Here is a 137,871-nt window from a genome sequence, read left to right on the forward strand (position 1 = left end):
GTTCTTCTTATTTTGTTATAGAGACGTAAATATTTTAAGTTTTTGTTTTTCTTCGAGTGTTTTTTATTGTTTATTAATTATTATTGCTTGGTTAGTACAAAGTTAGCATAAATTAATGATGATTTAAGATTAATAAAAGTAATTAGTGGTTGAAAGTAAATTAAACATTCTATTCCCACTGTGAAGCACTAACAATGAATGCATCTTTTATAAGTTAAAAGCAGCTTCCCATCACCTTTTCCTTTCTTTAACATTAACTACATCGATGCATATATATATATATATACACACACATATGAATGTATCCAAAAAGTCAAAGATATTTTCTTATTTATACTAAAACAAAAAAGCAAAAAAAAAAGTTTGATTTTCTTTCTTTTTAAGATCAGTTGATGAGTTTTCTATTAATAATAAAACCATATGGTGTTTTAATATTCAAGTTTACAGAAAGATGTTTTTATAATTGTGGTGGCGACTGATTTTGATAGAATATAATAGAAAATCATTATATATTAGGAGAGAGTATGAAAGCAAATCTTTATAATATAGAAAATTGTATGTATTAAGAGATTGTATAGATTTGTTGTGTGTCATGTCAATATGCTTTTACAAATAATAAGGTGGATTTATTAATATTTATATAGAGTTCATTAGTACTTTACGATATTTTAATATTAATATAGAGTTCATTAGTATTTTAAGGTTAAAGGTGGGATTAGTTGATGTACTTGGACGTCGATCTCTCGATTAGGTTGACATCTCATACTAGTATTTATGAATAGAACAAGTATGGTGCTCCCTTGGAGAGTGTTTAGGTCTACCAAACTTTAAATGGTGGAGTTGATCGGTTGGTATATTTGACCAACTTTGCCTTCTTCCAATGCTTTCAATGGTTCATTCATTGGCCACATCGATAAGTATCGTTGCTAGACTCTAAGAACTAATTTCAATGACCACTTTCACACACTTAACTTTGAGCTCCAACGACCAACTTCGATGGGCTCTGGTAATCACTTTGATGACAATTTTGACAATCAACTATGACAACTAGTAATTAATTGTGGGCTCTGACAATCACTTTGATACAACTCTAACGATCAATTTGGGCTTCAATAACGAATTCCGACAACCACCTACAACTTGGTCAATTACTGACACCAACATCCATCTTCGACGTCTAATTCCTACCAATTCTAGGCTTCAAAACCACCTTCTTACGACAAACTTCAATGACTAATTTTGGTTTCTATTTTTTGTGCATGTTCAACTCACACATTCTATAACGGTTAACATCCAACGAATTTAGTATAGATCTAGAGAGCTCAATCTCCCTCAACTTTACGCTTTTCATACATTCATACATACTTTAACCCTAAACCCTAAAGGTCATACAAATAAACACAAAAGCAAACGAGAAATTAAAGGAGACAAGGACAAATGCTCAACAAACATATACAACTTAGAAAAAGAGGTTTAAAGAAGAAGAGTTTATACCGTTTATTAAAGTCTTAAGACACTTAAAACTTAAGAGTTTATACCGTTTTTTTTTTTTTCAAATATTATTTTCGGCCTACAACCTTTCAAATATTATTTACTAAATGTAATTAATTAGAAAAGTACATATTTAAGGTTGAATATATGTACTTCATACCATATCTTAATTTGGTATATATACATTTGTTGTATATATACACATGTATAAACTTTTCTTTTCTTAAAGTACACATTTACTGCATAAACCAAAACTCCATACATACATTATGGAAACCGTTTGGATTAAAGGAAATGAGATAGAGAATAAAACGGCTAAGAACGAAGGATGTATGTGTTTAGTTGTGCATGAAAATGTGTATGGAAACAATTTTTTTTTTTGTATTTCATTTGTAAAATTAATCACGAAAGCTCTATAATTTTTTAATATATTAATTGATAAACAATAAACGTAATTCAATTTTTCTAAAAATATTAATTATTTAACAATCAAATATAATATTAATTACTATTATTTGTAAAAGGAATCATTTGTAGGAAATTTTGGATGAAGGTATAATTACGAAAATAGATTTAGGCAATTCGTGTAGGAGGTCCTTAATCAAATCTTGGTCGTTGATTAACTACTTCAATTTGCACGAGCCACATGGATAGTGTATCTAATATCGTTTCACTTTTTGTTAGTACAAATCGGGGGTGGGGACGAAATTTAAACCAAACATGAGATCTCTTATTTTCGGGTATAAGTTGAGCTAAGCTCTTGTTGACAATATAGTTTGACTTATATTTTACTCAAATTGCCAACATTTTGAACTATAAGCAATAGTTAAATATAAACATATACGTAAAAATGTATATTTCATGTCATTGAACTCAATCCATAGGCCATATTCTTTCTTCAATATAATGTTATTTTAAAGCATATTAATGATTTGAAATGTTACAATATCGATCTTATTTTGTTGATCTATACTTAAGTTAGTGAAGCACTTTGTCAAACTACATCGAGAATATGTAATAGTAACCATGTCCTTTTACAATTCATCATTATGTATCTTGTCACTACAAACGTACAATAATGATAATAGTTTCAACATTCGTATATTGGATCACCATTGTTGACAAGTCATATAAATAATGTACAACGACAATAATTTATGTCGGCTTTAAATTATGACAACGCATATATACTATTCATGTCTTTTTCATATGCCAACTTTGAAATCATAGTCATAAAAACAAAGTTTAGTACAGTGAAGTAACAACGACGTTATGATAGTTTATAGAAAGCCAAAAAGAAAACATATAAATATACATTTGTGAGTAAACAAACTGAAAAACTTGTCATTATAACAAGGTGGGAATAATACAATAACATGAAAGAAAAACACATTAAGAGATCACTATCTTCACTCTTCTTTTGAAACTTTAACTTTTCCTCAATATATTTTCAAGAACCAAAAGAAACGACACAAAAAACAGAACAAAACATCATATATATATATATATATATATATATATATATATATATATATATATATATATATATATATATATAAGAATTATTCTAAGGCAAACGAGGTGGTTGGGAATGATGTTGAGAATCAGGCCCTCCAGGAATATATCTTTCAGTAGAGGAAGAAGAAAGTCTTCTTAAATGTTCCATTTGCCTTTTGCTATAACCAAACTTTCGCATTACCATATTGCTGCTGCTGCTGATTCTTTCAGTAGCCTCCTCCACTGTCCACAGCAGCGCCGTTGCATGGGGGTCGGTTGCTGCCGTGACAAGCATGGCCATGAAAAGAACAGCCATCAATGGAGGAGCAAGTATTTTGTTGAAACGAAGTGCCATTGAAGGAGAAAAAAAGTGGTGCTATGAGAAGATTTGCATGCAAAGTTATTGAGTATCTGATGATTTGGGAAAAGGTGGGATTTTTTGGTGGTATTTATAGGATAATTGAAAGAGATTTGTGAAAGTTATGATTTTCTTTTTTCCCTTTTTTGGGATTGGAAGTTAGAGAGATTGGGTAGTGGAGGAGTAATGTAATAGGGTGAGTCAGAAATTGTCATTAGGGTTTTTGTTTTTTTCTTCTTTGCATCTTAATATATTTGGAGGAACGTGGCATATGACAAGAGATTTGGATTTTAAAGCCTACCTAGTTACGAGTTAATTAGTATATCCTAAGAGGCATAGAAAGAGATTATATCCAAAGAGAGATCATAGTTTTCATTCACTTGTTCATGTGAATTATTTGGTATGATTTGAACAACTTTCTAGTGGAAAAGTTTACCTTATTTGAGTTTATATTAGATAAGTATGAGTTACGTATTTTCTAAACGTCTAATTAAGAATATGATATTTTAAAAGATTGTGAGGTCTATCTATCTATTTTCTTTTACCGTAAAATCTTCTTTGCATGTCGTTCTTTCCTAAAGTGGGTCCTTTTGGATTCACCCTTCTTTGAAGCAAGAAGCTTTTTTTTCCAATCAAAGATCTATTAGTTTCATTTTAAAATCCTCTATATACCTCTTTCAAGATGATTTCTTTTTGTATCCATCGTTCAATCAAAGGCATGTTTAAGATTTATAGGTTTTGATGTCCATAATAGACAAACGTGAGATTTCATCTCAAAACCACTTCACAATTTAAGGGAGTAACTCACATGTGTATTTTAAAGAGATTGTCTGACATTACACTTCTTTACGTTATAGTCTTGAAAAAGTGAATATAGTAAAAAGAGAGATAAATAATTAAAAGGAAGAGAGAGAGAGGACAAAATTGGGTATGTGGTATATAGTATATAGTATATAGTATATAGTATATGAAGGGGACAAAAATGAATGGGATATGCACATGGGAGCAGCTTAATTAAATAATCTTTTTGTATCTTTTAATGTTTCCTAATTCAATATTATTATTATTAATCAATGTCACCTCCAAAATTAATTAAATTCAGATTCCTTCATACCAATGGCCACATTATCATCAAATATTTGCCCCTCTTTTCTAAATTATTATTCCAAGAGTCATTAAACCCACCCCACATCCCAATATAAACACTAAACAAAACATTATTTAATTAATCTTATATAAAGGACCAAATCTTGCTTTATCTCTGAATTTGTTTTAAACTGTGATATCTATGTAACACTACTTTCACGATGCTCAGATTCGTCTCGAAATTATATGATAAATAAATTGGTTGGAAGAACAACTATGGAATTCAAAAGTATTGTCGGGAGTTTAGTCGAGAAATACCTATCGGAGAACATCTCCCGACAGCTAAAGCACGCTAGCTCTACTATCGGGAGTATTATGGAAAAACCCAATGTCTAATATATGACATCGAAAGATAGAATTAAACTCATGACAACTGTTGATAGTCGTTACAGTTCACTTACCTCCGAACGATGTCTAAGGTCGTCAAGGGTTTTGTTCATAAACACAATTTTGAAATGAAACTCCCAACGACATGCCTAGTCGTTAGGTGATAGTTGAACCAACCAGTGGATTATTATCAACAGCTATCGAAAGATAGTTGCACTATTCTTTTATTTTTAAATTTTGATCTCAATAACCTAAAATTTCAAACATTATTAGGAAAAAAAAAAAAACCCGACAAACACACCACAAGTTTAACTATTCTCAACTCACCCACACAACATGAAAATTATCCAGTTATTTGGGTACCATAACAACACATTGGATTCATACCATTCTTGCATGGACATTTTGTTTGTTTGGAATCATTAACATCAAACTTTTACATCTAAAAACTGCAATACTCCGTCTCGATACTCGACCTAACAACTTATTTATAAGTTCTATATCCATTCTTTATTCATCCTTGAAAGTAAACCTTTTCTAACCCAACTTGTAATCCAAAACAAACTATAACATGTGTCATGTGGACAATGAATGATGATTGGTTATAGAAGTAAAAATAGAATTATTAGAGGCTTATGAATTCATTTCTCAACTACATATTGTAAAAGACAAAGCACCAAAGAACAAGAAATTCAATAAAAACAGATTTGATCCGGAAATACGTTGGAAGCTGAAAATCAACAGTTTCAGTGAAAATAATAATACAAAGAAATTTATGAATCAAAAGGGGCAAAAAAAAGTTTTCAGAAATTCCATTAATGATCTCTTCAAACATGCAAACAGTGAAAGTTAAATAATATTGAATTAGAGTGTTCTAACAGTTGGTAATCGATCAAAACAATGAACCAATCCTCAAATGCAGAGATGGCCATATAACTCAAACTCGATGATCGATCGAACAGACGAAGAGAGATGATAACAAACATCATTACAAAAAAGGAAAAAATTCATCAAATCGGTTTCCATTTACTCTATATATATGAACTTCAACTTCAACAATTCTCAGAGTCAGAATAGAGACTCAATAAAGGTCTATCTTTGTTTCCAAAGAGCATGGCACCAAACTTAACATTACTTACTTAACTAAGGTTCAAAGAAAAAAATAATCTCATAATTTCATAGAAAAATTTAAAAAGGGTTATTGAAAACATAATTAAAATTAAGTTTAACGTTAATTAGTTTCTATTTATACAGTTAATTATATGGACCTATTGGCATTCTCAAACATAAATATCATACATCATTAGGTATCATTTCTATCAAGGTAGGCCTTTGAACTTTCTAATATATTTTCTTAAAAGTTAACCGTTCACTTATTTATAAATCTTGATGCTTTTGTCCGAGACATAGTGAGAATCCACAAAATCTACATTTGAGAACAAAATTTAGAGAAAGAACAAAAAGATGAAAAGCGTACTACATGAAAGAGAAGACAAAGGGTTCAACATTTCAACCAAGATTTTCTCAAATCGAATTGATGTCAAATATGATTTGAATTTTTAGGATTACAAACTCCCGACGATATAATAATGCATCGAGGGTTAGAACCATCTTTTGACGTCTATTGTAATTAAGTCGTTGACGGCTATTATAATACTACATAGAGAGATGGTCATAACTTTTGACAATGCAACTCTCTACTTATCTTTCTAACGTTGGAAGGGACGTACATTTTAATTTTTAATAATACTTTAATATGATTGCTTAATTTATTTGTCACTATCGAAAAGGAAATGCCATTGTGCAGAAGTAGTGAACCAAAATGGTGAGAAAAGTAAGCTTAAAATTAATCACTAACATAAAATGTTATTTTTTACATTGAAGTGGTTTTAAAATAATTATATTCATTCAATTTCAATAGTATAAAAATTGTGCTCAAAGTGTAAATCAAACGTTGAATTATTAAAAGGAAATGATTACCTTGAAAATGCTTTTAAAAAAAATGTTACATACACCCTATTTGGTTGTGAAACTATACCATACTTTAAAAAGGGATATTGAGAAAATTAGCATTAACAACTAATATAGCAACCATAATCAACATCAACATTTTAATCATATCATTTGAACTATTGAAATCAAGAAATTATAGCTCTCAACCAAAACGTTGAGAATAAATTGATTCTAATTACTTCTCAAATGATAATTAAACAATCTTGTTTGAAGCTTAAACCACAACTATATGTAGTTTATAATGACGTATGAGAGAGATTGCTCTACTTCTCATTAAAGTTAAAATGTAAGCCCAATCAAAAACAATCGAATTAACTAAAACCAACCATAATAATGATTAGTTTTGGACATCTCTCTATATATGAAAATGAAAAGAGAGTATCGAACAAAAAAAACCACTGGACATTTAGAAATTAGTCAGAGGAAACACAAAGATTTATTTTTACTCATATGAATCTTTCTCAATGGTGTCTTGGGTCGGGTCCTCCGGGAATATATCGTTTCGACGACATATAAGTATGCTTTTCTCCAATGATCACTTTGGTCGAAGTAATGCCACCATTTACCTGAATCAGTTGTTGACGAAATATCGTAAGATTCTGTCTTCTATCTACTAAAATTCGAGATTCCGTTACACTAACTGCAAAAAACATTAAAACTAACGTAATACAAAAGCATCCCCACAACAACTTTCTACTTCCAATTTCCATAATTTTCCTTATCTTCCACGAAAATTAGAGGCAAAAAAACCTTAGAATCTCCAAAAGAATAAAAGGAAAACCCTTTCTTTTTAATACATTGGAAACCCCTTATCTCTTCCTTTATATACACACAAACTTCTTGACCCTTCTGCTTTTTTATTTTATTTCTTTTGTATCATCATGTTAAGGTGACGCCATTCTTAAAAAATTGTCAACGGCCGACTCTATTCTCCAAAATAATCTAATATCAACATCATCATGTTACCAACTTGAATCTCTCCATTCTAGATGTTTCTTTTCCCCCACCCAAATCCTTTGTGTATTAGAAGACGTGAGAATCGTCGTTAGACTCGTTACTAAGTTTTTTTTGGTATGTACAGCTAGGCTAGAGGTTTAGACGGCTAAAATCGGTGACAAACACAACTAAAAGATAATTAAGTACTATATAACTTGATTTATTGTTTACCATGTAAGAAGAATTTATGACGTGTCAAATGATAAATAGATCAAACGCGATAATATAACATATCAACAATGCATGTGTAATATGTTAAATAGAAGAAATATGTATATTATCAAACTCACGTAACTAATGACGTTATTAGGAACGAATGATCCAAGAAAACGGCCAATGGAGAAAAAATGGCCTCTGAGGGTGTTACCTATGAGCAACTGAAAGGTCACAATCCAAAGAAAAATACATATAATAATATGTTTGGGGTTCTTTTTCTTTTATCAGACTCCACTTATCGCACACATGCACCAAACCCTTATAATATATTACCATAAGACGTACCACATTTTTTAATTATAAACAACTTTTCTTTTGCTTCAGTTTTTGCCGGCGCTATGTCTCTACTAACAGTACACCTCGTGAACCCAAACTGAGTTCTCTATATCAGTAGTAGAACCCATTACTTTTATATAGCAGGTACATGCATGGTCATGCATGACTTCTTTGTAGAGTTTGTCTAATGTCTACTCTGTTTTTAGTTTTGGATGTGTGATTTTAAATGGTATACTGTGTTAAAACAAACGTAAAGAGATGAAGACAGAATTCAAATTCCTACCAAGATATAGATGAAGCCGTCATCCCAATCTGCCACTCTTCTAGTTATTCTTTGATATATATTAATATAGTTAATTTATACTATATAGTTTTTCTTATATATCCAACCAATTGTCAGTAAGTCACATCAGTATTCCATACATACCCCTCTTATATTATAAAATAATAAGCCTATACATATAAAGATAAGCGGTGACTGGAAAATGCAAAAAAGTTGGTCATCACCTATATGCTTTTTACTTTATTCCATTATTACAATAATCTTTCCAAAGAGAAAAAAAAAAACTTTATTCCATTACATTAATCGCAAACGTGAGTAATGGCTAACTAAGCTTTCTTATAAAACTATTTCAAATAATAATAATTAAAAGTCTTATAAAATACTCATCAAACCACACTACTTTGTTTTTTATTTCATTTGTATTTTTATTGGAAGTGTGAAGTGATGAATTGACATAAAACTTGTTATTGTCTATGGGAGTATAACTCAAATAAATAAATATTCTTTTAATTCAAATAGAATCATTTGGAGTGATTTTTGAACGAAAGTGTTTAAAAGTATGATTTTTTATGTCAACCTATGGGTAAAATTAAATCAGAAACTGATGTCAGGAGGATTTTTTTAAATGGTGAGTGGATAAAACATTGTTTTATCATTTTAATGTTGACCTGATCTCTTAATAGGTAGAGAAAAAGAGATAAAGTAGCAATAGTAGAAATCGTACTGTGCTGATCTTGATAAAGATGATGAACAGTGACAGAATATAAGGATTAAGGCCTTTGTTTGTGTAAGTCACGTACTGGAGAAGAAACAGTCAACTATAATAGTGGAAATACATGATAAATAACCCACAGATGCACTACGAAAAGTTTGGTTCTTAAATTTGCAGAAAGGTCGAGAAGACATTAACTTCGTTAAAATGTCAGCTAGTTGATCTTCAGAAGGTACAAAACGTACAAGAAGCTGTAGACGAGCTATCCATTCTGTCGTAAAATGTTGGATCATTTTCAATATGCTTTGTTTGGGAGTGAAGAACAGGATTCACCGCTGAAAAGGTTGCACTAACACTATCTCAAAGCAGTAGAGGAATAAAGGAGGGATAAACCTGAAGTTCCAAAAGTAAAGACTTAATGCAAATCAAGTTTTTGCTTTGAAGAGGACCATGACACCAAATTACCACCAAAGAACACATAATAACTACTTGTACTACGACAATCGTTAAAATAATTTGTCCAATCAACATCTGTGTAACAAGTCAAAGATAAAGTATAAGAACGAACGAACAAAATACCAAGAGAGCTAGTAATTAACTTTAACGTTGCGCAAAATGCGTAGGACAGCTTGTCAATGAGAAAAAGTTGGAGCATGTAAAAACTGGCATACTTTGTTGAGAGCAAAACTTAAATTCAGGTCGTGGAAGGGTGCAATATTGCAACAGTACACTAATAATGTTTCGATACATGGTAGGGATCAGCTAAGGGAGCATCATCATTAGCTGATAAAAAAGCACCAGTGACATGGGGGTAGCAACCTGTTTGCAATCTACCAAAGTTGCATGGTGGAAAAGGTCAGTAGCATACTTAGCTTGTGAAAGATGCAAAGTTTCACCATTGCGAGTAACCTCAATCCCAAAGAAAAAGGAAAGATCTCTTAGATCTTTGAAGGAAAAATTAGCATGGTAGAGCAGTGGTGTCATCGACATAAACCAAAACGATGATAAAAGCAAAGGAATGACAATAAATAAACAATGATGTATCAGACTATGCAACAGTAAAACCTCAATCAATCAACAACATACTAAACTTTAGAAACCATGTGTTAAAAAGGTTGGTTATAATCTTTTCTTATCTCAAACAATTTTTCTTTAAAACACCTAATCCTAGCAGTAGTTTTGGAGCTATACATACGACTAAGGGGCTACCAGATTTTATGAGCAATTTGTAGAGACACAATTTCACCCATTTTTTCTTCAAATAAAGAGTAAATTCAGCACATTAATATCCTATTTAATCGTTGCCCGTAAGTGTAGTCAGCACTGACTTGAGTCTGATTCACATCAAGAAACTGAGGAGGACAAAGAACTTAACCATCCAAAGAACCTTCAAGTCCATTGACGATTGCAACAATAAACAGTTGAGTCCTCTAGAGAAGATAATCAGTACTGTTAGTCAGCTTGATGTTGAGTGACTGGGGAAGGACTGAGGAAGCCAGCATGCGCAGGTCTAGGAAGAAAATAAGGATAGATTGGGAGTTGATGCCGAGGATATGGTTGATCATTAGAAGAAAGGTTGAGCAGGAGGAGCCATTTTGAGGGTGAAAAGTAGAGTTGGGAAAACGATTTTGAGAGCTAGGAAATGTTAGGATATGGAGCCCAAAACTCCAAAGCTTGAGACTTTATTTCTTAAACCCATAAGCTTTTCTTTGATTGGTAAATTATGGAGGTGGAAAATTTTGTCTCTTGATAGGTAAATTAAGAGGTGATGCTTAATAAATAAGGAATGAAGGCTGGAAATTCTTCTTCTTCAATGGGCTTATTGGTTGATAGGGTGGCAGAACTATATATGCGTGTGTGTTGCAAAGTGAAGAAAAAGAATCAAGTGAGCCCAATTATTTGTCAAGAAAGGAAGAAGAAAAACTGAGAAATCTGTAATAATTTTCTTTCATATTCTTCAATAATTAGATTAGAACACAATCTTTTGAGCAATGAACTTTCATGAATCTAGTTCATGTTCCTTCAAATTTATAACAAGTTCAATCTCTCTAAAGTAACAAATTAATCTCTATAAATCATTCCACAATAAAGTAAACCATCCAAATGATATATGGATTGAAAAAGTTCGATGGGTTCTATTCCCAAAATCATCTTGTTGATGTAAGATTTTACTTGAAGAACATGATCAAGAAAGCTAAAATAGGACATAACAAGTTTGAAGTTGTGTAGAGCTAAGAAGAATTATAGAGGTGTTCCTGAGGTAGTTTGGGTAAAATTGTATAGAATTTAACTTTGTACCTAACTAACTAACTCAATAATTAAAATTGTAAGCTTTATAGCAAAAAAAATACTCTTCTAAATAATGAACTCAATTCAAACTAAAATACAACATATTTTAAAATCATGTTACATTTACACATAATTTCAGTTTATGTCACATGCTTATCATATATCCGTTAGTCTCTCCTGCACTCGAAGAGATAAGTTGCTGACTCTTGAATTTCTTCAATAATTCCATTCAATTTGTTTCCTAGTTCTTCGAACTTTCTATTCATCTTGCTCTACAGATTTCAAAAATTCCAAAATATCCTCCATACTTTTCTCCATTCTCTCTTGGCTTTTTTCAATCTTGTCTACATTTTTTGTCGGTCAATCCATTTGACTTGTAGAGGGCATGCCTCAATCTAGAGGCATCTAAGCAATCATGTCCCTTTCTTGGCTCTTTCTAAGTTCGTCTTCCGCCCCTTGGAGTATTGTATTTTTTTTTTCCCTCAAGGAAGGGTGCGAAATTTGGACTAATTACCTCATTAGGTGTAGCAAGCATAGGGAAGACTTCAAGATGTTTCAAAACAATTTTTTTTTAAAGAGAAAAGAAAAACTTTTATAAGTTTGAATACTGGAAATAAGCAGAGATAATAACTATGCATTGAAGATTTACATACCATGGCAAAGACCTTTTGTTTCAGATTCCACTTTGATTGCGTGTCTACATCCCAATTAATTATTCTATGAACTTCATTCGTAACTTCACTGTATCCATTAGAAAAGTATCTTCCTTTGGAGTGTTTGAACTTTCATGCTTGCTTCCCGACCCCTCGACCATTGTATCTTCTAGTCTCTGTTGTAATTATTTGTATAATAAGTTATCAGCATTTACAACATTTGTGTAATTGAAAAAAAATATATACATTAATACTCATCGGAAGAACTTGATAGATTTTCAACCGCTTTGTTAAAGGAGATAGTATCTATCTCTGGCTCTTCCATTTCTCTTTTTCATATTTAACTTTGTTACAAATTATAAAAACAATATTTATAAATTTAAAATAAAAAATAGCAAAGGATATATTTGTTTATATAATTTAAAAAATATATTTATATTCACAAATGTATCTATATATATATTATACACTTTACCTTTCTCTTACTTTTTCTTTTGAAACTTGGCGATCATAAGAAAGGGAACTTTTAAAGATTTCTCGATAACATTGTTATGAATTTAGAAGAAATGTGACAAGAAAATCACCTGTGGAAGCTCACCTTTGTGCGGATTAAGAACTCACCTGAATCTGGAATTGTTTTGAGGAGGGAGATAATCGACAAGAAGAAAATCCCTCAATTTACATCGAATGTATGAAGAACATGAAGGTTTTGAGGGGACAAAGCTTTAAACTCCAATCTAAGGGTTTCAAGAATTTTTTTCGGTGGAACCAACAAAAGCGAAGATAGGGAACGGATGCTATCTTCGCTTTCAACAATTTCTAACGTTTCAAAATGTGAAATTAGTGGAAGCACTATTTTTCAGGTTTTGGGGGAAATTAAAGAGGTTCATTTAATTATAGGTGTTATTTTTTTTTTGTGAGATTGCCGTTTTTGCTTTTGGTAATTTGTCCATAATTCACAACCTTGCTTGAGGCACAAAAAACAATAGTCCAAGAAGCAGTAGACGAAGTTAAAAGAACCAACAAACTGACAGGGATTACTAAATAGAGGCATGCCCTCTACAAGTCAAATGGAGTATGAAAGATAGGAAAACAAATTGAACGAAATTATTGAAGAAATCAAGAGTCAATTCTTTGGGCACACGAAATACCAACGAATATATGCTAAGCATGTGAAATAAACTGAAACTCTCTTTTTTTTTTTGTTATGTGTACATTTAACAGGATGTTAAAAGAACGTAACTCTATGATCTAATTTCTATAGAAAAACAAAAAAACAAAAAAAAAAAAAAAAAAAAAAAAAAGGAAAAATAAGAACGGTTATCTGAATCCCATTCTGAGCGATTTGGCAGTTCCAGAATAAACTTCATCACCAGCTTTCCTCTTCCTGGAATTTGGCTGCAAACAAACTGACTCAACCGAGGCGATGAATCCATCTTGAATCGAACCGAGTCGAATAGTATTTTCAAATGAATTGGTTATATCGAGAAGCGGCTTCCGATTTAACCTCCTTCGGATGGTGGGTTTCTTTGGAATTGAAGGGTATAACTTATGGGTAAACGGGGGAAGGTTTTCCTTATCGGAGTGGAAACGGACGGCGGAGAACTCCATGGAAGACGGCGAAGAAGGAATGGGAGTGAGAATGAGAAGTGAAGCCGAGTCGGGAGAGGAAAGGGGAAAATGGGTGTTTATAGTGAGGATGAAAAATGGGAGAGATTCTGGTGGGAATCGAAAAGGGAAACATTTTGGTTTTGAAGATTGGAGGTTTTTGATTCGAAGGAATTTGGAAATCGAAGGTGAAAATGAAAATGAAAATTTTGGTCGGAGAAGAAGAGGGAGATTTTTTGTTTTTGAAAGGCGCGATTTTTGGGTTTTGGGAGCGAAGTGAAATTACGTTGAGATTTAAACTTTCGTGGGGACTTTTCTTTTCGCCTCTTTGGACCAATTGCAATGTGCCAACTCAGCATTCAAATCAATAAGAACCTTTTCTCTATCATATTCTTTTTGATGATTGTTCACTCAAAGTTGTCATTAACAGTGATCCTTGGAGCTTTAAATTGGTCGTTGGAGTTGTCATTAGAGTGATTGTCAATCCTTAAATTGGTCGTTGGAGTTGTCGATGGGATTTCAAATATTTGGTGGTGTGATATATGATGAGTAATGTTATGTGCACGAATGATTGATGATATGACGAGGTGTGTGAATATGAGTAATGCATCTTTATATGTGTTGGTAATGCTCTATCACAACTACTTTTCTTGTACCTAACTCAAGTGTAAGTTAATCAAAGGTTTTCTCGAAAATGTTAAGATCAGGTTGAACTCGGGGAATAAACAACAAATAACAAAGAAGATTGAAGATTGTTTTGGGAGCAAGTGAGTATTTGTCAAATATGCCACTATTTGTTAAACTATGAAAAAGTATGTGTCTTGATTTAGTGAGCATGAAAACTAAGTGTTTAACACCGAAAAAAATGATGAATAAGCTCATAAGATGTAGTGAAGGATGAGATGAGTGTGAATTAATTTCCGAAGACAGTGTAGCTTTATATTTATATCTATGACTCTACGTTGTCTCCAGTGTTATAAATAATTAAGTTAGCCACATATGTCATATTTCTATGATGCATGCTCGCTAAAGTTAGTTCATAAATGAATAGTTCGTTTATGTCTAAACAACCTCCTCATCTGACTTTACGAGTTCCACAATCACTTATTTATTTGTGTAGCCAATTGATTCAAATTGATATTAGAATCAAGAGTTAGGAATAAGACCACGTTAAGCGATCATATGACCATGAACGCCAATCGTGTTTCACAGAGTTATTGCATGCTCATCTCCTCCTTGTGCAAAATCATGATAGAATACACGTTTGTAAAACGAAATTTGAATCCTTTAATTTTTTCTAATGAAAATTAAGGAAGGAGAGAAGATAGAAAATATACCATGATTAAAAAAAATATTTTTGTCATGTCATCTTGCCACATGCATCAACACTTATAATTTTGTATTAACTTTAATTTTTTCTTGGAGCGAACATTTTAAACATATTCTTAAAATTTTAAAGATCAAAATGACTAATTTGAAAACTCGGGAACTAAATCCACATATTAGTCCATACTCAAAGATCAAAAGGATATTTTTTCCAATGATTTATAAACCTACTAACCCCATCATCCCATCATGTTGTAATATTGCATCCTAAAAGAAAACTACAAAATGGTCAAATTATTAGCATTAGTAACATATTCAATGAGTGAACTACACATACTAACATATTCATTCAAAATATATGAACTCATTCAGCCAAATTTGTTTGTATTCTCCCGCTAACAAAACTCTAATTTTATTCTCCTTTTTTTCTTTCTCCATTCATTAGAACCTCGAAAAACGACCACACATCATCGTTGATAACTCTACATATTTGAACGCTTGAATTTAATTCATCCAAGGGTCCCTCCCTTTTAATTCTCATGTTTCCATCTTTTCATGACTGTTGTGTCAGATTGTCGGCTCACACTGCCATCTAATTCTATGACGTGCAAGATCGATTAGGTTACGATCTTGCTTTAGTTAAAGTCGTAGATTGGCTAATTAAGAATGCTAAATCTGCCATTGATAAGTTTCAGGAACTTCCTCCTTACTTTTCCATAGCCAATGGATATTCATGTACACAAATCTCAAAATAGTGGAACACAGATTCCTCTGATTTTGATTATGAGTTGTCGTTGCAATCCGATGTCGAAAACTTCGTTCCACCGCTTGAATCTTTGTTTCTTATGAGTTCTCCCACCATGTTCACCAAATTTCAAAACTACCCGGTGAATTTGAAAATTCCTAGACCCACTAACTCGACTCAAGATCTTGCCTTCTCTCCATAACTTCCATAACTATCGCCTAACTCTATCGAAGGAAGATGAAATTCATTAGCTGGCGAACAACCTACAACTCATCCCCATTCGATTACGTCGAGGTATGGAGGAAACAACGTCGATTCGTGATTGGAGCATTTAGAACGAATGGTCATCGATACTCGAAGACCGATCTAATGAGTCACTAGATTGGCTACATTAATTTTGTTACACGACCTACCAACATTTATCATACCTTTTGTTATATAGGGAGAACAAACATATGGAATTTAGTAAAAGTTTTGTTTTTTTTGGTTAAAATAATTATTTTAAGATTTCCACAGCATTAGTATGAAAACTTTGGTGAAATTTGGACTAATTTTGGTTGTGATATTTAGAAGTAGTAAATGTGAATTAACATAATAAAGAAGTTTAGTTCATTAAAGTCATAGGCTGACTATAAAACGAATTTGAAAAATATATTTCGTCCCACATCGGGAAGATTTGGAAAGTGGACGGACGAGGATGGGTATAAAAAGAGAAGTGAAAAGGATTCGAAAACTCATCTTTGCGCTTGGGGCAATGACGCAGCTAGTGAGGTACTAACCGAGGCGCGTCTATTGCTGGTTGAAAACTATTTCCAAACCCCCTCTTAGGCCTGGGTTCAAGCCCAGGCCTTCGAGAATTTCTGGAAGGGTTCCCTCCGGGGTAAAGCCCTACAATCTTAGTACAAAAAGTAATCCTACACATTACGCTTTTGATTTGCATGTGATTCAACTGAAAATAAAGGGAAAGTATATCAAGCGTTTCTTGATGATGTCCACACACCCTTTATATTAACCCAACACAATTGGATCTCAAAATCGGTGGAATGTTAGTTAGTAATAGAGAACAAGAAAATTGGAGAAACGGAATGCTCCACTCCGTTTGCTTTGTTTCTTTTAATATTACTAACAATATATTTTCAATAGTAATAATAATAATAATAACTATACAACAATATGGAAATTATGACAAAATTAATAAAAATATTTACGAATTTCAAAATGATTTGAGAATAATAGAGGAATTTGAATAAAATGAAAGAGAAAAACACACAAAGTTGGGTTCGTGGTTTCTTCATTAGGTTCAACATACCAAATCGCATCATTTTTCGTTTTAATCCAATCTAAGTCGTTATCTGTCTTTTTCACTTCATCTTCTCTTTTTTCTCTCTCTCTCTCTTTTTTAATTTGACTTAAACATAATAATAATAATAACAACTAAATTGGTAGGTAATTAATTTAATATTAGCTTAGCTCATCAAATTTAATATTACCTCAGCTCATCAATTTATTTACACAATTTTAGGAATAATTGTTACATATTTATAATATTTTTAATTTTATAAACAATAATTACATATATATAATAACAATATTTTAAAAATATTATAAATATGTAACAATTATTACTACCACTTGATTTACAACATAGATTTTTAACGTATTTTGTTATTATATTTGTAATTTAAAAAATAATGGTTATACATACTAGTAATTTAAAATTTATTATTGTATATATATATATATAACAATTCTTTTTTTTTTTAAATATGTGTATAGAATAATATTTTTTTAAAAAGAAAAGCTTAACTCATTTGACATCTATATGTCTCTTGTCCATCTTAGGACAAGAGGCTTCAAATTCGTATCCTCCCACCATAATTTGCACTCAAAATAATAATAAATAACTTTTTTATTTATTGTTTGAACGATTTTTAAATTACTTACTCATTTTGTTGGTGACGGTTAGTTTACAAATTACAATTTTAATTGGTGCTTAATAGGTTGTATGGAAAGTGAAAGACGGAGAAAACAAGACATCTTCACAAGTAAAAGTTTTGGCATATGGTATATATGATCATATAAATTCGTCCACCAATTTTAATATCTTTTAAATTAAAATATAAGAAATCAAAGCAAATTGATTATTGAGCATAGTATGGATCATATAGTAAAAGTAATAGTATATGAAACTCATTTTGAGGACTTTAAACATATGGTAATGCCTAAGTTTCAAAATCTCTTAGTCTTTAAAAAACAAACACAAATGGACAAATTAAATTAATTATCAACTTTGACTTTCTATATACTAATTTTTTATTTATTGATTTACTTATTTAATATCAACATTTTAAGTAAAATGAGTTTAGACTTTCAAATTTTATATTTACAAAAGCCAAAAGGAATTTGTCCAAAAGAGGAAGAAAAATTATAACAAAAAAGAAAAAAAAAATGGCCAAAAAGGTTAAAATGGTCAAACAAATAAATCTTTTACTTCTTTTAGTTTTTAGAATGTACACATAGACAAAGACAAATATACCCTTCTTGTTCAATCCTTACTCTTCTTATCTTTTAAATATAGCAAAATAAATTAAAATAAATAAATCTTTTATCATTATAGCATATCAATTACTATATGTAATATAATTTATTATAAGTTATAAATATTTTGTAAAGAAAAAAGATATCTAGTATTAATATTATAAAAAAATTTCCGAAAATATGAAGGATAATCTAAATGAGTATCTTAGTGAAAAAATAAAATTATATAAGGTAAATTTCTAACTAATTTTGATGTTAATAAAAACAATAGATTTGTATTTAAAATTACATATAAACATGAAATTGAAATTGATATTTAAAATTTAAAATTTAGAAAATATTTAAATAAACATATTCATAATTTAAATTTAGAAGATAAAAATAATATAGAAATTTAAGTATTTCAACCAATTAAATTAAACAAATAAATATAGATAAATAGAAAAAAAATTGATCTAAATTTTGGAAATCAAATAATAAATTCATCTAAAATATTGAAAATTTTAAATTAAATTAAATTATAATTATAAAAAATCAAAAGAAGACAAAACAAAAATAAATAAAAAATATTAAATATATATATGAAAGATAAATAAATTAAGGAATATTAAGTCTATAAATACGAAAAATATATATATAAAAAAAGAAAGTAAAAAAAAAAATCGTCAAAGTTGGAAATAGAATCTCAGTGCTTTATACCAAAAGTAAATGAAAGCAATCTCTCCACTGCTAAAGTGTACAATTTTCACGCTTTCCAAACTTTATAATAACTAAACGTTTATCCCATAAATCATTCCCATATGATGTATAACATCATTTGGTGTTGGATGATCTTAGTTATAATTAAAAATTTAAACCATATAATGATGGGTAAATTATGAAGATATCTAATAGCAAACGAGTAATGATTTGAACTAAATTGTTCTTTGAAGTTCTAAATAAACAAAATTGAAGTTTTTTCGATATTAAGTTAACAAAAGATCACTAAAAAGCAATGACTTCCTCCATGAAAACACTAACAATTTTGTAACCTACATGTAGCATTATCAATCATCTCATTCACCACCAACTATGGAAAACAAATTAGATAGAAATTAGATGTGAATGAAGTGAGAAGAATAGAATATGCTTGAGTTTTCTTCCATATTCATATTCATATTCATAACAATCTCTTACTTCCTATTGAAATCCATACAAAAGGAGAATTTCAAATGAAATGCAAACTGCAATATCAGAGAAGATGAGTTTCAACACTGTTTGTTGCATAAAGCAAATTAAGAGGAAGAAAGAAGAAAGTGCTACTTTAAAGGGTATTTTTGGAATACCCTTAAACTCAAAATCATAATTAACAAAATATGACATTAAAAAGAGGTAGAAAATCAAATGCTTAATTTGACCCATTAATTACATCTTATATATATACACACACACATATATATAATAATTAAAAGAGAAAACGTAAGAGAAAAATTGGGGAAGAGAAGAAGTCAACATTCAACAGTCAACTTAATTGAAAATTAAGTATGAAATAAAACACAAATCTTAATTGAAAATTTGGCTCTTTTCTTATTTCTTCACCAAGAAATTTCATATCCTTTTTTAATAATCTTCTCTTTCACACACCAATCATCAAAATTCAAAACCCAAACTTCATACATACTTTCCTTTTCCAATTCTTTGTTAAAAAAAATCTCACTATATTACCATTAAAATCCTCAAAATCCCACAAAGAAATTCATCTTTTCCTCTATCTCACTTCTTTCTCCATCTCACTTAAAACAAGAGGCCATGTCCTCCCCCACTAATCCCTCTTTCGACGGCGACGATATATACTTCGGCCCCGCCCATCCCCATCGCAACCCATATGATTTAAACAACAAAATCATGCTCACCGCCATCGTTTCCCTTTCTCTCGTCGTCATTCTCGTCATTGCCCTTCACATTTACGCCCGTTATGCCCTCCGCCGCCACGCACGGCGTCAGGCCGTCCTACGTCGTCTCGGAATCCTCGCCTTCATCGACTCCGGCGACCATCACCCGCCACCGTCTCGCTCCGGGCTCGACCCCTTAGTCATGGCGTCGATGCCGGTCGTCGTTTTCAAGCACCAATCGGAAAGTCCAGACCCCTCCGGTGGCGGCGTGGAGTGTGCCGTGTGCTTGAGCGCTATCGTGGACGGCGAGACGGCGAGAATTTTGCCCAATTGTAAACATGTGTTTCATGTGGAGTGTATTGATAAATGGTTTGGGTCTCATTCCACATGTCCGATTTGTCGGACGGAGGCGGCGCCGATGATGCTGCCAGAACCTCGGGAAGGTCCGGCGGCAGAGGTGGGGGAGGGTGGTGGTGGTGGTGGTGGGTCAACCTCCCGATTGAGTTCGTTCAGACGGATTCTAAGTAGAGAAAGGTCTTCGCTAAGGATTCAACCCTGTGTACTCCAACATAGAAACGACGCCGTTCCAGACTTGGAATCCCAGTAAATATCAATTAATGTAAAAAACTATTTTTAACTTTTATTTATTTTTATTCACTTAATATTTTTTTCCTTCATCATTTCTATCAATAAAAAGTATATAATACAAAATTGCTAAATGTTTTTTTATTAAAAATTTATCACTATCTATTAATAACATTAAAATTTAGAGCTAACCATTTCGTTTTTAAAAAAAAACTTATGAAATCTCTATTTCATTAATCATTTTTCTTGACTATATTTTAGTAGTGTTTTTAGAACATGAAAATACCACCCGACTTTTTTCTTCTCTAATTTTTATTTTTACCTTTTGTGTTCTATGCATAAAGATTGAGCACATCCAAAACATGACTATATTTTAGTTATATTTACTTTGCCTATACAACATGTATTAGTGATGATCTATAATTTAAAATTAAAAGATAAATCATGATTAATTAAGAAGGTAGTTTATTGATGATCCAATATATATATATGTGTGTGTGTGTATATGAAGTTTAGAAATAGGTTAGGTAGATGGGTTAGGAAAACTTGTGGGTTTGTAAGACTATAATTTTAATATTCTCTTTTTCCTTCCCATGTGAACTTTGATTCTCTAACACTTCGGCCAAAGTCAGTTTCATTTCGTTTTCAAACAAACTCCCTTTTTATTTTCATTTTCTCTTTTCTTGTCTTTTTTTCATATCATACTCAAATAATAAATAAATTATTCTAAATACCAATCTTATTAATTTCCCTTTCAATTTTTAGTTCTCTTAAGTTTAAACATCATTATTATGACTCAACATCCAATATCATTGTTTGTTTTAGTACGGTAGAGTATTGAACTTTGAGGTTTTGCTTTCAATTTTGTTTTAAATAAAGAAAAACACAAATTTTAAAAACAACTTACTAATATGTATACCTAAACTATCTAGGGTGTTTAAAGCATTCTCAAAACTGTAAAATATTATGTATGTAAATAAGTGAAGATCAAACTTTCTTTTTTCATTTTTGAAAGAGCTTGCAAGGAATAATATTTAAATAAAAAAATTACACAAACTTGTAATTTACGAACTTAAGATCGGTGTAAATATATCAATTGCTACCCTCTTCCAAATTTTATATGGTTTATGACTTTCAATCTTTTTAATGAATCAATTTAGACTTTTGATTACAATTAAATTTAGAATCGAAATGACTTTTAAATTAATAAAAAATAAACACACAAAATTCTAAATTCTAAAATTGTAATACAAATCACACCCACATGTGGGAGATGATAATCAATCAATACACAAAAACTAGAAGGGCAAAAGTTTTGATCTTACATACTTCTCAAGAATAAATACCCGATTACCACGGGCCAAACCCACGCCCGACCCGAAGTCCGAGGCGATCCGCTTAAGTCTTCACTCGGCTCAATCCCTACCGATGTCGTTTGGCTTGAGAAATTCCCATTTCTCAACACACTGCGCCATAGAATGAGAACAAAATCAATCTATCCTTTTAAATTAAAACCACTATAAATCTTTTAAAATAGGTTCCAATTTCCACCATTAATTTTTTGATGTACAGATCTTTACCTAGATGGGAATCTGCAATTTCCGAAGCCTGAAAAACAAGAAAGATCGAAATCAGATCTGAAAAGAATTTCGGATTTGGAGTAGGGACTTGAGAGATCGGAGTGAAGGAGAAACGTACTAGGGTTTAAGGAGGTGATAGCGGCGGAGTTTTGAAAGAAGCAACTGTCGTCGGTCATGCCGTGTTTCCTGAAGTAATCGTTGAAGGCGAAGGAGGCCATGTTCTGGACGTCAGTGGAGTCGTAGCAGGAGCCGCCGGGCTGGATTGGGGAACAGTCAGCGCCGCCGGCGCCGCAGGCCCAGTCGAGGGCTGATTGGAGAGAGGCGTCGTCAGCGTTGTTCTTGGCGACGCACCAGAGCTCTGAGGCGGCGGCGCTCTGATCCCTTATGGAGGGGCGTGAGGGATGTGGGGCGGTGCAGGGAATGAGAAGAATGAGGAGAAAGAGGGAGAAACCGATCGGCATTTTAGAGAGAGAGTGTTGGAGAATGGGGGGTTTTAGAGAGAGAGAGAGAGAAGAGGGGTTTAAGAAGGAAGGAGAGGAAGTGACCGTTGGGGCAATGGGAGAAATGGAAGAGAAGTTGTAAGTGAATTTTGGCACTAAAACACTCACAATTTCAACTCTAAAATATTGATTTTGTAAAGATTTAGAAAATAATAACAATCTTTTGTTTTTTCCTTCTAATGTTTCCGAAATTTTTTATTTAAATATTGTGATTCGAACTTATTATCAAAATATGATTATTTTGAAACTATTTTGTTATCTATCTAACGCGATGATCTTGATCAATTTTTTAGTTCCCACGCTATACATGCTAGATACATATACATGTCACAATCACATTTGAGGATGTAAAAGTCTAGTTGGGACTACATGTTGATTACTGATCAAGTGCATAATGATTCACTAATTTCTTTTGTTAATATCTTGGCTTCATAACGTAAGTTACTATCTCTTTTTCCAAAGCAATCCAATGTCCTTGAAAAAAATACAATATGAATAGATTGAACATTCTCCCTCGAATTATGAAATATAACTTTCCCTTTCTATGGTGTATTGTTGGCCCAAGTTCTTGCATGGACTCTTACTAAATAGCCCATGAAGAAATTTGTAACTAACTTCCTTTCCCTCCACAGCATACATATACAAAGCAATTTTGATGAATAATAATTAATTATATAAAAATATTTTAAATTTAATTATTATATTTGTAACCATCCATTTTACCATCATCTTCTTTTCACCAATACTTTTAATCATAACTACAAAAATACTCTACACTATGAATATATTAACCATATTCTATTAGGACATTTTTTAAAATAATAAAATAAATTAAAATATTTATAAGTTATAACAAAAAAAATAACAACAATTTTTTTGTTTTTATGGTAAATATTTTGTAAAATTTTCTATTTTTGAAAATTCTCCTATTTTATAGCTATCTTTAAATTTGAACGATATAACACAAAGCTCCTTTATTAAATAAGTAAAGAGAATGCTATATACTTTTACACCCAACAACAAATTTGGTATTTAGCAACAACATTTGGAAAAGAATAAGTAAATTCGTGGAATTTTTTTATTAGAAGAAGGAATAAAATGTTAGTAGATTAGGAAATAATCTACTTTAAATATAGATATATACACAAGTATTGAGCTAGCAAATCTAATCAAGTCTGAGTATAATATGAAAAACGATCATGTGGTTTATTAAAGCATTTAGACTAAGGAAAGAATCTATAATATATTTTTAAATAAGAAAGAAGAAAAAGTAACCATACAAATAAAAATGCCAAAAGCAATTATCTATCCAAACGTACTGATCCTTTGATTATTATTCCCAAATATAACTAACCCTCCCTTTTGCTCTATTTAAAAAGGATTCAATTTGAATCCTTTTACTCCATATGTTGAATTAAGGGAAAAAAAGAAGAAGAAAAAAAACATGGAAGTAAGTGAGGAATGTCGAGATGAAGAGCATAATGTCAATAGTAAGACGAACAAACTACAATATGGCTTCATATGTAAGTATGTTACAATTTTATTCGTGCTGGCCGTGATCATGGCTTCATGCGCTCTCTGGCTTGCCTACCGCCCCAAGAACCCCGAGTTTTCAGTGGTCGAGGCTGTGATATACAACTTGACCGTGTCGCCTCCATCGCAGCTTTTGACAACAATGGCATGCACCATTGTTACAAGGAACCCCAACAAGCTCTCTTCCATTTACTATGACCAATTAACTGGGGTGGTGTTGTATAAGGATCAACAGATAACACCACAGGTAATGTTGTCTCCGGTGATTAACGAAAAGAAGACCACCGTGGAGATACCACTGAAGATTAGTGGTGCAGCGGTGTCCGCGGTGTCGGTGACGGAGGAGTTGGCAAATGAGATAGTGAGAAGTACTGAGAGTGGGTTGTTTTGGCTTAGAGTTGTGTTGATGGGAAGAGTTAAATGGAAACTTGGAGGTGTGAGAATTGGTTATTATGCTCTTTCTGTTAAATGTGATGTGTTGGTCACTAACACAAAGGATGACTCCGTTGGTTCACTTCCCTCCCCTCGTTCGACTACATGTAACGTCGATTTTGCTTAACTAAGTCAACTAGATTATAGTTTAATTTACATATGAGTACGTTAGTAACGTTAATTGTATTAGAAAAGAAAGTAAAGTACTCTATAGAGGAATTTTTTATGTCATAGGGCTTATGGATATTGTATTTATTTATTTTTATTGAATTTCAATGGAAAATTTTATGGTGACTAGCTAACATATATGTAATAAAGATATCTTTCTTTTTTAGCTATTTTGATTCGAAAGGATATGAATAGATGTAGATATTTAGGCTCTAAAATATGTAAATAACACAAGAAATTTAATAAGAAAATTAAACCGAACACATAATTAGGTATATCGTTTAGAATATCTATTAGAGTAGAGTAGAGTATTTATTTAATGTTATTTTAGTTTAGGTTTATTTCTAGATGTAAAAGTGTATTGGGTGAGACTATGTTAGACTTTGTATAGTTTGTAAATAGGGAGAATGAAATAGTTGGTGATGAAAAGTAAATGTAATAACAAAATTCAAATACTTGAAACAAAACAAATTTAAATCAAACCCTAAACTACATTTAATTTGAATAACATAATGTAAGAAGAAATAGGTAAAAAGAGAGAGTTTTGGGAGTTGTTGTAGGTGGGATCTATTTTTGCAAAATGGAATAGTAATGAATGCTAATTTTCTAAATTCCATATAGTGTGCGGGTAGGGTGGAAAGAAGGTATGATTGAATTATCAATATAAGAAAGAAAGGAATAAATTATTAAAATACAAATAAGGTAAAAGAGAAGAAGGAAAAAGATGGGAAAAGAAAGCCACGAGATGTGGAACTTTAATTACCTTTTTAGTAATGGGTATATATATGTATATATAATTATACATACAAAGATTAAATGAAGCTACACAAAAAGAAAAAGCTGGGGCTACAACTCCTTAAATTCAGCCTCCCAAATCAACATTTTTCTTTTTCTTTTCAAATTTCATAAGAAAATTTTCAAAATCCCAATTTCTTCCCCCCCTCCCCCCAAACACATTTATAAATATATATATATATATATTTATATTATATATTTTCTTCTTCTTCTTAGATCTTAAATTTTACTTGTTTTGTCATTTGTGTCTCAATATGAAGCATGTAGGAGCTGGTCGCTTCGGGTTCGACCCGGGTCCGAACCTTCAAATTGAGACAATTTGGCAAAAATTCCAACCAACGGCGCCGTATTGTACGTGCAAGCCTCAGTTTGCATGTAATTCCCTCTCTCATCGGCAAAATTGTCTTGGCAATCAGGGCCGCCAACCAACGCCCCAACCACGACGTTTGGATTCCGATCTCCCTTGCCGTACCAATTGTCGTAGCCTTGTGTGCACCCAATGAACGCCTTGTTTTCTCTGTACGACACAATCGAGGCTCCTCTGTGGTGAACTCTAGTCGGAAACTTGGAGCCAAATCCCACGAAATAGCTCATGTTCATTGGGTTGGAGCCCAGAATGTAATCTATTTGTTGTTTTGCCAAAATGAAAAGGTCATCGGGATCCACGGGGCCTGTGGGGCAGTTGAGATGGAGGTTGGAACGGCGGAGGTAGTCGGAGTAGACAGTGAGAAGAAACGAAGCTGTAGAGACGTATTGCATGTTGTTCCATTGGCGGATGAATAGAAGGCCGGCCGGAGTTCGGTCGACATTGCTGGCGTTGTTCTTGTTGAGGATGGTGCAAAGGTAATACTCTGCTTTGGATTGGTATTGCTTCAGGATTTTTGTTTGCTCCTTATTTTGATGCCTCCCCTGCATTAGAAACTACAAATACACAATACACGAAAAGAGTTAAATTTTCTGATTTACTCTTCTTCGTAACAAAACAAACTCAACTTCCATTCACATAAAATCTATAATACTAACTTTGGAGTTCATAATTTCAATTCCCTCTACAACATAGAAACATCAAATTCAAGTTTTTAATATTCCCTCAACATTCAAAGAGATCAATATAAATTTCAACGAATTCTTAAAGCTAAATTTATGTTTGTTTCACTAACATATTGTATATCAAAATGAAATAGTTATTTCAAATACAATTCAAGGGGTAACAACACAATTATTTTAAAAGAGACAATAGGTTGATGGTCCAGTTGAATTAAGAACACATGAATGATTAAATTGGAAAAAGTTGAAAAGGTGGGAACACAAAAGAGATTAAAAAACATGGACAAAATAAGAGGAGGGGACTGAAGGTATTGGGGTTTGGTTGTGTGATCCTATGGTGCTGGAGGGGGAATTGGAAATTAAAAAAGGACACGTGGCGTGGGTTGAGTAGTTAGAAGGAGAATTAATTGGTGTGGTATCGGATGCACGTGGCTTTGTGCTCCATCCAACATGACTCCAAGTCTAAAACTTTACCCTTGCTGTCCCAAATGGGTCCTTTAATTAAGGGCCACTCCATCTCTCTGACGTGAATAAAAGCTAAAAAGCTTATTAAACAGTGACATTGAGACAGATTTCCCCCCTCCCTTTCCCCATTCCCCTTATGCCATTTATCACTCCATCTTTAACACTCCTTAATCAAACGCATAATCTCCATCAATCCCTAAAAATAGTGTTTAGCTGCATTTCCACTATTATCTATCTTTATACACATCCTACGAAATCAATACAAGTACTACTTTTAGATTAAATTATAGGTGGGATTTCTAAACTTTAGTGCTGGACTAATCTTAATCGAGTTAAAGAGGTATATAAGAGAGTTAACAACAAAATCTTGAATCCTAAACAACTTTTATGTTCACATACTCTTCAAAATTCATCAACTCTCTGTTACAAAAGAAATGAGAAATATGTTGCAACACACGTCACTGTTGATTGGGTCCACTAGCAAGATGGCAATAAAAACTACCAATGAAAACACACCACATAATAAAAGGTGTAGATATTAATGGGTGTTCTTACTAGGGAGGCTCAAACTTCTGACCACTTTCTTTGTCTAAAATTATAAAAGTTTAACCAGTTAATTATGTTCAAATAATTTTATTTCAAAACTAATTAACAATACTAAATATCATTAGTCCCAATAATAATAATGATAAAGAGTGAAATTTAGTTACCTTAGAAGCCATGAGTTGGACGCCAGCGTACTTAACATCCCAGCTGAACTCAGAAATGGCCCAGCCAATGCCACCGAAGCAATGAGCCTTGTTAACGACGTACTCCAAATATTGTTGATTGTCGGTGGCCTCAAACAGCCACAGCGCAGCCCACAGCAGTTCATCTTTATACCCACTCACCGACGCGTAGTAGCTCTTCACTGTCCCCACACTTGCATCATATTTCCCTCTGAATTTATCCCCAAATTCAAACAACTTCACACCAATATTCAAACAAAATCACAATCAATCAGTTTGTTTTTTCAATTAATTAATTAATTAAAGACTTCATCACTCTCAACTAATTTCTGTTTTACCTGTTGCGCATGATGGAGCAGCAAGTGCGAGTAATGTGAGTTCGTTTTTCTGAAAACAATCGACGCCGCTGCCATCGCTGCCGCCGTCTCTCCAGCCAGATCTGACCCCGGCTTCTTCTCATCGATTTTGTACGCTTGCCGTGATGTCGTCATATCCTCCGGTCTCTGCCAGCAGTAATGATCCGTATCTCCATCTCCGACCTGTTTACGAAGCAATGTGATTCGATTGATGGTGATGAAAGCGAAATTATGATAAATTGATAAGGAGAATATGAGATTCACCTCCGCCCATAGCACATTGGGGCTAGTGTGTGCTTTAATGAAGTAATCCGTTCCCCATTTTATGGCCTCGAGAGCGTGCTCTAATTCTCCAGCAGCTTCAATTTCTCGTCGGTACTCAATCACACTCCACGATAGCATCGTTATCGTGAAGGCCATTGGGAGACCAAACTTCACATGATCACCAGCGTCGTAGTATCCTCCAACTAAATCAACCTGTAACACCCAGAAGAAAGCAAAAAATCCGATCGATTACCAAAAAGCCAAACTAACAGAAAGCGAAAACAGAGCATCCATTGCAAATTTCGAGGAACTGACTCCTTGTTCAAGACCGTCGGTAAGACCGGAATGGTCTCGCCAGTTGACGCGCTGGTTGTACGGCAACCTCCCGGATCGCTGAGACTCGAAGTAGAGGAGACTCTTGGAGAGAGCATCGGCATAATCGAAAGCTCCGTCGGCGAAGGACCATAGAAGAGAAAAGGCGAGGAAGATCAAGAAGCGGCGTTCACCGGAAGGTGTTGGAGGTTTATGAAGACCGTGGAGGCTGCGGCATTGCATGGTTGATGTAGTCGGAGCCGAATTTTCGTCCTCCATTAGCGGAGTAGAGTTGGTTTGTGTCTTCTCCGTTGAAATTTGGTTTAGGGAGCGAAATGGGAGAGAGAAAAAGGTGAGTCTCTCTCTCTCTCTCGCTCTTCGCTCTTCGCTCTTCGCTCGCTTTCTCACACTTTAAAGTTAAACCTGATGGGTTGATGAAGTAATTGGGTTTGGTCATGACATTCGCATGTGAATCTCGCGTGAGGTTTTCAAAATTCTCCTTTTTTTTTTCTTTTTCTTTTTCTTTTTTTCAATTGAATTTTAGCAATGCCACGTCATTGGTTAAATTTCTTAAAAAGTAACCCTTAGTCTATAGTTTGAAATTAGGGTTAATTGTAATAGTGAATTGTTTCAATTACGAGTGTGATATAATATTTTTAAAACTAAGAAGGATGATGTAATTTGCTACCAATTATTGTTTAAAAAATGGTATAACTTCCTAATTTCATGACTTTTGACTTGTTGTTCCCTTAGCCATGTTTTGAAGGAAAAGGTCACTTTCACCTCTTTCAAAACTTCATATCTAATGTACAAAAATCACAACCTTCTTTTTTTTTTGTTTTTGTCCACTTACTTATATAAGTGTAAAAAAAATGGTATAATGGTATGTATAGTATAGTCATTCTTCAAAATCTACTTTACGATCGATCCACAATTCATATTTTATTTTTTTAGAAAATAAAAACGTATTTAAGTTTGTGAACTAAACCAGAAAAAAGTTACTTTTTCATGTCTTTATCAAGAATTTTGAATTTTATATTAAAAAATGTAGAATTATATTGAGCATGTACAAAAATATTTAGAAATATAATATGTTATATTATAAATTCATTTTAAAAAAAAAGAATACTCAGGTTCATTTTTCTAATACAATATGTATTATGTATTGTATTATAAATTATATAATAATACAAAATAATAGTTATATAAGTTTTTAGGTTAAATGATAAATTTAGTAAGACAATGTAGTTTCCATAAATTTTTTATTTATTTGAACTCAACGCAACTTATATATTATGCTAATAAATAATAACTCAATCGGCCAAACTGTATCGATTGGTTTAGGTTAATTGAACAAAAGTCTAACATATGATTAACTGCAGGAGCATGTCAACCAAAGCGAACTTAACTCAACGATAATTAGTATGACTTTTTCTTTTAATTTATAGCATAATTCATTGAACTATACTCAATAATTGTAGCAGATAAGATTTGAACTCATAATGAAAAGTTTGATTATTGTGTAGGGGTACAACCACTACAGTAGAAGTTGAATGTAGACAATATATATTATAATCTAACGGTTGAAAATGATATTAATTTTGTGATTAATTTACCCATTGGATGTAATATATATGTGTGTATGTGTTGATGAATTGATTGGAAGGGAGGAGAGAACAAAAACAAAAAAAAAAAAAAACCAATGATATAAAGAATAAAATGATGATTTATTAAAGTTGAATTATTAATATTTCACATGATATAAAATGATATTAATTTTTGTCGTATATTAAAAAATAGAGAATGAAATAATATTGGAAGAAAAGAGAAATGAAATAAAAAAGAGTGGGAAAAGAGGAAGAAACAAAAAGAAGGTTGAGGGCCCAGAGGAGTTGAAAGGGGAAGAAAGGCATGTTTAAGCAATGACCGTTGTTGATTACGCCAATCATCTAATTAATGACCACCATCATATTCATAACCTCCCCAATTAGTGGAAACTCTCACGCAAACCACTCCCTAATTTCTTTCTTAATTACACATATGGTATTTCTCATTATACTATTCACAACGCATAATCCATCAATATAAGGAGAAGAAATAAATAATTGATGACTCCTAATCCTCCAAACCTTTATAAACTTATCATTTTCTTATGCTCCAATCAATTTGAAAAATTCATCTTAGCTACTTATACTCAAGAGATGAATAATGTAGAAATCATCAATTCGGTGTCAAGGGAGAGATGTGAACAAAGGTTTGTTGTCGTTACGTGGCTTATTTGTATTTTTGTTTAATTGTTTAATTTTAGTCTCTATTGTTGTAAATATTTTGTCAAATTTGCAACTTTTTGCAATTTATTATATATAAATAAGAATAAGGGACATTTTCAAAAATAAGAAATATTGAAACTATTTAATATAGTAAAATTTTATTTTTTTAATCTATTTAAATTTTTTTTGTTATATTTTGTAAATAGTTTTAATTAGAAGAAGGGAAAATAAATCCAACTAATATTATTGTTTCGAATGACTTTAGCATATTTTATTCGCAATGTTTTTCACTCTTATGTAGAGAAAAATATGTCTTTTGTTCTTAAATTTTGTGTTTAATTTATATTTTAGTGTGTAGATTCCAAATTTTTACACATTTGGTCATTTCAAATGAATTTTTTTCCTTTCAATTCAATTCTATCAAAGTCTTTAGGTTTGAGTTTATTTTAATTTGGTACCTAAATTCTAAGATTTTACATTTTTTTACTTTAACATTTCATTAAATACTCTGTTATAGTTACAGTTGCAAATATTGATGTCAATGTTTATTGATTAGTTTAAACTAATTATAAAAGTAAAATTTTAAATTTAATTTTTAAAGTGAAGAATTTAATTAATTATAATTGATTTGATTATTTTAAATGTATTGACATTGAATTTGAAAATAAGCATTTAAAGAAAAATTGAAGTTTAAAAATATAAATATTAAAATGTGAGGATCAAATTTAAAAAAAATACTCAAATGTCAACTATATAACTGTGACATTTTGATACGAACTATGTCTAACATTCTAATCCAGAGACTGAATAGAAATTTAAACCATAACTTATGGACAAAAACGTAACTATATATATATTTTTGGGTTTTTCAAATATATATATATATAGAATTTTTTTTTGTCTATTTAGTTATTTTTAACCATTTTTCTATATTATTTCATCCTCCAATTTTATATTTGCTTTACTTTACAATGAAATATTAGAGATAATCTTATTTGTTATGGAAAAAATTTATGATATTTTCCCGTAGATAATAATAATTCTGTTTGCATTCAACTATGTTTGTTTTTAATTTAGAAAAAAAAAATTATGTATTATACTAACAAATTTCTTTTATTTTAACATAATTTATCGTGTTATTTTTAAATATATCAAAATTACAAAAAAAAATTAAATATAATAAAATGGCATAATTTAGATGTGATATAATAATTTGGTGTAGATTATATATAAACAATAATATTTTATTATATTTATAAACATTTTCAATAGTTTTATCCTTTAAAATAAATTTTCTAATTTTTTTATAGTTTAATATAATTACATTTTTGGATCTTTTGAATATAAAAAAAAATATCAAATTATTTATAAATTATAACAAAATTTTGTTTTCTTATGTTGTAGGTAGATGTTGATGGAAGTTTATGAATGTTTATTATTGATAGAAAATGATAGAAGTCTATCATTGATTTCTTGAATTGTAGAAATCGATACATATCTTTCATTAATAAAGGTTCATACAAATTGTCATTGTTCGTTAATATCCTCTCTTTCTTTTTTCTTTTTTTGCTATTTATATAAATAGTTTGACGGATGAAAATTTCTCTTAATTTTATATATGTGAAGTTTTACATTAAAATATTAAATTGGAACTAAAAGGAAGTGCAAGATATGAAAAGAATGAAGAAATTAAATAAATATTAAGAATAAAAAAATATTTATAAAATGAGAATAATATGAAGAGAAATAACAACTAGTTCAATTGTGGTATGTCATATAAGGGCACCATACACCACTCTTTAAAAGACATATGGTATATGATACAATACTAAATTTAATAGATGTGTATGTTACAATGTATAGTTCAATAAGATGTTATTAAAAACTTTGGGTAACATATGTAGGTTGATGATATTATATATTATTACATTTATAACAAATAAGACATTTAGAACATCAATTGAATATGAAACATAATTTCATACGGCTGTTTATATTTTCTACTATTCAATAAAAGATAAATTAAGGATTTGAATAGTGATGGACTCATATCTGACACACGATTAATAAACCTAAAGATTTTTAATGATAAGAGTTGATCATGTGGGTAGAGTGAGCTATATATAATAGTTCACTCCTTATTTGGATCGAGTACTACCTTTAATATAGAAAACAAAAATATTTTTGGGCATTGTTTATAACAATTTTGGTCACTTCTGTTTTTTGATTTTTTTTTATATTATTATTTGTTATCTTAATTCGTTATGCAGAACAAAGGGAAAGTTTGAAAAGTTAAAACTAATTTATTATTTGTAAAATTTAATTGAGAATTCAAATATTTATACACCGTACAAACCGTAATATCGAATTTAAATGAAAACAGTCACAAATTTCAAAAACTAAAAACTAAGGTAAGAAGTTTTGGTTTTAAAAGTTATCTTGTTGTCTTGCAATTTATGGATCAATGTTTTCAAATTTAGTTCATATGAGTTCATACTCAAATTACTTTTCTACTAGGAAGTTATCATTTTGGTTTGTTGTGAATGAACTCCAACTAATGAAATGGGACAGAAAAGTGGAAGAAGATTGAAGGAATGAGCCCACGAACAAACTATACTTGGTTAGCCTAACATGAGCATAGTTTATAGGATGAAACTCTAGCCAGCACACATAGCAAGAATGTTGAGTCAGTCAATTCCAACTCAAAGAATATCAGAATGCAAATTGACCAATATATGATATGAAAAGTGAAACAATGGATGAAAATAACTCAAAAAGAAGAAAAAAAAGTAATGAAACTTTAAGCTAAAATAGCCAAATCACTCTTGATCTAGGCCAATAATAAAGTAGAGACTGATTTTCTCTATTCGATGATCGAAACATACTATGACCTATTTGTGATGGTATAAGTCAAAAGCCCAAATCAACCTCGTTAACTTCAACATTGACCAAGGATGACAACGTCAAGGTCAATCTTCTCCATTTAACACGCTCTAACTCACTTAACACGCTCTAACTCACAAAAGTAAACCCTAACTAAAAATTTTCAAATACAACTTTTATGAGTCCATATGAGAAAACTATTCTATAATTATCTTAGCCATCTAGACCAATTCAATCACAGGAGAGAGTATGTGCATTTTTCTTTGGCCCAATCATTTTCTTTTGTAAGATCCTAAAATGATCACGTTTTAGAACTTATGAACCAAAATAAACAAATACAAAAAAAACTTTATATGAACTAAAATAAATAATTACAAAATACATAAAAGTAATAATAATAAGTAAATGGAAAAAGGATTGAATTGTCGGTGGCCGTGGGAAGAGCGGTGAGCGGCGGTCCCTGGTTGAGCTGCTGTATTCACGGTGGCGGACCCCTCAACGTTAAAACGCCCAATCTTTCCGGGTCCTACATGTCGTCCCCACCCCTTCTCCAGCCGACACCCCGTAGGTTTAAACGTCTAAATTATTTATTGTTATTAACTCAATTTAAATCTTTCATTTTCTTTTTTAATAAATTCCGAAGTTTAACATCTTTTCAAAACTACACCTATCTTTTGCAATTTGTATTTATGTTCCTTTTGGGATATCCCACTTTCCTTAATTATTTATTTGCTTTACTCATCACTCCTCTTTTTTACTTTCTTATGCTCTCTTACATCTCTTTTTTATTTTCCATTATTCACTCCTCCATTTTCTCCCACACAAATTCAATTATCTAATACCTAAACTTTAAACCTCTACTTAAGTTTATCGAAGTTTTAGTCATTTTTGGATTACAAATCATAAAAGCTCGTGTAAAGATGTTGAAATTCAAATGTAAGTAGAAATCGTAATATTTTATATCTTACTACTCCAACCATAAATAGGAGAAGGTTATAAAGTAATAGATTAATCATAAAAAAAAATGAAAATTAATTTCTTTAAAACCATAACCCAATAATTTGAATCCAAAATAAAGATAAATTTTATTAGATGATAAAAATATTTAGAAAAAACAGCTCGTAACATATATTTCTTGCATGTGGTAAATTTGACAAATACGATTAGTAATTTACTTTTAAATTTGATATTTTTTCAATTTATAAAATATAGGCGACACGAGCTCTATTATCTTAAATTATTTTGCTATTTTTGCAAACTCTCGTAGTTATAAAAGGGGTTTATTCAACATAGTTTTTAAGTCAAATTAATACATATATAATAAATTAATCCCATTTTATAATGTCCTTTTTCTCAAAGTCTTTTCTAAAAAGTAACACACACATATATATAATAGTGATTGGAGGAATTAGTCAAAAAAGTTAGTGTAAGTGAGACATGGTTAGACTAAATTAATTGCGTCTTGATTTTATTGTTGGAGATCCTCAAATTATATGATGACAAAGACCTTTTTCTTTTTTTGTTTTGTAATTAATGAGACACACATGAAGTGTCGAAAGCAATTAAATCTTCATGAAGTTGATTAAAAGATATAGTCTTAAATCACATAATATAATCTAATTAATTGCCTTTCATCATTCAATTTCTTTTATTTATTCTTTTCATTCAAGTTATTTAATCCTCCCCTAATAAGACAATTTTGTTTTAGGAACATACTTTATTTTAAAATAAATGTCTTACATCATCCTCCTCCTATTATATCATATATGGTGTAATATTTCATATAGTAAGATTTTTTCAAAAAAAAAAAAAGTAAAACCATTTAGACTCTATCAAACAAAACCAATAAAAGACAAATTTTGTTATATTTGATTTTTTTGTGAATAAATATTTTATTTTTGATAAATTTTCTTTGAAAATTTTAAAATATCTTAATCCAATTTAAGTCATTTAAATTTTGTATTTAATACATCATTATAAATTTTCTTTAAATATTCAAAATTGTCCACTCATAAATCAAAAGAATTCTTTTTAAAAATAATATTGAACAATATATTTATGATTTATAAAAAAATATAATTATAATAAAATTTATCACAAATAATTTATTAACTTTTTTTTGTTTTTGAAAAAATCCATATACGAAAGCGCGAATAGACAACAAGTTATAAATTTCTAAAAAATAGACTTGGATATATTTGATAAATGCATAAACAACAAAATACTTTGGACAATATAACGTATAAAATACCAAATATTAAAGTATATTTGTAAACAAACTAAAAAATAAACCATAGTATTCTATCAAATCAATAAATGACTAGAAAAATGTAGGAATTCAAAATATGTGTTAATAAAGAAACAACAAAATATGAGAGATAATGCAAGTATTGGTATTTAAAAAAAAAATACTAAAATCATTGTATAAAAAACAATAATAATTTGTGTAAAAATACTATGAAAAAAATTAAAGTATGAGAGAAATATAATTTTTGAAAAAAAGTTTCAATTGTTAAAATATAATTAAATCTTAAGAACATTAATGAAATATTAATTTTATAATATACTAATTATATGAAACTTAAATTTATTGATTCCAAAAAGACGAGGAATCCAGTTAAGTAGGCTGTAGGCCCAATCTAAATTAACAACAATTATTCTCAAATTCAAGCCCAAACTTGAAAATAAACAAAACTCATGGATTACTTTTTATGTACTAACTACTAACTAGGCTATATATACTACAATCACAAGCGTCCTCATAAAGAGCAGAGGAGAGAGTCCAACATTAACACAATCAAACCTAACCACTTATCAACAAACAAACCAACCCAATAAACAATATGACACCATGACACGAGACCAAAAGCGATACATCAAAAAAGAGACGACATTAATATGAATGAACCGATATCACATCTGATTAAGAAGAATGTTACTATCTAAACCAACAAAGTACACATTTCTTTTTAGTGGCTTGATCACAAGAGTTCCAAAGTAAAGTGTGCTTAAGTTGCAACAATAATCTATATACTACATGCTAGAAGAACTAGTTGGTTAATGATGAAGTTGTTAGGATGCAGGATTCGAATTTCGAATCATGTGTTTGAGGTGTTACACATAATAAAACTCGACAAGTGAGATAAAACAAGAGTTATCATGCCAGATTTTAACGAAAACAAATGAACTAAGGGTTTTTTTTTTTTTTTTTGGAATAAATTTCATTATATATATTCTTTAAAAAATGAGAAGAAATATATTTGAGAATTTAGATGTATGATTAAAACACACACAAAGTTTGTTTAGTAAAATCCAACCTTATTTAAGGGTGTAAACTCTAATTATACTAAACCACAAGGAGTGTTTTGCAATTACCAAGAAGAAAAAGGAGAGAAGTCGAAAAGTGTTGAGTTTAGGAACGCCTCTGCTGTTTATCCGTCCTTCTCCAACTCGGCATCGCCAAATTTCTTCATTTCTTCACCTCCGGAGATCCCAATAATGGATTCCGATATGAACAGTGGAGTGGATCATTTGGTGGAGCTTATCGTCCGGGAGGAACCTCCTTCCATTGCCGACGACGTTCCGATTTCGGAAGAGATTGCTCCTCTGTTGACCCAAATTGAAAAGCCAAAGATCAACATCTTCACCATCTCTTATCCTCGGAGAACACCTATGGTAACAGTTCACACTACTTGCTTCTCCTTCAACAATTTTAAGTAACAGTTCCCTCCCTTGTTTCCGATTTTGGTTGCCGAGATGTGGAAATTCAGCTTTTCCTTTTATTTGCGTTATGTCTTTTTTTTTCTTTATCTTAATTTCTGCTTGTTGTATATTGTTTTTTAGTGTTAAACTAATTTCTTGAACACAATTCTTGACTAGCTCTTTTATTATTCCTAGAACTAGTGCCTCTTACTACCTGGATCCATATCTAAAAGCTACAAACCAGCCTTTGAGAGATTTAAAAGCAGAGTAACTAACTAAAACAGTAAAGGAAAAATAGAAGCTAAAAAACAAAGCACCCGAGGGACTTGAACCTCAAAGATATTACATTAATTTTAGTTTATCTTCTTTGTTCCTTGGATTATCTATGATATCACGTTCGAGATTTTGGATTAGTGTTGGGTTACTCTGCTAGGCAAGGAGATTTAATATAGGTATCAAAGCTTAGCTGCTATTTTTTTTTATTATTATTGTTTCACTTTGGGATAGAGTTCTCAACATTCTAGTTGGATACATGATCCATTAGAAGTTTGTGAGAGCTTATGTAACACTTTGTTCCAGTGGGTACTTGATCTGAATTGGAACAAGTCATCGTTTATCAAAGTATTTGAAACGAGATGGCCCTCAGGTCGACTTGGCTCTTTTTCCATGGTTTTATGTCATTTAGTGGTTGCATTTCTTGGCAGCATTGAAATAATGCAAGCTGTTTATAATTTTGAAATCTTTTGCCAATTTTTGTTGTGTATATATTTTCAGGAGCAGGTGAATAAAGTCCACGATAGTGATGTATCTTCTCTATCTCAATCAATTATTTGGATTTGGAGTGGATCAAGATACTCTGGACTACTGTGTGCTTCTCTATCCTCCATCTTTTACTTTGCCATGGAAGTTCTGATGGGTGTTTTTTCTGGTTGGTAAAAACTTCTCTTATATTTCTATATTACAAGAAGATGTGTGTCTTACATAGTGAGCGAATTGCCATTTCCTCTTCCTGTAGGTTTTCGTTGGGCCATTATTTTATCTTTCTCGATATGTGTACTGTACACCTCTATCCATATATTTCTTAGAAGTTAACAGAGTTTTTTTTATCTCAACCAAAGTTTTGTATTGTTATTCTTATTCAAATCTCTACTTGTACATGCAGCTCAGTCTATACCAATTATTGAAATGGCATTTACAAGATGTGTAATTATTACAATACTTTCATATTTGTGGTTGAGGAGGAGCGAGCAACCAATCTTTGGACAGCCACATGTGAGGAAACTTTTGGTTTCTCGTGCCCTAACAGGACTTCTCTCAATGATGAGTTTTATTTACAGGTATATGGCGTTAGTCTTGCAAATAAGGTTCAATGGCTGTTTGATAATTTGTTTTGAATAGTAGAATTTGGTGTCTCTGTGTTTAGAAAATGAGCAATGAATTTTTGTTTTATTAAATTTTAATATTCAATTCTGGGAGGATTTTATCGACTGGTTCAGATTGTAGCCTCAAGTTGGACTTCTTTTGACATGATCTTTTTAAGTTAGTCCACTCTTATTATAGATGTCAGTTAGGAAGCCTCATTATTCTGTGTCTATGGCTGACGTCTTAACGCCTATTTTTTGTATCTCTTTGATGGTTCGTACAGTGTATCGTTTCCTATCAAAAGTAAAATACCATCTCATACTAGTTTCGCTCTACACTCTATGGCATATTTTCCACATACCAATACTCTTTGTTTTATCACTATCTGAAATCTCATACTGTATGGCCTTGTTTGGGACATGGTTTAAGTGAATCTTCTTATATAATTACCATTACTAAATACCTTGCCAATTGAGAGTTATTCGCTAATCTTGCATTTTGTTTTTGAGCTTTATTGAATATCAAGTTCTTTGGTTTGTTCTTTTATTCAGCATTCGAAGGCTGCATATTTCTCAGGCAATTGTATTGAGCTTTACCACTCCGATACTGGCTTCAGTTGCAGCAAGATTTATTCTGAATGAAAAGTTTAAATTTTCTGACTTTGGCGGTATGGATTTGATGGACATTCACCTTTTATCCTCCAAACAGTGCATCATTATGTGCAAAGATTTAACATATTAATTAGGATTCTAACCTATCTTTAAGTTTGAACTACAACATCGAAACCCAATTTCGGTTCTTTCTCTCTTCATGAGTTTGAATATCTTTATTGATTGTGGGTTTAATCCTTCAAACTAAAAACTTCATAACTTAATTAAATTCATGTTGTCTGTTGGCGCTAAACTTTGAGTAGATGTTTAAACTTCCACATTCGAAAAATCAAGGGACCTCCCCTCGCACTTCTTATAAGATAGATAGGTTATTCCTTCAATTGCCAATTGGTTTTGAGATGGAACCCTTGCCATCAAGCGGTAAAAATAAATAAAACAATTGGAGTTTTCAATAGCTCAATTATAAAGAACAATATTAACATGACAATATCTCTCCATACACTTACGGTGGTCTGAATGTTCATGATTGGATCTATCAATTATATATATTTTCTTGATTTTGTTGACACTAGCAAATTTATTTGGTTTCTTCCTTTTAGTTTAAAATTTGAAAATCCTGATATGCATTTTGTGAATGCAGGAAGTGATTACTTTCTGATTACCTTCTCATTTCAGGTCTTGCTTGCAGTTTTTTGGGGGTTCTACTAATTTTCCAAGATCTATTCACTAGTCAAGGTACCGAAGTGAGTTAACTTACCCTCAATTTTTCCCATATTGCTAACCACCGCCCCCCCCCCCCCCCAAAGAATATATTTCCATCATAATGAATCACCTCCGTTTCATATTAACGTGCAATCTATGATGCATTTTTCCCCATCTTTTCCATAAGGCAGGTAAATATTCATCAAAATTTGCAGTAGCCTTAAGCTTGAGCCTTGATGTAATGGAACGAGTTGCAGTTTCTCTTACTCTACAATTGTTGCATTAAATTATTTGAAGGGTTAACTAAAGCCGGGAAAGGAAGCACAACCCCCTCCTTGGGAAGTCACCATGCCTACGCAGTATTAGTTGGTTTTGTAGCGTCAATAGCTGGTGCAGTTAGCTATTGCCTTATAAGAGCTAGTGCAAAAGCATCCGATCAGCCAGTGTAAGCTTATTTATCTACTTTTCTTTTGCTCACATGTGGTATGAAAAAGAGGAATTCAAAATACGTGCAGTTTTACTTTCTTAATAACCTTGTGATTCTTTTTTTATATGTATTTTCTATTATAATTTCAGGCCTAAGAAACCATGTACCTGGATGATTAGGATCTTAGCTATTCATGTTATTTACGTGGTTTCTTTTTCAATATATGGCAATTTGTATCAACTTGGGGATCCTTTTAATTGGAATCAGCACCGCCTAGCTTAAAGAAATCTTTCCCCAAACATGTTTGGGATGAGGGATTTACCAATACTGGGTTTGGCTTTGTGAAACTCCATACTTGACACTTACAGTAATCCACTGTTTAAGCTGTCACCATTTTCCTAAACCCCAGTTTACTAAACCTGCACCTAAAACAAGTTTAAGATACCGAACATTCACCCAAGAGGCCGCTAAATGTTTTTAGTATCCCACAAGATTGGATTAGCGACTAGTTCATCCTACTAGGAAAAATGAAAATGGACAAACTTAAAAGATGTTTGAAATCATAGTGAAATACAGCCTGCTAAACTAAAGCAATGGGGCAAGGGAGAAACTCAATATTGATATATTGAACCAAGGACACAGTTGTACAACCTATAGAACAAATCCTATTCAAAAGGCTAGGGGGTTACTTATTGTTGTGATATTATAATTTATATTGCAATATATTTCCATATTTTATTGTTCTTGAGTATCTCTTGTTAGGTTTAGATCCTAACCGCGTGTTGTGTTACTGTCGTATGTACTCACTTCTGGTGGCCTTGAAGAAACTCTCTTTGTTACCTTGCAGGGTTACGGTTTTCTCTTTTGGTTTGTTGGCTGGTCCTGTCACTGGAATATGCACTGTGGTCTTTGAGGTGAGTCAGTTGAACATTTATCAAGGAGTTCCAGAGCACTGCACCCTAAACAAACTTCTTAACTCTACGCTTTGTAATCCCCCAAACAACTCCTTTAACAGTTCCATATTAAAATAATGGACAATATATCTAAGATGCTTATAAAATCCCATCGATGTTGATGACGCAGGATTTGGTGCTGCCAAGTGTATATTCATTTTTAGTGATGCTAGTGCTTGGTCTCCTTGCCTTCTTGGCTGAGGTAATTACCCTCTATAGTGTCACGAGCTAACGGATTGATAACAAACAATACAGTCGGCTATCAATCATTTAATGCACAAATTAATTGAATTCTTTCTATGGATTGTATTTTCAACTGAAGGTTTGTTGGGCTCGAGGACTTCAACTTGAGAAAACGAGTAAAGTTAATAACCTTCGGTTCATGGAGGTATGTATTTTTGTAGTTCCCTTCGGTTTATGGGTTATTGTAAAGTCTATAACCTTTGACATTATTACAGGCCTCATTGGTGCAATTATGGCATATTGGAATATTAGGAGTGGTTCCTTTTGGACGAATAGTTGGAACTCTCCTTATCTTCCTCTCTCTTTGCTGGACCTTTTATGTCGGTCCTGATAAAGAAATGGAATAAAATGTCAATTTCATTTGTCTATTCCACAAGGAACTACAAATGTCTTCCCATTTGTTTTTTCTTTTCTTGTAATGTTCATGACAATCGTTTGGTTCAATTTTTTAAAAAATACCCCTAATTTGGGTTGGTTTTGATTATCTCTGACTAATCAACATTAAAATGTTTCATTTTAACCCTTGGACTTTGATGTTTTTTTCCAAACAATTCTTGTAAGTTTTTGCAGATGAATTTTCAAAGATTGAAATTTTGCAATCTTACACTATAAAATAATAATATTATTAATAAAGATGTGTGAACTCATCATTCTTCCTAACTCTACATTTTTTAGTTTCTTAGAATAAATAGGTTGGTTGGGTTGGCAACTCATAACATTCTCAATCCAACCTTTCAAATATCAGTTCGGTTATATTATCTCATAAACCTTTGAAAGATTGAGAGAGAACGTTGGCAAAAACATAACATAAGCTAAGGAGCGACAATTGGAACGGTGAAATCTACAAAAGATGGTGAGGTGCAATTTGCCAAATTAAGGTCTAACCTCTAAATTAATAATAAAATATAAATTTAGAAACTTAAGCTATTGAAATAGCCTTGTACTGAAATTATTAATAACTTATATTGCAAACTTTATTTAGAAAAATAAAAAATAAATAAAAATATCAGATATTTATAGTGCCATAATAGTTTACTGGGATTAGCTAGAATTTATCATATTTAACCACTAATCTCTAAAGACAACAATTCAACAATGAACCACCAATCTTTAAAGATGGTACATTACAATTCTCTATACAACCATGTGAGAAAACAAAAAATACATTACAAGTCGAAATCAAGTAAAAGCAAACCATGTACCTTCTAGTTATCTCTAATCTGAATCACTAGATTGGATCACAACAATTAAAATGTGTCTTTGGACAACCAAAAAGCAATGATTAACTGTCACACATTATTATTATTCGACTAAGTTTGTGTCAACCTTTTTTTTACTTCACCATTAATAACACTAATACTCATCCATAGTTCTTTTGTCCAACAAATAACTTTGTCAAAATTGATATTAGGGTATAAGACTAAAATTCATTTTTCTATTAAAAAAGATAATTTTGTTGCAACCGTTACATATAAATTAGTTACTTTACCTTTTACCACCCTAATAAATTAATTACATCTACAATTCAGTATTCATACATTGAAATGAAATCCAATTCTATAAAGTTAATATTCCACATCTTAACTTGAACTAAGTATTATATATAAGAGCACCCTCATTTACTGGATTAAAAAAATTCTTAAAAGTACATTTCTTAAATAAAAAAACCTTCAATTAAAGATTAACAGTGACCAAGATCATTGTAACTTACAACTCCAATTTTGTTACAATTTCACTCAAATAAATAGATGTTCCTATATCTAATACTTCAAGTTGTAAATCCCCATTGAAACTTGTGTGTGTGTTCACCCACCATAACGCCAGCCTCGTATGTAATTGATCCAAATGATACTCATGCATAAATGTGTATACTCTTAACTAAAGTTCAACCGGACGGACATGAAGATCGTTGGCATGGGAAAGTGGCAATTGGTCAAGAATTACCCACCTCTCTCTTATGAATTCAAAAACAAAATACATTTAAACTGCATCTTTATTTAGTTTACTATCTACCCACATAGCGCAACATTCAAATACACCAAAATATAATTGTCAAATCATTAATTAAAACAGTTTAGGTTATAGAGATACTAATTACATTGTTCATAAGGCATCTAAATTAATGAGTGATTTTGTTTAAATTATTTAAAATGTTGTAAATACTACATTTTGAAATTTAAAAAGAAAAAAAAAAGGAAGAGTATATGAAAGCCTCAGATAGCCAGTCTGTTTGACATCAAAATGAAAATTCAGTCGGTAATTCCAACTAAAATAGAACAAATCCTCATCGGCTTAACCCTTCAAACAAGAAATCTTGAAAACCAAAACTAAGAATAAAGATCATATCAGATTATAAAAAATGTAATCACACAAAACGGCTCTGTAAATCTACTGAAAAAAGATAAACAGATTCCTATCAAGATGTGAAAAAGGGTTGTTCTTGGTTCAATCAGAGCATCGACGGTCACCGCCCTTAGCTATCGCCGACGTGGCATCGAACCGAAAGTAGAAAACAAAAAGAAAGAAAAAGATAATAAAATCCTCAGAGACCCGTTTCAAATCAACCACACGGGGAGAAATCATGGAACTAGATGATGATTCCCGACCAGAAAAATCCCCCATAAACCAACTAGTTCCAGGGTAGAAACGAATCGGCAGACGAATTAACTGGCGGATGGAAACCATCAGTCTAACTCCTTGGCTTCTCGCCGCTTTTTGGAGTGTCATACGGCACTTCCTATCAATTGTGGGAGTGTTTCATCATAGGAAGAGATTAAAACAATAACAACCAAAGTAAAACCCTAAGACTAGAAACTGCATTCAAAGTTAGGAAGCATTTGAAAGAGTGGATACAACAAAGAGATGAGATTTCTACAAAAAGATGAGAAAAGCGATGGAGATTGGTGGATATTTATGGAGTGGAGTTAGGCCGAGGGTTTAGGAGCGGCGACTTTGTAACCCTAATTTCAGATGTATATCTCTCATGGGCTGCGTTTCACATTTGGGCCTAAGGTTGAAAATGATTTTTTTATTACGGCCCAATCAAAGAGCCCACCAATATTTTATCTAATCTTTACAACTAGCAGCCATTTTTAGTATAATGATGGAGTAAGTAGCAATATTTTTTAAATAAATTGCAAATTTACAGTAGTGAAATCTGGTTCGAGCAGAAGACATTCTCAGTCCAATCCATATTTTCATATTAGTTTGGTTGACAACCCGAATAACTCAAATTTAGTTTCGAACCTAACAATATGGGTTGGGTTGAGTTATCAGGTTATATATTTTTTTAATTTATAGTTTATAATGGTTATAACAGTTCAAAATTGTTACATTTAAATTTTAAACATGTCATTCAAAATTTCATTCAATAAATTGAAAGTTTATATAGCTAATTTGTTTATATATATATATATATATATTATACTAATTCGAGTTGGGTTGAACCGAATTTTTCAACCCAAGACTCAATCCAACCCAAAAAAGAAAAAGAAAAAAATTAATCCAACTCATATTTTAACCTAACCAACTCTTATAATATGGGTTGAGTAGTCCGAATCCTTCTTACATCCATAGTAATTGATTGTTTTTTTCATTTGAAAAATTTTTCAAGATATGACAAAAATGCATTTTTGGTACGTGTATTTAGTCTTTAAGGTTTAAAAAAAATACCCTTAATGAGCTTGTGTTTGTGCTTGATTGACTTTTGACCCATCTTTTGCACTTTGTACTTAAACTAGTCCTTTTAATAGATTTTTTTATTTAAGTTAGACCTTGTTTATTTTAATAAATCCAATGACTAAACTTCAACCTCAATTGTCCTATAGTATAATTTGATTACACAACTAGACATTTATGCTAGATCAATGTTCGAAGTTGCATCATTTGATTGGACAACTTTCATGGCTTCAATTTTAATTTCATAACACATGTAAATTTGTAATTTGTGTCAAATTAATAATGCGACGATTTATGATTCGTTGAAATTTTATAGTCAATAATGTCGCTAACAAAAATTATCAAATTTTTTATTATAATAATAACGATTATTATTTAAAAATGTTAAATTCAGCCAGCAATAATTTAGCTTTATACCTACGTGATTCATGTTCATATATTTTGTTTCTAATATTTGTACTAAAGAAACCCTATAATTGAAGAGAAATAAATTTTAGAATTCAAAAGAAAGAAAATTGGATTGAATGGCCACTCAGATTTCATTTTCACAACTAAAAAATTGTCAATTGTTAATAAATAAACATTATCATAAAACTAAAAGAAAAATCCATTTAATGAAATTAAAAGGGAAATGACATTTTTATAAAGAACAGAAAAGGAAAAGTAGAAAGGAAAACGTATATGATTGTGGACATTTACCTCTATCCCCCAACCCTCATTGACTAACTCACATCAAATTATTCACTTGAAAGAAAGAAGTATAGCACTTAATGTTGGTGCTTTCTCTTTAGAAGGCCACCATGATTAGTATACTATTCATTCAAAAACAACCAAACAGGTTATAAAGCATTTACAAATAACAAAATATTACATGTTAACTCGTATGATATCAAAAGTTTTAGAGGTTATTTGATATTATGATTCTAATTATGTTAGATGTCAATACACTTTGTAATCTACTTAAGGCTATAGTTATATCTTCGTGTTGGTTGAAGGAATTGTATTTTGGAAGTGTGTTACAATCACTTGTGGCTTCTTCTACCATAAATGCAGAGTTTATAACATGTTATAAAGCATCAGATCATGGAACATGGTTGTAACATGTTGTCACTATATTGCATATAGTAGTTGCCAAAGACCACTAAAACTATTTTGTGTCAATAAATCGACAGTGATGTATTCAAATACCAACAAAAGCAATACAAAATAAAGACATGTAGAGGTAAAGCTTTTAGTTGTGAAAGAAAAGTTTACAACAATTAAATTTCAAGATAACACGTAGGAACAAACTCTATTGTGATAGGCCCATCGATTGAAAACGTACAAATCAAGTTTTTCACGAGTATGTTGCTCACGTTGGTTTTAGTCTAACTTTATGATTTCATGAGTTAGTGAAAATTTGTTAGTAACCTTAATTTGTTTATTGTCTACTTAGAATAAAGTTTATGGTTTATATTTTATTAGTTGAACTAGTTAGAAACATGTATGATCTAGATCGATATCCATCTATAAGAAGAGAAGGGGCACCAAATTTCTATATTCCTTTTTAGAATTTCTATGGATAGAGAAAAGAATAGCAAAATTTTAATTGAAATATAAAAAAGTTGGATAGAATTTGGTATATATTATATTATATAAACAAAGTGCAAGCATGAGATTCAAGACTAAGACCAAACGTCATCGTTTTAACCAAAGGACGGGAGATTGCTTGATCACCATTTTTCCACAGAAATGAAAATCTCAGATTGCTCCGTCGCCGCCGCCGCCGCAGTGGTGTTTCATGGCATCAATTTCATCTCCATCTTCCAACCCCAGCTGAGAATTACACCCAAATTAACAAACATGACCACACAAAAACTGGAATCAAAATTTGAAGAAAAAAACACTGGAAAAACCTCTTCGGCGGTTTGGGTTCCAGCAATGGGATGGCCATCCATGAGAAAAGCAATGGTACTGAACTCTAGCTCTTGTCTTTGACAGTAAGAATCCATGAGTTTGTTGACTTCGGTTTTCTTAAAAATCCTGAAATACACTTTACTTCCATCCTAACAATCCAGTCAAGCACAACACAAACCCAATCAAACTATTAATGTAAATAAAGTAGGCTTAGTTATTTTGGGTAATGATATTAATGTAAATAAAGTAGGCTTAGTTTATTTGGGTAATTACCCTTGTATAAATACACTCCCTTTGGTCAATAAACACATCAAGAGAATATTCTTCAGAATATACTTTCACACAAACATTACATTTCCAGTTTGGTTTCAAGGACTGAAAGAAAAGAAAAGAAAAAAACTGCAAAATAGAAGATGAAAACAGAACTTGGCCATTCACTTTGAGGTTGACGTACTCCGACTCGGGTTTTGGTTTGGTTTTTCGGGTTGTTTCTTCATCGATGCCATTGTTCATCAATGTCGACATTTTTTAAAGCTCAAATTTCTGAATCAGAACTCAAGAGAGGGTAGGAACAAAGCGAAGCTCTGTGTTGTTCTGTTCTATTGTGTTCTGTTCTTTCCTTTCATTTGAAGCGTTGGGCTGAGTCGAAACGTCTGTTGGCGGTACGTCACCTGTCGTGTCTTCATTTGTTCGTTTCTGGGGTTTTTCGGGTTTCCAACTTGCTTTTTGGGTCTACTGAGGGAAAATATATTTCTTTGAACGTTCCTTCCTTCCTCTACTCTTTCCTCTCTCTCTTGTTTTGTCTCCTTCATCTCCATCTACTCTATATGGGGTTTATACTAAACAAAAGACCCAAATACCAGTGCGAGCCTCTGAACAAAAAACTGGCTTCTTTCTTAGACCTTTCTCTCGTTCTAAATCAAGGAGTGGAATGTGGCGTCCTCGTGGAAAACGACGACCGAACTTACAAATTTAGCCTGAAGCATGTTGAAGTGGAATTGGGAGGTGAAAAGGGAGGGATGTTGCAATGGGTTTGAAGAGAATTGGATGATCGAGAATTTAGGAAGGCAAAAAAATGGAATAGGGTGGAGGAAGACATGTGTGGAGTTTTTGTGGAAAGTGGAAAAGCAGAGTAAGGTTGTTTAGCATCACAATGTTAATCTAATACATATTTGAAGTAAAAAAAGGGAGTAGGGGTTTGCTTAAACAGCGGTTTAATTAGTGAAAGACATCAGTTTAGTTTAGTATAAACAGGTTGTGTTGTGAGTAGATGAAGATAGAGATAACAAAACAAGAGAGAGAAGACCGAAGATAAAAGAGATGAAAATATTAAAAGGGTTTTTAACTCATATACCATCATTTACCATAGGATCTCATAAATTGCTCAAATTTTACATAAACATATCAATTCAGCCACAAAAATATGCTCAAATTACAAATATGCTCATATAGTAGTTTTTTATTTTAATATAGAAAATAGGAAAAAATCTTGGGTCATTCAAATAGGAAAATTATATGAAAATTTTTCCACTTTCCATATTCAAATAAATTATTTCCCTTTCGACAGTGAAGGAAGTGATTCGAGGATTTCATTTTCAGTCGTGAAGAAGCGTTTCATCGATTTCGACAGTGAATAATTTATTTGATGGCCGACAAGTTTCTTTGTTTTCCGACGACCGAAAAATGCGAGGTTAGGTGGTATATATTCTATACACAGTAGCCATTTGGTGTATTACATAGATTAAAGATATTAGTTTGAATAGGCAACAAAATCAAAAATGTGATTTTGCATGTGTTATATCTTAGGGTTTATTGAGGTTTCGGATTGAAGAAGACATTTTTATAAAGTATAATTGTAAATAATAAGTGGTATATATCATATAAAACATCAACTAAAAATATTATATCTCACAAGTAATATAATGTAAATAAGATGTGGTGTATATATAAAAAAAACACATATACAAAGTATTATATAGTATATTTGTAAATAATATATGATATATATATTATAAAACATTAACTAAAAAATATTATATCTTACTGCTAATTTAAATATAAATGTAAACTATACATGGTATATATATAATAAATCACACATACAAACTATTATATATTGTGATAATATTATAAAACTAGTATAATTATAAATAACATGTGGTATATATTTACAAAGTCACATCAGAAAACTATTAAAACGAGGGGTATATTGTTAATATATACGATATATACGCAAGTGTTATACTCGGAATGAACTAATCAGGTACTTTTGTTGTTTAATTATTTAATTTTAAATGGGTAAAAGAACAAATAACTTACCGTGAACTTTATCGTAGCTTTAGGTGATGAAGAATTGTATATGATAGCGACTTGTAAATAATATACAACTTACGATTATTACAAAAATGAATACAAATTGAGAAAACAATGTAATAAGAATTTCGAAATTTATGATTAAATTTCTAAAAGCTTCAAGTGATGGAGAAGAATAGGTATATGGTGGCTGCCGGCGATGGAAAATAATAGATAAAAATATAATCTTGGAAAGAATATATAAATAGGTTATTACAGATTAAAATAAAAGTATTAATATTATAATATATTTTGATTTATAATTAATTGAAAAAATATTTAAAATTTATTACTATATTAATTAATCACATTAAATAAATTAGGAAACTAATTGAATTCATATTAAATTCAAATCATTTTAAATAAGGAAATATTTCAAATAATCTTATGAATATAATATCTAATTAATATTCATATTATATAATTAATAATAATTGAAAGGTTATATTGGTATGTAAAATATTATCTTTCCTATTTAAGAAAATAATTTTTAAATTAAGTCATTTGTGAAATTTCTTATTCATTTAATGTCTTCTGTCTAAATATTTCATATTAAAAAAATATTTTTTTCCCATGATCTCACCTTGAGTAGGAGGGAAAAAATCCAAACCGAATCATCGGACCCAACCCAAACTAGAGATGTAAGAATAATCCGACAATTCACACTACCCAATTCATATTATTTGGGTTGGATCTCACGATCTCAGGTTGGGATTAAAATTTTTGCTCAACCCGAGTTAATAATATATGAAATTTATATCCTCTTTGTAGTTTATTAATCTTGTACCATATTATTGCAGTTAAGGCTCGAGATTGAATAACTAAGGCAAAAGTCTTTCATCTGGGTACATCTCAGGGCAATATATGTTCGAGATCAAATAAAATAAAGACAAGATTCTTTCATCTCGGTGCCATTAAGGCTCGATATCTATTAACTAAAAAAGTAACTATTTAATTTGTATACCTGGAATTGAATGAATTAAAGACAAAGCTCTTTCATTGGTGACCATCCTAGTGCTACTAAGGCCTAAGATCCAATAATTAAATGAACAATTATTTTATCCTGAAAAATCTCATAGCATTATATAAGCGAGATCAAATGAATTAAATGCATAATTATTTCATTTGGGGCATCTTGGTGCAACTCGATTAAATACCATGATCTACATGATTGTTTAAATTTGAAAGTCATAGTTAAAAAAACACAAGCACAAACAACCCAACAACCCAACCCAACTCTTAAAATATGGGTTGGGTTGGTAATACAATTTGAGTTTAATTGGGTTGCCAACCCAACTTACCTAAATAGATGGGGTGAGTTGAGAATATCCCCTAACCCAACCCAGCACGTTTACATCCATGGAACGCATTCAGTTCACAATTAGGTTAGAAAAGAAAAGAACCATTTCGTGTCTATTCGTTCGTCCTCTGTCCTTCCTTCTCTATCTCTATTTGCTTCAACGTCCACTATTGTTTTGGGTTAAGGTTATTCTTTGTTCTTCTGTTTGTTGTTCTCTGTCGTTCATCGTTTTTTTGGATTTGTCGTTTTTTACCATTGCACTTTAAAACTAGTGTAACATATAATAAAGTAAAGTATTGTATTTGTTGTTTGAGCAATGAGGAAAGTAAAGTAAAGTAAAATTCACTATTACAAAGTAAATCAATGTATCATCTCGAGCTTCACCTCAAGCTAAAGTCGAAGGTGATTCTTCGTAGGGTTGAGTTAGCTTGACCTAAGACTTAATTGAGTTATCGGTAACACACTTTTATGTTTGATGTAATTCAAGTTTGACATTGGTGAAATTTAGCCCATAACTTCCAAATCTAAATGTGACCATTTCACTAGTAATTACATTTTCTTTTTGGTAATAACTTAAAGATGGTAAAATTAGTATGCATTATTGCCAATAATGTGGTGTATGAAGTTCCTAAACTGTAAAAAGCTAATAACAAAATTGTGCAGTGGCTAAGATAATTACGAAACTAAAGTAAATGAATCCCAATAATAGCCAACTAGGCTTTAAAAAAAAGCAAAGAAAATTAATCACAATAAAGTATATAGAATAAAAAAAAAAAAAAGGAAAACAACTTTATCATTTCAGAATTTAATCACATTGTCACACATAGTATGCTATGCTATGCCATACTAAGCATAAAACACGAGGGGAGTTACCGTAATGACTCAGCGGTTGGCAGAATTCAGTTTCGAAATTCCAATAGAGTGAATCGGCCAGTGGGGCTGAGCAAAATGCGACGTGTAAGGCATGGATTTGGACATAACATATGGAGAAGGATGCTGATGCAGTCATGGTTGCTTTGCTGCACTGTATTACTATTATATATATGTATATATAAATGTCAAATATATTGAGGAAAACGGTCGACTTTTGTGGGCCTATTTGGTTGTCAAAAGGGTAAGGGTTAAGGGTACTGCTATCTGCTATCTGCTATCTGCTATATGCTATCTGCTGCTACCATCATCAGGTCGTGGGTTTAGGCTCTTGACCGTCCGTTTTTATGATTTGTGTCAACATTCCACGGCTTAGTTGTAGGGTCAACATTTTAGAACGTTATTTTTACTTTCTTCTTCTAACCTCTTTACATAATTGGCCACAACGTTATGATTTTACTTCATACTTCAAACTAATGCCAATAGAATCTTTTCAAATTCTATTTTACTTTCTAAATTTAGTTTTTTATAATTCATTCTTGAACGTTTACAAAAATTATTAGTTTAAATTTAGTTAACTTTTTACTTTGAAAGATAACGTGACTTCTACGTTTGGATGATTTGACACATGATCAATGCATTAATCAAATTAATTTAAAAATTAAATTTTGTTCTTTTTTTTTTCAGAACTAAAATTTTGCACATTCGCTCATCTAGTGTTTATTTAATCACATGGAAATCTTGAAGCAAGTTACATATAAATATTTTCATAATATAATTACAATTGCGTCACGTTCTTGAAAAGAAAGATTTGAGAGGAAGAGAAGAACCATATGTATGAATCACAAAATGTTTCAAATTCAAGGTACTAGAAATTTGTATGTGAATAAAGTTAAATCTAACACGAGTTGAGAAAGTGAAGGAAAATGACAATATGCAAGAACGGTGAGGATTAAAATCTTAAAGACAAAGTAATTTTTCATAGTTGTTCGATAAAACGTCAATTTATCATTTGACCTCTAATTAAAAATTAAAACTCTAAACTTTTTTAAATGATTATCTTTTTTGAATCACCTTTATCATTTCATTAAATAGTTAACGAAATACTAACGGACCAAAATATACTAATTTAAAAAGCTGAGAGATTAAGCTAGATGTTTTTAAAAGTTTAAGACCAAAATAGAACCTATTAAACCTTATTATTATTATTATTCTCGTTTTTTTATTTTTACTCTCTAAACTTTACCGACTTTTGTATTAGTTAAACTATGGTTACGATTAGATAAAATTGTATAACATATGATGGTGTAATTTCCTATTTTTGAATTATAAATTTACATCCCTTTGTTAGATAAATGAATAGGTGTCAATGGCACTTTAAAAATTATTCTTTTAAATATGTTTCAACCTAAATACATTTTCTAAACTCAAGCTTTCACCAAACCTACATTATAAGTGGAACTTGTCAAATCCCTCCCTACTTGAACCCTAAACTTAAAGTTGAAGTGCTATCTTCAAATGCTTTCGTACTTGTCGACAATAGAATCCTACTATTTCCAACGGTTGAAATTATAATTGATCTCTTATTTGCTAAACTCATCTCCAATTTCTAGGTCTTTATTGCATCATAATTCGTAGCCATTAGTAGAAAAGTAATTTTCACATACCAAAAGCTACATTCAATATCATCTCCCCACCTTGGGCCCATCCATGATCTTCTCACATTAATAAAAGACGCACCCATTTTTCTCTCCTTCTCCCACTCCCACTCGCCCCTCCACTCACTCGTTCTCCTTCCTTCTCATCCACCATATTCCTGCTTAAAATCCGTAACCAGAGATTTTGTTTTTATCATTTCAATTCATGGAACAACTAAAATCTCTCTGGTTCTTCTACTTCTTCCTCCTCTTCCTCTCCCCATTTGCAGGTAACTTCATCCCATTCCCCTTTTACTGTTTCTCTATTGCATTGTGTTGGCTCTCTTTTTCGTCTTCAATGTGATGGGTTGTTTTTCATTTTTGTCTTCTGTTTTGTTCCAGAGAGCGGTTCAATTGGAGTTAACTATGGCAGAATCGGCAACGACCTTCCTTCCGCCGTTAAAGTTGTCAAGCTTCTCAAATCTCATGGTCTTCAAAGGGTTAAAGTTTACGACACCGATCCCGCGGTTCTCAAAGCTCTTTCCGGCTCTGGGATTAAAGTCACTGTTGATTTGCCTAACGAACTTCTCTTCGCCGCTGCCAAACGTCTCACCTTTGCTTACACTTGGGTCGAAAAGAATGTAGCCGCTTATTACCCTTCCACTGAAATCGAAGCCATTGCCGTCGGGAATGAAGTATTTGTCGACCCACATAACACTACGTCGTTTCTTGTTCCGGCGATGAAGAACATTCATCAAGCTCTTGTCAAATACAACCTTCATTCCAACATTAAAGTCTCTTCTCCTATAGCTTTGAGCGCTTTACAAAACTCTTACCCTTCCTCAGCTGGTTCATTCCGGCCAGAGCTTGTCGAAACTGTTTTCCGTCCAATGTTGGAGTTTCTCCGCCAAACTGGGTCTTATTTAATGGTTAACGCTTACCCATTTTTCGCTTACGAGTCCAACACCGATGTGATTTCTTTAGACTACGCTCTTTTCAGAGATAATCCCGGCGTGGTGGATGCCGGCAGTGGTTACCGCTACTTCAACTTATTCGACGCCCAAATCGACGCCGTGTTTGCAGCAATGTCGGCTCTAAAATACGACGACATTAAAATGGTGGTTACCGAAACAGGGTGGCCGTCGAAAGGCGACGAAAATGAGATCGGAGCCAGCGTTGAAAACGCAGCCGCGTACAACGGAAATCTAGTCCGTCGGATACTGAGCGGAGGCGGAACTCCGCTGAGACCAAAAGCAGATCTGACCGTCTATTTATTTGCTCTTTTCAACGAGAACAAAAAGAACGGCCCCACATCGGAAAGAAACTACGGCTTATTTTACCCAAACGAAGAGAAAGTTTACGACATCCCGTTTACCACGGAAGGATTGAAAGATTTCGAGGACAAGCCATCCCCGAAGCCGGTATCCGGCGGAAACGCGCCGACGGCACCACCAGCAAGCGGCGACGGTGGTGTGTCAAAGAGTCAAACAGGGAACACGTGGTGCGTTGCAAGTGGTGAAGCGGGAAAAGAGAAGCTGCAGTCAGGTCTAGACTATGCTTGTGGTGAAGGAGGTGCGGATTGCCGTCCGATCCAAGTGGGTGCCACGTGCTACAATCCAAACACGCTAGAGGCGCACGCTTCGTATGCTTTTAATAGTTACTATCAGAAGAATAGCCGTAAGGTTGGCACGTGTTACTTTGGAGGTGCGGCTTACGTAGTCACTCAACCACCCAGTAAGTTCTCTCTAACTTTCTCTCTTTCTCTCTTTCTCATTCATTTCTATCATCGGCGCACGTTAGAAAAGATGAATCCAACTTGCGCCACTCCCGACTCCCACTCGTCTTTTACGCTATAATGCTCTGGCGCGGACCACGAGGCTTAATAATGGAGTTGCACGCCAGCTCAGTAATAAGTCAAATTTCACTGCCCACATGCCGGCCACCTTCCAACTACGGAATCTCATTTTGCTTACATGGCACTTTTCCTTTTCTTTTTATTTAATCTTCCTTCCATTTACTCTGCGGTAAAAGGTAAAGAAAACGAAGAATCTTTGCAACGGATGGATATTTCTTTTTTCTTCTTTTCCTCTCTCTTTACTCAATGAGAGAAGACAAAAACTGAGGAGATTCTCAACTTTTTTGGGTTTTGTTTTGCTGTTTTGGTTAATTCTCAATTCCTTTGAGCAAGTTACTGAAACTGGGTGTTTTTTTTTTCTGGTTTGTATTGCAGAGTATGGCAGTTGTGAGTTCCCAACGGGGTACTGAAGAAGAGGAATGGGATCTTAATGTGGTGGGTGGAGGGAGCAGTTGAAGGGAAAAAAAGGGGTTACTTTTTTTAAGTTTGTTTTTAGAGGATGATTAATTCTTTTTGTAATCCAATTGCTTAGAATGATCAGGTGGTGGTTGGATTTTGGGGGTTTATTTTAGAAGCTTTTTTTTCTGATATGTAATTAACATGGTTTTTCCTAATTGTTAGACTTCATCTACTTTTGTCATTTCTCTAATTAATTGCTAGTAATTCTATATTTTAATACAAAGTTGTTGTAATAACTCTATCTTTGCTTTAATTATGATATTAAAATTTTAATGATGATATTAGTAAATGGGAGCAACAAACACAGTGCTCAAGCAAGTGGGGTGTTGGGAAGATTTGTGTAAATTATGTCACTGTATTACATGTACTGAAGAATCTATGGTATGTTCCCTGTGGCTGTGGCCATTAATATATATTTGCACACACACTTGTATATGTTTGTAATGTAATTCAATAAAATATTTTCATATGAAAGGACAATGATCTTTTAGAACTTTACTACCATTGAATTTTATTGTTTATTTGTTGTACATACTGTTGCCCCACGAGGGCCACTGTCACCACACTTGATACAAACTATGCTAAAATTACAATATCCATCTATTGCTACCGTCACTAATAGTAACATTGTTTTATAACTTTTTTTCTTACCATATTTACTATTTGTTATAATTTTTGTATTTGACGTTTATTATTTTTATTATTTGCTATAATGTTATTTTTTTATTTTTATATTTTTATCTCAAATTAAAATAATTTGTACTTCAAACACAAACTAATATAATCTAATTATAATAACTTAGGATTACAATACCGTAAATCTTTTCTATTTTCTAATCAAAATAATCTTTCTCAATCTTTTTAACATCCTTAATATGAACTTTCAAGGTTGTATTTTATCTAGCTGTGAAATAGCAGTTTGGGAGTAGGGATTGTGAATTCCATTGTTTGTTTTGTCGAAAGAATTCGTGAATTTATTTCATTCCTAAACAAACATTGATTTTATATCATATAAATTAATTTCTTATCTTGAAGGGCTAGGTAACTATCTAGAATTTATAACTTCTTGTTCCTCGCTTTACCTAGTTAACCGGAGATCTTAAGATCTTGATTTTACAAACAAATCGACCTCGGGATAACTTAGTGAGCGTTACGTTGTGAAATTTTGATTTATTTTATCCTTTCTAAGGATGATGAGATAGTGCAAATGGGGTTTTAGGGTAAACATAGTGCTTTTAATGGTTTCTATAAGTCGTTTACTAATTATTTGTGAAAATAACATATATGATTCTTTTTATTGGAATCACCCATATGAATGTGAAGATGTTGTTTCTATGAGAATTTTAAGGCGAATTCTTCAAAACATTTATGAGATCAGACAATGTTCAAGGCCAAAATGAACATAACAATGAGAACATACTTAATTTACTCTAGAACGACTGATAATTCAAGGCATCAAATCCACTGATAAGGTAAGCAAACTCGATTGATGTTCACTCCAAATTTTTCATTGAAAAATATTGATTGTTTTTTTCTTTCTTTTTATCTAAAACTGTCAATTTACTATTTAGGAGGATTGTTGGAATAAATGGCACATTGTTCCGTAAATGAACATGTCCTCTCGAAAATAACCAACTTGAAGAAAAGATATAACGACTATTCGACTGGCCACAAACAGTTTATAAATATGTATCTATTGTTTAATAGGACTTTTTCCACTAGCATTTTCTTTGATAAAACATTTCTCTATTTTATAAACTTGTTCAAGTTTAATTCATTTCTACAAAGTATAGTTAGTTGAATCTTATAGACAAGATACTACAACTTCAATGATAATGTTAATTTAATTCCCTGGAAGACAATTACTCATCAAACTCAAATACGTGAATTCGTTAAACTCAGATTCTATTAATGCTTAAATCTAACCCTAACTTAAATGGAAAGGAATGATAAGTGACTAAATTGTATATATTTTCTTTTATCCATTTGCTTTTGGTAAAGGGTGAAGTAAAGGAAGAAGATGTTTTCTTTTCTTCTTTTGGAGGATAAAAGAGAAGAAGAAACAAAAGACATGGAATTGAAGTCAAGAAAAAGATGAATATATTTCTCTCATATTTCTTTCTTTCTCAATAAGAAGACAAAAAACTCAAAGAGAATCTGAGCTTTTGTTGGTTTTCCTTTTCTTCATCTTCTTTTAGGTTATTCTCATTCCTTTGATGAGCAAGTTCTGATCAAAATGGGTATTCTTTTTTGGTGGTGCCTTTTTCTATTGCAAAACATGGCACTTGTGAGTTGAAACTTTCCATCATTTATCTCCAACTTATGTATCAGTTAAAATTTATCCTAACAGTACAAATTGGCCTCTCTTTCTCAAATAAAACTAATGAAAATCACAAATACAATTGCAACTGCACTTATATAACTTTCTTTGAATAATGATATTGGTAAATGGGGGAGACAAACACAGTACTCAAGAAAGTGGGTTGAGGCAATTTGTGTAAATTATGTCACTGTATTCAATGTACTGGAGAATCTATGGCATGTTCCCTGTGGCCATTAATGTATAAATACTTATATGTTTGTAATATAATAAAATAGTTTCATCTGAAAGGACAATGGTCTTTTAAAATTTGACTAGATCAACTATTGAATGCCATTGTTTATTTGCTGTATACATTGTTGTGCCATGTGCTATGAGGGCCACCTACGATGATTTATCACTGCTCTTAAATCTCATTCATTATAAAATAGGATTTCTTTTCGGTGAAGACTTTTACCTTCATTGTCACGAAATTGGAATTCAACTACGTCTAACGAATATTATCAACGTCACTTAGTAAAAAAACATCATGATTAAATAATTAATGACAATAAATAATTGTCAACAATTAACAATTCCTGACATCGATAAACTGTCATCGTCAAGATCATTACTATAAAATGATATCATTGTTATAAATGGCTATGTTTTGTAGTATTATGGTTATTGACGTAAAATGTCAAAGAAGAATATATAGTGATGTTTTTTTTGTCTTTTCAAGAGTATATGAACCGTGACACTTTCGAACCTTGTCATTGCATACATGATTTTTATCATCAACTAATCCTATTTTAATACAGTTGGTACAAACGTAAATATGGAATTTTATATATAAGAATATACCGTTGATAACGTTTTACAAAGAAACTATGAGACCTTCCTGAAGAGACGAAAACAAAATACAATCAAACTAAATAATTGAAACTTAGTAAACTTTTTACAAATGAACTAAATACAACAAGACATTGTCTTAAATAACTACATTACAACAAGTTTTGTCACTAACTAAACGTCAATGATTCGCTTGATAGCTTTGCTATTTCAATGGGTTCATGCAAGATTATTAAAGATACAATCAATTGAAAGCATTGTAAATCTAAGCATCCACTTACATCATTTGTAGATAAAAAAAAAGTTAAGCACTTATTCATTCTAGTAATGGAAACAATCAATGAAATATATTAGCACCTATTCTACGTTCGTACTTTAGTTCAACACAATATGAGCCCAACTTTACTTAGAGTTGAATTCAATGTACCATTAAAAGTATTATGGGCATCAATAAGGGGAAAACTAAGAACTAATAATGGGTACAAAAGATTTCATGCAACCCACAAGAAAACTAACCAACTAAAACTGAAAAAAAATTCGATGAATCTCAATAGCTTAAAGGGCGATGACGACTGACAAAAATCAACAGCGACGAGCGGCACTAAAGTAGCAGACCGTCGACATGCACGCGCACAGAGGCCAGAGCTTAAGCAGCTGGCGGGACTGATGACGCTAGATGGTTGTCGAGCGAAGAGATGGAGGGGGTGGGTCACAAAAAAGGAAGAAGAAAGAGACTGGTTTTTCTTTTTAAAAAGATGATCACACATTTTTATAATAAAAACAATTAAATTGACTTTAACGACACTTATCAAATGTCATCAAATTGTGACAATTAAAGAGTGTCACAAAATATTTTAAGTTTGAAATTTAGTGTTTTTTCTTACCCAACAAATAATAATAATAATAGAATGCATTTCTCTTACATTTATAATATATTTTTCTCCCTATGTAATTGAAACTCAAAAGGGTGGTGGTGATTTTTTTAACTTGGAATCATTAATACAACTCTTCTCGCCATTATGTCTCTTAGGCTCATCAATTATTTCGGATTAGATTTTCACTTTTTAACTAAATATCTATTTTAAATAATATATAAAATAAAACCACGAGTTTTGTTTTTTTCTATGTAAGATTTTGAACGCGAACTATGAGTAATACTCAAAAGAGGAAGCTATCGCAATTAAAATTTTAGTTTATATTTTATTAATTATGAAAAAAAGAAAGGAAAAGAGATTATTAAACTATATTATTAGCTCAACTCAAAGTGAGAAAAACTATAGCAAAAGGTACATATCAAAATTAAAACAAGTTATATATATATATATATATATATATATATATATATATTAACCTCAAAATTGGTCAAGAGTGGATCACTGAAACATAAAAAAAGGGATTGAAAATGGACAAATAATTATTTGAAGATGGTGATGTGAAAATGAGTAAAGTTGGAAACATTATACCCAAAATTATGGGCATATGATTTAGGATATTGAAGCAAACATCAATGATCACATGATACTATCACTAAAAAGAGGAATATAATATATCCAATGAAAGGCTGAGTTTCATTGATGGTATCAACAAATTCCTGTCCTGCTTCTGCTCCAACAACATTCCCATCCATCCTTTTCTTCTCCTTTTTTTTAAGATATTGAAAGTTCAAACTTATATATAATTGCTATTACGTACATTTGATGTTAAACACAATGTTGTAAGAAGTTGATCACATGCTAAGATGTTTTTATTAACGAAACTTTGTGACGGTAATTATAAGATTTGATGTTACGATGATACAACGGTATTGTGAAGGGGGTAGAAAGTGTATTATAAACGAGGGATAACGTTTTAAAAAATGTTTGTAATGATGATAAATGGGTGGAAAAATTGGTAAAGGTGAAGATTAATAATGAAATAAAGAAGATAAAAGGGGTATAGGTGATAGTGATGGAGAAAGCACAAAGATTCTTGTTGCCTCCTTAGCTTTCTTGATCATGTGATATTATCTTTTCAATTTTTTCAATTTTAATATTATAAAGTTTTAGATTTTATCCATCCAAAAAATATATAATTATTACATAATTGTTGTTGTCTTCATTTATTTGATAACTTTGTTACATAATTATTGTTTTCTTAATATATTTAGGCTTGATTTTGTATGTCATTCCCGAAAAATGAAGGTCAGTTCTTGGATGAATGGATTGAATTTTGAAGGTGAATGAGTATGATTTTTTTGTTTATGAAGTTTGATGTTAGTGTCTGTTTGATCTTTGAATAAGTCTTAAAATGAGCACCATTACCGTTAAAATGAAATTTAGAGTGAAATGAACTATCAAAATAAACATTCGAAGAAATCTTACCGTTAAAAGAAAATGTAGTATTGTGCCTTGAAAAGATACATATATTCTCCCCTCCACTCCCATTTTTGACATCTCTTTTCTTTTTCCTATGACAAAAATGGCATATTAAAGAATAAAATTATGCTTACACTTTCTTTTTTCCTTTCTCTTTTAGAATATACCATTTCCCTCTTTTTTAGGATTTCACATTTCACTTGTAAAAGGGTGAAATTGAAATGTATGGATTCTTTTGGAAGAACCGTCCTTATTGTTTTATATTCGTGTTGATTAAACTTTGAAGATGAGAGTAAAATTCTTTTAAGAAAAAACGTTAGTGTTCAATCACAAATTGTCATATCATTTACTAAATTAAAAAAATTAGGTTTTTCATAATCCTTAATTTCTCTCTTTTTCACTATTCCACTCCTTTTTCAATCGTTCTCAATCGTCCACAATACTCCAACCGTCCACAATACTCCTCCAACACATACTATCATAATTAACTCTTCCCCTAAACGCATACTACCATAACATAGAATTATTATAAATCACTCTTTTCTCAACACGTTCCCTTAGGTTTCAAAGTGTTTAATTTTTTTAAAAAAAATTTGAGGTACTTAGTATAGTTTTGAGAGATCAAAGCATCAAATAAACACCAAATTTAAATATGATGAAGAGAGAAAAATAATTTGAATTCATGTCTTAAATTTGTCTCCTCCTCACCCACATTTTTGCACAAGTAAAAATATTTTGATGGTTCCATATTTATTCCTTTTCATTCAAGAATATATATATCTAATAAACTCATTAAATTAGATTTAGAATTACACCTATCAAGGGAACATTGTTACTAAAAAGAAAATAAAAGTGTAAAGGTTAGAGACATAATTCAAAGCCTTAGATAAAGAAATTTACACCTGATTTTGGTTGATTAGGTAAATGGAAACCACAAGTTCAATCCAACCCATTCCCCTTTGGTTTCTTCCTATTCCAACTCAATCAATCAACCTCCTATTTCCGAACTTCCCTCGCCTCCACTGAATGCTCTTTCTATTATTCAATGAGATCGCCACAATTTTCGCTATCCCTAATATCTAATACATGTAGATTCGAAATGTTTACCCAATTTATTTTACATAGAATCACATATTTAATTCAACTGTACAAAATCTCGTCCAAGTTTTGTGACTGTTTCATAGAATAATTTCTGAGTTTCATCAGTCAAATTTGGAATTCCCACCAGTATCCGCCATGCCCAGCAAACTCCGAAAGGCCCTCTACGCCGTGAAAGACCAAACCAGCATTGGTTTAGCCAAAGTTTCTTCCTCCGCCGGCGGCCCCAATGCCACCTCTTTAGAAGTCGTTGTCCTCAAAGCCACCACTCACGACGACAGCCCTCTCGACCACCGCTACGTCACCGAAATCCTTACACTAATCTCCGCCAACAAATCCAACGCAGCCGCCTGTGCTCACTCCATTGCCAAACGCATTACCAAAACCCGTAATTGGACCGTCGCTTTGAAATCCCTCAATCTCGTCCTCAAGATCTTCCAAGACGGTGATCCTTATTTCCCTAGAGAAGTCCTTCACGCTATGAAACGCGGTGCTAAAATCCTCAACCTCTCCAATTTCAGAGATGATTCCAATTCAAGCCCTTGGGACTATACTGCGTTTGTTCGAACTTTTGCTCTCTATCTTGATGAACGTTTGGATTGTTTCTTAACTGGGAAACTTCAGAAACGATTCACTCAACGCAAAGCAGAGAGTTACCATGCAACTACCCGACGGATTAACGAGCCGATTCGTGATATGAAACCCGCCATGTTGATTGATCGAATTACTTATTGGCAGAAATTGTTGGACAGAGCAATTGCTACTAGACCCACCGGACCCGCCAAGGGGAATCGATTAGTTCAACATTCTCTTCACGCTGTTGTTCAAGAGAGCTTTGATTTATACAGAGATATCTCCGATGGGCTTGCGCTTCTTTTAGACAGCTTCTTCCATTTGCAGTACCAGTCGTGTGTTAATGCGTTTCAAGCTTGTGTTAAAGCAGCCAAGCAATTTGAGGAACTGGGTTCGTTTTATGATTTGTGTAAGAGTATTGGGGTTGGAAGAACTTCTGAATATCCGAGTGTTCAACAGCCTTCCGATGAATTGATTGAGACATTGCAGGAATTTTTGAAAGATCAAGCTTCGTTCCCCTGTCATGGAAACCGATCACCGCCACAGCCGATTCTCCCCGGATCGATAACGAAATTCACTGACGATCTCGACCAATCGGAATCGTCGGATAAGAATTCCGAGAGGGGATCGGATTTTAACTCTGTGGGGGATATTATGAGCGCTACTGGAAGCTGGACAAGCCCTGCAAATTCCGTCGAGCAAGACGGTGAAGGGTATTCCGATTATCAATCGGAGAAGCAATCCCGGTTGGGAGATTTCGCTAATGAATTGAATCTGTCTCCGAATTTCGCATTCTTTGAAGAGTCTGGAATGGCATTTGAAGAAGAATCCCAATTCGGGGTTGCTCCGAGTATGAGATTTGGTGATTGGGAGCTCGTTCTGGCGGAATCAGCGACGGATTCGCCGAAAGAATGGCCGGATTTCTTCTCCCCTTCCATCGGCGACGAACTGTATGCAAAACCCTTTTCACCGCAGCACCATTACAAGAACCCGTTCCTTCAAGATTCAGACGATTTATTCACAGCTCCACCAACATTCAAAGCAGAGAAAGAAATGGGTCCAACATTTCGAGCTGAGAACAGCGTAGCTCCAACTTTCAGAGCTGAAACAGCAACATTGAGCTCACAGAATGAAAATTGTGGATTTGATGAATTGGGGTTTGGAAACGATCCATTTGCAGGGCCTTTGAATGGAAATGATCCGATTTTTGATGAAGAAAGTTTGTTGCAACAGCAGAAATTATGGAAGGAGCAGCAAAACAAAATCATAGCGAAGCATACATTGTGAGTTTTGGAGAAGACGAATATTGGGGAATTTGGATGTAAATTTAAACAGGTTATATTTATTTGTAAATAGAGAGCTTCGCAGAATCATTTTCAATTCATATAATAATTCTACTTTCTCTAATGGAAAATATAGAGACATAAATAATTATTTATACAAACAGAACGAACAACACTCGTCTTTCTTTCTTTTCATTTTCATCAGATTTTCCCCCTCTTTTGGGTAACAGAGTTGAAATGATGTTCAAATTTTAACTTACATACTGTATAGTAATCAAAAAGATAAAAATGTTTATATATTCGTTAGTATGTTGGATACATGTTTGACACTTGTTGGGACAAGTATCGTGTTAGTGTAATTGATGTTAGACACTAGTTCAACAAAATTTAAATAAGATAAACATTGGTAGACTACACTAATACTTCTTACCTATACCAAGTCAAAACATATATATAACAAAAGTAGTAAGATTTTGGAGCAAAATATATGAGACTAATATTTTAAATAAATGACTTCGAATTTCATTCTTGTTTTAAAATGATATATAACTTTTAAAAATAAGTTGTCGTGTTGTGTTAAGATCTTGTATTAGTATGTGTGCTTCTTAAAATAAATTATTGAAGAAGGTTTTGTAGATTTTGGAATACCTCTCAACTTCACTAGCAAGAAATTCTGTTTTCATACCTTACAACCAAGTGTTGCCATGACAACGGTCAACAATAACATATGCTTTAAATCAAATCAAATTGAAGAACTAAAAATTGTAACAGTGTCATTATATCTTTATATATATTTGTTAGTGTTTGGATTAATTTATGTATATCTCTACCAATCTGAGGAAATAAATAGGTTAAGGAATAGTTGAAATCAGTTTAGAGAAATGGAGATATTAGAAAACAATTTCTAAGCGGTAAAGGAGGACGAAACCAAGATACTGCACTCACTGCTACACCTTGGGAGAGAGAGAGACTAAAAAAGGGAAGAGAATGAAGCTTTACAGCTAAGCTTATGGATGGGTTTTACTTTATTTACATTATTCATACACTTCACAGGAAATCCCACAATATCAAAACTCACTTCCTTTCCTCCTCTTTTTTCCCATTCCAAATACCAAATACCAAATAATAAATAAAACAGATATGCCCAATAAACACAGACCATAGAGATTATCAGAACAAAGAAAAAGAAGCATAAATGGGAACTGGCAAGCAGAAGCCATGTGAATAGAGATGTAAATAATGACCCACATCCCATATCCCATATCCCACATCTCACATCCCACATCCCACATTTAATTGTTTTTTTAGCCTAATTTACAAGGTTATACTTATACCCCTAAAATATGCCATGGTCTCAAAGACACTCATTTAAAAGTAGGTTACTTTTGATCACGGGCTTTTACGCTTTAGTTCATGTAATATCACAATGTTGTAATATCACAATGTTTGACGCTTTAGTTCATGTAATATCACAATGTTTGTTTAGGTCACTGTTTTTTCAATTTTCGTTCTTTTTAACCTTGGTATTTTCAAATTGTACTCATTTTTGTCCCTTTGTTTACATTTTACTTCAATTTTGAGAGATCGTAATGCTCATTTTAGGAAAGTTCAGCAAGCAAAATAAACCTAAATAAATCAAAATTGAAAGAATAAAAACAAATTGAACATTTTAAAAGTATTATAAACCAAAAGTTCATAAACAAAATTGTATTTAAACGTTAAAAAGTAATATTAAAACATTTGGTCTAACTCACACATTACCATAGACCTCAAATACATGGTTGTAAATTTACCGTAGTACCTACCTCCATTTTCATCCAACATTCTATTGAATTTCAACTACAAAGATAAACCCTTGAGAAAGCTTAAAGTACCATACCCACTTTTTAGAGAATAAGAGTAATTTCACAAAGTTGAAGGGTATATATATATATATATATTGGGATTATTTATTTGTCTACCAAAGTACTTTATTTGACAAGTCACTATACCACGTCTGCAAAGCTCAACAATTTTGCTTTGGGACCCTCACCCTTTCCTGTTTTTTTCCCCTTCATCTCCGCCGTGCTTACCTCTCCTTTGTTCTCTTCTTTCCCCCCATCCTCTTTTTCTAACCCTTAATCATCATAATAATTTCTCCCTCTGAATCAGAAATCACATGGACTTTCATTTCTCATGCCTCAGCTTCTTCCCCACCCCTAAACCCCCCATAATTGCCAACCTCACTCACATGGGATTGCCATCTCCTGAGTGAACCCCAAGCTTCCGTATCAATATACAAGATTTCCTTGACACTATTAAATGAAATAAAAAATAAAAAATAAAAAATAAAATCCCTACCTATAACTAACTAGTGGGGTTCAGATTGATCTTTCAAATTATCAAGCTATCAATGAACAAGCATAAGAAGAAACAACAAGACCCCACTCCATCCATACCTGATGGAAAATGTCATTCCTTCCTCCCTCCCTTTCTCAAATGCTTTTATCCCTCCCTCCATCATTATTACCCACTCCAAAATAAAATTTCTAATCAGACAGTACATACACCAAATTTTGACTGACTATGCTCTGCATAGCCAGCCAACTAGAGGGCATAGTAAAACGGATGATGAGATGAAATGAAACAGAAACAAACAGAATCAGACAGATAACAAGCCATTGAGGCAAACACAACGCAACAAAAGGATACAGATTCACAGAGCATTATCATCGTAATAATAATCTGACACGTTTGTTGGTCAAAAAAGTATACACAAAAAAAACCCACCTTCCACTCTTTTTCATAAACTTCTTCGTTACATAATTTTCTTCCTTTTCTTTTTTGAATAAATAATGAAAATGAAGAAACTCACTTGAAATTTACACAAACAAACAAAATGACAATCATGGACATAAGACAACTCACTTACATCTTAATCAGTGAAATTAAATTGATATTATAAGAAAAAAAAAAAGCATACCAGGATACTCCCTAAAACCCGCATCCATGCTTCTTTCTTCCATTTTTTTCCTCTAACCATTACTCCCCCCCCAAAAAAAAAGTGAAAATATATATTATATATATATATTAAAAAAAGATAATATACTAATGGGTGAAAATAGTTGTTGAGAATACGATTGGGTTGGTCATGTATTGTTGTTGTAACCTTTTTTTTCTCTCTGTGTTGAGCAGTTAGAAAAATCCAAACGAACTCCTTTAGATGCCCTGAAAAATACAGTTCATAAATTAAAATAATAGAATTGGATATCTAATTACTATATACAAAAAAAGGACTACCTATCAAATTAAGTACTGTCATAATTCCTACGACTAAATAATGTGTCAGGGTTAGCCCACTGGTCCCTACGGGTGTGATGGGAGATACTCATACGGTGTCCTGTTCGTTTCCATAACCGGTGACTGCCACTGACCGGTCACATGACGAGGGGTATCATTGACTTTCTACCAAATGATACTATCCAGTCAAGTCTCGGGTAAAGGGTTAAAGCGTACGGTCAACAACTCATAATATAGCAAGTTTCCGAATTTACCCTTCAATGATTCTTACCTTTCACGGCGGGGGTTAGTTTCTTTTCCGTTTATTCCCTCCATGTCCTATTGAAGATGCTCCTCAGCCGGTTGCCGTTCAGCCGCTGTAGGGCCTTTTTAGCTCCGGCAACGTTCATATCGGTCAGATTCTGCAGGTGCTGGTACGCCCCGGCGTCCAATAGTCTCTTCCTGCACCCTTTGCTTCCACCGGCGAGAACAGCTGTAACAATGGCTAATGGGAAAGACTTACCGACGACTTCGTTTTTTGGATCGAGCATTTGCATTAATCTCATTACGCTCTTCTCGTCCTTCATTAATTCTTTTCGATTTGATCGGACGGTTAACAGAGATGCTAGGGCTCGCACAGCCACCTCCTGAACTCCGGCTGGCTTCGGCATTTCCATTAGCTTTACTAAGGAACCCATACAACTCCCTATGGCTCTCTTGTTCCCGTCGCTAATTGATAAGTTGGAAACCAGAGAGGCCGCGATTTGCTGCAGTACTAGGTTTCCGTGTTTGACTAATTCCCCGAGTTTCATTACAAATAATGTAGAAGATGATAGAATACGAGCGACGGAATCGGAAACCGCGAGGGAACTTAGGGCTCGCAACGCGCTTTCGATCGTATCTGAACTCGCTGAATCGTGGATCAAGTGCAATAATCTTTGTAAACCTCGTTCTTGAATTATCAGTGTTCGGAAATACTCACCGGAGGAGGCTAATACTGCTGTGGACATTGCGGCCTTCTCCTGAGACGCTGTTGTGCTCGAAACTAGCAATTGTAACAAGACTGGAATCACTCCTTCCTCGACGAGAGAGGCTTTGATATCTTCCACCGCCGTGACATTCCTAATCGCACCGACCGCCGAAGTTTGCAGCGAAGGGGTACCTGAGCGGCAGGCATCGATTAAAACCGATATACCTCCATAAGCGGAAACAGCCCAGGCGTTTTCAGAGTCGATGGTGATGGCTTCGACTGCGGCAGCGGCTTTTTCTTTCAGATGCATGGATCCTGTTTCAAGAATCCTCAGCAGTGGGCCTAATCCTCCTTCTTCGAACACTCTTTTTCTTGATTCATCGCTGGCCGTAGAAAGTACTGAAATCGCTGAAGTAGCAAGCTCTCGCACAGAAGGTTGAGCGTTGAAATCAAGCAAATGTACTAAATACCCAACGTTTCCCTCTTTGGCAACCAACCCAGCAGACTTCTCATCCTGGTTCAGAAGCTGAACAAGAGACTCCAGAGCCTTCTTCTTGAACTCCATTCCTCCGATTTGCAATCGCGTAAACAGATCCCTAATGAAAAACTCGGTATCATCCTTATTCGAACCCGGAACCGGCTGTGAGAGCACTAACGCGTTGGATTGATAAAGAACCCCAGATCTAAGCAACAAATCGAGGTCATTGAGTTGACTAGAGAGAGAAGCAGACGCCATATCCAAATCACTCTGCATATGAAGCTTTCCGCCAGAGAAGGCAGGGTCGGAGCATTGGTCGGACAAAGACTTAAGCCGCTGAAGGGTAGAAAGTAGAGACGGGAGAATGGTATGAACAAGTGGGTTCTCCGACCAGTGAGAGGAATCCAAAATTTCGATTAGAGCAGAGTGAAGAATAGAGAGCTTCGAATGGAGAACCTGCCATCGCCCAACGAAGGACCGGACACTGAGGGAAGAAAGTAGTAGAAACGAAACAATCTGAATAATGAGGTCGAGAAGGGCTTGGGAAGAAGAGGTGGACGGCGGCGGCGGAATGGGTGGTCCAACTGTGATCGGAGGCATTTACGGGTAAGATTCTGATCGGAATAGAACCCTAGAAAGCTCTGAAACAGGGGTGAGAAACAGAGAACATGAAGGATTGCTTGGTGGGAAAGGAAAAAGAAAGGGGAAAAAAGATGGGAAGAGAGGGAAAATCGAAGTGGGTCTGACACAAAAACGATACAGAAAAGGGATTGTTGGCGGAATCAAGAACACAATCAACGATGATGAGAGAGGGAAAGAAAGAAAGCTACGAAGTAGAGAGAGAAAGTCTGTGGCGGTTGAAAAGAGAAAACTGCGTTGGTCACGCGGAGAAGATGGTGGAGTTCCAACTGGGCCTTTTTTATTTGGGCCGGATAGCCCATTATCCATTTCAGTTTTAGAGATGATTTTCACATAATTTTTCTCCAGCTTTTAACTGTAAATAGTCTTAATGGGCATTTCTAACGTGCTATAAATTTACACCAACGGGGAAAAAACTTCCCCTATTTTACATTAATTAATATTAATATTATAGAGAAAAAAATAGGAAACGGAGATCTATATTTCGAAAATATATATAATTTGTTTTATTTCACATTTATTATTAAATAAATTTTAAAATATAATAATTGATAAATTATTTACTATATACCAATTTTTTAATCCAAGCCAAAGTATTCATTTTCATTTTCGATAGGAGGTAAATAATTATCATTTTCTTTTATTTATGTAAATTCTTTTTTATTATTTATATTAAAACTGTTTAGTCTATAAATTATTTGATATATTTCTTTTTATTTAAGATTATTGTTTATTAGATATTATGTGTAAATATAGCCTATAATTAGTTGATATGTTTTTAAAATAATAAAGTAAATTAAATATTTACATATACCAAAATTTTAGATTCCATGTCAATAACTGAATTTATTATAACACAAGTTGTAAATATTTTTTTTTTTTGTAAAATCAACTACTTTTAAAAAAACTTTCTAATTAATTAAATCATGTTAATATTTTAATAAAAAAATTCCAAATGATTATTTATTTTAGTCAAAATTTCTTCTCATATAATATTATTTTTTTGAGTCAAAATTTCTTCCAACATAATATTATTTCTTTTTCATTCATCTCCTTCAAGTTTTTGGATTAGTACATGTTTGTTTTGAATTATTAATTTTATTTGTAAAATTTAAAATTATAGTATGTCGGTGATATTTTTCGGTGAGACGAAGTTTTTCGATTAAAGAAAATTTTAGTCAACCATATATATATGTCACATACTTTATTTCCCTTTTACATTCTTTTTCATTTATATCATGTACTTTACTAATTTTTTTATTTATAATTATTATGTTGCATCCACTTTGGATGGTTTTTAAGTTAATTTGATAAATTTTTGTAGTGTCAAAAATTAAATTCAGTTTAAATAGAATAAATATACGTCGTATATATTTTAAATAATATTGCACATTGATATAATTATACTACATCCATTGGTGAGTGCATATGTATGTTTTAAATAATATATGCATATATTTTAAATATTATAACGAATGTCTACAAGTATGATGTACATAATATACTATATATTATATAGTACATTATGTATATCATTCCGTGTTTTCGTCTCTTACTTCTTTTTGTTCAATCTCTATTCTCTTATTTCTCTTGGCATGTCTTTTTCTCTTTTTAGTTTCATTGTTTTCTTTAATTAATATTACTATTTTTTTTTCTTTTCTTGTTTTATCTTCATTCAATATCTTCAAGTTCCTTTAGTAACATTTTCGTCTTTTGTTTTTATTTTTTAAAAAACATATATGTTTGTTAACGTTTTCGATTTGTCATTTTATAAGGAATTATTAGAAACAAATAAATAGTTTCGCCCATTCACGTTCCTCAATTATTTATATTGGTTTTTTTTTCTCATTTGTTTTTATTGGTTTACTTTTCTCAATTATTTTTATTGATTTCTTTCTCTTTTTTCTCAAACTTTTTTATTGGTTTAATTTTCCTTGAATTCCATTATTTTTCTATTTCCTTTTCCAGTTTTCTCTTGTGAATTTCTTTTAGTTCCTCTTATTTTCATCTTATTTCCCAAATTGGTTTCAATTTTCTTCCTTTTATCTCCCTAGTCTTTTCCAAATAATCATCTTCTTCCGTTCTTTCATCGTCTTCTCTACACGACGCTTTCCTTTTCGCTGAATCTTGATTTTCCTCTTCATCTTTGCTTGAATTGTGTTTTTGTGGTGGGTTTTCGTCAAATTTGTGGATTTTTGTCAGATATGTGTTTTAGCCATGAGTTTTTATCTTTTTATTGCCATGAGTTTCAGTCCCCCTCTTCGTCGTGGGTTTTCGTCTTCCTCTCGTCAACTATGTTTTTCATATCTCAATCTTCACCTCATTCTCCATAAGATTACAATAACACCTTCCTATCTAGGTACATATACATTTGTTTGATGTTTAATTGAATTAAATGTGAATAAAATATAAAATAAACTTCAAATAAAATCAGGAAACACGAAATAGTAATAAAACACATTCATGTTTCTTGTTCTAAAAATGAAGGAACAAGAATTTGGAAACATGGAACAAGTAACAAGAAACATGAAACAATAATGTTATCAAATGAGACCTCCTTTTCCTTAATAACTACGTTTTGATATAAATTTGTACTTTCACATAATATAAATTTTGTTACAAAATTAAAATACAGTATAAAAATAAAAATATGCACACATACATTGTTATTTAATATTATATTAAACATATAGAAGTATATAATGGTCAAATCTACAGTAGTTTCAGTCACGGTAAGATTTTACAAATTAATTTACAACATATGAAAAACAATGCAAATTTGATGAAATGTAATAAGTAATAATATGAAACAAACAAATTACATCGACATACTATATTTCACAATTTCGTACCCATAATTAATAATATGTAACAAATATGCATTCAAGGAAAAAAATCATAGCCAATCACGTGTTTTCTCTCATTTTTTTTCAATTTGTTTGTCCTAAGCTTTTCTATTTTGGTTCCTAAAACTTTTAAAAGGTGTCCTATAACTTTTGAAAAAAAAAAAGGTTGTTTCTATATTTGGATGATTAGACTCTAAATTCAACTAAATAAAATTCGAGAGTTGAATATAACTGCAAACAAAGAAGATTGAAACAATGAAAACCTTACCGTTTTTGTCCAAAAAGTATTTATAATTTTTCTTACGAGTAAGGGTCTGATCAAAGGAGTGCTTGATGGAATAGAAAACTTTGTTGAAATCAAAACTAATGAAAGAAATTACTAGTAGACAAGAGAAAATATCAAAAAGTAATGAAATTGTAGATAAATATTCCCATAATCAATCACAAAACCCACAAAGAAACGGAAGAAGAAAGAATCGAGAGGAAGAGAAAACAAGAGATCGATAACTCTCGATGAAACACAAAATATGCCAAGCTTGATGCCAAATTCATGAGGATGAATTGTATATAGCACATGAGTTGATAAAGTGACGTGTAGTTAAAAATCTTGAAGAAAAAATGTTAAACACAACATCAATTCACAATCTATGTTAAAAATAAAAATCGTAGATCATTAAGAATGATTATATTACATGTAATCTAGTCGTCCATATGAACTTTGTTTGGAAAGGAGTTCGTAATATTTTGGTTAAATTACAAAATTAATCCATATGGTTTAGAAAAAGTGAAAACTCAATTTAACTTGAAAGAAAAGAAGAAGAGAAAAGAAGGGTTTATCCTTCAAGTTCTCTAAACCCTTCTTGTTGTACATTCCATCAGATTTCACTCAATCATCAATAAGCCAACGACGAGCTGAGGAAAGCTTCACCCATCAAAGAAATGGTGCATAAACCATGGAGAATAATTCCAAGGCCATTGCTCGAAACTGTCCTCAACAATCATTCACAGCATCATCGAGTCCCTCAACCTTTGATTCTTCATGGCCCCAGAGGCGTCGGCAAAACCACTCTCATTCTCGAACGTAAGCTCTTCTAGTGTCTTTTCCTTTCCCCCAATTTATGACCGAATTGCTTATCTCATGATTCCTCATGTTTCTCAGGCCTCCTCGCCGATTGGAACAAAGGCCCCCACTTATCTGGATATGTGGACTTTGCTGAAACTATCGAAGGTCATCACCCAATTTACGGCCAGTCCTTTCCCTGGGCATCTTGGTCCAATTGTCCGCCACCATCTCTGTCTAATTGCAGAATTAAACTTGAAAGTTGCCTTGAATCCATGGCTGAAAAGGGGGTTAAACTAGGCAGTATAACATCCCATCAAATATTCACCACCATGAACAAGTGGCACGGCCTGAATACGGCCCTTCGCCGTGTACTTCAGGTGGATAATGCTTCGAAAAGAGTGGTCTCGCGGAGAGCGTCCAGCTCGGCTTTGTGGGATCAAGCAGTTTTTGCACTATCTGCTCGATGTAATGCCGCTGAGCTTGATGGGGTACTAGAACTGGGTGAGGAAGGGAGGAGTATACCATTTGAAGAAGCTTCTTATTTTAGAGAAGCTTTTGTGGCGCTGAAATTGGCTAAGGAGTTGATCAGAATTCAGCAAGGTTGGCGAGCTAATGCCATTGCTGATTTGAATCGAACAGGCGGTTTTTCAACGTCCTTGGCACATTCCTGTACTGACTGGCCTTGTTTGTTGATAGAATTGCTGTCACAAGCTGCTGAAATCAATCATTTTCAGGTAAACATGTTGAAAACAGTTTGAGTGTTGATGTAGTTTAATCAATATTAGTGTCTTGATAAAGAGAAAGGATCCTCCCCCCCTCCCTCATTTCAGGGAGGGAGATGAATTATAGGCTAAAATTCCAAGGCGTTTTGTTGATTAAATTAAGAGACATTTCTTTTTAAAATCCGAATCTTCAAGAGGAAATGAATCCAATGTTTCAATTTTGTCTTCAAAGCTTAGAGATGGGTATTACTTCACAATTTCATAATGATGATTTTGTTAAGCGTGATGAAATATGAACGGGAAATGGACTGTAACTCTTTTCTCTTGGTATGTTCTTGACAGCCAAAATTAATAATAAACAATGTTGATGTGTTACGAAATGCAAGTTTATCGGATGGTGATTCATCAGTCTGTGGATCAATGTATCATGACAGCCTAGTGTGGAGAATAATTGCTCTTGGTGCAAATGAAAGGTGCCTTCCTGTTATACTTGTAACGTCTGACAGGTAAGGTTAATTTGGCACACCCTTCAATTCTCTTAGATATACTGCTTCAATTGTCAAAACTTTAGAGAATGTAAACATTGGATGCACTATCATATGATATATATTATTCTTTATCTGGGAGAATGCTAATTAAATAATGTTTCTTTAAAATATTTAATGTGAGATTGATTCTCCAGCCTAGTAATCTACATTGTGGTATTTGTTTCTGGTCATCTGATATGTTTAATTGAATTTAGCTTTCATAGTTAACAATATTTATTTCTTTGGATTTTATGGGGCGAGTGCAAGAAGCGTCTCTTTTGAGATTCTTTTTCTTATTTTGATAGTTTCATGAATCTGGTTACATTTACTGAGCTATTGGGAGCAAAACAAGACACCCCATAAGCTTTTCACTCTCTACTATTTAGTTTCCAATAGTAAATCATTTTTGCACCTATAGGTGCTTGGGGTTTCCATTTATTCAATCAGAGGTTTCTTCTAAAAAAAAGGATATGAAACGATTTTATTGATTGTATGAAAATATTTAGCTATATTTTAGGTTTTTATATGTTTGAATCACACTTCATGTTCATAGATCTACTTTAGGTTTATATATGTTTGAATCATATGCCCTACATAGATCTATTTTTTTTCATCATTGCCTTCCTTTCCTTCTTGACAGCTACTATTCATACCGTGCTTACATGGATTTTGGATTTCCAGATATTTTTATCTCACGTGAGGTAGTTTACGAAGGTTGCACTAATTTATCTTTGTTTCTTAACTCTATGTCATTTTTCCTAGGCTCCCATCATGGACATTATTTAATTATGGTTGAAATACCATTTTGGTCCCTCTACTCTAAGATTTGTTCAAAACAGTAGATATCCACTTCATCCTAGACTTTTAGCCTTTTCCATCTTGTACAGTGTGTGTGTGTGTGTGTTTTCCGAACAAATGAATAAGTGAGCCCTTGCTTAATGGTTTAGGCAGTTGGTGCCTATGCGGTTCAGTAATGTTGTGATTAGTGGTAATTTAATCTGATACTGAGATCTTAATATTAAAATTGCACATACACTTCTAGCTTAGTTCAACATTAACATGGTTGCGGGGCCTTGATAATTGAAACTAAATTTTATATCTTTTATTTTGAGCATTATTCCCTTTTCATCATTTCAATAAAAGAATTGTTTCCTCTTCTTTATTCTTTTTCTTTTTTAAAGTTAAAACAAAAACTGATCATAGATGAAGATAGGAGTGTTATGAATTTGTATAAAGAGATTGAGCAACCTCAATCTACAACTTAAGCATTTAAGGTTAATAGTCTTGAACATATCAAGGAAACTTCTGAATGGATGCAGACATAAACAAAAAAAAAAAAGAAAGAAGGAATGTCTGCTTCACATTTTATTAGTCTCTTCTTCTTCTTTGATTCAATAAGCATCCAAATGCTTAGAGTTCTTTTACTCGAGAATAATCATTCTATAACTCACCCTGTCAAGTTGGTTTGAGCTGCAGACTTTTGGATGGAGTCCTCAAGAGGCCAAACTGCATATGGTTCCTGATTATTTCAGCGATGCAGAGGTAAGTAACTGCTGCATATCTTAAAGAACTCTATTCTTGAGAGCTGTAATTGAGATGCAAGAGTTTGAATTTAATATAGCAGTGGAAGAAGATTGAATATATCAATGTATGACTAAATAATGTTATAAAGCTTGTCTGCTCTTGGGATTTAACTTTCTTTGTCTCTTCTTTTGCAAGTTTTTCACATTAGAATACCTTTACTGCACTTCTGCTCTACCTTGAATTACAATTATTCCTAGACTACATTATTTCTCTCTAAATTGTAGTGGAAGCTGATTGCTGAGGTGCTTGGCCCGAACCCTCGACACCTATTCGAGCTTTACGCTCTTAAACAAGGCAATTACTTTAACAAAATGTAAGAATGAGATGTTTTTTTTATTCTCATTACTGCAATACCTAGAAACTTTATGGATTCTTGGCCACTTGAATGGTGCAGCAAGCTTTATCTGAGTGGTCCTGAAGTATGAAATATTTGGCGTTCACAATTGTTATGCATAAGAAGCTCTGTTGATGACTGCTATTGAGTTTGTTGCCTACTAATTGGAAACATTGTTTTCATTTCTGTGCATGCATCCTCGTGCCAGAAAGTTAATTGAATGTGCAGAAGTTCTTTCATTTGCTCCATGAAAATATATTTTTCTTTTTTTTTTTAAAATATTTCATTGTATATTTAGAATTCATTATTTGAAAACATCCTTGTCATAGAATCCACTGGAACTGTTTAAAATTGATTCAGTTCTCTGCTTGTATGGAGTATTTGATTCAGATAAAACTGAAAGTGAGTCCATATGGAATTTGATTATGACTAAATTTTATGTTTGACTAAAGGGAAAGGGATCATAATTTTGGCACAATCGAGGATATCGTAGATGCATACTTGGCATACTTGCAAGTAAGTATGTGAAGACAGGTTTACCTAGTATTCTTTAACCGTCGATCAGTCAACTAACATGTTGACTTGCTATTTCTCATTATCGTCTCCACTATTTGTATATTGTTAGATAATGATTAGATATCTAACGCTTTGTAAGGCTGGAAGATATTTCAATTAAGTTAAAATTCTTTCAATAGCTTGTTATTGTGCACGATTTTTCACTTCTTTTTCTGGGAATTAAAGTATTGGGGTTTGATTAAGCTAGACAAAATAGGCATTAGTATCCCTGTTATAATTATCTTGCATGATAGTTTGGAGGTGTTTTCCGGTGCGTTGGATGTACCTATTAACCAGCTTAATTTGTCTATGCCTATGTTTTATTTTCATATTCTTCTTCAGACAGTCTATTCCTACAATGACGCATGCACGCTATTTTACTTTACTTATTTCTTTTAGTTGCACAAAACTTAATTTAGCGTCCTTCTACTTATGTTTCTTTATTTTAAGGTGACAGTGGTAAATCCTGCCATGGATAGAGCACTAGCACTCCTGCAAGCACATGTTGTTAATGTGCGAAATGGACTGGTTTCAAAAGATAGATTACGCTTTGGTGCACCTTGGAGGCATCCTCCTCAGAGTGCCGATCCACACTTGAGCTTGGACTGGGCAAAGATTCAGCTGATGGATTTTGTACATTCTCTTGTGGATGCGGAATTTGGGGTAATTATCTGTGTTTTGGCGCAAAAATTGCCAGTTGTAAATGCTTCCTATTGTGTTGCATGGCTCTTGAATCATTTTGCATGTATGTAACAGAGGAGAGGTTTTTGCGTCTTAACAGGTGTAGAATTACTTTATTCGTTCTTCTTTGCCACCATATTTTATCTTACCATTGTGCATATTTAATCTGTGGTTTCTTTTGTTTACATTTGAAATGTTTAGATCAAACAATTTCAAGGTGTGTTTGGCCCAAGGAATTTGAAAGTAGTAGTAGGGAATTAGGAAGTTGTGAACTCTGCTACTTGTTTGGCCTAAGGAGTTTGTGGGTACCACCATTAAAAGACATCAATTTTATAACTTATCAACTTCTTACACTATAGGCCTTCGGAGTTCACAACTTTCTAAATTTTATAATTCATTACTTCTCCCTAAAAAAGACTTAAATGAGATTTCAGATTTATTTATTTTAAAAGATAAATTCGTAATGGAGTGAAAATAATAACAATAATAAAAAAGGAGGATAGAGAATAGGATAGAAGATAACAGCGAATATAAATTAATTAAAACTTGAATGTCCCCTGTACTAAAACTATTATTTTAGTGTTTATTCCTCATTCAAATTTTGTACTGTTGTCGTTAGGTTAACTATCTTGCTGACTGTAGCCTTGAAATCTTTGATGATCCTTCTGTTGTTGCCTTGACTGAGGTTAGCCTTCTTCCACTAATGATGTTTTCTTAATTGTGAGCTTCCTTATTGATAATTGGTATGGTTCATATAAATTTTCTGTTTACTTTTTTAACAAAACAGTCGAGTTTTAATTTTCTCATTGTACAGTGTGTATTTATTTAATTTGGGAAATTAAGTTTCACTTAAATGTTTGTTACTTTTACTCCTTTTTAAAATTAGAAACCTAATGTATGTTAGTTTAGTTTACTCCATGTACTTGGGTTAAGAAAATTAATCTTTTCTTGATCTGCTAAAAATTTTCTTCTTTTTGTGTGAGTTCTCCAACATCATAATTCAATGGCCGTTTGGGCAAACAATGGTTCTTAAAGAAGTAGTGAGTAAATGGAAATTACTCCGTGTAGGCTTTACTATGGTGATTTATTGATAAAACCAAACTGCATAGGAATTGGATAAGATTTAGTTGTTTCCAATCATAAAAAAGGATAGGATAGTTCATTATTAATTTTATTCTACTGCTGTTATCTAGTTCTAATCCTGAAACTTAAATCAACACACCTATTTCCTCCCACGTGATCTGTCTTGCCTCTTGAAGGTCGGTTTGCTTTATACTCAACGTGATCCATCCTTCATGCGGCCAGTATCTAGAGGAATTCAAAGATGTCTAGTACGATGGTAAGTGGACCTTCTTGTCTATCATTCTGAAGGGAGAAGCAACAATATGAATTTAAATTGAAACCTTCTCTTGTTCTTCAGGCTTGTCCAACAGCAACTTCAACTTAGTTCTAAACGTAGTCTTCAGTATCTGTGGCAGAGAATTATACGGGGACGTAGCTACCGCCATCTCATGCTAGAAGTGGGATATAAATAGACCCTGTTATTAGGTGAGCTTTTTAAATTTACTACTTTTAGTTTAATACTTCGAAAATAAAATAGCAGTAAAAAAAGTTACCATAGTTTGCAAAATATTCATCAAGTTGAACTCTTATCCTTGCCCCACTATCATCTAAGCTTCATTTTTCTTTGACACCGTTGACAAAAATCAACTATAAGTAGGAAAATGAACTGAAGTAAAAGAAAAGAAAATAACTTTAGCAGGAAAATTACATTCATGGAAAGTTAATGAACATGCAACTTGTCATTTAAACCTTCCCACTAACCTGTTTTGGCTTTCATTGGGAGGTAACCCTAGAAGTGAATCCTTTTGGAGTCCAATGTTGGCAAATGTTCGAAAGCAGTTATTTTGCTGGAAAAAGGGCTTTCTTTTCTGGATGGGGGGCAGGTTTACTCTTATCCAATCAATGTTGAGTGGTATCCCTACGTGTACTTTCTTTCTTCATTTAGAATTCCTGAAGCATTGAACAATAGAGATGAAAGAAATTATGAAAAATTTCTTATGGGAAAAGGAGGTCAAGGGGGAGGTTTGCATCTGATTAATTGGGAGGTGGTCTTGAAACCACTGAAGCTCGGTGGTTCAGGCATTGGATACTTGAGACGTCGAAACAAGATTTTGTTCTGCTTGGAACCAATGCCTTGTGGCATAAGTTAAAGTGAACAGATATGGTCCAAACCCTTTTGAATGGTTGTGAACCTCTAGAGCTTGGGGCTTCTCTGAATGTCTATGTAAGGCAATTATGTTGGGCTTTATTTCCTTGTAGTTTCTTAAATGGTCTTTTGGGGATGGTACTGAGGTTTGTTTTGGGAAAGATTGTCAGTTTGCTCTGGTTGTTTGGGAGCGTTGTTGGGCCCCTTTCGTGATTAGTTAGTTTCAGAACAAAGGTGACAGTGCTATGATTTAAGAGATTCAAATCTCCCTTTACGTGAGGAAGGTAGCGCTCTTTGGCCGTCGGGATATCTTTGTTATTTTTTGGGGTCTGTGGTTGGCAAGGAATGGGAGAATTTTTAGAGGTGTGGAGTGAGGCTTGCAGTACTATAAGGAAAAAAATAATTATCTTTTTGATACGTGTGACTACTATCTGGACCAGCTTCTGCGTATCTCAATTAATCTGACAAGACAACTCTACAACATTTTAGTGCCAAGGAAATTTGTAGAATATTGAATTATAGTTAGGTGTCTACCGTGGATTGAATAAATAACTGAATCACAACTATATCACAGTAGAATAAAAATAGGAAACCAAAAGAAAACTAAGAATGAGTTAATTAATATCTTCTTTGCAAGAATTCAGTAGTGTTTGAACTTCTTAAAGAAAACGTCCAAGGGAAAGCTTGAATTTTAGATCTCTCTTATTACACAATGTCATAACCCATCCTAGAAAAAAGTATGCTATCAAGGAAACTTTTAGTATATGTCAACTATTTCAAGGCATGTGTCCTCAACAAAAGGTTGGAGGTTTGAATACTCCCATTCTACTTGTTGAACTTGAAAAAAGAGTTAATAGAGGAGGACGAGAAAGATAATTGAAACAGTTTACACACAAATTATTGGGAATTTATGTGAGATATAAATAAATACAGAATAAATTAAATTATATCTAAAACTTCCACCTTACCAGTTAGAGTCGAATAAGCAATGAATTATAAAATTGTAAATATTAAAGCAAAGGGAAAGAGGAAAACAACACTGAAAAATGTACTGGTTTGTCTCAAACTCGCCACTACGTCCAATCTTCTGAGCTAGAAGTTCTACTATGATGGAGATTCCAAAGAACCTTCAAACAAATGCTACAAATCTCTCCTCCCTAAAAGCCCAACATGAACTATTTGTATCTAGTACCACAGTCAATAGCTTGGAATAAATATTAAGAAAAATCGACTCAAATAAAAATACACATTGTATTTTACTCAAATAGGCTCACTTAATACCGAAGAAAAATAAACCTTGCTCTCAGCTTTATTATTCAACAGCAAATTGAGGCTCACTTGACCTTTTCTTCTAAATTTCTCTTCCTTTAATAGATGGAAGTCCACCACCCAAATTTCTTTCTTAAAATGAAGCCTGCAAAATTAACCAATAAAAACATTTCCTTCTTGGTTTAATAAATAAGATGATTGGACCTTTGATAAATGGGCTCCAAAATAACAATTCAACAAAAGAATTTCCTTCATTTCACACATATGCTTCTGGTGGGTTGATTTCAATTTGGAGATTCTGTAAGACCCCCAATTATCCATACTTATAGGAGGAAGGGTAGAAAAGTAACTGCACAGGGAATTATTATGGAGAAATGATTGGAAGGACGTTCTGAGTGGTAGGGCCCACTGGGCTGAGGAATATGTGAGTCTATAAATAGGATTATTAGGTTGGAGTAGCTAGGGTATTTTTAACTTTTAGGAGGTAGGGCTACAGCAGCCACCAGGGTCTCTTAAAACCAAGAGGCTGGTATGATCTTTTCTGCATTTTTCCTTGTTGTTTCTTGTTATTTCTTTTCATCTTGTGAATCTGGATCATTTGGCTTTATATATAAATAAAGTAAACCAGAGTACCGCCTCTGTTTAAGCCATTTATACAGTCCTTTCAGTCTAAATTATTGTTAGTATCCTAACAGATTCATCCCCACAATTCCCGACACAACCTCGACTTAATATCAATCGACTAAAGTCTCTTTCCACTACAACGATTATACCACAAAACGGGGATGATTCTTCTGCGGGAATAGAATTCACTTCTCACTCCATATCATTCATTTGTTCAGAGAGTAGGATCCACTTGTCAAGGGAAGAGAAACCAAAGAAGCAACATGACAAAATAAGAACCGAGAAGAAGAGATCTTAATTTGAACCTTTTCCTTGAACTGAATTTTGCGTCTATTACTAATTCCATGCAAGTTTTCCACATTTCTTTCTTTATTTCATTTATAACCGTGAATCTTCGGACAACTTACTAGTACCTGATCAAATAGGTAACATCATGATCCTAAATATTTAGCATGATGAAACTTGTAAGATTTTTTATAACTTTGTTAAATGTCATCAAGGTTTCAACCCAACCACAAACATTTCTGTCTTACAACTTTGCCCTAATTCTAGAACAAGTTCAAGGAAACAATTACGTCATACGCCTTTTTTGGCATATAATATCTGAGTTTGTATGTTGTGCCTTTGATCAAACATGGCGGTCAATTTCTTTCAGATTTTCTTTAACGATGGCATATTCAGAAGAGAGCAGGATATGACACCTTTCAGTTTGAAATACAAAAATGTAAGTTGCTAATTGCATAAGCGAATTATTGTTGTGGCATAGTTTGAAACCATTTTTTTTGTTTGCTTTTTGGGGTTTGGAGATAGCATTCATCGACACACTATCACCTACAGCTGAAGCTAATATATATATTGACACATCGATTATGGAGTTTCACCCACCTATCATCATAAATTTCTTTACCTTCATTTCATTCTTGATGATCGAATCTGAATTGTATGCATATGGTTGCTCAGTTTTTTACTAAAGAAATTTGTGAATATGGGAACAGAGTCTCGTGTACTTTTATAAGCACCTCGATTTTTCACTTGTTCTCTTGTGAAAATGGGGCTTCTAATTATTTGGAGTGCTATTTACCATAACGTATAAGATATTACACTTGAGCATTACTATTCAAGCACACTATTTTCTTATTAATTCAGAGTTTTCTTTATCGGCACAGGTATGGGTAGATTTAGGGACTGACTCAATAATTTCAATATAAGGTTAGAGCTACCCTTTCTTGATTTCTCATATGGCGTGTGGTCACTCTTTGATTAGATTGTCTTCCCTCTTTTCTAAACTAATTTTTTTTCTACATTAGTTATTATTATCCTTGATTAATTTGGGAGATATATCGATCACGGAACTTAGTGACCCTTGTTCCTTCATTGCCAATTATTTTACCTGTGTCATCAGCTTCACTTGTAATGTGAGTCTAATTACTGTTGAAAACTGGTTTGATTGCAGGAACAGAGCTTCCAGGCGCAGCTGTGATACTAACATTGTGGATTATTTATTCAATTTTCCAAGTGGAAGGTTTTCATTGAAATTGTGTATTAAAAAACTTTTAGAATGGTAGAGAGATATATTTGTAGTTGGATTCATAATGGGGGCATAATAAGAGAAAAGTTACCTTTTCTAGAGAAGGTGGGTAAAGATCAATACAGGATTTTTTTAATATTCATTTTCTTTTCCGTAGAAATGAAATTATTGAAAGGAGTGTATAGAAACAGCTTTTTTGGAGTCACTGTTCACCCTAATTTCATTATGTCCAATTTCAACTTTTTGGACAAAAGGTGGGTCTGAAACCAGCCCCCTCAAATTAAGTAGGAAGGAGACGTGCCGGATTTATTGGCTTTTGTCTTATTTTTATTTAAATTAACTCTCGCCGCAAAGGAGCAGAAAATTGCCATGATTATGGTTATGGTAACTAGCCTGCACACTGGCCTCAATTAAGAATGTAGTGGCCTCTCCCTTCCAAGTTTACTTGGCCTTTATTCGTCTTTCCTGAGATGAGAGGAGTTCCTTAAAGTAGAAAAGTAGCACGCTGTAGTTTTCAAGGTTTTTATTTTGACCATTTCAAATTCATATGAGCTATCATGTTCATTTGAGGACAATCTCGATATGAATACATGATTTTGATGTTCAAATAACATCCCTTGTATTGTCTAAAAGGTGTCACTTCAAGATTCTTTTTCTCCCAGAATTAGATTTGTGTTTCTGAAAGGATTTAAGCTTAGAAATGGGAGAGATGATGATAACCACCCAACACTATCATGTGTTCATGTGTCACCTACCCAAAAGATTATTCTGTATTAACAATAATTTTCTGCAGGTTTGAGATACTAGACATCATGCAGTTAGTTCAGATGGTGGGCTTTCGTTTTTTTGTAGTTCAAAGGAAGTGGAGTGAAAGATTTGAACCTCTTACATTTGGTCAAAGACACAAGGTTTGATTTGGACTAATTAGTATATGCATTAAGGCCATACATTATACACTATTTCTATTTATTACAGGTTTAGAAGGTAAATGGTGTATTCTCGCCAGACACGGTTAGCTTGAATGGCGCATAGGTCTGCGTTTTCCCGCTCAAATAGAGGCACTAATTTGAATTAGGTACTTTCCAACCCACCTGAAGTCTTTGTTAGTGATAGAGATAGAGTTATGAGTTAGAGAGAGAAATGTCAATTGTCAACAGAGCAATCAAACATGGCGGGTCCCCTTTTCCATATAGATCGAGATCGATGCCTGCACGTTTATTGCTTTACTCTCTCTTCATTGCCTGCTGCGGCGCGCTCCCCTCCACTCCAATGCTAACCACAAAGTCTTTGATCAATCACCTCATTCAATTCAACTTCACAAGCTTCCCTTAGAACCAACTTCTTCAGTTCAGATATGGAATTGGAATGAATGGCAGACATGGCATGGCCCTTCATTCTACTTCCGAGTGTCTCTCTTCTTCACCTCCACTCGATATTGGCGGACTTCTTTCAGCTCAGTTAATGACGTCCTATCCCTGAAGATCTACAGAAAACCCAAAACTGGTTAGTAGGATCATTATCTCTTTCATGAAAAACCAACTTTTCTTTTCTTGATTTTGCACCTTTGTTTTGAAAAGACATTGTTTGAGGCATTCTTCTTTGTGGGTATCTCTGGTTTATTCTCTGTTTCATTTCACACCATAATCCCTTTTCGGGGTTCGTTGTGTCAGATTGGTATCTAGACGAAATTTGAAGAGGAAATGGAGCGGGCTAATCGAAGGCGGAGATGGACAAATTTAAGGCAACGGCTAGGATTGAAGGGGATGGGGTGCTGTAGAGGTTCATGGAGTCCAACATCGTCAACTTTGACAATGATTGAAGGGTTTAGCTTAAGCCTTCATGGAAGCAGCCGCAGTCAAGGAGAAGATGGGGGTCGGAGCTCAGCAGCTTCCGGTATGAACTTGGCGATGGCTCTGGCGGCGGAGAGAAATTTGAGGAATGACGAAGGAGGCCCCACGGGGGGTAGTGATGTGAAATCACTGATGAGATTGTTTGAAGAAATGGACGGTGGGGATTGGAAAACAAAAAGAAAGGAAAGTGAGAATAACGGTGATTGGATGTGCTGCGTGTGCATGGAAAGGAGTAAAGGCGCGGCTTTTATTCCCTGTGGACACACCTTCTGTAGGGTATGTTCTAGGGAACTATGGCTTAACAGAGGCACGTGTCCCATCTGCAGCCGTTCGATCATTGAGATTCTTGACATTTTTTAAAATTTTTCAAAAACTCATTTTTGTTTTCCTAAAATTATTATCTCAATGTGATTTGTTTTTGTTTTATTTTGTGGTTTTGGTATATTTTTATTTTCCTCTGATAGGTATGATGGAAGGATAAGGCTGCACGTGTTCATCAAAATTACATCATCCAAATATAACATTCTAAGCTTTTTTTTTTTTTTTTTTTTTTTAGTTTGGAAATGTAAGTATCCTAAAGTTATAATATATTTTATATCACCTAATTTTGAGACGACAAATTTAATTTTAATACTCATTCTCTTCTATGGAAGTTACAAAATTCTTATCGTTTAATTTTTTTTTTGAATTGACAATTAATGCCATATGTATTGTAATTAATATTTGGTCTATGATTTAATGAGCGTTACTATTAATCTTTTCAATTTAGGAATTCAATTGTCATCCATTATTATTCTATAATATGGGGTATGCAATGTGTTAGTAAAATGACAAAATATACCTTAGTCGAAATGAGGCTAAAATTATAATATAGAGTATATCATTGTTGTAATATATTTGAAATAAATTTGATATATATTTGAAAAAGAAAATTTGGTACAATAGTTTAGTTATGTATTAAATGCAATTTACCAAATTCAGAGGTTTTCAACTTTTAAGTCAAAATTCAAATTTGTAAGAAGAAAAGAAAACTTTTGTTAAGACAATTAAAGAATAAATAAAATCTTCTGCATTTAATGGAAATAAATGTTTCCTTTTGTAATGGATTTTGAAATTTTTGGGAATAAAAACTTAAGACATGATTTCAATATTTATGCTTTTTTATATAAAAAAAAAAACTATAGTAAAAATGGTAGAAATCAAAGAGATTATTATGGGCTTTTGGGCTTGGACTTTTATATAATATATTAGGCTATTGCATTTTAAGTCATTCTTCTAATTTGACCTATTGAATTATCCTCTTAGTGTAGAAAGCTATGATTATAACCTAATGGTTTACACCCCCAAACACCTTCTAAACAAACCTATTAAAAATAACTTAATTATAGTAGGCATAGATTTTTAAATTAATAATTAAGTTTATGATAATATCTTTTAAAAAATGCAAATATAGAAAAATTTATGAGTGGTCAAATTTGACAAGTTTTTATGATCTATCCGTAATAAACTTTCAACACATTTTGTTAGATTTGTAGTCTTTTAAAAATTTTATTTATCTATTATTTTGAATGTAATTACTATATTTGCAACTATCACTTAAAAAAATGTTAAAGAACAAACATTAAATGAGCCAACTTCAATTTTATAAAGAAAGAATTATAACTGAAAGCTGAAAAACGAAATTTGTAACTTAATCTAAGACTTTATTTATGCCTATCAATTTTTTTTAAAAGAACATCGACTTTATACTATATTAAAACAAGGCTGGCTTTTAGATTTAGGGTTTGTCAAACATGCCCCAAATACTTATTAAAGCAATAAAACAATTAACATGTACTCTTTTAGTTGAAGTTCAAGATACAAATTCGCATACTATTCTACTAAAAATTTATGGAGACATCTTTGTTTATGAGTGGGTCATGGAGATCATTGTGTCCATATCTTCCTAAACAAAGACATTTGCTATTGCTTAGATCATCTCTCTTGGTTGGTGAATTATATTGAAAGAGCTAACTTAATTACCATAGACAATACACATGCATGCATGCCCTCTAGCCTTAAGCATTATATATTAATATATAGTGTATTGCTCCCTCCATCATGAAGAACAATATATAACTGCATGCATGCACGGATCATTTGCAGCCTCAAATCTTTTTAATTTGCTCTTCTAACAATAACCATTATCCCTTCCTCAATGTGCTTAATTAGCTATGGCTTCATCCATCATAGAGATAACAATTTGTTACCATTTAACTTCATTTTCATTACTCAGTTTCTATGCTACACACATATATCCAACCAAAATAATGGTTTTTATTTTGTTAATTTAACTATATATATATCACTTAAATTTAGGAATATGTTAAGGTATAAAGTTTACAACTAATGCTTTTCATCCGTGGTTTCGAGAACAATTTTGTTCTCATGATCTTTTTCATTCGAACGTGGATTCTTTCTCGTTGTTGCTATTTTTGTCATTATATATTTTGTATATACTTACTTTACTCACCATTACCATTAACATATAACCATGAACCAAATATTTCTCATATGGATTTTTTGTATGAACGCAATATATATATTCCAATTGCTCCCCATAACCTACTAAGAGAATTTTCTTTGAAGGTTAGGAATATACGATGGATTTGATTTTTTTTATCAATTATTAAATATTCAACTTTTAACGGATGATTTATTTATTTGTCGATTGTCATTTTTATAATCACCAATCATTTAAGCTAGTTGTATATTAATTACTATTGAATAACCGTGATGAATTATGTTGGTTTGTTTCGATTTAGGTAGCTTATGGAAGTGATAAGTTACATCTTTGTTGATTAAAAGTTTTTAAATGTAACCCATTTAAGATTGAATGGTTATACATAATTAAAGAGTTTAAAAAGAATAATAGTTATTAAGATAATTTAAAATGTTGTATTCTCAAAGTGGAGGATGAGATGTAGATATAGACATAATTATTTGTGGTTTGGACAATCTAAATATATGATTATGCCTCTTGTTAATTATGGGGACATTATATTTCAAATAATGCAACTTTTATAAAAATATTGATCTCAAATCATAATATATATATATATAAAAGGTAGCTATGTATTTAGACATATTGAAACGTTTAAATCAAAAGTTCTTATATCATTATCAACACTCATTCTCTATATGCATCTAGTCCTATACTTTTAGGGACACTCACTTTTGGTGTTTTAGTGAAATTTCCTACTTTTACTCATATTTATATATTATATATTGAAACAATTTCAAACCCACTAATCAATCTCTTACTCCTTAACTGTAATTAAGTCAACATTAATAATTATATAGTAAAATTAGGATTAACTTCAAAAATGACCGATAAGTATATACCTATGTTAAAAAAGTACACCTTAGAGACAACATTTTTTTTCTAAGCCAACTTCATATGATTTCTAGTTCTTCTAGCAGATTCATAATAACTATATCTTTTTTTCCAAATTCTTGAGAGCTTTTGAAGAAAATAAAAAGTTAAAACCTAAATCTTTCTATTACATGTGTCCAAATAATTATGAGATTGTTTGCTTTCCATTTCATATTGAGTAGACATTACCTCCAACTTGTGACCTTTTAAGTGGGTGATATATATGTATATTACACACACACACACAGGTTCGAAGTAACAAAAAAAGATATTCCCATCCCATCATATATCACATATACACTAAAGGGATTCATCTAAAGGTGATAAATAATGTTGTCATTGACCCCTTTTTTCCCTCCTTGGTTGATCATTTTTTTTCTTCATTCAATTATTAATAATTAGATAGTAATTTTTGAAATATAATAATGAAAGTGAATATTAACATTTTAAATTATTGCAAAATCTATCCTTGATAGATCAATATTTTCAATATGGTCTATCAACAATAGACTTTTATCATTGATAGACAACTTTGACATATTTGCTAGCTATATATTTGCAATTTTTAAAAATTCATGATTATAACTTACCCGTTTATAGATTTCAAAAACAAATCTTTTAAAATGTTTGACATTTAAATTTAGTTTTTGAAATTTCAAAAGAAAATACGTACTGTCTTAAAAAACAAGTACCGTAAACCAAAGTCAAGAATAACAAAAACACGTTAGTTTTGAAACATCAAGTAATGACCAAATAAAAATTCAAGAGTTCAAATATTTCGTAGTAAACACGTATGTGTATGTATATGTGTATATATATATATATTATATCATAACAGAAAGATAAAGCTGATAGTTACCCTCTTGCATATAAACATATTTGATGATGAACATTAGGTTAAAATGTGTAATCAGATTTTGTAGGCTAAATTAATATATATATAGATATAGATATAGATATATAGTCGCCATGATTTTGTATATATATCCTAAGAGCCATCCTTTTAGCAGCCATGCATATATATAGCCAAGAAATTTTAGTAAAAGATTGGATTTTGTATGTATGTATATATTATATATAGTATACTTGTTTAATTAAAACCCCAATTAATCGTAAATGATAGGAATCTCTAAGAAAAAACCAAATTCCTCTTCTCATATATATGTTGAATAACGTCAAAGGTGAGATCAATGTGGATAATATTTGAATTAATAAAATAGATACGTTTCATCCTTCCAAATAATATATAATTAATTATATACTAAAAAAACACATTTATGACATGTTAATCAACCTACTGCTTTATTGTTAATTGAGATTTTGAGATTTTTTTTTAGTTTGACTAATACAATATCTAATTGGTATTAATTGTCATTATCAATATCAAAGCTAGTTTGTTTTTAGTTTATTGGAATCAACCAAATTCAATGCAAGTAAATGATAATTTATAATTTAATACGCCAAAAGAAAACTAAACCCATTATAATAATAATTAACCAAAATCACTTGTTATTATTTTATTAGAATAAATCTCCTCATTATTACGTGTTTTGAAACTAACTAATATAGGAAACATTTCATCATTTACTTGTTTATAATTCATTTCTAACAATACACATTCGAATATATCGGATGAAAAGTCGAATAATATTATGTCTAAGTTGATTAGATAAAGCTAAAATTTAGATTCTATATAGTGATAACTTTTATGTACGATTTGAATCTCTACCGTAGAAGTTTTTATCCAACGACATAGAAAACATTTAAGATAACATATTAAATTTATATACCAAAGTTGATCGGACCAAAGCTTGTGATTAAAGAAAAGAAGAGGATGGATGGTTTAAAAGATAAGTGGCACAAAATATCTTGAAATAAAAGGAAAAGTTAATAGACAAATTTGAAAGAAAAAGATAATGGCTTTTGTTTTGTTTTGGTTTGGAAAAGTGTAAATGGTGTGTCTCAGCACAAGAAAGAAGAAGGAGGGTTAAGTTGTAGGGTCTTAGGGATGTAAATGAGTGTGGCCATATTAACATATATTGGCATTGCGTGATGACAAGAACCGCACCAAAGATTAGATACCTTATGGGAATGCCCTTAAGCTGCCCACACCATACAAAACACAATTGCATGCCAATCCCCATACATATCTAACTATTAATAATTATGCCTCTCCTTCTTTTTCCTAGGGTTTGATATGAGAACAAATTCATCAAAATTTTGAAAAAGAGAAACGCTAGAAGGAGGGCTTGAACCTCCGACCTTGTGGTTAACAGCCACACGCTCTAACCAACTGAGCTATTCCAGCTGGTATATAATATGCACTATTTGAACGTAGATTGAGTTGGAAATTGAAAATTATATTCCTAGACAGAAAGTTCGTCTAATATTTTAGATGTTTTTAATTAAAGTGAGAAAAAATGTTTAATACTATGTAAACAATGTGAATATAATATAACTAATATAATAAATATATATTATCTAGAAGTATGAATGTTATCATCATATTCAACGGTTTTCTAAAATATGTCTAGACATTTTTTACCACATTGACGTTATAAACAACTTAATTTGTACGAGATTAAACATAATCATTTTGGTGTCAAACAGGTTTAGGACTTCTAAATGATCACGGGAAAGAAAATAAGTTAGGAGAGAAATGTTTCTATAATTAAGTATGAATGAGAAGGAATTATATAAAATATTGTATTTGATATAATGTTTGTGTTCATGATCTTTAGCATTAGTAGACACAATCAAAGTGAGAATTGATGTGAGACCCACACAACAAGTAGAAGAAAAAGGAAAAGCACTTTAAGAGAGATTGGTAAAATTCCTAGAAAGAATTAGAAATTATTATCACACTTTTAAAAATTAGAAATTATTTTCAAAATTAGAAAGAATCGATAAAGTTAAGGTTACGTAGACGATAGTCATTCCTTCACTTATAACTTATCAAATTTGTAATTGAAATTTAAGTTCAAATTCACACAAAATGATCGAAATGGATGTGACAATCCACAAATGAAAAAGATATAATAATGTATATTCTTTATTCGTTAACAATTTATTTTTTGTTTAACTATGTATGGAAGAGACAAAGTATGTATTTAAACCAACATCACATGTAAATGAGAGGTAGATCTTAAAAACATATAAAGAAAAGTATGATCAACAACTCATACAAACTTTTCTTGATTTCGAAACTAATGTAATCAAAATAAGTAAGTGTAGTTCAAGACACAAGTAAGAATGACATTGCCACGTGCATGCTAATCTAGATTTTGAAACTTGAACTTGAGCGCGTTACGATAATAATCTACGAATACGTGAGTAAGTCATCTAAATTTCTTTTCGTTTATTTGACACGTAACATACGCGTTTTGAGAGAAGGAAGTAAGAAAAAATGGAAAAAAGAAAAGAAAGCAAGGAAGTGGGTGAGTCCAAAGAAAAGATACCAAATTCATGCAAGAACAATGAGATATAGAAATTAAGAGAAAAAGTGTGGAAATCATGTAACTAATTTTAAAGATATATAGGGTACTGTTTTCTTTCCATATGTATTGAATCAAAGAGAGGAAGGGGAAGTAGGGGATATGGCATTGGCAGACATAAAAATAATAAAGTTAAATCAAATTGGGTCCCTCAGACTCACCAAAGAGGAAATTCAGTGTTGAATAAAGCCAAAGCCAAAGCCAAAGCCAAAGCCACCTTCCCCCTCTTTCCCACATACATGCATGAAATTTTAAGGGCCCATTCTTTTTATCATCACATTTTTAATAACTTATCTTCTCTCTTCTTCTTCTTCTTCTTCTTCTTCTGCTCTTTTCTAATCAATTTCTTCCCACTTTCCAATCCTAAGTAATTTCACTACTATAAATACCCCTTCATTATAACTTGATCCAACACACACCCACCAAACAAAAACAAAACCTCGATACCATAGAGAGTTTCTTTTTTACCTTTAGTTGGGCAAACCAAAATTTGTATCTACAAAAAAGAATGGCTGTCTTTCCTATCATCAACTTGGAAAACATCAACGGTGATGGTAGAGCTAAGATATTGGAGCAAATTGAAGATGCCTGCCAAAATTGGGGTTTCTTTGAGGTGATTTCATAGATTAATTATCCTCTCTCTCTCTCTTTCTCTCTCTCTCTCTCTCTCTCTCTCTCTCTGAGGTGATGTCCTGATTTGATTTTAATATGCAGTTGGTGAACCATGGGATCCCACATGAGTTTTTGGACATGGTTGAGAAGATGACAAGAGATCATGACAAGAAATGTATGGAAGAGAGGTTTAAGGAGACTGTTCTTAGCAAAGGCTTAGAGGCTGCACAAGCTGAAGTTAATGATATGGATTGGGAAAGCACCTTCTTCTTACGCCATCTTCCCGAATCAAACATCTCCCAGATGTCTGATCTCGACGAGGAGTATAAGTATGATATTATCTAATTTAAATTGTATATAAATGTGTGTATAATATTAATCTTTTAGGACATTACTATTCGGATTCTCAACAATTTTTAATCATATGTGAATGATTGGCAGGAAAATTATGAAGGAATTTGCGAAGAAATTGGAGAATCTTGCTGAGGAGTTGTTGGACCTGCTATGTGAGAATCTTGGGTTGGAAAAGGGTTATCTCAAAAATGCTTTCTATGGTTCGAAAGGTCCTACATTTGGAACAAAGGTTAGCAAATATCCACCGTGTCCCAAGCCCGACCTCATCAAGGGTCTTCGAGCCCACACCGACGCCGGTGGCATCATCCTCCTCTTCCAAGATGACAAGGTAGGTGGCCTGCAACTCCTGAAAGATGGCGACTGGATCGATGTGCCCCCAATGCGCCATGCCATTGTCGTCAACCTCGGAGACCAACTTGAGGTAATATTATATACTAATACTTATAAAGCAAAGTAGAAAAGAAGGACAACGATTAAATGATCTATTATCTGCGTTGCATAAAAGATTAGATGGAACATAAGACAATATCCACCTAAGTTTTATTTTCTATTAACGTAAAACTTGGCAGGTGATCACAAATGGAAGATACAAAAGTGTGATGCACAGAGTGTTAATTACTCAAACAAGTGGAACTGGACGAATGTCGATAGCTTCATTCTACAATCCGGGGAGCGACGCGGTGATCTACCCTGCGCCGGCGCTAGTAGAGAAAGATGAGGAGAAGAAGGAAGTGTACCCCAAGTTTGTGTTTGAAGATTACATGAAGCTGTACCTAGGAGTAAAGTTTCAGGCTAAGGAGCCAAGATTTGAAGCCATGAAAGCCAATGCTAATTTGGGTCCAATGGCAACAGCATAAAACGCCCACTTTTTAATCAATTATTAGTAATAAAGGAATGTTAGAGGGCTTGTCTTTGTGTTTGCCCTTTTTAAGTGGGTCATTATGTGTTATTAAATTTAATTAAGTGGGTCATTATTGTTATTAAATTTAGTTGAAAAGTTAAAACCAAATATATATATATATATATTATTTATGTTTGTGTTGTTCCCAAATTTCTTTATAATTAAGTAATTCACTTTCGGCTTAAAAGTCCAATGGGAGTTTTTAGTTTGACAAAATGCAGAAAAGAACTCTTCTTTAGCAGTAAAGTATATGCTGAAATATCCACAAGTTGGATTATAATATTGCTTAAGCAATAAATTTAGTTGGTCTCTTTTTCCTATGGAGTAAATTTTAATAATGATCAACAAATTTTCATATTATAGTAAATTCAAATCTTGGTTTCCATTTTTCTTTTTAAGATATGATAGAACCATGACCTACCACCAAAAGGGTACACATCAAGTATCCCTGCTATATATATATGTTTGGATTTAATATCAATACTCCAATTCCAACTATTTATTAGATACTGTACTTTGGTAATCTCATCACATTTTCAGTCTTTCTAAATCAAAACATACTTTTTAATCCTTCTAAACTAATTTTGATAATATATAAAAAAAATTGTATTTAAAAGTATATAAAATCAAATATTAAATGGCATTTTAGGATGTGTGTTAACAAATTTAAATTCACTCTCAAACATAAAATAAATTTGATGTAATGGGATGCTATTTAAAATGGAAGTGGATGATATGGTAATGTATAGAAAAATATTTGAGTGTATCCTAAATTGTAATTTAGAAAGTATTCAATATCACAAATTTGTGTCGTCGGACAATTAACTTTCTAAAGAACCCAAAAACAAAGCTAAAAAAAGATATACTGTATCTTCACTCTTTTCGAATCTAATCATAATTAAGTTTCATGGTTTCTTTGAAAATTATATTATACATATGATATTGGGGACTTGGGGTAAATCCTAATGAACCCCTGATGGATTTATAACTAAATATATAGTTTGAGAATAGTAAAATATACAAAATACAAAGGGGGGAGTAGTTAATGACTTGAGCGAGAGAAGTACTGAGGCCTAAGGAATTAATGACTAAGTGTGTAATTAATTAGACCATTTAAAATCCTTGATATCAAAACTGGCATAGGACGAATTATCTTTCGGAACATGAAAATGATGATGGCAAAAGCTTCAACTCAGAAATGTCGAATAGTTCAATGAATCTCTGATCTGAAACTCTTGCCTTGGCAGCGGCAAACCTCTGATACTCATCAAACACTGACGATAGGCACCATTTCTGCACCTTTCTAAAGCATCCCACTACACATCCAGTTCGGTGCTGAAGAGTGAGAAACACGTAAGCTAATAAGTTCAAAAACACAACACTTTCAATTTTAATAAACAGTATGAGAACTGAACTGATCCTCAATGGGTTTCGGTAAATTTACTTTCTATCAGTACTTTTAATAGTACAAAGCTGATGGATAACATTAAAATACATTACAATTAGACTTTCTATTTTGATACCATCAGTACTCAATCTAAGAAGTACGAACTAGATTGTTTCCGGTAAATTTACTTCTATATTTCGTGTATTAATGCCTTTTTAAGTACAGTACATATACGTACCTTCCCTCGCTTGCAATGGATTAAAACTGGTCGATTCCTCACATCTGCATGGTGAAAAAAAATGATGTTTAAGTGATCTAACTCAAATTCCAAACTATATAACATTTAGAGACATCTACTAATTCAGCCTCTCATATTGAAGATTTAAAATGTGAAGTATGGTTGGTACCAAGAATAATTTTAAGTACTTCACGAATCGTGTAGTCTGGAATGTTGACAAAAGGCTCCTGCATTTAATTTCAACAAAACCGAAGTGTGATCAGCCTTCATTTAGAAAACTATATATCATCAATGGAATTCTAGTGCTTGACGTCAAATTATTCAAATTTTGACTATCAGCTACAATAATTGACGTCTAATACTATATATCGTATAGTCATCAGCTAATATAGTTTATAACCAACTAGAGGCAGTTGACTCTTGTGTTAAACATTCAAACTTTGCTTAACGATCATAATTACTTCCAGGCTCCAAATATTAAAAATAAGCATTGGCATAACAACTAAAACAAAGCAAAGCAATTTCATCATAATTATTCTCAACTAAAGAAACATGGGAGCTTTATAAGCAATGGCAAAGTTAAAAAGGAAGTCTAAACTCCCCTTCCCTCACGCAGTCCCCCACAAAATATGTGCTTATAATCACCGAAGGATTAGTATAAATATAGTAGCCCAAGGCAATGATAAATGGTCATGCTCATACAACCAGCCTTCTCCTCTCACTCTGTTTTTATTTTCTCCTTTTGGTGTGTGTGTGTGTGTGTGTTTATTTGTCTTGATCAAGTCATTAATTAACTGAGTTAAAGAGAAGACCACAGAAGAATGTTGTGATCAAAAGTCTAAATTTAATTATAGACAAATTGAATTGTAACGTTGATAAATTTCAGAATAACATTAGTCAGATCAAATTTCATACCAAAAAGTACATTTGATCAGCGCTCATATCCAAATTCCTCATACACTCGAGAATCAAGTTTACATATGCATCAACCTTGTCTGAACCAGCCTAGACAATTTACACAAGCTAAATTTTGTTAGCTAAATCCCCAAAACAGTTTTCATAATCGCATATAGAATCATCCAAAAACAGTCAATTAAACTAATTAAGTTGTTAAATATACCCACTTAAAACTCCTTTCGATTGGCTCACCATCTTAATTGTTTTCCTTACATAACAAATTTACCGAAACCAAATCCATACGTTGTTATTAGAAACAACTTTAAAGCCAAGAGTAGTTCTAATCTCTTTAGTTAATTAAGATCATATGCATACAAAACCATTATCAAAAACTCACTTTAAAAGAAGGTTGCCCTGAGAATTGGGAATTGACCTTAGACATAAAAGGTCAAAAAAATCAAATTCAATAATGAAACATAAGAAAACAACAAATTCAAACAGAAAAGCCGTCGGGAGGACATAAATTAACTTTAGCACGTCAGCATTAGCCCTCATTAAGAAATCAAAGTCATAGAGAAATTTCACATAAAAACTATATATATCTCTTAGAAATTATACAATTTCAATGAAGTAAGAACAAACCTTAGAACCTTCAATCCCAAATTGAAACAATCGGATCCCATTGGAGTTGAGGAAATCCATGCTAGCCTCAGGATATGGCTCGGGACAAAGACATCTACAATATCCATTAAAATATATATATATACACAAAATCAGTTCATACTCAATCATCGACAATCACTCAAAACACAAAATCAAGAACGGGCGAAGAGAGAAAGGAATCAGTAGGAAAAAGTCTTACATAATAGACCGAAGGCCTAATGTCTGCAAGAAAGAGAAGTTGGAAGAGTCAGGGAAACCAGAGCGAAAAATGCCGGTGTCAACGACAGCGAAGTTCAAGGGAGGAACAAAGAGGTCATCTCCAGCATTATTGTAGTCCGTGCCATTGGAGAGAAGTGGCGTGGGAAGAGTAGGATGGAGATGGTCGGAATCATGATCGTTATTGCTGGTGGAAGTGCGTGTTTGATCGGACATATGGTCGATTGTCATGAGGGAAGTGAATTAAAGAAGAAGCTAGAAGGAATTGAGAAGAAGGAAGTGAAGTGGGAAAATGGGGATCGGGATGAGAGGAGATATTGAGGGGGGCGGCGGGATGTTCCGGTTGCGATTCCGACGAAACTTTATGGGGAAACTATTTGGACAGTTAAAAGAGCGAAAGAGTGGACCAAGCCAAGTTGGTTATATCGGGAATTCCCATTTCTCAACCTCTCTTTTTATACTCCAAAAAGAATACCCCTTTTTTCTTTTTTTTTCTTTTTTTATAACCTTTTCTTTCTTAATTATTATTTCATTTACAATATTTTTTTCCCAAAGAAAAAAAAAATCATGATACCATTATATTATAATATAATACTCGCCAAAATTTGAATCTTCGACTTTAGTAGGAAAAGTTTCGGGTGTTATCAAATGACTTTCACCTAAATAGTTTACCTAATTAACCAATCTACACTATCATACTATCAATTTAATATTTCAAAAACTTCAAATTTCAAAGAATCTTCTTTATTATTCTAAATAGTTATATAACATTTTAAAGTTTTCATGGACTTATTTTAGACAACAAGAAAAAACAAATATTAAATTTACGAATCTACCCTACTTTTGGTTTTGTTTATATATAATGAATTTTGTTGAGAAAACAGGATGATAAGTTAAAATAACATGACATAGACACGTTAGTTTAATTAATTAACTTCGGTTGGAACATTATTCTCTTGAATCATAAACAAAAATAATGCATGATTTAAAACAAAGGAGTATATCTATATTATCTATAAACATCTTACGAAAAATTAAGTGCCGTATATCAATTCTTCAATAGAAAACTTATGAGTGTTTGACTAAAGCTAAGATAATAACAACAAAGGTGTGCAAGCGTACAAATCAATCCATCGATAAAAAAAAATATCTCGTCTAATGTCCATCAAACGTCGTAATCACATCGAGTTTACATTTCTTCAACTCTCTACCGGTGTCAAAGACTTAGGTAGCGCGAACAATTTATGAAAGTCGAAAATATTTCAACGATTCATTTAAAGATCGTGAACAGAAACATAAAGAAGAAAGAGAAAAGAAAATATTGAAATTTGATCCTCTCGCTCGTGAAAAGGAGGAGGAGGAAGAGGAAGAAGAAGAAGACAACGAACAGAAAAATATAAAAATGGGTTATTATCAAAAGGGAAAGGGAGGATTGGGGGAATAATAATAGTGGGGGAGGGGGGGAAATAGAACATTCTTAGGAATATGCTTTAGGGGGGAGGGTGGTGGGTGTGTGTTATTTAATAATGATGAGAGAGTGCGAGGGCTTGGCGCCTCGTCCTTTGTTTTGTGCACAAACGATTGGGGCTTACGATTATTAAATGGCTATGATTCTAATTTGTCACTTTGGGGTCTTGGGATGTACTTTATATTTTTAAAGTAAATGAAAAGAGATTGGTTTTTTTTTTTTTGTATATTATAAGATAATTATTATTATTGCATGCACCCATTTATTTATTCTTTTGGGAATTAAAAAAGGATCCAATGCTGTGATTTGTGGAAAGAAAGAATAATAATATGTTTGGTTTGAATTATTATTCCTTTCTATAATGTGTGTGTGTGTGTGTGTAATGGTGGGTGTTTGGGGCCAACTTAGGTATACTTTTTGTATATATTTAGTAAATTTGGATAGTGCAAAATCTATAAATTGTGTTTGCAAATCAAAATTTAGAAGTGAATTAAAATAAATGATAAGAAGTTAGGTCTTAATTAAATCTTGAAAAAGGGGGGAAATACTGTATCCCACTTCCCATGATGTGGATTATGCTTTGATTAATGTTTAATTACTCCTAATTTTACTTATGTTTGTGTATCGTGTAATGTCAAATTGTTCGATTATAATTCTACATGTGACAAGCTATTCTTTTTTTTTAATGAAATAAAAACCATAAAAAATGACAAAAACATTTAAAAAACAGTTCATAGCACCAATTATTTGCATATTGCAAATATGACAAAATTAGTGATATTATACGGTAATCATTAGAGTAATAATAAAAAAAGAAGTTAGTAGTAAAGGGCACAATAAACATACATTTAAAAAATGAAGGATTAAATAAATAAGTAAAAGTTTTTTTATTAATATAGAATATACTTATTTTATTTGACAGGTAAAAAGAGTCATGCATATAGTATATTACTTTACCCATAAAATATTTTAGGAATTATATAACTTAGATTTTTTTTTTCGTGTCAAATGATTAGAGTATATTTGACAATCGAGTACTTGATGCTTTTAAAAACGTCAAATAACCCAATTTTTGTAGCAGTGGCATGAATTTAGTTTAATCTTTAATGGCGCTAAGCAAGATGGATTGGTAATTCTTGATTTGGTCTCTGGCATCTTTTCCTTTTGACCTTTTCTTAAATTTTTAATTGGAATTCAATAAATTAATCATTCTCAAGAGAGACTTTCGCTGCTTTTAAATGTCACAATATTTTGAAACCTAGAAGCTTAACGTAAACTCTAAAGAATCCGTGGAAACATATGAGATGAAAATGTTTTGTTTGAGTTTAGCATTAATTTAGATTTTATTCTTGTTCATTAATCCATGTTAATTAGTTTTACTAAACTAATTAGTTGTGGATTGAAATTGATTACAATGAATTTATTTGTTATGTGATAGAAAGAATACTAAAATACTTTCCGTTCCCACTTTAATTTCCTTAGACACTTTTGCATATTTCTTTTTAAATTAAAACATCTCTCATCAGCTAACAAATGGTGTAATGTCAAACCCATCCATTTTCGAATCTTGATTTTGAATCTTGGATATATGGCGTTACATTTCTATCCTTAAAATTTTAAAAATCAACGGTTATTTTGATCCCTTAGTTTCAATCTAATTCTTTTAATTAATCAAATGGATAGCATATGAAAAATGATAGCAATGACCAAAATTTTCAACCAAAAAAGAAAAAAAAAAAAAAAGAAGTTTTAGAGACTAATAAAGACATTAAAATTTCAACGTTAATTTTCTTAAATTCTAGAAACTAAACAAAGACATGAAAACAACAATATACATTAAAATTTCATCGTCAATTTTCTTAAATGTTAGAAACTAAACTAAGACGTGAAAACAACATTACATTAACTAGGCACCAATTGGTTCTATTGGCAACTATAGACCTAAATTTACATTGTTTAATTGATTTTACTTTTTCGATGCGTGAAACATATTGTAGGTCCGTAGCTAAGCTAGCTAGGGACTTATGGCGAATAGTTAAGGAGGACGTTATGATGATTTAGTCCATGGATAGGGCCTTGTAAGTCTGACATGTTGTCCTCGTAAAGTTTATTATTGTGTTGTAATTAAATTCAAGCATATGTATATGATTCATAACATGTTCTAAATTACTAAAACATGATTCAACAAGATTATGGAGATTTGTAAGTTTAATTGTTTAAACCATTTATAATCAAGATGGTATATGCTTCTTTTTTTTTAGTTTCAAATTGAAAAGACTCCTAATGAAAATATAAAATGAATAAATGAATGGATAGAAGGAGTGTTGCTTATCAATTTTTTAAAAGCAAATAGTTATCAAATTTGGATGGGACGAATGTTAGGTTGGAGAAAAGTGATTGTCAAAATTTTGATTGGAAATGGAAAGGCTAACAATTGTTTGACTTTATATAACAAATTTTGAACTTTTTTTCTCAAAAGAGAAATTTTGTTTTTAGGTTTACAATTAGTGGTTAAATATATATTTTGCTTTCTTCCATCTAAATCTTAATAAATTTATTCATAATTTCCAAATCTTAACAAATGTGAATATATATATAAAATAATGTTTTATTTTAACTAAATTTTGGTTGGAGTGTATCAGATGTGCTTTACGTTATAATCCTTTGCAACTATTTTCACAAAATAGGTCATTTGTTATCTAACAAATATTTAGAAAAAAAAATGGAGAAAAATGCAACAAAGTTGATTATATAAACCTCGCTCTCTCAACAATATTCCATGATATAAAAAATATGTGAAAATTGGTTGTCTTTCTTTGGTGGAACATCAAAATGTCGATATATTTTTTTAACATTTTTTAGTGTGTTTATTATATAGTATTTGGTGTCCTTTATATAAAATTTTTGGATTTGCCACTACTACCTACGAATTTAGTATAGGCTCATGGGTGCTTGAGCCCTCCTCAATTTTATCTAATATGTATAAAGAAAACTAATTAATGTTTAATATTTGTAAGTAATTTAGTGATAACTGTGCTTGTTAGCCCCTCTTCCAACTTGTGTTTAAGTCTTACATGTTATTTGTTCTCTAGATTATAACTCAAAGCTCTCTCAATAAATTTTCTGAATCTATCACCGTCCATTGGTATATTTATAAATTTCCTAAGGAAAAAATATTTGGACTATAGGGTTGTTTACAAATATAAAAAAAATTAATATTTTATTTATAAATAGATCGGATATTATCACTCATGTGATAGCATAAACATTATAAGATGTTTATCACCGTTTATTATAAATAGAAATTTTATTATATACGTAAATATGTAAAAAGTTTTGAATGCATGTTTTTGAGAAATAAAAAGAATATGGTATTTATAAACATTCAATGTATGAAGACATGAAAGTTTAAAATTTAAAAGAAAATTACGAAAAAGTGTGTATCACTACGTTGACGAGATAATGGTAAAAGTTGAATGTTAAAGTGTGTTAAACAATCCAATAACTTAACCTAAACTCCTCTAGAAGTATACTTTAGCTTTTGGTCCAATCACATTTATCCAATTCAACTTTGATGGGCAGGAAAATTTAAAAGCAAAATTAATAGATTCTTCATTTTTTTTTTTTAAGGAAAACTTCGATTTATGCGTTTGAGTTTTGAAATCTTATATCAATTTAAATCTTACACTAATAATTGTATCAATTTAAATTTTAGATTTGGATAATTATATCAATTTAGAGTAAATTTAAATTAATAATTGTATCAATTTAAATCTTAAACTAATAATTGTATCAATTTAAATTTTAAACTTTCGTAGTTATATCAATTTAGATCGAAAAACTTAAGGTTTAAATTTATACATATATGTTTAGAATTTAAATTGATGAATTTATGAATATTTAGAATTTAAATTGATAAAAAATCCATAAAATTCAAGGTTTAAATTGCTACAATTATTAGTTCATGCTTTAAATGAATACATACTCAAAAGTTCAACGGTATAAATTGATATTTACCCTATTTTTACACTGTTGAATAAAAACATACCCAATAAAGTTGCACTTAATCTCACTTCTAAGATTAGAAGTGGTTGGAATTTTTGAAGTTGTTTCATTCCAGCGATTAAACGTATAAATTATTAAGCAAATAGTCTTTACTAACCAATTACCATGAAAATCAAACATCCCAAGTTAGAGAAATAATAGATTAATGAAATCCATAACACAAAAAGATTTTTATATATATGAAAGAAACGACATTGGGGGGGGGGGGGTGGTGTTTGAAAAAGGTAAAGGTCAAATGTGTTTAGCTGAATGATTGTTATATAATAAATTGACATTGTAGTATACAATTCCTTGTGAGACTTGGAGATTCAACAAGTGTTGCACTGAGATTAGAGAGTTCTTTACGTTTTGGGTTTGGCAAAATAAAGACTTTCTTAACCCAAAAAATAACAACCCTTGCCGGTAAGTTTGAAGTTAGATTTGGGAATTTGTTTTAATTAATTTTTTTAAAAAAATTAAGGTTGCTAATCCATAAACTTCATACCATAATTAAGTTGGATAAATGGTGTTACCCTGTCTAGGAGCAAATTGATTTTTACTTTTAAATAGACAAATGAATATCACGTTTTTTTGTGTGTTTTCAATTCTTTTTTCTTTTTTTTTTTTACAATTGACAAATCAAATTAGCACTGTTCATTAAACCAACAAAATTTGACTTTCCTATTGCGTTTTGAAATTGCAATTGGTAAGCAAATAAGAATTCTGCGAAGGGCACGCAAGCAAAACATGATTATTTTGTACGCAAAACTGGAAAATAGTTTACTCTAATGCATATTTGTGTTTGAGAAATTTTAAGATGCCTTAGTTGAAATTTCAAATCACTTCTTACTCGAATTAATTATAATGGTTAGACTATTCATTAGAATCTAAGTCAAGGTATGATCAAAGCTACATCTCTACAGACTAACCATAAGTACATCCAATTGGAATCATAAGTTTAGCTTATGAACTTTGATGTTTGTATCTATTTGGTTGTTAACTTTTAATTTTGGGTCAGTTTCTAACAAAATCAAACTTTTCTAAGGAAAATTATTAGTCTATTGGATACAAATTTAATTTGTGTCAAATATAACTTAAAAGTGCTATATTTGCAAATAAGTTTAACTCATTTTGATATATTTTAAAAAAAAATTAGCTCATTTTGTTATATTTGAAAACTTGATTATAAAGTTGTTAATCTAAACATAAATTAGTTAAGGAATTACACTCCATCACCGCTCGCCACCAACCTTCAACATAAACATACAAGCTGATGCAATTTGCAGATGGATGCATGAATGATATAATAGGGATTAGGGAAATTGTGTTGGTGGAGAATGTTAGTCAAGAAACTAACAAATTTACACTTACCAACAGGATATTGTTTGGTAAGCCCAACAGAAATCATTGAATTATAGTCTAATGGGCTGTGAAAGGATCGGTTCATGGATGCTAGCAGTAAACTGCTTAAAAAAACAAAAGATGTTAAGAAAAGGAACGATTAAAAAAGAGAGAGAGAAAAAAATAGGAATGATTATATTTGTATACTAATAATTTTCAGTAGAACAGTGGGTTCAATTCAAAATGGGACTCCCGGGAATAATAATCAAAACATAAATTAAAATCAAAAGGAACTTGGCACTATTTCAAGTCTGGAAGGGTGATTGCTATGTACTTTTCTCTACTAATCTATCTCTTATCTCAATGTCCTACCTACCCTACCACTTTCTAAGTTGGTTTGCTACTTATATTTTGCTCCTATCTTCCCGCTGTATCTACACAAAATATCCTAAGCTATTTAAAAAGTTGAAGTCATATATACCTGAGGTAAAGAATAAATACTGCCTCAGCAGAAAAACATGGAGCCGTTAACATCGTCGTGCAGCCGTGGAAGTTCTGGAATCGATAGACTTCCCAATGAAGTAACACCTCCTCGTTCGGAGGAGGTTTCAGACAGTTCCTCAAACTTAATAAACTGGCTCATCTGTGCTGCAGCAAGATGCGCATAACATATTGGTGCAGCTGAAATATGCAACGGGAATGAGATAATAGTTGGATCAGGAAAATGGATTAAAGATTGGATTAGATTGTGTTGAGAATTTTTCTAGAGAATAAATCAGGCATATAACTAAATTACCAATTGAAAGTGCGGTTGTGCTCCTTTGATACCTGAACAACATATCAAGATTATAAAATGTATTAATAACGAATGTGATGGCTAATCGCAAGAATTTTATAAAGAGCTGGTAAATTTAGAGAAATTGTATACTTACACGTATGAAAGTGAATGAACAAAATTTTGAAGATCATCAGGAGAAAAACCTATTTCATCGAGCAGGACATGGTAGTGTGCTGGCCTTGACGTGCCCTGTTATTAATACAAGAATCAAAATAAGAGATAATAAAATGGAATAGCAAAACTAACCTTAGCTACTTACTGAATGCCTTCATTGATAAAAAATAAATAAAAACAAACCATAAAATGAGTAGAGGTGTCGTAATATTTCAATGCCAACATGTTAGAATTTTCTTCCTTTAAAAGAATAGAATTACATATTACTAAAGGAACTTACGATCATTCCCGCATGAGCACACATGTAGAAGTCGTAATTTTTTGGATGTACAACTTTCGTGTCAACAACCGTTCCTACAAAGAGAGTATCAACACAACTGGAATAAGGAGAATATTAGTGAACAATTTTTAAACCAATTTTAGAAACCAACCAGGTGGAACATTTTCAGAGGCACCAGGTAGAAAAAATCTTGTATGGTGATTTTTTTGTGCTATAATAACCGTGAACTTTGGAATGTTAACCTCTCCAAGATGTTGGTAAGCCTGCAGTAAAATGAACATCTCAGTATCTGGTATTACATTGACGACTGACCCCAGGACAAACAAAATTTGCCCACGGTTAAAATAAAAGTTTGCCACGCCATTTTGCTGAATAGTGACAAATGTCATCGACATTCTTAGGAGCCATACGCACTGTGTAGAAACATAACATGCGCTGGTCATTTAGAAAAGTACATCCAATTTTTTACCAGCTCAGAGGAATTAGGGAACATATTTGTAGACATAAAGTACCTTGACTATTTGATCCAACTCAATGTTCAAAACTTGATTAAATTGAGATTCACTAACTCCGTCTCTGAGAGAAATAAAATCTCGAGTAAGGGAAGGACTCAAAGAAACGAAGAATAAGAACATGATTATAAACAAGCTACTTAACCACCATGGTCCTACCTAAAGACAACAATCTGAGTTGGTTTGCGGCCCTTGCTGGTGCTATAGAAATCTAAAAGCAATTCTCTGCATCACAAAAGACGAGCATTTAATTAGTAAAATATTTAACACTATTCCTCAAAAATGTATGATGGATATTACACAAACTAATGAATTGACGGTAAGATATGTTTAACCAAAAAATTCGGGAGATCATTTAGAGAATTATGAGTGAAAATTCTACTATATTGTCTAGTTGTATGAATATCAACATTTCTTTTATTGAAAAAACAAAGGTCTTCCTGGTGAAAAATAGCTGACAATGAAAAATACCTAATGATACCATCATCCTTGCCATTCTCCAGAGGCTTAAATAGAGCATCAATCATTTCCACCTTAGGCGACTGGGTCCGTACAGCTGCTCTATACCTTGATATCAAAGGCCAGGATCTGGATCCAACAACCTAAGATCCATAAGTAAGACCAACTGTTAACTGGCTTGCAAATAAGTTAATATCAAATAACAAAGTAACAAATATTATAGTTACTGCAGCAATGGATGGAACATCTGATCGTCCAGGAGACCCATGAGACACATCCATTCCCAAGATCAACGTTGGAGTATCTTTTATCAATGGAACACATGATGCATGCTCAATGGCCAACAATGAGTTTATACCTCCCAGCTAAAAGGAAAGAAAAAGGAATTAGGAAAAGGAAACTAACATAAAAATGATTTAGTAAGTAGAGCTGCTCAAAGTTTTACCTTGGAGTTAATCTTAAGAAGTACATTAGTAATGTACTGATCATTAATTTTAGTGGGGGAAATGCACTGTGTAAAAATCCCAAAGTCGCACAAACACTTTTTCTTCCAGGGTCCTTTCACAACACAAACGGAAAGAAAGAATGAGTTGCTTAAGAGTAAACAACCCAATCAAAATAATGACATGAGAGTAAAAATGCAAGTTAACAGTGCCAAAGTCATATGGACGCTTCTTCTCAGTTCCTTTTCCAAACAGACAACATATTGCATGAATGATCAGGATCTAAAGAAAATAATATATGAGGAAAAAAAATCAGACCGTAAATATTCGAATTTTTCTTTTCTGGGAGGACACAAAGAATAAACATTGGTGCATCTGACATTTTTGCCATCATCTGTTCGAACATATTTTCCACCCTGTCAACAGGGCTGGCTCTTCTAGAATGCTGGTCTTCCTCAATCAAGGTAATTGGTCTTTCAATATGCTGCAAATATATGTACAAGAGTCCAATAAGACAGACATTACAATAGAAAGGATTATTTCGTCAAAGCATGCAGCATATGAATGTACAAGAGTAATAGAAAGAAAACGATGCAACATAATGCATGGTCTATTAAACTTACAATTCCTTTATTTCTTCCACAATTTATAAGTTCACGTGATATGTGGCTAATATCACAACGTGCCGAGAAATTGACAACAATCCAACGGTTAATGCGAGTGGGATTCAGAAGTGTCTGCAGAAGGAAAGAAATTATCTTACATTAAATCCAAATACAAAGACTAAAAAGAAATCCATTGATTAGAAAAAGACGTGCATAAATTCTGATAATATATTAATATCACATTTCCCTCCCTAGAACTGCAAATAGTTTCAGGCATACCTTGTTATTAAAGTTCCACCGTCCATTACGTGGAATACAATCATCACTTCTACCAACCTTTAACTGAAAATCAATATTATTTATCAAGGCAGAACAAAGATTGTTGTAACAAGGATGGCACTATAAATCTTTCTCATCCACTAAAGCATAGGCAAATTTACCTTTGGAGATTCGAGTACACGACCATCAAGCTGTGTCAGTTGTCTATCAATTTTTACTCCACACTGAGCTAACACTGGATCTTCATCGTATCGATAATTTTTCAAAGCCTGCCAGATAAATCTCCGTAAATAAGTGCATATCTGAGAATGAAAATTGTATGATTTCAAATTTTGAGAAGAACTTACATCAGTAACAATTTTTATTTTTTCTTGAGGCTTCTGCCTTGATTTCTCTACCAAAGATGCTCTTTGCATTGAAGACAAAGCTTTTGTGTACCGTTGAAGTGAAACAAGTGAGCACAACTAAAAGTCCCCCCAAAAGAAGAAATAATGTTAAACATTTCTAAAATAATATCATCGTGAAAAATCAATATTACTTTTAAGCACAACAATTTCTTCAAACCTCCAAAGGTATATAAGTTGGTCGTTTAGGTTTCCCAACATCTAGACATGGCAAATAAGCAGAATGAGTCAGTTCAATGCCACAGTGTCTGACAAAGTATTCATAAACAGTAATATCAACCATCTCCCCATCAGTGCTGCCATTATTCTTCAGTTTCATGGAAAAACTAGGACAAAAGAAAAGATGGAAGGTTAGAATCTTTCAAAAAGAAAAAAAAGGTAGCAGAAATTTGCTTTCCAGTTAGTTTCGTACAACAATGACCTACAATTGTTGGTTACAAGGCTTTTCACTTAAACCAATGATTTTAAATTCCATGTTCCGATGTCTTGCCTTGACTCTCAAATTCTTTAACATTTTTTTTGCCTGAACATTAGCAAAAACAAGAATGAAAGAGATGTTACAGAGAAAGAAGTGCAGCACTAAAATTGAGAACTGAATAATGTACTGGTCAGTCCTCTACCTTCCCCCAATCAATATAGCGTGGTTCCCGTACATTCTGATTTGCTATTAGGAAATCAATAACTGGCCCAGGCTTCAGGATCATTGTGGTAGAAACATCTGCAAAAAGATACAGAAGATATCATATTGATGATGAATGGCATATGACGTACAAAAGAAAAAGAATAATAGTGAACAAAAGTATTACCCATATTCAATGATAATCCATCCTGTGCCAACCTAAAGCTAGAATGGAATCCCCGTACTCCTGTTACCCCTCCTCCTACATCAGCAAAGTTCCTTGAGTCATCATGAAAGAACGACTGCCTTACCAAAAGGCATCCCCTACATTATCAACAAGACGTTGTGAAGATATTAGATGACAAACATAACCAAAAGGCATCCCCTATATACGTCTGTGTGTGTGTGCGTGAGTGAGTGTGAGACAGAGAGAAAGAGTTAGCTTAGGACACAATAGAACCCAATTACCGGTTAGCTGCTTGCTGCCGCAGGATAATGTCAAGCACTCTTAATGCATCCTGAGTGCTGCCATTATCTTCCTCTGATCCCTTGAGGGCAGTAAAAATGGACTTCATTGGAATTTTAGTAGCAAAGCTTAGCTCAATCTTAAAAGTCTTCGACTGAGAACTACGCTTAAACCTCTTTCCAGTCCGATTTGGGCTCCCACTTCCCCCAGAGCTACCTGTTTCTCTGTATCAGAAGTACTGTAAGATATAAACGAGAGAAATATAATTACTTGGGAGGAATATGAAATGATATATGGACGTACATTTTTGCACAGAATCCCTCTAGCACCACAGAGAACTCAAGCTTTTTTTGTGGCAGGGGACCAATGGTGTAAAGACATTTTTCTCCATCGTATGCAAACCTTTTATTAGCAAGTTCAGTAGAGTAAGTTTGATAAAGTTTATCCATCAATTTCCGCCCAATGTCCTTCCCTTCAACGGGCCTGCCATCTTCATAGCATATTGAAACCTGCAAGCCAAAAGCAACAATAAATATAAATATTAAGCGCAAGGGGAGTAATAGCACCAATAAATGAAAGGCAACTAGGAAGAGATAATTAGAAGAAAAATCCATACAGCGTATTGATAGAAAACTAAATCTGGAGCATTAAGAGATACTCTGAAGTGGTTAGTGAGCAAAGGAATGCGTCTCCCTTTACTTCCTACACCACGTCTACTCATGATCGTATACTGAGGCATTGCTTTTTCTGGCTTCATATCAGGAGGTAGAGATGGCTCTAGGGGCAAAGGAGAGGTTTCGCTCATTTTCCCTTCGGTATTAGTTATGTTAACCATCTTTTAAACTAAAAGGAAAACCTGGAGCAGCAGTGAACGAACATAAATTAACAACTTATAAACAACATAATATCCTTCACCAAACACACAAGTTGAGAACATCTTAAGAACTTGGCAATGCTATAACATCTCAATGTGTCTAACACAAGTCAATAGATAACAAAACAGAAGGAAAAAACAAAGACAGTGTAGACTAAAGCAACAGAACTCGAACAAAATTCATGAGTGTTCCAATGAAAGAGCTCCATCGGTTGATATAAAAGCAAGAGAATCATACAATAAACCAAAACATCCATCCAGCAACAGATATCGTGCCACATGATCCAAAGGCTCGGGAGTCCAGTTAACAAACAACAGAATTCAGGCCGCTAAACATAATAGACAAGAAGAATCTAATAAATCAAAGCAATGCACCATAACTCGAAGAAAACAGAAATCGCAGTAGTATATTGCATGAAAAGGAAGAAAACATCCATCGCATTCGGAAACAATGCAGCAAAATACACAGAGAAAAAACCACTGGAAAATTCTGAATTCGATCGAAACCAGTAAACACGAAGAGCAGCGACAAAAGAAAATGGGTCAAAACAAAGTCAAACAAAAAAACGGAAAGAGAGGAATGGCATACCAGTAACAGAGAAGATGGATGAAGCAAAGATTAAAGAAAAGAGATGAAGAAGAGAAAAACCTGAAGAAATCGGAAGTCCGTTTAGGGTTTTTGAGAGGAAGAATAGAATTTGGGGGAGACAAAGAGTAAGAGTGGTATTGGGTATTCTGAAGTGGCTGTAATGGCTTCAGAGGAAGACGAAGCGCGCGAGAGGGAAAAGAAAATAGGCAGTGTTCATTTTGGAAGGAAATTTTTGGAGCCTTTTCTTTTTATTTTATTTGATTTGAGCGACGGGGAAGGAATACAGTACGGTCAGGAAGATGGTTTATATCCGTACGTGGAGATTTTTGTACTCATCAAGCCGTATATCTGAATGGACGGATTTCGTCTTTCGGATTCAACGGTGGTGATTTGCTGGTTTAGTGTAGTCCTGGTGTAGATGTACGATTGTAGTTGCCGTCCGGAAGAGTTAATTTTCAAAAGTTATTCCATCACATTCGCAAAATTTTCAAAAAATATAAATACAGTATTCAAAAAGTTTTGAGAAAAATTTTATTTCTTTCCTTTTTATTGTTTTTTTAATTCTTATTTTGTATTTATCTTTAATTTGATTGGTCGAATTTGATCATTTTCAAGATAAAATTATTTAGATTTGATTTTTACTTATTCGGTTTTAGATTCTAATTTTATTTTATTATTTATATTAGTTTTTTAAATGTCATGACTTTTTATACTTTAAATTATAACTATTTTATAATATAAAGACTAAAAATGTTCTTCATTTTATTAGTAAATAAAAATTATGAAATATTATTCGGAACTTCGAACTGTCTGGAGTAAAGATTATTAAAAATTATAATAATTAATTTATGTTATGAAAAATACTATCTAAAATTTTTGTAAATATAGAAAATTTGTCAAAACTATATGTAAATTATTTTCGGACTTTGTTGATATTTTATCATTTGTATAAATATATTGTGATTTTTTATTATATTTAAAAAGAAGAAGAAAAGTCATATTTTAAAACCTAAATTTATCATTTACGTGTAGATTGTTTTTTTTTTAATCAAATTTGTAACTTTTGTATCAAAATTTAATAATTGACCTGGATTTGTTTCAAATTTGTTTTCTATTTTACTTTTTTCATTAAAAAAATGTTTGATTTTATTATAAAATGATGGAGATTTTCAATATACTTATATATCAATTTAACGAGACATTTACAAGATGCAGTTCAAATTAGTATTAAAATACTTCAAAGAAATGCTTCAATAATCGAAATTGTACATCCAATATTCAAAAGCAATACCAATTTAAGTTTATTTTCACATTTTTTTCTTTTGTTATTTTAATAAAAAACTTAGATGTTGATTGTATAATATAACATTTGAAGGTTCATGAATCATACTCTAAAACATGCATTAAAATTTAAATTTATAATAAGATGCAAATATATCTTTAATTATGGGAAATGGATATAGTACATATAGGTGATGGCACACATGTGTTTGTGTGTGTATATATATATATCATTAGATAGTATATATATCATTATTATAAATCCCATACCTAGATGGTATGATCTTTATTTATATAGTAAAAATAAATTGATTTTTTATCTTCCCTCTGCCTCTCTATTCCCCTACTTCTTAATTTGTGGCAATTAAAGCGAGTATGAGATTTTTTAGGATGAAACTATTATTCTTCAATGAAAATTATTGTGCCTGAAAAATCATTATTTACCTATAATTATATTAAAACATACGTAAATAGTAAAAATATTCGTTTACACGTGGATATATCCGATAATTCTAAACTCAATTTCATATTGAATATTTAATATTTATGGATATCTTTAACATCTTTTATAAACATTCATAAAAACATAGTATATTTAGTTCAATTCGAGTATGAATACCGACAAAAATATTCACATCTCATATAAATAAATTTTATAAATTTGGTGACGTTCAATATCAATATACTCGTAAATTGAAACATTGATGCTAATATATGTTAAGTGATGCAATATTAATTAAATTATACTTTTATCTATTAACTCGAATCTTAGATCAATTGATAATTTAAGATCGTATCAAGTTTGTGAAATATTTATATAATATATAATTAAATTTACTTTCGCCGATTAAAATTTTTGGTCAAACACTGTCACGTCCAAGAAATCATACTGTATTAAAGTTCCTATATATATTTCTTTTTTGTTGTTGATTCAATAAATTTGGATCATAGCTTAGGACTATAATATAAAAGGTGGCAGAGAATTTGTGAATGAGAAAGTGAGTGGTGATGAGTGAACAGATCACGTGCAATGTCACATGCGGAGGTTCATTTGTGTTTTTGAATTGTGATATCAAAACAAATAAATAAAAGCCAAACGGTGAACATTATTATCATTACTATTATTATTGTTATTATAACTTTGGTTATTAAACTTTAATATTGCATAATAATTTGTTTTAAAACTATTCACATGGAAATTCAACATAAATTTAACGGGGAGAGTTGCACCTCGATTTCTTAAAATTAGTATTGAAAAAGGTTTGTATCTTCAAAAGTTGGCCGATTTCAAAGATTAACAATTCTAAGACTATGATAATCACTTATTGTTACATTGTGTAGTATTTTATAATTCTCAATTCAACAATATTTTAAAATCACTATTACCGTATATTTACTATTTTACATTCTTTATCTTTTTACTTTTTTCTGATGCGTTTATAAGGCAAAAATGTTGGGAGGAAAATTGTGTACTTAGTACACGAGTTCCTTTAATCCAGTTACAACCCACGTGGTTGGAAACTGGTCAAAGTTATGACAGGAGTCATGTATCGAATACAGTACTTTTATCCACAACATTTATTTATTTATTATTACTATTTTAATAATAGAGCGTAGAACCACTAATTTAACAATTATTTTTAAAAAATCAAAACTTTGTTACTTATTTTAAAGAATGTATCACTTATTTTAAAAATTACAACTTTTAAGCTTAATTTGTTATAAGTAGTTGAAAATGCACATGTTAAATAGAAATTCTATAACTTTTTTAAAAATAAAATTCGAGATTCGATGACGTAAAGCAACGTGATTTCTTAAAAATATATTATTACGAAAGAAAGAAAAAACAAAGTTTATAAATTAGAAATAAAAATAAAAACCATAAGTTTGTAAATCAATCCTTATTCTATAATTTAATTTATAATTTAAAATTCAAATTATATGACAGTATTTTCATTTCAGAATACAAACTTCAATTAGCTAAGTGTATCTTTAAAAATACATAAAAAAACAAAATATTGAAATCACTGATTTAGCTCATTACTCAAGGTTGACGTGATTAATACACAATAGAAAAATCCACCTTTGACATTATTATTTATAGAAAAGTATAATTCAAATTTGAAAGTAATATGATAATTATATAATAATATAGAAAATTTTTAAAAATAAAAAAAATCGACAAATTATTTACCGTACATGACAAAATTTTAATTCAAGCAAAAAAAATGGATAACCAAAATTTTAACCTAAATCCAAATATCCATTTTTTTTCTATGGAATGTAAATATCTTTTTCTCGTTTTTTAATTTATGTAAATTCTCCAATTATATATGGCAAAATATCTGAAGTGTTTAAGTATATATGCTAAGTCATGTTAGAATACTTTTACAACAACATAATAATTAAAAAAAAAATCAATTGACCTATTTACATAATTTAAGAGGCTTACCTAAATTTGTAGTTTTCCAAAATTCACACTAGAAAAAGAAAAAATGAAAAAAGAGATAGGAAGGGCCAAGCGAGCAGAGGAAAGGCTTAGCTTGGGCCACAGGCACTGGTAACGTGTCAAATAGGTATTGGAGGTGACCTCCTAAGCAAGGACCAGCTGACTGACGGGCACGTGGCCCCATTCGCAACAGCGAACAAATAATAATAATAATAATAATAAAAGCTATATTTGACCAAACTAAGTTAAATCATTTTATTCTTTTTCTTTTTTGCCCCCAAAAGATGAACCCTTTCTTTATTCTGCTTTCTAAAGCCCTTTGTACAAGCGTAACAATCATTTCTCTGCTACATTTCTTCCTTATAATGTCATTCAATACAAATCTCCAACCCTCTTTCTATATATATATATACATATAATCCAATAATTTTTATTTTAGTATTTTTAGTTCATACTTAAAACACTTAAATCTTTTATTTTCTAATATACTCTCTAAATTTTGGATCTTATTCAATAGTTTTTTAAAAATAAAGTACAAATATTTTTTACGCATTCATCTTACATATACATGACAAGAATTGTTATACTAATGTATATTACCATTCCAAACACATGCATTCACTTAGCATCAATTCTATCCTATCTCAAAGAGTCACGTTCCATTAACATCAAATAATGCATTAAGTCCCCTAAAACTTTATTTTGTAAACTAAAATTATAATAATCCACCTCCACTGTCTTCAAAACTAACATATACATTTGAAAAGTACACATACGACAAAATGAGAATTTATAAAAATGTATAGATAAAAGAGACAGGTAAAGATTATCCCTACATCAATCAAATTAAAGAAATTAAAAACCCAAATTCTAATTAAAATAAATAGTTAGAAATTGGTATCCATAAAGTTCATAACCAATGAGCCAAAGGGAATGAATGATATTGACTTGATAAAACTAAAACAATAATCACATTATACAACTAATGTCATCATTAAAGGAAAAAACATGATAGCAAACCCCACCATAATATATATATACACACACACACATTAGTTCCTAAAAATTTGTATTAATTATATCATTATATCATTATATCAAATTTTAAAATCGTTTTATTTAAAAGCACAACCTAGCTCCTTCAATAGTTATGGAATCGTCATATTCAATTAATTATTAAATAATAGAATGAATCAAACCAATTTATTATAACATAGAAAAATACATATTTAAAGAGATAATAAATAGACATTATATAGTTGAGGTGAATATATTAATATGGCATTCAAACATAAATAAAGAATCAAACCATTTACTAATTTGACATGTTAATTGTACCCATCCAACATAATTATCAAAAGCTTATAATATATTAATTGCTCTTCAATGATTATTAATTATTAAAAATTAATTTTTAATTACTTGTACAATGAAGCGCGGTTCAACTAAATATTTGATTTTCTCATCATCCCACGTATATATATACTTAATTTTCAACGTCTTCGAAAGGAAGTGGACAAAAAAAGTTGAAAACTAATCGGCATAAAATTTGACATCTTAATTTGTATATGTTTATTGGAAATTAAAAAGCATTATGTTTATACCCAAAGGTTGGACCATATAAACATCTTCAACTAGATCACCATGTACAAAGAAATTATTAACACCAACCTGAATAAAAGGACAATCCTTGACAGTTACAAGTTTTGAAACGTGTTAGAAAGTTTATGTTGGGAAAACATTGAATGTTACATGAATTGAAAACGTTAGCAAACCAATTATAGCTCAATTTAAAATAAATACATTTAAGCTAGATGATGCAATAAGACTTTGACATGAAAACGATCAAAGACTTGAAAGAACCTAAAAATTAACTTTGTACATTGAAAATGTAGTCGAGGCACGTTTAATTATGATAAGCATTGTCTTGAAAAAATTAACTATTTCTCTTGAATACTTGCTTTAACTAAACTCAATAACAAAGTAACTAAATAAAGAAATAAATAAACAAAAGCATTTTTAAATGTTAGTGACTCTCCAAAATACAAATTAGATTCAAATAAATATAAAAATTAAAGCACCTGTCAAGTTTAACCATATTTAGTTGTTATTTAACTAAAACCAAACATAACTCACTTAAATTGAAAAAGAGTATAATTTTAATTTTAATAAATGTTAAATTTTATTGAATTTGTCAATAAAACATCATCTTAATTTGATGGTTTTCAATTCAACCCAAAGTTCCTAACAAATGATTGTAATTTATTCATTCTTATGCATCAATGTAGTCAAATATTGACTCTTCTTTATTGGTTTTACCACAACGTTCAAAAGGGTCTGCTTGATGATAAAATATCTGCTCATAAGAGGCAAAAACAATAAACACAAATTTTTTGAAAAAATGTAGGTTGTAACTTGTCACATGACAAAGAGAGATCGGTGGAAAAACGTGGCATTGATCTTTGATGGTTGTCTTTGAAGCAATAAGTTGCAATGATAATCAAGCAAATAGGATGATTTCTCTACAAACTCGACTAGATCTTTTAGGAGGTGGTTCGTGTTGAGCTTGATTAATCATATATGTTTAATTTTTCACGGATATCTAAACTCTTCGAAGTATTATTTGTTTTAGACTGAGAAATGGGTATGGTTTTGTCTCATGACATACTTGAGAAATTGAAAGGTAATGGTTGTAAATGAATCAACAACTTCATATTGAGTACTAATTAGATGAAATTGGAATATATGTCTTTTCGTGAAAAACATCTCAGATACAAATAACTTTTGTTTTCAATGTCATACTTCTAGTACCGATCATTTCACTCCTATGAAAAATCCCCAAAAACACAAATATAACAGCTCTTGGATGAAACTTTGATCTATGTGTTGCTAGAGTAGATTTAAAGCATAGCAACCAAAGGTTTTAATTTCATTCATAATCAACATTTTTATTATTCAAACAATAAAATGCCATTTACCAAAGACAAAATAGGAAAAGAAACATCTATACAATCGAGTAAGAAACAGTCAAGTTGCACCCTAAAAAAAACTATTGGTAACCTTCGATGAAACAAAAAAAATCAAAGTGACATTTAACAAGTGTTAATGCTTCATCTTTACAGCGGAGTTTTGTTCAAGCATCTATACACTAGAAAACTAATGCAAAACTCCTTTTGATGAAAAAATCAGTGACTGCTAACTTTGAAGCATTATCAAGTTTGAACACTTTACTTTAATAGTTCGACTATACTATTTTCAACAAGATTAAAAAAAATCGATGAACAATGGACCCTAACTTCACAATAATCACAATTTTTTTCACCACACCCGTAGTTGAGAAGTTAAATTAACGGAGCTATGTCGGTGCATTCCTCGTTCTCGTCCCGTGGAGAATTTTTATTTCCATCTTCGAGGAAAAATTCTCAGCTTCTATTTTTTATTTAGGATTAAATTTTGACATTTAAATTAATAATAATTATTTATTTTAAATTTAACAAAAAGTTTAAGTTAATTTAATTATAAAATGAAACACAATTTAAAAAAAATAAAATTAGCAAAATAGTAGCTCTTAACCAAGGTTACTCACTATACATAAATAGATAAACAAATATGTATGTATAATAAAAAAATTGTTTGGTGAAGGATACCATTCTCATCTCAAATTTGGACATCCATTTTGTGCGTTCATCGATTCTTGGTTCTGGTTCTATCAACAACAATAGTCAATGAATTAGAGAAGAGAATTTGTATAACTATAAGAAAGACTTCAATTTAAAAATAGATACCAAACTTTTATGCCCTAGAACAAATACATTCGCCTTAAGAATAAAGTCGATATTAAGTAAGTTTATTCAGGTGTTTTCAACTAAACAAGATTTTTATAGGTTGAACAATGGTTGCAGAATTTAATATTTTAGAAAAATTGAAGTTTTTGATTTTCTGGAAGAGAAAAGAAATGAATAAAAAAAAAGTTAGAGAGGGGAAGACTTTTATCTTCTAATACCATATTAAGCAATGAGCTAAATAAATCTTACATACTTTACTTAACATTGAAATGTCTTTAATAGCAATAGAGGAAGTATTTAACTAATTAATTCTCATAAATAGACTTAACTTCAAATTGACCCATACTTGAGTTTCATCAATCTTATAGTCCAATGGTTACTTTAACATTTTGATACAAATTTAAAACATATTTTGTATCAACAACAATAACTAAACAATAAAATGAAATTAAAAAAAAACTTTTCAAACTATATAAAATCGATTAGAAAAACTATTTAAAAATTAAAGGCCAAGGATTATATCAAACTTAAACCATGGGAATCAAATTAATTAATTTATATAGATTCCAAAGCCATATTATTTACCATTTATTTCCAAAATATAATCAGTATATATATTTTAAGATTAATCTCTTTTTAGTTTTTATTTTATTCATAATCAGATAAGAGGAAGGATGGAGGGCATTCTGGTACTTTCCGGAATTACTTCGGTGTAGCTCTTATCCAAAATAATAATAATAATAATAGTAATAAACAAAAGCAAGAAAACGCCAATCTCGCAGAGCAGAGAGGAGGAGGAGGAGGAGGAGGAGGAGGAAGAAGAAGAAGAAGAAGAAGAAGAAGAAAGAGGAGGAGGAAAGCCGTTAGAGCAAAGAAAGAAATGGAGCTCCGGCACAGGCACCGGCGGTAACGTTCTTCCTTAGGAGGTGGTAGCTTGAACATTCAGGAATCTGCAAAAACTCCCTTGCATTTTGTCTACCATCTCCGAGAACCTCTTGATTTTCATTTCCTTTTTACCTAAACACTCAGTATTCTTCTTATTATTCATCCATGCGGCGAGGTAGAGCCACGGATCCATTGACGGTGCCAGAATCAGTCCAAAAACCTGTTAAAGAAGTCCGATTCAGAGGCGTTCGGAAGCGTCCATGGGGACGATACGCCGCCGAGATTAGAGATCCTTGGAAGAAAACTCGAGTTTGGCTAGGTACCTTCGATACGGCGGAGGATGCTGCCAGAGCTTACGATGAAGCTGCTCTCTCCCTTCGAGGACCGAAGGCGAAAACGAACTTCCCTTTGCATCCATCTACTATCTCTGTTCATCAACAAATTCCATTCTCGCAGCAGTTTCATGATTCCGGTGGATTCTGTGAGATTAGTAACATTATTCCAGTTAATAGACCTACATCGAGTAGTCTGAGCTCCACCGTGGAGTCATTTAGCGGTCCACGGCTTTCGATTCCGGCTCCGTCGGTTCCAAAGCTTCGCCGGAAGTCCCTGCCGCAGGTTGCTCCCGACGATTGCCATAGCGACTGTGATTCGTCGTCTTCGGTTGTTGATGACAGTGAGGAATATGCTCACTCGTCGTCAATTCGTAGAGTGTTGCCGTTCGATCTGAATCTACCTCCTCCACTGCCGCCGCCGCATGACGTCGATTTATCCGGTGATGATCTTCATGCCACTGCTCTGTATTTTTGATATATTATCCTGCTTCTCAATCACTAATACCAAAAGGTTTACTCTCTCCATTATCTATTGAACATTCCTATCGATTGGGTAGAACTTAAACGATAACTTTGTCTCTCAACTGCTGCTTGTTGAATGAGAAAAATTTGCTTCTCCATTCCTTAATTTCTTAGTTCTTGATGTAGATTAGCGTCTGGATTTTACCAACACAAGTTCTCTAAATCTCTTGTCTGTGTCTCTGTGTCTCTAAACAAAAGGAAAGAAATTAATCCATGAATGTTTCTAAGCAGTTCTACATTTTGATCTAATCATCTCGTTAACCCCATCAAATAATTCATCATATTCTGAAATTCATTTCACCTCACCTTGTTCAATCAATTCATAGGAAAATATCATAAGCATCAGGATTCAAACTTCATCTCTATTTGGGAAATTCCACAGAATTAAAGTTCCTCTCAAATCGAACCCCCCCCCCCCCCCCCCCCCCTTGGATTCTCTCATTTCTTCCTCCCCTTTTTCTTCAATGGATTATTATTGCGTCTGGTACACATAATTACTATATTCTTAGTCTACCTTTTTTTCCCCCAATTTGTTGCACATGTTAGAGGCATTTATATTCATCATTTCATATTGAAATCTTTACCATAAATCAAATGTCATATTAAGCATGCTATCATATTGATGGGACGACTGAATTAAAATATGACTCATAAATATAATTTTCAGATTTCTTTAAAAAGTAAATTAGAATTTAGAAGCAAACGGATGTAGTAGATTTTTGAGCCCAAATTCAACCTGTTCTTCAGATGGGGTTTGCTCAAATCCCCACGAAAGTATGAGAGCTAAAGCCGCCCAAAAAGGAGAAGAATATGTTGCTTTAGCTATCATTTTTTTTGGTTCCTTTTGAATTTGGGTTGGAAAATTATTCCATGTTGACTGTTTTTTCCATAAGTACTTAGATTGTTTTTTATTCTCTTAATTGCTTATTAAGTTCGTTAATTTCATCTTAATTTTTTCATTTCATTAAAGATGTTTTGGATGTTAGATGGATTAATAATTAATACACATAAGTTTATTTTGAGTTGGAAGTTGAAACAATATTGGTAAAGTATTTTTAGAATGGTTACTATTGATCCATTGAAATTTTTGTAAAGTATTTATTTTGTGGCCAGTTTTGTTGAAAGGGGTTGGTGAAATCTTAAATATTTCCCTTCTATAATATTATTCTGATTACTTCCTTTTTTAATATTTGAAATTTAAATTCAATAATGTTGCCTTTCTTTATAAAGGAAGTATCCATGGGAAGAGGTCATTGTTTTTGTATTAATATTATTATTCTTTTAGCTCAAGAAAATATGATTTACCCTTTACTCTAATTTGGTAGGTGTTGCTTTGTTTGTGTGCATATTTTGAACGTTTAGAGAGGAAGATTTCATATTTCTTATAACTTACAAATGCTTAGTGACATCATAAATGAGTTCGGTTTGGCAAATTAAGTTTATAAAGATCATATTAGAGGCATTAATACTAAAAAAAGAAAGTAGATTGTAGTCAAAACGGGTGTAATATAGCGATGAACATTGGGTTTTTGTTATTTGTAGAATTCTGAATTTCAAGTCTCACTTCTATTTAAGAAAGATGAAGACATGTTTAAGAAATTGTGAAGGGACAAAGCAAATCATTTTAAGTTAAAGAAAAAGAAAATGAGGAATCATTATTTAATAGGTTGTACTCTTTCCAGGGTATTCAAGGTGATGTTAGAAAATTGATATCTTTTGAACTTCAAGGACCAATACAACATAAAAGGAAAGTTCAAAAACATGTTAGATATCTTTAAATTGATACTATGAATTTCTTTTGACTGGGGAAAAAGTGTTCTTCAACAAAGTTATTTTCATTTAAAACAAGTTCTTTAATATACAAATTGTCTTCAACAAAATACTCTTGTTTGGCTATATCAGGAGTATTTGATTATACAAAATTTGATTATAATGTTTCTATCCATTTCAAATTACTATTATTAAAAACTATAGTTGCATTGGATAGCAAAATGAAGTTATATATTTGCATGTGGATGCAGTTTGAAAGGATTTTCAAATTTGAGGGCAATAGATTAAATTGCACCTAATGATAAATTTGAAATTATTTCAACATTCCTCATTTATGGGTTTGAATCATTAGAAAAATTGAAAATTTGAGAAATAGTATATTTTCTTAGTTTTATATTTGAAAAGTAACAATTTAGAAAACTCGTAATTTTGATTTTGTTGAAGTCAATCTCGTTTTGGATTGATTTATTTGGTTACGAAGATTTTATTTTTGAGTTATGATCTAAAGTGGAGAAAAATTTTGAAAAATAAAAGAGTAATAAAATTTTATTAAATTAAAAACTCGATTGACGGTTCAAGTGCATTTTTTTTTATACATTTTAGAAAACCAATTCAATCGAGGTTAGTTTAAATTAAATAACATATGTCGTTTTGGTTTAAATTAAATAACATATGTCGTTTTGTTTAATGTTTTCCTGTTGAGTAACCAAAGATATGAAAAAATCTCAATTAAGAAAACAATTGATGACAAGCCTTTCATTTGCATATTTATCCCTCTTTATGATTGATTTAGAAGAAAAAAAAAATTGAATGACAATCCGAAAGCAATCATAAATTATTAACTAATTGACAAAATATAGAACGTAATCAAATGACAATTAGTTTGATGATGAAAGAATAACAAGTACCAAATAACACTCTAATCAAACAATAAAATAAGAGTCGGTATAATGACAATCTAATACAATCATGTATTTTTAACTATAGAAGCATTTTGGTCATAATTAGATAATAATAAGATAGCGTTTTGGTAATCAAATGATATCAGATACTAAGAAAATAGTCGGTAATTGTATAGAAATCAGAAGGTAGTTAGGCGGCAATATTAAAAACTACTAACTAAATAGGTGATCATACGACAATTAGATAACTAACCGTTAACTAGCTAATAGAAAAAAGAAAAAGAAGGTAATTAGATAGCAGTACATAACAATCAAATTGCACGTGAAACTAAGCGAATTATGGGGTAATTTTTACTTTTCGCTTTCAATGTTCATTTAAATTGGGATAATCAAATTTGTCATTTTTGCAAAATCTCATACTATTGGGTTAAAGGTTTAATTTTTATTAAAATTTTTGCCACTTTTGCCACTTTTGCCTATGCTCCAAATCTAAAAGCACTTTATTGGTTGGTTTTTTGTCCGTCTAATCGGTCATTACACTCATAGTGTGTTTGAGAGTGATTTTGAGATGGTCAAAACCACATTTTCTCTTGTCAAAATCAATTTTTCTTCCAATGATGTGTTTGATCTGAACTAAAATCGATTTTGGAAAAACGGGTGTGAAGTGATAGTTGGAGTATTAACTTTAGAAAAAGAGATTTAGATACTATTGATGTTTAAACGGTCAAATTTAGATTTGGTTCCAAAAATTAATTTAGAGTTACCCAATTAGTAATTGTTTTTTTTATTTGAGAAATAATTATGGTAGAGATGTATTTCTATTTGTTTAATTTTATTGTTAAATTAATTCTTATACGCATGGATATATATGTTTGTATATAGATGTCCAAAGAAAATTCAAACCATATACAATTACTTTTTTTTATTAACAATTTAATGGTAGACAATAATATTCTATGTTCAATATTTAGAATTAAAAAATAAAAAAACTCACAAATACTTAACCAATAATAATATTTTAGAGAAAATATGATTTTATATTTTTATTAAATTCATTAAAAGGAAAAGTGAATTTTGGTGAGAGAAAAAGTGACTTTGATCGTGTCAAAATTACACCTATACACAGTTTTAAAATTTTGAAGAAATTAAGTGACATGATTTTTGTTAGCAATTTTGTGGTCAATCACTCTCAAAATTATTCTCTAATTTAGTTTCTTTTATAAAAATATTGTTGGTTAGTCATTTGCTTTTATTTTAATTTTAAATATTGAAACAAAAGAATTATCGATCATTAAATTGTTAATAAAACAAACGGTTATTTACGTTCTGAATTTTCTTTCAATATATATATAAGAATTTAACATTAAAAGTAGAAACAAATATTTACCACAATTATTTAGCTAAATGATTATTTCCCAAATCGAAAATACAATTACTAAATTGAGTCACTCGAGGACCAAATATAATGATTTAAAATTAATTCTAAATATATGAAAATGATCATTCTTAAAAGTTTTATATCAACCGTTTAATTGTCTAAAAATCAATTATACGTTAATCTCTTTTTCTAAAATTAATTAATCTCTTTCTCTAAAATTAATTCTCCAACTATCACTTCCAACAAACACACTTAGTTGTCAAGAGTTGACCATTGAAGATAATTGACGTAATTGGACCCTATAGTTGCCTATCAAAGGTAGTCATTGATGGAGTTAGTTGTTGGATGAATCATCAAAATTGGTCACTGGAGTTAGTGGTGTTCACTATCAAGGTTGGTATCGTCGAATGTGACCATAGCTAACAGTTGTGATGGAATTGGTCACTGGTAGATGTCACTAGGGATGAATGCAAGAAGTTTTGCCATAGTAGGTTATCGAGGTGATCAACGAAGGGCGGCCAGTGGTAGCCGATGATAACCACAGTGGAAAGTGAAGTAGATGACTGATATGGATACGTATTTTGATAATTTTACGTGATAACATGAGATTAACCGTTTAAACACCGATTATTCTAAAACTTGATTTCAAAATGGTAGTCAAATTCAAATAATGATTCAACCTCAACAAGTTAAACCAATTAGCTAGCAGACCTTATTATACTTTTTGTTTTTCCTGGGTTTAACATGTAAATCTGGAGACTTTTCCAAGAACTTCAAATTATTTGATTTAGAGTATTATCTCCTATTGAGAATGAGTTTTTAAATGCTTAGAAATTATTTCATATAGATCAACAAACCTAAATCATTTAAACCATATAGTTAACTTCTACTGTATATGTGATATTTGATCATCAAATAAACCACAGTTGGCTATTATTATTGATCTTTTAGTGCATATTACCACTGTCATGTATATAACAAAACACGTATCTTATATTACATATAACAAAGCTTGGGGATTTAAACTACTAATCAAAATTCTTAGGTGAATGATAAACAAATCCAATCAAAGCTCCTGGGCCTTGTGCTAGCTTCTATAGGCTAGTTGAAACTAGCTAGGCTTATAATGTATTATATATTTAACTTATATATATTAATATATAATACATAGTACAAGTTTATACTATTTGATACATACATATATTTAAGCTGCTTGGAAGCAAAAGTCTATAGTACTATATCAGAGGGGTACTGATCATATTTTTCCTAAAACATATAGTAGGTTTCGAAATTTATGAAGTGTTTTTGAAACTTATTCGAACATGAATAGAAATATTATTTTGTCCAAAGATATTGAAATCTCTCTCCAAAAGTCGTATTCGACCAAATATGACTGTTGAAAAGACATTTTTCTACCTTTTTTTTTCTGAACAAAAGCCATTCTATTATGTAAACAAGTTTCAGAAACATTTTTTAGTTTTTTTTTTCTAATACAAGTTTTCAAAAACATCCAAAATTTTAGATTAATTGATCACAGGAACTGTGAAAGTACATTTTTGACCACATAACTAGAGACGAGTTGGTTGGTTTTCTGAGTTGGATGAAATGAGTCCCAAAAAATGTACTTGTTTGCATCTGTGCAAGTAAACATGCTGTCCCGGTTGCAAGCATACCCCATTTCAAACATCCCAGTAGCACAACATGCTGTTGATGTCACATCAAACCCTGTCAATTATGAAATTTGTCTAATTAATCAATGAATCAATCCAAACCCTTTAGCTATTATGACGTTAATTATATATTACCGTAGAGAGAAGGCTTTTTGATCATGCTCAGGAGAACGTCATAGGGATTGGAAAACACCAACTGGATGCCGGGAAGGTCCTTGTTAAGTTTCACAGTCAAAGCCTTGAGTTTGTTGTTGAAATCCACAGCAACATTGTTGTAACTCTCCAAACAGTTGTTGCCTCCAAAAAGGTTTCTTGTTCTTTCCAACGGCAAGCACCCCATCGGAGGTAGACCACCGAGAGATATTTTCCTAGCGCCGAGGCTATAAAGCTTCTCGATAAACCCGCTCGCAATCCCGACGAGAAAGTCTTGGTATTGTTGAATGTTGTACTGTGATGAACGGCCAGGCATTGTGTAGTAATTCTCCAAAAAGTCATTGGTTCCTAAGCTCATAACATATAAAGCTTCTTTTATTGTTTCATTTGCTGTGGATGAGCCTTGATATGCTATCAACTTTGCTTGATATTCCTTATAGTATTCAAGTTGCTTCCACAATGGTATCACTGACTGCAATTAATTAAGTTCCATTTCATAAATTTATTTGATATAATCATTAGGTTTCAATATTAGACTTTGGGTTATTGAAAATGCTTTTAACAAGAGTATATAGAAGTAAAAAGTAACGTTGGGAAAATTACCAAAACGTTGGAAGTGGCATTGTCATAGCCAGTTCCAGCAGAAGCAAAAGTGAGTCCAGTGGCCAAATCGGAGATGGTATATGCAGGATCCAAGTAAGCCGGAATAGTTGGCTTCAACCCAAATGCCTCAGAAATGAAATCTGTGGGAATTCTTCCATTGGAAAATCTCCCCGTCGCCTTTCCGCCAGTGAAATCCCGACCATATGGAAAGAAGTTGCTTCTTGCAATGGTGGGAATGAAGTTGTTATTTCCAGCATCAACCGATGAATCACCGAAGACTACGACTGCTGAAACCTTTGCTTCGGTTATCGTTTTTGAAGACGACGAAAGGTGGAAGGGAACAATAATAGTTAGAAAGCATAAGAACACATTGTATGCCATAATTAACTTTGATTTTGGGTTGAATAAAAAAAACAAAGTGTTGCTGATCAAACTGAAAGAGAAGAGTTGGGAAGCAATGGATCACTAAATAATTAAATATGGTTGTTGGGATTGGAGGAGGGAAATAAATGTAAGCTTTCAACTGAAACTATTAAGTGTGGCGAAGTTGTTGGGTGGATCTTAATTGTTGCTAACAAACATTAAATGGAATCATATTCATACATACGTACACATACACACATGTATACTCTACAATACTTAATCTCCTAAACTTTCTAACTTAAACCACAAATACAATTCTCTTGTTATATATGATACTTTTAGGACATAAAACGACGTCAATTTTAAAATGTATAGACCAAACGTTCCCATGCATTAGTTTTCTTTTAACCATATACAATACTGAACATATATTCTAAGTAATTTGAGGATTGACTTTTGGAAAGGTATTCCTATAACATATTAATTTAAAGCATATCCTTACCTAATTTTTCTTATGATGTTTTAAATGGTTTGAAAATAAAAAAAGGTTTGAAGAAAGGCATTAAATGGAATTCTAGAAAAAGGAGAGCGAAAAATAAAGGGAGAGAAGAGGATGATTAATGAAGTTGGCAAAATATAAGTAATTATAAGCATAGCATAGCATCACTTTCAGTTTCCTTCCCAACTACCTCAAGCTGAGAAACGACACGTCGTAATGAACAAATGAAGAAATTATGTGGAGAGTTTAATATATTAATAATGGATGGTAGTTGGAACCGCCCATGATAACGACGATATCATGAGCGTCGGACTGAACCGAAAAGGAGGTGGAGATGGGCCTCCGTGATTCCTTTATTTATTTATTTATCTACGAATTGAAAGCAAGTCTATTGTTCAAATAAATTTAACAAATATCAATTCTCTTTTAGTTATATTTAAAATTTTATTTTTACACTATTTCAAGATGTGTTACTATTTGCTTTATGATATTGTTCCCCTAAATTGGAGCCACATTTTGAAGATCTAGCAGACAATGTTGCTATCGTTGGTCGCAGTAACGAATCCATAAAACTTATTTTGAGCTCTGGTTTGCAAAGGAGACTGACAACCATAATTACTATTAAACTACCTACAAATATTAAACATTAATTGATTTTGTTTATACCCATTATATAAAGACAATAAGGTTAAGCGGGACGAGCCCCTGGGCCTATACTAAATCCACCCGTGGTTGGTCGTGAACTTGCTTTGAAAAAAATGCAGAGTGTACGTCCTAGTCTTTTAGTCCGTCTAGAATATGTCTTTCTAGTTTTTCTAATGATGTCTTTTTTCTTGTTGATCATTTTTTAAAAAGTTAAATAGTATGATTTTTCAAAGTAACTTCTTAAGGAACAGTAAGAAAAACAACACACAAACTTTGTTGATCTAGTTCGGTTAAATCCATGAGATTTTATAGCTCATATAAGTAGATTTTTTTAAGATTTAAATTACGGTAACACTTTCAACCATCTAGAGGTCACTCCCCCTATAACTAGTTTAGCTATTTTCTGTAAACTAAAAATAATTAAACTTTTTTGAATTGTATTTAAATTTAAATTTAATGAAGATAAACAGACTCGGGTGAAGAAACTAACCCAATATCAACTTACTAAACATTCTTTAAATCTCTTATTACGGATGCACTTGGAATCATTTATTGATATCGATTCTTCACGAAACTTGGAGCTTGAGAGACGTTTTCGAAGAATACCTTAAAGAATGAAGAACCTCTCCTTTTATAATGAAGAAAGAGATAGAAGCGGACAAGAAAATAATACCCGTTTAAGGAAAGATATTATTGGCGATTTAAAAACTTTCGTATGATGCAAGAAATCTATCTTTTGGAAAGAAAAAAGATATCAATAAAATCTCTAAAATAAGGAAGTTATTTTTCTATTTTTTTTAAATAAAAAGAAACTAAAATACATATTCCTAAAAAAATACAATATTTTTTTATGTCCATGAGAGTTCCAATATAACTTCTTCTACCTCTAATAGACCATGAACTAGATCACAATCTTTTTCTTCTATCTTCGACCCCCAAGTTGTATGGGTAGGAACTCGTCTCACGATTTTTTCCCATCTTTTTGCTACTTCATTTTTCCATTGTATGTAAAGTCATTTTATATTTCACTTTTTTTGTTAATGAAATACTTTAGTTTCCCATACTAAAATTTATAACGTAAGGCCATGCTTAAACTAAAAATTGAAATAGAAATTATGTTAATTTTTCATCTCACACTCACATGTATTATAATGTTTCATTACTTTCATTCTATTAATTGTAGAGTGTCGTCTCAATTACAAATATGAAGTCTTTGGGAGTGTGGTTGGACCTTTCATTTTGGACTTAGCCTAACCCTCTTTCTATTCCTTTATTTTTTACAACCCTAGTTTGGGTTATACGTCCATAACCATTTGATTTCTTAAAATGAATCTCTTTTTTTTTCTTCAATTTTTCTATGGTTTACTTATTCTTTTTAAAGTAAAGTAAAAAAGTTATACTGATCTTAACTATTTCTAAGCATGATAGTTGAATTTTTGGTCAAATTTTAAAAACAAATTAAAGAAGTTAAAAACAATATAATCTTTTATAGTTTACAAAATTTTGCTCTGTATATAAATCCCTTGTAAGAAATAGACAAGGAAGCAAATCTAGAAATGAAATTTGAAGACATTATGGTAGAAAGCATATAGAAGTGAAATTTGAAGACATTATGGTAGAAAGCATATATTGAAGCAAGAAGTTTAGAGATGGAAATGAGTGTAGTATTTCATTTAGTACAACAATTACGAGGATATAAAATCATGTCAATAATTACTACTAAGTTTATAAAGTTGATTTTAGCGTAAATAAATTTTCAAAAACTAAAAAAACCAAACTCATTACCAAATAGAGCCTCAAATTTTTATATTTTTAATTGTTAACTTGTTTATTGTAATATGGTGAAGTTAATTAAAAATGAGAGCAAGTCTTTCTGTTCCTTGAGGGTTTATGAACTGTGCCATTGGCGAATGTAAAAATAAATCCTACATATTTACTTTTTCAAAAATTGGCAGCAGTACATATAAATAAAAATAAACCACATATACGATGAACTGTTAATGGTTGCTTGTTCGTATATAGATTAAGAATTATAATTTTAAAAATTATCCATCCATTAAACCTAAATACTTGTCAATGTTATAAGCAATGAATTTCCTAATATACAAATTGATAAGAAGTTTCAATTATGAATCTTTTGATCCTCAACGTATTGATGTTGGTAAGGTGTTTTAGGTAGCAAACATTCCACAACTATATACATATAGAAACGAAAGAAATTAAATGAAAACAAAATATTAATGACGACGGAATGAAAAGAATGAAACGGATAGATAGATGATAATGAAAATGAAAAGAAGAGAAACAAATTAAATAAAAGATTATTGGAATTAATAATTGAAAAATAGAATATTGTTAATTTTTATAAATGAATGAAAAGAGGAAGAGAATGATATGAGTTAACTAAAAGTGGAAAGAAGAGATGGAAGCAAATGGTTGACAATAATTTGGTTGGTTTTTTGAGTAGGATGAAAGGCATCCCAAAACACATATTTATTTGCATCTGGACATGTAAATGAATTCTCTTGATTGCACAAATAGCTCATCTCAAATGTACCTGTTCCACAGCAAGCCTTTCCAGCCACTTCATACCCTAATTAAACCCACATTTCACAAAAATTAATATATAGAAACTGAGTAAATTAAATGTAGTAGTGGCCTTAGCTTAGCCTCTAGGGCATTATAAATTAAATTTGGCATCAATGGTTTAAAGAGAGAAAGAAAGAAAGAAAGAAAGAAGGGTTGGCAGTGTCTTAAAGATTGTGCCTACCAAATCCCACAAGAAAGCATAAATGAATCACTAAATTTGGCTGCCAGATCTGTTGAGAAGTGATTGAATGAGTATCACCTAATTTTTTTCAAATGCATACAATGTTATCTGTTATATAAATTCTGCTTTCTATTCTCCTAATTATACCAAACTAACTTCTTCACATATTTTCCTTCCAAAGCCACAATGTAAATGGCTGGCTTAATAGTACTAGTACAGACAAAAGATAATATATATATCGAAATAATTAACCTACAATATATATAACAACCCTACACTCTAAAATGCTAACCTGTCCATGGCTTGTCTGTGACAGAAATTAATATCAAAGGTAGTACCAAATCTAGGTAATTATGAATTCGGGTATGAGCAGAAAATTTATATGATAAATATAATAAATAATAGATTAAAAAAAAAAAGAGGGTTATAAGATTTGTTACCAAATAAGTATGGGTTGGTGATGATTTGATAAAAGATAGGATAGGGATTTGAGAAAATCATGGTAAGGCCAGGGAGTTGAGTATTCAAATCTGAAACGAAAGCTTCCAATTTGTTGTTGAATTCCAAGGCCACAAGATTGTATTTATCAACACAATCAAAATTGCCCATAACATTTGTTGCTCTTTCAAGTGGCAAACAACCCATTGGAGGAAGTCCTGTGAATGAAATTTTTCTGGCTCCATCATTGTGAAGTTGTTTGATGAAATTTCTTGCCAAATCCAATAGGAAATCTTCAAATTGTTGGATGCTAAATTGAAGTCTTCTCTGAGGAAATGTGTAGTAATTCTCTAAGAAATCATTTGTTCCTAAACTTACTAAATATAATGCTTCCTTTATTACTTCATTTGCCTTCTCATTCCCAAGATATCCTCTTAGTTTCCTTTGATACTCTTTGAAAAGCTCCACTTCTTTCCACATCGGTATTACATTCTGAAATTTTTAAAAAAAGATAACAATAAATTTAGAAAGAAAAGGACGACGAAGTGGAATTTTATCGTATTAATTGTTGGTAGAAAAAACTTACTAGGACGTCGGAGGTGGAGTTATCGAAGCCAGTACCAGCGGAGGCGAAACAAACTCCAGTGGCGAAATCAGCAATAGTAAAAGCAGGATCTAAGTAAGCAGGAATGGTTGGTTTCAAACCAAAAGCTTCAGAAATAAAATCCGGCGGAACTTTGCCGTTAGAGAATCTTCCGGTAGGTTGTCCGGAGAGAAAGTCACGTCCATAAGGCCTAAAATTACTTTTCAACAATGTTTTGATCACATTGTTATTCCCTGAATCCACAGATGAATCTCCAAACACAATAACAGCTGGAATTTTAGAGGATGTCAATGTGAAAGTTGTACACAACAATAACAACAACAATAAACAAGACATATTATATATTATGAGAGAAAAAAAGTGTTCTTTGGGAAAGAAAATGGAAGATATTTATAATATATATGGAGAGTGATAGAAGATGTGATGAATTCGAGGGTTAAATTTTGATATAAATTTAGAGAAAGGAGGGAGAGGTTGTGGTTTGGTGGGAAATTTAATGAGGATTTTGATGGAAGGGTCGTTGGTCCAACAAAATCTACATGCAAAATGCCAACAAAGTATATTTTGTGTATAGTTAATTTGGTGGGTTTTCAGTTATGACTGCCACCCAGGTGGATGGCGACCAAAATTAATACAAAAACTCTACTGAGAATTAGAATAATTAAGAACTGTTTAAGTATATGTTAGCTCTTAATTCCCAAACACTTTGCACATATATTTGGAGAAGTTATAATGTATCCAAAGATATATTAGTAAGGCTGAAACGTTCCAAAAGATGGTTGATTTTAAAGTAAGAAACAAATGAGATACTAAACCTCTTCAATTCTTGGTAAACTAAATGGTGGTGGAATATTTTTACTCACCAAACTCAACCCAACATGTTGAAGCTCTTATATTATATCTTTCCATAAGAGAAGTAGACAGATTTTGTAAGACAGTTTATCTGGTGCATAGTCTTCTAAGAAGACCAACAAGACTCTATACCTTCTTTGAGAGAATACTATCAAACTGAACTGCTTTCTTAATTCTGATCTCTGATTAATTCTAACTTGTTTAAGGCCTGTTTGGTACTCTCGAAAATTTAATTGGTGCAACGATGTAGTCCATTATTTGACTAAAGGGAAACAGTATATAATCGTTAAGGAAGGCAATAACTCCATATTCTCATTGAGAGAGAAGATACATTGCTGGTTGCTTTCTTGGTTTTGATATACTCTCTGATTTGATTAATTTTAAATTATTTAATTAGTAATTACATATAACTTCTACTATCTTTCTAAATTGAAAGATTTTCCTCTAACCTTTCCCGTTGTACTTTTATTCTATAAAAAATATGTTTGGAAGCACTTAAAGAAAAGTAATCAAACCACAGGTGTAGTTATTTCATCTTACCAATTATGCAACAATTGTATGATAAGAAATTATTTGGCCATAGCCATACCAGTAGACCACCACAATGTGGGAGACATATTTTCATTATTAAATGACAGAAAGAAATACTCTGAATGTATATTCAATAATCATTTAGAGATATGGATATATTATTGAACTCAAAACATCATCTTTTTTGGAGAAATGGTCTTACAGAACCTCAACTTAAATTGCTTGAACAATGATTTATTTTTACATAATCCAAGTTTTTGGTTTAACAAACAATCTTAGTTTAAGTAACAGAGACATACAATTTGGTGATCTTATGAGAAAATACTGCATCATAAATAATAGCATTCATCACCATTTATTATTTTTATTATTAATGAACAAAGTCAATAATTATATTGAAACGTTCTTAATTATTAAAAAAGAAAAAACTACTCCCAATATTCGAAGGGCTCATAAAGTGGCATTTAAGAAAGACATATATCCAAAGATATCAATATAATACACACATCCAAAGTCTTTGGTCCTTATATTTGGTGAAGAAGTTGGAAATGGAATAGATATTATATTTAAATAAAAACAATCTTTAAGAAAGAAATGAAAAATATACCATTGATTGATCTATAAGATCTTGTATCATTGTTTATAACATGAGGAAAATAAAGTCGATAAATTATATGGATATAGTATTTACTTATAAAATTGGCTAATCAATTAAACACTAAACTATGTGTATATGTTGTCCTAAAACTTATATTTGTGTTTCCAAAATAAAATTTTTATACTTTTACTCCTTCAATTTAATATTTAGTTTGTAATAATTTATAAGTTTTAGGAAATAAACTTGTCTTACTAGATTGAAATAAGTAATGGAAACTAAATTTATGTTAAAAAATAAAATTATATTATTTTCATAAAAGATTAAAACTAAAAGAAGTATGAATGGTTTACCCACAAATTACTATATATAATTGTATAATTGAAGATATGCATATAATATATAGTGACATAAAATAAGAGCAATATATAATGTGTTATGGGTGAGAATTAATGGAGGGTAGGAAACAATATTTGTGGAATTTTATTAATGATGAAAAAAAATAATTGTAAATATTTATGTTAGTTGGGTAATAAAATAATGTTTGGTTTGGTATTTATTACTTGGAGTGTGACCTAATAAATTTGCAGCATAATTAGGTTTTTCCCATTCATTTTCAGTACGGACCTTTTTTCTTTTGAGGTTAATTGTGTGTATAACTTTAATTATTGAATGCTTAATCCAATACCAACTTGGTTGCTTATTACTTATTATTACAGTTGGAAAAATGAGTGTGGAATATTATTATTAGTAGGGTTGAGGGTGGATTCAAGAAATTATGGTTAAAAAGGAGTTGAAGATTAAAGGAACGAGAGCTGAAGTTGGGCTCGAGACTAAGCCTAATCCAAGCCTCGAAGAGGCCGAGAGCTTGGTATAGGGCTAGGCAAGAAGGGCGATTACCGGGTAAAAGTATTGGATTGATTGGTTTGGCTTGAAAGAAATATGTAGCCCACCGAGAAATGATAAACCAACCAAGATTAGGAATCAAGATGAAAGACGCTCTATGAATAAGATTAGTAGCAAATGAGGGTGTGAAAGAGGGTAAGTTCTTCCATCAAATACTCTCTTCTACTTCCAATCTTCTGACTTAAGTGTTTAAGTGGCCGTTGTGGCTTACATCACATCGGTGTCCAAGTTTCTCTTTTTTTCTAAAATACAAATTTAACGTTGTTGTCTCATGGAGATCAAGTACGTTTGGATTGGTCAAAATTTGACATCGACAATTACTATTGAAATCTATGAAATTAATTTGATATATGTTTTAAAGGATTAGTTTTTGGTACGAAAAGAAATATTTCACTTTGGATTGAGTTTTTTTAACAATTAATTTTATTTGTTGTTATTTTGTTTGTTGATGCCAAAAAATGGATCAACATTAAAATTTACACGGGTGTGTTGTATAGCCACACATACTTCGATGTTTAAGTCAATATTGTATTTCTGAGTAACTAGACAATAATGAAAATAGTAGATTATTCAAGCATACCTTTGACGGTCAATATGTCTTTAGTCGCTTATATAGAATGACGTTTTGTAACGACATTAACTGTTAAGTTGATAATCAATGAACGGTTACACAAATCTATAAATGCCCCCAATGACTCTTTTATGACACCCATCCATTTAGAATCATATTCAATCGCTTAGGAGAACTTAGAGATAATCTTCCTCTCCGTCCTCTAAGCTCTGCTAAGCATTTCTCTAAGGGTACACTCTCTCAGGGGTAATTCCCCACCTCTTGTGAGCTCCTGTTTTCTACACACCTTTGTTTTTTTTTTCTTTTATAACCATTTGTCACTTGTTTGTCTAAAATAAATAAATTTGTACACTTTAAGTAAAGTATATGAACTATAATAAGAAGAAAAATAATAATTATAAATCACTAAATGATTTTAGAATATTGTATGACTATTTTTTATTTGGCAATTTATCATTTTGAAAATTTTTGTGAAATTTATATTTTAACTTAGAATTATGCCAGAAAATTAATGTTCGCTAAGAATTAAAAAATTACGACTTTAAAAGGTGAAGATGATATCATATAATTTATTTTAAAATAGATTATTTTTTAACTTAAAAAAACTCCAAACACCATGATCATAATATTAACGGTGTAGGAGAATAGTTTTAACTATTTTTTAAAGTTATTTTATCAGAAAGAATTAATGATAGAAAACTCTTATTAAGTTAAAAGACTACTTTTAAAACTAACTAAAAATATATAGCAAACTTTGTTTTTCCTTCTAAATAACAAGAATGGTTTCATTGCCACATTATTCCAACGAACAATTTCAATAACTTACGAAAATAAATAGAAATAGTAAACAAAGTGTATCTTAAAATGAGTTTAGAAACTCGATGTTTAAGCCTTAAGAATAGCTCTTCCTCTCATAAACAAAAATAAAAAGACACCCATAATAGTAAATCAATAAATCAAAACAAAAATCAGAAGAAGAAAAAGAAAGGTTATAAATTTCCAAATCAATTGACATTTCCCATTTGAAATCCCCATCTTAAAAACAATATATATAAGAGAATATATATTAACCCTTTTATTCTAAAATAAAATAAAATTTTAAAAAAATATAAAGATATATATATATATATAGTGATATTGATCGGTATGACCAAAATGGGAATTTCGAAAGGGCTTTCATTTGTTTGCGTCATCGCCATCTTAATTTGCAAAGTCGCCGACGCCGATGCCGACCACTTCGGGATACACGCGGTGGGGCACGCGGTGGAGCCCTTCTGCCCAGGTGGATACTCCGACAGAGGGGACCACTGCCAGCACCTCGGCCGCATCAGCTCCGTTAACTACAACGAGAATGACGACGACGATGAATTTGACGACACTTATAAAGTAGTGGGAAAACTTTCGGCGTCGCTTTCGCCTGAGGCCGCCGAAGATCGGGCGGACGGTTTAGAACTTGGTATCTTTTCACCTCATGATCGGCTTTCCGTCAAGGAAATCGTCTTGGGGCATTGATTTTTGGTTCCATTTTTTATTATAATTACTCTCCATCTCTACTTTTTTTTAAAAAAAAAATTATTTCATGACAATTATTTGTTTTTGAAATTAATTCTATGTATGGTTTTTCTTTTCTTTTCTTTTTTTATTGGTAGAAAGTTTGGAACTTCAATATGATCAAATTGTTTGGGGTTCCTTGTGATTAATTACATGATGATGATGATTAATATCTAGTCTTTGTCTTTGTTTATTCTTTTCCTCTTTTGAAATGATAATATCAATAATATAATATAAATAACAGGTGTTAGACTAAGTTACATAAATATAATTCACCTTTGGTGATCTATGACTATTTTTGATTGATTTAACAAAGTGCTAATTCCAAGAAAATAAGATTATAGTGATTTTATTTTATTTAATAATGATAAAATATTAACGTGATTTATTTGTTG

At 31.8% G+C, this 137,871-nt stretch overlaps 16 protein-coding genes, 1 long non-coding RNA gene and 5 other non-coding genes across 32 annotated transcripts; 9 read left to right on the forward strand and 13 right to left on the reverse strand.

Annotated features, from left to right (window-relative positions):
• Positions 1–9,312: 9,312 nt before the first annotated feature.
• LOC105435871 lies at positions 9,313–14,128 on the reverse strand. The gene is made up of 2 exons (XR_004217884.1): positions 12,258–14,128; positions 9,313–12,147 (listed from the first exon to the last, which is right to left on the reverse strand). It is a non-coding gene; the product is annotated as an uncharacterized LOC105435871 (long non-coding RNA).
• Positions 14,129–16,672: 2,544 nt separating this feature from the next.
• Positions 16,673–16,824, forward strand: LOC116404815. Its single transcript, XR_004217919.1, has one exon. It is a non-coding gene; the product is annotated as a U4 spliceosomal RNA (small nuclear RNA).
• A 3,237-nt stretch (positions 16,825–20,061) lies between these two features.
• Positions 20,062–21,056, forward strand: LOC101217974 (RING-H2 finger protein ATL40). The gene has a single exon (XM_031888293.1). The coding sequence runs from the start codon at positions 20,263–20,265 to the stop codon at positions 20,950–20,952; it is 690 nt and encodes a 229-aa protein (XP_031744153.1). The 5' UTR covers positions 20,062–20,262; the 3' UTR covers positions 20,953–21,056.
• Positions 21,057–22,109: 1,053 nt separating this feature from the next.
• Positions 22,110–23,107, reverse strand: LOC101208144 (PLASMODESMATA CALLOSE-BINDING PROTEIN 5). Its single transcript, XM_004140070.3, has 3 exons — positions 22,629–23,107; positions 22,511–22,538; positions 22,110–22,396 (listed from the first exon to the last, which is right to left on the reverse strand). The coding sequence occupies exons 1-3, from the start codon at positions 22,969–22,971 to the stop codon at positions 22,252–22,254; spliced, it is 516 nt and encodes a 171-aa protein (XP_004140118.2). The 5' UTR covers positions 22,972–23,107; the 3' UTR covers positions 22,110–22,251.
• A 1,464-nt stretch (positions 23,108–24,571) lies between these two features.
• On the forward strand, positions 24,572–25,102 carry LOC101218212 (NDR1/HIN1-like protein 26). Its single transcript, XM_004140195.1, has one exon. It carries the CDS (start codon positions 24,572–24,574, stop codon positions 25,100–25,102), a length of 531 nt encoding a protein of 176 aa, XP_004140243.1.
• Positions 25,103–25,868: 766 nt separating this feature from the next.
• Positions 25,869–29,527, reverse strand: LOC101207903 (endoglucanase 11). The gene is made up of 5 exons (XM_004140069.3): positions 29,114–29,527; positions 28,799–29,011; positions 28,517–28,717; positions 28,161–28,415; positions 25,869–26,859 (listed from the first exon to the last, which is right to left on the reverse strand). Exons 1-5 carry the CDS (start codon positions 29,387–29,389, stop codon positions 26,188–26,190), a joined length of 1,617 nt encoding a protein of 538 aa, XP_004140117.1. The 5' UTR covers positions 29,390–29,527; the 3' UTR covers positions 25,869–26,187.
• Positions 29,528–37,643: 8,116 nt separating this feature from the next.
• LOC101208388 (uncharacterized membrane protein YMR253C) lies at positions 37,644–42,783 on the forward strand. 3 transcript variants are annotated; one of them, XM_004140071.3, is made up of 11 exons: positions 37,651–37,938; positions 38,740–38,893; positions 39,128–39,302; positions 39,879–39,994; positions 40,614–40,681; positions 40,828–40,831; positions 40,938–41,085; positions 41,915–41,981; positions 42,151–42,222; positions 42,343–42,408; positions 42,479–42,783. In XM_004140071.3, the coding sequence occupies exons 1-11, from the start codon at positions 37,762–37,764 to the stop codon at positions 42,608–42,610; spliced, it is 1,179 nt and encodes a 392-aa protein (XP_004140119.1). In that variant the 5' UTR covers positions 37,651–37,761; the 3' UTR covers positions 42,611–42,783. The 3 variants fall into 3 exon arrangements, 2 of the variants coding, with proteins under 2 accessions (XP_004140119.1, XP_011657546.1); XR_004217488.1 differs by lacking the exon at positions 42,479–42,783 and having other exon boundaries at positions 37,644–37,938; positions 41,915–42,054; positions 42,343–42,409; XM_011659244.2 differs by lacking the exon at positions 40,828–40,831 and having other exon boundaries at positions 37,652–37,938; positions 40,614–40,673.
• Positions 42,784–44,468: 1,685 nt separating this feature from the next.
• On the reverse strand, positions 44,469–44,557 carry LOC116404845. Its single transcript, XR_004217943.1, has one exon. It is a non-coding gene; the product is annotated as a small nucleolar RNA snoR77Y (small nucleolar RNA).
• A 63-nt stretch (positions 44,558–44,620) lies between these two features.
• Positions 44,621–44,764, reverse strand: LOC116404855. Its single transcript, XR_004217953.1, has one exon. It is a non-coding gene; the product is annotated as a small nucleolar RNA snoR2/U65 (small nucleolar RNA).
• A 200-nt stretch (positions 44,765–44,964) lies between these two features.
• On the reverse strand, positions 44,965–45,032 carry LOC116404856. The gene has a single exon (XR_004217954.1). It is a non-coding gene; the product is annotated as a small nucleolar RNA U49 (small nucleolar RNA).
• Positions 45,033–47,537: 2,505 nt separating this feature from the next.
• On the reverse strand, positions 47,538–49,197 carry LOC116404700 (small ubiquitin-related modifier 1-like). The gene is made up of 3 exons (XM_031887996.1): positions 48,264–49,197; positions 47,837–47,986; positions 47,538–47,756 (listed from the first exon to the last, which is right to left on the reverse strand). Exons 1-3 carry the CDS (start codon positions 48,360–48,362, stop codon positions 47,682–47,684), a joined length of 324 nt encoding a protein of 107 aa, XP_031743856.1. The 5' UTR covers positions 48,363–49,197; the 3' UTR covers positions 47,538–47,681.
• A 4,860-nt stretch (positions 49,198–54,057) lies between these two features.
• LOC101208629 (glucan endo-1,3-beta-glucosidase 12) lies at positions 54,058–56,546 on the forward strand. Its single transcript, XM_004140073.3, has 3 exons — positions 54,058–54,286; positions 54,399–55,730; positions 56,227–56,546. The coding sequence occupies exons 1-3, from the start codon at positions 54,223–54,225 to the stop codon at positions 56,259–56,261; spliced, it is 1,431 nt and encodes a 476-aa protein (XP_004140121.1). The 5' UTR covers positions 54,058–54,222; the 3' UTR covers positions 56,262–56,546.
• A 6,075-nt stretch (positions 56,547–62,621) lies between these two features.
• On the forward strand, positions 62,622–64,900 carry LOC101218452 (clathrin coat assembly protein AP180). The gene has a single exon (XM_004140196.3). The coding sequence runs from the start codon at positions 63,052–63,054 to the stop codon at positions 64,771–64,773; it is 1,722 nt and encodes a 573-aa protein (XP_004140244.1). The 5' UTR covers positions 62,622–63,051; the 3' UTR covers positions 64,774–64,900.
• A 2,540-nt stretch (positions 64,901–67,440) lies between these two features.
• Positions 67,441–70,377, reverse strand: LOC101209036 (armadillo repeat-containing protein 3). Its single transcript, XM_031886840.1, has 2 exons — positions 68,320–70,377; positions 67,441–67,976 (listed from the first exon to the last, which is right to left on the reverse strand). Exon 1 carries the CDS (start codon positions 70,073–70,075, stop codon positions 68,351–68,353), a length of 1,725 nt encoding a protein of 574 aa, XP_031742700.1. The 5' UTR covers positions 70,076–70,377; the 3' UTR covers positions 67,441–67,976; positions 68,320–68,350.
• Positions 70,378–73,754: 3,377 nt separating this feature from the next.
• On the forward strand, positions 73,755–86,447 carry LOC101218685. 6 transcript variants are annotated; one of them, XM_031887442.1, is made up of 17 exons: positions 73,759–74,041; positions 74,120–74,757; positions 75,088–75,251; positions 75,913–75,973; positions 76,749–76,814; positions 77,081–77,169; positions 77,643–77,706; positions 78,196–78,408; positions 79,046–79,111; positions 79,686–79,765; positions 79,847–79,974; positions 83,184–83,252; positions 83,695–83,737; positions 83,982–84,964; positions 85,032–85,131; positions 85,214–85,559; positions 85,727–86,447. In XM_031887442.1, exons 1-11 carry the CDS (start codon positions 73,900–73,902, stop codon positions 79,959–79,961), a joined length of 1,698 nt encoding a protein of 565 aa, XP_031743302.1. In that variant the 5' UTR covers positions 73,759–73,899; the 3' UTR covers positions 79,962–79,974; positions 83,184–83,252; positions 83,695–83,737; positions 83,982–84,964; positions 85,032–85,131; positions 85,214–85,559; positions 85,727–86,447. The 6 variants fall into 6 exon arrangements, with proteins under 6 accessions (XP_031743304.1, XP_031743302.1, XP_031743300.1 ...); XM_031887440.1 differs by having other exon boundaries at positions 83,982–85,131; XM_031887441.1 differs by having other exon boundaries at positions 85,032–85,559.
• Positions 86,448–91,555: 5,108 nt separating this feature from the next.
• On the reverse strand, positions 91,556–91,629 carry TRNAN-GUU. The gene has a single exon. It is a non-coding gene; the product is annotated as a tRNA-Asn (tRNA).
• Positions 91,630–93,242: 1,613 nt separating this feature from the next.
• On the forward strand, positions 93,243–94,785 carry CS-ACO1 (1-aminocyclopropane-1-carboxylate oxidase 1-like). Its single transcript, NM_001280765.1, has 4 exons — positions 93,243–93,428; positions 93,530–93,756; positions 93,869–94,202; positions 94,351–94,785. The coding sequence occupies exons 1-4, from the start codon at positions 93,324–93,326 to the stop codon at positions 94,636–94,638; spliced, it is 954 nt and encodes a 317-aa protein (NP_001267694.1). The 5' UTR covers positions 93,243–93,323; the 3' UTR covers positions 94,639–94,785.
• Positions 94,786–95,533: 748 nt separating this feature from the next.
• Positions 95,534–98,519, reverse strand: LOC101209768 (tyrosine-protein phosphatase DSP1). 2 transcript variants are annotated; one of them, XM_011659249.2, is made up of 6 exons: positions 98,067–98,519; positions 97,847–97,940; positions 97,223–97,312; positions 96,477–96,534; positions 96,308–96,351; positions 95,534–96,017 (listed from the first exon to the last, which is right to left on the reverse strand). In XM_011659249.2, the coding sequence occupies exons 1-6, from the start codon at positions 98,312–98,314 to the stop codon at positions 95,832–95,834; spliced, it is 720 nt and encodes a 239-aa protein (XP_011657551.1). In that variant the 5' UTR covers positions 98,315–98,519; the 3' UTR covers positions 95,534–95,831. The 2 variants fall into 2 exon arrangements, with proteins under 2 accessions (XP_011657551.1, XP_004140125.1); XM_004140077.3 differs by lacking the exon at positions 97,223–97,312 and having other exon boundaries at positions 98,067–98,518.
• Positions 98,520–105,110: 6,591 nt separating this feature from the next.
• Positions 105,111–111,669, reverse strand: LOC101210014 (protein argonaute 16). Of its 3 annotated transcripts, none has more exons than XM_004140078.3 (23): positions 111,479–111,664; positions 110,572–110,811; positions 110,259–110,464; positions 109,958–110,179; positions 109,677–109,813; positions 109,491–109,588; positions 109,296–109,393; positions 109,031–109,196; positions 108,814–108,930; positions 108,628–108,735; positions 108,467–108,529; positions 108,206–108,319; positions 107,901–108,066; positions 107,585–107,697; positions 107,367–107,504; positions 107,152–107,282; positions 106,840–106,905; positions 106,681–106,744; positions 106,320–106,431; positions 106,169–106,242; positions 105,869–105,963; positions 105,733–105,764; positions 105,111–105,617 (listed from the first exon to the last, which is right to left on the reverse strand). In XM_004140078.3, exons 2-23 carry the CDS (start codon positions 110,788–110,790, stop codon positions 105,442–105,444), a joined length of 2,715 nt encoding a protein of 904 aa, XP_004140126.1. In that variant the 5' UTR covers positions 110,791–110,811; positions 111,479–111,664; the 3' UTR covers positions 105,111–105,441. The 3 variants fall into 3 exon arrangements, with proteins under 3 accessions (XP_004140126.1, XP_031742384.1, XP_031742385.1); XM_031886524.1 differs by having other exon boundaries at positions 111,419–111,664; XM_031886525.1 differs by lacking the exons at positions 105,111–105,617; positions 105,733–105,764; positions 105,869–105,963 and having other exon boundaries at positions 106,169–106,265; positions 111,479–111,669.
• Positions 111,670–119,697: 8,028 nt separating this feature from the next.
• On the forward strand, positions 119,698–120,838 carry LOC101210265 (ethylene-responsive transcription factor 3). The gene has a single exon (XM_004140079.3). It carries the CDS (start codon positions 119,984–119,986, stop codon positions 120,626–120,628), a length of 645 nt encoding a protein of 214 aa, XP_004140127.1. The 5' UTR covers positions 119,698–119,983; the 3' UTR covers positions 120,629–120,838.
• A 4,883-nt stretch (positions 120,839–125,721) lies between these two features.
• LOC101210513 (GDSL esterase/lipase At2g04570) lies at positions 125,722–127,619 on the reverse strand. The gene is made up of 3 exons (XM_004140080.3): positions 127,152–127,619; positions 126,531–127,020; positions 125,722–126,450 (listed from the first exon to the last, which is right to left on the reverse strand). The coding sequence occupies exons 1-3, from the start codon at positions 127,530–127,532 to the stop codon at positions 126,257–126,259; spliced, it is 1,065 nt and encodes a 354-aa protein (XP_004140128.1). The 5' UTR covers positions 127,533–127,619; the 3' UTR covers positions 125,722–126,256.
• Positions 127,620–130,967: 3,348 nt separating this feature from the next.
• LOC101210758 (GDSL esterase/lipase At2g42990) lies at positions 130,968–132,870 on the reverse strand. Its single transcript, XM_004140081.3, has 3 exons — positions 132,453–132,870; positions 131,869–132,358; positions 130,968–131,251 (listed from the first exon to the last, which is right to left on the reverse strand). The coding sequence occupies exons 1-3, from the start codon at positions 132,804–132,806 to the stop codon at positions 131,058–131,060; spliced, it is 1,038 nt and encodes a 345-aa protein (XP_004140129.1). The 5' UTR covers positions 132,807–132,870; the 3' UTR covers positions 130,968–131,057.
• Positions 132,871–137,871: the final 5,001 nt, after the last annotated feature.

Source organism: Cucumis sativus, chromosome 6 (genome assembly GCF_000004075.3).
Source record: "Cucumis sativus cultivar 9930 chromosome 6, Cucumber_9930_V3, whole genome shotgun sequence".
NCBI classification, from domain to species: Eukaryota; Viridiplantae; Streptophyta; class Magnoliopsida; order Cucurbitales; family Cucurbitaceae; genus Cucumis; species Cucumis sativus.

Bases quoted from the DNA above. Each gene is read 5' to 3' on its own strand.
- LOC101217974 (XM_031888293.1), top strand. From the start codon at position 20,263: ATGTCCTCCCCCACTAATCCCTCTTTCGACGGCGACGATATATACTTC.
- LOC101208144 (XM_004140070.3), bottom strand. From the start codon at position 22,971: ATGCCGATCGGTTTCTCCCTCTTTCTCCTCATTCTTCTCATTCCCTGC. The intron at 22,539-22,628 runs GTACGTTTCTCC...CTTGTTTTTCAG, and splicing joins TATCACCTCCTTAAACCCTA to GCTTCGGAAATTGCAGATTC. The intron at 22,397-22,510 runs GTAAAGATCTGT...TCTATGGCGCAG, and splicing joins AATTGCAGATTCCCATCTAG to TGTGTTGAGAAATGGGAATT.
- LOC101218212 (XM_004140195.1), top strand. From the start codon at position 24,572: ATGGCTTCATGCGCTCTCTGGCTTGCCTACCGCCCCAAGAACCCCGAG.
- LOC101207903 (XM_004140069.3), bottom strand. From the start codon at position 29,389: ATGGAGGACGAAAATTCGGCTCCGACTACATCAACCATGCAATGCCGC. The intron at 28,416-28,516 runs GTAAAACAGAAA...ATTGGTGTGAAG, and splicing joins TGCTCCATCATGCGCAACAG to TTGTTTGAATTTGGGGATAA. The intron at 26,860-28,160 runs GTAACTAAATTT...GTGTATTTGTAG, and splicing joins TCCAACTCATGGCTTCTAAG to TTTCTAATGCAGGGGAGGCA.
- LOC101208388 (XM_004140071.3), top strand. From the start codon at position 37,762: ATGGATTCCGATATGAACAGTGGAGTGGATCATTTGGTGGAGCTTATC. The intron at 37,939-38,739 runs GTAACAGTTCAC...ATATATTTTCAG, and splicing joins ATCCTCGGAGAACACCTATG to GAGCAGGTGAATAAAGTCCA. The intron at 41,982-42,150 runs GTGAGTCAGTTG...TTGATGACGCAG, and splicing joins TATGCACTGTGGTCTTTGAG to GATTTGGTGCTGCCAAGTGT.
- LOC116404700 (XM_031887996.1), bottom strand. From the start codon at position 48,362: ATGTCGACATTGATGAACAATGGCATCGATGAAGAAACAACCCGAAAA. The intron at 47,987-48,263 runs GTTCTGTTTTCA...CTGGATTGTTAG, and splicing joins ACCTCAAAGTGAATGGCCAA to GATGGAAGTAAAGTGTATTT. The intron at 47,757-47,836 runs GTTTTTCCAGTG...TGTAATTCTCAG, and splicing joins GAACCCAAACCGCCGAAGAG to CTGGGGTTGGAAGATGGAGA.
- LOC101208629 (XM_004140073.3), top strand. From the start codon at position 54,223: ATGGAACAACTAAAATCTCTCTGGTTCTTCTACTTCTTCCTCCTCTTC. The intron at 54,287-54,398 runs GTAACTTCATCC...GTTTTGTTCCAG, and splicing joins CTTCCTCTCCCCATTTGCAG to AGAGCGGTTCAATTGGAGTT. The intron at 55,731-56,226 runs GTAAGTTCTCTC...TTTGTATTGCAG, and splicing joins CGTAGTCACTCAACCACCCA to AGTATGGCAGTTGTGAGTTC.
- LOC101218452 (XM_004140196.3), top strand. From the start codon at position 63,052: ATGCCCAGCAAACTCCGAAAGGCCCTCTACGCCGTGAAAGACCAAACC.
- LOC101209036 (XM_031886840.1), bottom strand. From the start codon at position 70,075: ATGCCTCCGATCACAGTTGGACCACCCATTCCGCCGCCGCCGTCCACC.
- LOC101218685 (XM_011659246.2), top strand. From the start codon at position 73,900: ATGGTGCATAAACCATGGAGAATAATTCCAAGGCCATTGCTCGAAACT. The intron at 75,252-75,912 runs GTAAGGTTAATT...CCTTCTTGACAG, and splicing joins ATACTTGTAACGTCTGACAG to CTACTATTCATACCGTGCTT. The intron at 75,974-76,748 runs GTAGTTTACGAA...TTTGAGCTGCAG, and splicing joins ATATTTTTATCTCACGTGAG to ACTTTTGGATGGAGTCCTCA.
- CS-ACO1 (NM_001280765.1), top strand. From the start codon at position 93,324: ATGGCTGTCTTTCCTATCATCAACTTGGAAAACATCAACGGTGATGGT. The intron at 93,757-93,868 runs GTATGATATTAT...AATGATTGGCAG, and splicing joins GATCTCGACGAGGAGTATAA to GAAAATTATGAAGGAATTTG. The intron at 94,203-94,350 runs GTAATATTATAT...AAAACTTGGCAG, and splicing joins ACCTCGGAGACCAACTTGAG to GTGATCACAAATGGAAGATA.
- LOC101209768 (XM_011659249.2), bottom strand. From the start codon at position 98,314: ATGACAATCGACCATATGTCCGATCAAACACGCACTTCCACCAGCAAT. The intron at 97,941-98,066 runs GTAAGACTTTTT...TGGATATTGTAG, and splicing joins TTAGGCCTTCGGTCTATTAT to ATGTCTTTGTCCCGAGCCAT. The intron at 96,535-97,222 runs GTATGAAATTTG...AATTAAATGCAG, and splicing joins CTGATCAAATGTACTTTTTG to GAGCCTTTTGTCAACATTCC.
- LOC101210014 (XM_004140078.3), bottom strand. From the start codon at position 110,790: ATGGTTAACATAACTAATACCGAAGGGAAAATGAGCGAAACCTCTCCT. The intron at 108,530-108,627 runs GTAAATTTGCCT...ATTGATTTTCAG, and splicing joins GTGTACTCGAATCTCCAAAG to TTAAAGGTTGGTAGAAGTGA. The intron at 108,067-108,205 runs GTAAGTTTAATA...ATATATTTGCAG, and splicing joins GTGGAAGAAATAAAGGAATT to CATATTGAAAGACCAATTAC.
- LOC101210265 (XM_004140079.3), top strand. From the start codon at position 119,984: ATGCGGCGAGGTAGAGCCACGGATCCATTGACGGTGCCAGAATCAGTC.
- LOC101210513 (XM_004140080.3), bottom strand. From the start codon at position 127,532: ATGGCATACAATGTGTTCTTATGCTTTCTAACTATTATTGTTCCCTTC. The intron at 127,021-127,151 runs GTAATTTTCCCA...AATTAATTGCAG, and splicing joins ATGCCACTTCCAACGTTTTG to TCAGTGATACCATTGTGGAA. The intron at 126,451-126,530 runs GTAATATATAAT...CATAATTGACAG, and splicing joins CAAAAAGCCTTCTCTCTACG to GGTTTGATGTGACATCAACA.
- LOC101210758 (XM_004140081.3), bottom strand. From the start codon at position 132,806: ATGTCTTGTTTATTGTTGTTGTTATTGTTGTGTACAACTTTCACATTG. The intron at 132,359-132,452 runs GTAAGTTTTTTC...TAAAAATTTCAG, and splicing joins ACTCCACCTCCGACGTCCTA to AATGTAATACCGATGTGGAA. The intron at 131,252-131,868 runs GTAACAAATCTT...GGGTTTAATTAG, and splicing joins CACCAACCCATACTTATTTG to GGTATGAAGTGGCTGGAAAG.